The following is a 144,179-nucleotide window of genomic DNA, read 5'->3' as shown; positions in this document are numbered from 1 at the left end:
CCCATGCAGTAAAAAGTTTAATTTTGTTAATCTAAAATTTAGGACAGCAACTGATGATAAAACTGGGTCTGAGTGCTTAGTTGCAGCAATGATGAGCTTTTCAATACAGCTATTACAAGATATTGAGATGAGCGTTACTGTATATGCATTCCTATGATTACTGCCTAGTGATTTAATATCTAACCAAAGATTGATGTGTAGGAGAATTATTTGCACTGTCCAGTTGGTTTTGCAATTGATCGTCCAGTTGGTTTTGAAATTGATCTTTGTGCTTCCCTAAAATAAGAGATTTATCCTGTTTTTGTTTATTCATTTCTGGATATACTATTACGTTTTACTTTTTATTTTCACCTCGGACACCAGTATATGGCTAACGGTTAATTAAAGAGGATTAAAGAATTATTAAAGAAAATGAAAGAGTTATCAACTTTAACAGCATTGTTAATTCAGCTGCCTGTCTTACAGCAATCAATCTTGGTCCAGTAGATTGGCTCAAGACAATCTCCAGGTGACCCCTTATCATTATTATATCTGCATTTGTAAAACACTAGCAATCCTGGCTCAATTAAGCACTATTTTGCAGTTGGTATGAGCAACCAAACTACAGAATGTTTAAAAGAGAAAGCCGTCAAAGCTTTCCTGAGGGGTAGTAGCTGCACTGTATAGCATAGCCATTCAAGTAGCACATTCCGCAGAGCACTGGCCTGAAAAGGAAATGCCTGCCCAGATGCTCTTACACACTATATCTGCGGACAATCATTGAGTATTTATTTGTGAGGTGGACAAGCTGTGCAACTGTTTTCAAGGTTGGGAGTCCCAAATAGTCAAATAACTTCTCACCATCCAGTCAATATTTGCTGAGCTTTCATGATTTAACATGGCTTTTCCCCAGAATCTCTGATCTGGTTGTGGGAGTATGGTTGAGTGTAGAAATTGCCTTGATTCTTGGTGGACTGCATGAACTTTACTTACTGTATATAGTAAACTAAATCCAGTGCTTGTTCAATAATGTGACTTGGAGGTTTTGTTCCTGAGGTAAGGCTTGAGGTTAGGTATGGCATAAGAATTAACTTTCACCATACGTAAGCCACATGCTACAAGCACATTGGCTGTGGTATTTATATATATACCATGGTGGGTTTGCTTGGTAATGAACGGGTCAAAGTTTAAAGGTAACTCATGAAAACGTTTCCCATTTAAGGTCTCAAGTGAAAGTACACGCCAATGAAGTGATGGCAAGGAAGATAGTGTGCCCAGCAGATTACAATGCATATAGTGGATCAGGTGGTCTGGATACACTGTTCAACATACAGAAGGAGATCTTTTGTCACCCTCCGTAAGAAATAGTTCAAGAAGGAAAAGGCATGTAAGTGCCTGAGGTCTACCCAGCTGTGGTAACCATGTGGAGAGGAGCAGCATCAAAACCCATTCTGGGCTAACTCCACGAGGTTAAAATTGCCTAAGATTAAGAATAATGGCAAGTTTTGCCTTGCCAGCCTATTGCAACATCTGTAAACAGAGGGAGAGTTATATGACGTCTTTTATCTAAATAGTCAATAGAGGCATACATAATCCCCCTGGAAAAATAGTTTGAGGCACAGTTGGAGCTCGCCCCCAACAATTGCACGAGCTGCACGATTAAGAGCAGACACTATGATGAAACATGCCACCTTGGATGGGTGAGGGGTCCACGTTTTAAAAACAAAAAGTGTCCCAACCGAGATCGTCCAGGATAGCAGGATGTCCCCTGTTGATAGTTCTAGCACAGTGGTGTTCGCCATCCCTTGATGCTCCGTCTCTTTCCGTTTGAGGAGTGAAGGTCTCTATATAATAGCCTGATAGCCAAATAAATAGTTGTTGTATAGTTAGTGGTCTACGCAAAGAACTTTAATAAGGGACCTGTGCAATGACGAACAATTAGTAGAGACTTTGGTAAGCATTAAGTGGCTAGCCTCCATCTAGGTCTACTCTCTGTGCATCAAGATTAGGCGAAAGTAGTTATGATGTTTGTGGCATAGCATTTAACCAGGTTTTAGGCAAAATGAAACAAAGGACAGGTAAAGAACTCACTAGCAAATCTGTATAGTGTGCAAGAAGACTGTCAAATTGACAATACATACAAAATTACATATCAGTTACCATGAGGTTTAGGCACAATTTGTTGTTTTGTTCGCATCTTTTCTCTAACACGGCTGCCATGTTTTCTTTCATTCCTTTGCACTCCATTAGTTCAACGAGTTTCTGGAAGAGGAGGCATCGATTCCGACATCTGTCAAATCATTAAAGTATATAAGGCCAAACGTTGAGTGCCTTCGCGTGCGTCAAAATGTTTTCCTGGACGCCATAATGTAAGATTTCAATCATAAAATCATATTAGTCAGAAACTTGGAACTGTTATCCTATCAAAAAAAGAAAACACTTCAAGGATTTCCGCCTGCTTTCGATTATTTCCTAGTCTACCATGACTGCTTTTGGTGACATCATACACTGTGATATCGGCAACCTATCGACCAGTCTATTGGTCTAAGTAGTTGAATTTACAGTCAAAAAACAAGCATTGCCCTTCTGTAACTTCTCCTGAAAAGCATCCCTCATATGTCCTGTGTATGTTGCAGCTCACTTCCCCACATGCTTCCCTTTCTTTTATTTACCCCTCCTGCTTTGCTTTGTTCCTCTATATTATTATGGCATCCCCTTGTGTTTAACGCTGCTTTGTTTTGTAGGTAGGTTTGCCTGTGTTAAGTCTGATAAAAACATACACGTGTTCCAGGAGTGGGGCAAATGATCGCATCACTGTGCTAGACGAATCATGCTGCTATGGTATTTGCAAAACATTTAAAAAAAAGTTTGGTGCGATTTTTATATTGAGTTTTGTTCCCAGCAATAAGGGTCTACTGATAACGGATTGGAGTCGCAAAAATAAATATCATTTCTGATAACAATGCTACAACAAGCATTTACAATGCAATAGGTCTCGCATTTACACGAGTTTGAGCTATTGACATTGTAAATGACAATACCTTTTATTTTTGTTTTTGTTTTTAAAACATAAATAAAAGGCATTGTAATTTACAATGCTAATAGTGTAAACTCACGTAAATGCGAGACCTATTGCATTGCAAATGCTTGTTTTCAAAGTTGATGCCGGAGCAATTGCATAATCACAATGAAAACATGAACAATCATCCACCAAAGCACATACTCAAGTCAGCTGTCAGATACTTCAGTCAGAGGGGTACAAAAAAAATGTTGGCAGGGTTTGCTAGTAGCAAGAGAGTAGAAATGATTCGCTCACGTATCACTAAATGGCTCACTCACTAAACATTTCTTGATTTGTGAACAATCTTCTCAGCAGACCTCGTTAAAACCTCAATCAACCAATCAGGGGTGAGTTCCCACACTTATTGTTTTTACCCTCGTGCTTCACACAAAGGTCAGGCGATGCCAGGGCTCTCTATTACAAGTTGGAATCTGGCACAGGGGAGAAACGCACACAGTACTCAGGTGCCTGGCCTGTCGTCGTCTCTACTGAGGGGCAAAACCAGCTTCTAGCTTTCCTTTTCAAAAACAAACATGAACCGAATGAGCAACGGGCCAGTCTTTTATATAGCGCGGACTTTACCTGGGCTCCGACGTGCTGGTATCCGGGACGCTGTCTCCCCACTGCACTTAGCAATGCCTCTGCGGCCGCCGACGCTTGTTTTTTTTTGCGATACATCATAATAGCAACACAGACAAGAAAAGCTCTACTCTAAAGATTAACTGGTGGAAGGGTGTAGAGACAAAGACATAAAAGAAGGACTAGACAAAGGTAAACATGACGCAGTTAAAAATGACAACGGACCAGAGAGGGAGCATGTCTGCAAGGAGTTCTGCCTCCTGATTGGCTGTTTAAATAGAAACCTGTGGTGAGGAGCCGACGCGGGAATCGAAACTAGTGGTGCGCGCGCACACCAGAGGAGCGGGGCAAGGGAGCGCGAAGACGCCGAGACGAGGTAGGGGATGTGTGTGTAAGTGCCGGGGGTTCTCTGCTATGTGTGTGCGTGCGTGTGTGTATGCGGGCGTGTGTGTATGCGGGAGGGGAGGGGGTTCTGTATGTATGTATGTGTGTGTGTATGGGGGGGGCTGTATGTGTGTTGTGAAGAGCCTGCCGGAATCGGAGCGCGTGACCTGATCCTGGCAGGCTGCTGCTGCGTGCTTGCTGCTGCGTGCGCGTGACAGTCTGTTGTCCTCTCCGGCTCCCCTTGAGTCCTTGAAAGCCGGAATGATGACAATAGTCTCGCTCTGCGACTGCAGGCCTTTGGCCTGCAATCGCAGGGCGAGACCTAAAAACGACCCTGGTTGTCCATCAAGGGTTTGCAGGTTAAAGCTTTAGTCTAACAGGTATAAAGCTGTGGCTGTTTCTCTTGTGCCTGGGACTCTTGCAGTTTCAAGATTGGTGATTGCAAGCTGGATTTTCCACCTAGGAATTTCCTTCAATCAAGTAAAGTAACAAGAGCCAGAAACTGTAAAAGTCCTTCACTAGAGTTGTGATGTTCGTAATAAGAGGTCAGAAATTTGGCCTGGACTCTTGTCACCACAGGAGTTTTTCCTTCTGTGTGGTGAAGAAGAAATCTTCCCAGAACAGGGAAATGCCATCTCGAGTGAGGTGGGTCTTCCAATGCTGAGGTAGAGTTTCAGTTTTTTGTATGAGGCTTGATTTGAAAATACATGCACATCACCTGTTATATCTACAGTGGCTGCAGTCGCATCCTGAAACAACTTGAGTGACTTGACCTCGCTGTTATACACATGACCGCTTTGACAATACTTGTCTGAACCTTTTTCAGACAGCAGTGGTGTTTTCATTAGAATTTGTCAGGGAAATTATTTCTAGCTTTTCATTTTAGCAATATACTTTCCTTAGGTTTAAGTAAAACCATCTTGAATGAGGAATAGGCTTAAAGGGCCACAAGGCGATGTCTCAGTAAGTGAAAGCGGTCACATTATTACTGATTATCGACTTAAGGAATATCATTGTGGAAGAGTTAATCATAGACTTGCATTCCATTGGAAATAGTTCTGAAGTTGATATGATGGTCTTGATATATGTGTAGGTCAAAATTATGGGGTTGATAATGTGACACTCTAGATAACTACAATTCTCATAGTACTCATCAAAACACGCCCATAAGTGATCCTTGTGGCTTTTGTCCATTGTCTTTAGGTCTCTTCACCCTCCATCAGGCAATAAGAGGTTTTTGAGATAATCAAACATTCCTCAAAGGTCTTTTGAGGTTCAGTGAAATTTAATGAGGTATTTTTTCATATTTCCTCTGAGGTCTTTGAAAAGGTGCCACAGGGCAGCCCCTTTAGGTACCACAGGCATGCAGCTGTTTGTTGCTCTTATAAGCAACATTTTCATGGGAGTTAGGATGCACAAATCTCACTTCATCTTGACATTAAAATATCCCTGCATTAAATCTGCTTCCTCTCCAGATCCAAATGTGTTTGCTTAGGAATACAAGGTCTAGGAGCTGGAGTAATTTATAAAGAAGACAAAGAAGCCCAACAGACAATCCTCAATTCCCAGTCCTCAGGATACGCACTTAGAACTAATCATGACAAAAATTGACACATTTCCATGGAAACATGAGTTAAGTACAAATACATGTTTTTCTTTAGATAGCGTCAGTATAAAGCACAAAGGCTTAAGCACAATCCTCTTTTAAATGAATGATGCAAATTATTTAAATAAAAATGAAACGATGTTAGCATTGTCATCGAAGTGTAATTTTTCTATTTGTAAAATTATAATTGCTTGATTGAAGCCCTCTTGAAAGATTTGGTAGCACCTCTCCATTGTGCCGCAGCACAGCCACTCCAGTTGACACTGTTGTGGTTCTCGTGCCACTGCCTAAACAAGCTCCCTAAGAGATTAGCAAAACTGTGATTTCTTTTTTGTTTACGTGTACACTGACTTCAATAAAGAATTTTGTTTGCCATTTCAATTGAACCTTGTCATTCATTTGTGAAAGTTGATCATTCGATGCTTTAAGCCATTTCCTTAGGTCTCAAACATGTGTCCAAAATACATACAGTGTGCCAAACCCAAGCGCCAAGAAGACATCTTGCAGGATAAAGTGTCCCAGGTAAATGTTATTAATTGAAAATGTTGTTTTTTAGGTTTAAATTAATGGCTTTCCTGATCTGATGTTGATTTTGGATCTTGGGGAGAGATAGTGAGAGAGTGCTAGAGGGAGGACCCTCAAACTGAGACCTAATGTTCCGGCCTTGAGAAAAGAGAGCAAATGAATGTGCATGCAGAATGTAACAGGATTGAAAGGTATTCTGGCAGAGATCCAGATGATAACATTCATAATTGATAATACAGCAGGACCTTAAACTCAGCCTTTGAAGCAGCCAAATAATGAGTTTAAACAGTGAGATGTTTAACCACATTTTGCCCTGCCTTAAGACATGTAGCTGTATAGTTGAAAGATTCAAATAAATCAGTAGTTCAAATAAAGAGTAGTGTCAGTCTGGACACTAGGAAACTTGATGCACATACTCTCTGAGAAATCCAGGCTGGAAAATGTTTTCATTGTAAAAAATGGTTTTCTAACGACAGATTTGATCCGGGAAGTACTTGAGAGTTCTTGACTCACCATAACAGAACCCCAATGCCATGAACCGAAGGTCCGGCGAAGGTTCCATTACAGAGGACCATAAGGACTATTTCCAAAGGCCAAAGTGATTACTGAAGAGTAATAACTTTGTGGAAGTACAATCTGAGCCATGTCTGTGCCATCAAATTGTCAACAACTTGAAGAGTTAGGTCATGGAGAGAGATTGAAGGTTCTGTTTATTGGCTAACCTCTACATAATCTGTTATAATCTCTATCCATCTAGTAAATGAAACAAGAATATCATGATGTCTGCCAACAGGTGTTAGAACAGGTTGAAGGCAATAGGAGAAAAGGTGGTTGATGTGTGTATGCTTTAACAGGAGACCTGGAAGGCTGAAAGGATCCAGCCTGTGATCAACATCTGGAATTAGACCTCATCGCCAATGGCTGCAAAGAACAACATACGTAAGGCTGAGTCTCCATGGTGAATCTTGATGCTTCACTCATCAACTTGTGAACAGTTCCAATTTCAAGAGCTTTTGTGCTGCCACTAGGCTTCAGTTCTGGTCTCTCATTGTGCACAATATGAAGACTGCTTAACAGTAATTGCCATTGCACTGCAGAGCAAAGGCTCTCTTACCAGTGGGACACTTCAAAACCACTGTCCTGGTTCTGATCCTTTCCAGTCTTGACGGTGCTAACACAACACTCTGCTGGCCTGCATCCCTCAGATCCACGTGACTCCATTGAAGAGTAATCTCTGCGCAAAAGTACATATCCTGACAGGTCTTTGCGGCTAAGATAGAGTTTCATCATTCCTCTGAGAATGCCACTGGCTCCCACTGTCTCTCAATATCAGTTTCAAGATCTACTACACTATACACAAGGAAGTTAAAGTTCGCAAACATGCTCACTCTTTCATATGAAAGAGCTATGCACCAAGGTTTTAAGTGGTTTGTGGAAAAGGTGATGGTGTGACATGGTATTTTAGGGGATAAGTACTCCCTGGCATATATGACAATGATATTGCAAACCACTTTGGAGTTCTATAACCTTTTAAAGGAACTCAGCCTTTGCCCTCATTCCTCTATATGGTTATGGAACTCCTCTGTGACTTGCAATATCCTTATGCTGTATGGCAGGGGGTACTTTAGCCCTTATAAGTTGAGACTTGTGACGCACCCAGTTGCTGATTATAAGGAGGAAATACTCCAGACTCGACTATTGTGAGTTATTAAAGTCGAGTTCTGACATGCCTGCTGCCAGCAGCCGAGGTGAAAGGCAGGTTACGGAGCATAACTGAAGTAGCTGTTTAAAGCAACGAAAACGGAATGTTGCTTTTCTTCTGCTCTAATTTAATAGCTTATAATGACAATCAGAGAGAACATGTTTATCTTTTGCACTTCTTAGATATAGAAAAGCTAGAATCTTTCTGCATGTTTCTACACATTTACTGCAGCTTTTATTTTATTTTTTTAAACTGACTTTTATTGAATTGAACTGTTTCTAATGTCTGATTACATGTGTTTTTTAATATTGCACTAGAGATTCATTTTTATTCTTCATATATTCTAACGTGCTAGCTCCTTGATATGAAAGAACTACTAAGCAAAGTTTTAAGTGGTTTGTGGAAAAGGTGATGGTGTGACCATGTATTATATGAGATAAAGTACTCCCTGCCGTACATGTTAAGGATACTGCAAATCACTTCGGAGTTCCATAACCTTATAAAGGAACTTGGCCTTCAGTTATGGAATGCTTTGGTGACTTGCAATATTCTTATGATGTACGACAAGGGGTACCCCAACTACACTTCAGGCTCTCATAACATCTCTATCGTAACCAGGCAGAGACCACACTGACATATCAGCGTATAGGACGTTTTCTTTTGTTTGATCTTTTTTATTGGTATTTTTACATATGATAGTATCATCTTGTTATTTAAAGCTAGTGCAGTACAGGGGTTTACATTAAGTTGACATTGTATAGACATTTCTTATGGTTAGCATTTTCAAATTAAACTGTCGATCCCTTTGTGTAAATATAATATAGTGCTGACATTGCATCACACTGATAATCAGTTTTTATGGGAAGGCCCGACGTTTGAGGTGAGTCAATATAGTGACTATGAGATCGCCACATATCACTTACTAGCATCTGACAACTTACTTGCAATATATGAAGCCACCTGTGTCCAACAAAACAGTAGGGATTTGCCTTACATTGTAAAATCGTAGATCAATCTCTATAATCGAGGATTAACAACAACGTTAAAACCCAACAACAGGGTGGGGGAAGAGTTCACCATTGCTCAATGCTGTTTCCAGACATTACTTGTTATAAACAATTATTACCTTATTTCCCCAGGATGTTCCACTTCTAGTACCATACTGTATAAGTTCAAAGACTACTAAGCTATGGGAACCCAGGCATGCGCATGTGTGTTATTTTGCTTGTACCATACCGTATACGTTCAAAGACTACTAAGCTATGGGGATCCCAGATATGCGCATATGTGTTATTTTGCTTGTATTTTACACTTCACTTATTTATTTTATTTTATTACTATTATAGCGCTGGCTAAACCCGTAGGTATCAGAGCGCTTTACATTAGATTACACAGAAAAATGATAATAATTACACATAACATCAAGAAGATTCAACAAATTGAGAGAGGAAAGGAAAGTGAGACAAATAGAGCGGAGGGGGGGGGTGTGAAGCGGGAGGATGAGGATGAGGGAAAAGACGGCAGGAGAGACGAAAGGAAGTCTGCCCAATGACCGACTGGGTAGGTGACATCCTAGGAGGGAATCTACAGTCCATCTCCCCTTCAGCTAAACAAGGTAGCTCCATCGGGCATCAGTCAAAAAGTTGGATCTCAACTGACGAGGGAAAGCTCTCAGAAGAAAGTCCAGTTGGTAATCAGGGTGGGAATTATAAGCAAGGATGGGAGAGGGCAAAGGTCAATAGCTTGAAAGAGGAGAAGGGTAGAGTGGAAAGGGGTAGGGGGTAGGGTGAAGGGGGAGGAGGGAGATAAAGACAGGAGAGGCGCAGGAGAGTTTGCCCAAAGACCAGCTGGGTAGGTGATGACCTAGGAGGGAATCCATGGTCCATCTCCCCTTTAGTTCGCGAGGTAGTTCCACCGGGCATCAGTCAAAATGGCTAGGTCTTAGCTGACTAGGGAAAGTTCTTAGAGTAAATGTCCTGGTGGGTGGGCAGGAACAGGGTCAGGTGAGAGCTGATCAAGATGGCAGGTGCTCCAGAACCTTACAGGGAACGATGGGCCAGTCTCCCTTGGCTCTTAAAAGGTGACAAGATCTCCCAAGTGTCAATATGTGATCGGGGGTAATGCAGTCCATTAAAAACCCACCTGGACGCATCTTCCCTCTCGGTGGGACAAGCGTGGTAGGACCCGCCATTTTGCCTCACGTTGGAGGGGTCCGCTCACCTCTGCCTTCAGTGCTCTAATGGTGCAGACAGGCGGGTTGTTCGACGTGGAGTTTCCTCCCCAGGGGAGTCAGCTGGGGGGGCCGCCATCAGATGGTAAAGCGGAGGACGGCAACATCGCTGCTCACTTCTCACTTTCTTCACTGCTATCATCATTGTTCCCTTCAGGACATAATGCCAATTGTAGTGGCAGCAATATTGCATCCCAGTTGGAGGATATCGGATATTTACGCAAGCCTAGAGTGTCTTTTCTACGGAGAGATATTCCCTCTGCCCTAGCCCAATTCATTATAGAGTGGGACCAGGCCTGTAGTGATAGGGGTTCGCTAGATTTCCAGCATCGTGTGATGTGGCGCTTAGCTATCACCAGTCCGAGGTCCAGCACTCAGAAAGTAGCTTTTTGGTTTTCGTCCCTTATGAACATGCCTTGTATGCAGATCTCCTATGTATTTGGAAGTGTTCTTTCAGAAAGTATTGATTAATTCTGAATGGAGGGCTTGCTAAAATCATGTCCCACTCCTTGGACGTACATGGGCGGGCTAAATCAGTTTCCCAGCTAGTGCGAAAGGAAGCCATAACTTTTGCCGTCTGCGTGCGCAGTGCCTCAGAAAACCATTCAGTGAGATGTTTCCTCACTCCCATGTCATCTACATATTGCATTAGGAGATGTTTGTTGTTCCTGTGTGATATCTCGCCAGTGTTGTTGCAAAATGCGTATCCAGGATGTGTGACTTAGAAGCAAGGCCGCTGTATCCCCTCCTCCTCCACTAGTATGTCGTGTTTCAAGAGTATTCCATCACGGTAGAGGACACCCAGATTGTGGAACCCCAACTCATCTCAAGGTGCTAGTTCCGTTGTTGTCATTCTCCTGCTGCCCTCCGGCAATCCCAGTAGTGGCAAAGCAGGTCATATGGTGTGATATGTTTAGTTAAAACCTGACAGCAACGGAAGGAGTTGCTGGCTACTTGAACTAGTAATGGGAGCGTCTTTGGTGGTTTTACACACAGGTGGAAGATATGGAGCACTGTGTCCAGGGTACATGGGGGACCATTCTCGGCCGTATCTGTTAGATGTAGTTCTGCTATCCATTTAGCCACCCACTGTATCTGGGATGCTAAGTAATAGTGCTCTAGGTTGGGTACTGACAGTCCCCCCTTAGCCGAGGGTAAATAGTTTTGTTAGTGCTATTCTGCTCCATATGATGTGATGTGTTCCATATGAAATCGCAAAGTGTCAGAACTCCAGACCATCTGGTCGACACAGTGTGTGCATTAGAGAGCCCAAGACGATACCTGAAGGAAGAAAATCCAATCAGGAACCACACTTGGAGAACGTTGTTGAATAAAAGAAACTCCAAGATGACTGCCGAGTTTCAAACCACTTTGGCGGTCTAGATGTTTTCCTCTCAGCTGTGTGGAATCTTAGGTGAAGCACGCTCTCCCTAATGAATGCGCACTTCACTGAAGAAATTCTAGTGTTCACATCGTGTGAGAATTGCCTCGTTTACGTCAGTTCATTTCTCTCGGCATCTCTCCGTCCAGACTCCCATCATGAGTAGGTTTCCCTCCGCTCTCGTCAGCGAGTTGAGTTTCGGTTTCTGAAGGTTAAAGGGGCTCGTCCGGGCGTTTCTATTTAGTGTCACTCCTTCTTCCTCCTCGGAGTTTCCTGGTCATCATTGATGGAGAAGAGTTTCACGAAGACAACAGCAGTGTTCTGAAAGACAAGAGAGAACAAAGAATTAATAAGCTAAGTGACATTAACTTAAGAATATTTGGCCATTAAAGAAAGCGAACAAAATTAAGACATTAATGCATGTACATAGTTGATAGAAAAAGATAAGGAACTTACCTCTGGATCGTATTTTTCAGTTCCTCTAAATAAAAAGAATTCAGCAATAGAAATTACAACACTGAGAAGTTATAAGGATTAATAAAAGAAATATAAAGTAACTAAGAAAGAAAGACAAACAGAAAATACTGGTAGGTGTAATTAATAAATTAGTCACATAGGGGCCGATTAGGATGGCGGATGGATCGCCACCACCATGCAGGCGGTGGTGATCCGTCCGCCATCTGTGCCCGTCCGCCACCAATTTCCTCCGCCATATTACAATGGCGGAGGTACCGCGGCGGACAGAAACACCGTCCGCCGCTTTTCGGCCCCGGTCGCCTTGCGGCCGGAGCGGAAAAGGGTTCATATGGCTGTCGGTGTCTTCCAGACACCGCCAGCCATATTACGATGGCCGGATGCAGATGCCTTTCCATGGCGGCAATGCCGCCACGGAAAGGCATACGGGCTTTGCTTTGGGGGCCCGTTGCGGGCCCCCAGGGTGAAGGGGGGAGTGGGGGGTGCACATGGGGGGTACCTATGGTACCCCCCTGCGTTTCACAGTACAATATGGCAGGCACCGGGCGGTGCCTGTCATGTTGTGCTGTGAAATGCACAACATGCATTTTTGACATTGCGGCGGACGGTGCTTTCAGCACCCTCGGCCGCAATGTTAAAAATGCGGGATGCTCCCACCACTGTGGCGGGTGCATCCTAATTCGGGGCACGGTACCTCCACCCTTGTGGCGGACGGTCCCTGCCCCAGACAGGGTGGCGGACGGACTGTGTCCGTCCGCTATCCTAATTGACCCCATAGTTTGGAATAGGGATAGGTAGAAACTTGGCATCTAGTTATGTAATTCACAGATTGACATTACTGAATGCAGCACCAGTAAAGAAGAGTTAGATAGAAATAATCACTACAGTCAAAAATCACAAAGAAGAGAGAGTCAGTTCTTAGGACATTGGGGTATGTAGTAACACATAGGGGAAAGTATACAGAAAGAATAGAGTAGAATAGGGTTTACAGTAATTGTGTTATGTTTAGTTTCCTCAGGTCTCCTCAGTACCGCAGTCAGCTGAACGGACAAGCACAAAGGGAGCAGTTGGGAAATCAGAGGTCCAGGACCAGTCTCTTCTGTTGTTTATTATTTTGTCCACTCCCCCTTCCCCCTTTGGGGTCTTTTAGAAACAAGATTTTATATCGGTCTCTGGGAAATCCCTGAGAAGGAGTAGGGAACTAGCTTACTTTGTTCCTGTGCAAGCACTCTGTAAGAATTCTCTGTTATCATCCTTGGCACAGAGTGTATGTTCTAGTGGACGAAAGAAGGACGGGGTAGATAGAGTGGGGGGAGCCCTTGAGCCGGGGACCAATCCCAGCGCGGCCCCACAATGACGCGTTGTGAGTTCTGGCAGGCGGGTGCCAATCACTGCGCGGTAGGCCGATGACGTGGCTGGAATCCCTAAGGCCAGGAGCCAATCCCAGCGCAGTGCACCGATGACGGTGTCGGGACCCTGGCTAGCAGCGGTGAAGTTTTCCCCCCGATTCTTGGTTCCCTTTGCGAACCCGGCCTGCTGCGTTGAACTCAGGCAGAACTTCCTGATGAAAGGGAGACCCGGGCAAATAATTGCAAATAAATAGATTGGCAAAATTTTATAACAATTGAGGGAGTGCCACTCTTCCTGTGACCGAAAGAGCAAGCGTTTTTCAGAATGCTATTTGTGATGTCAGGTCGGTAATCATCCTGATAATATTGCCATCCACCAGGTTTTGGTTGGTGTGAAAAATTTGAATTCCCAAATATATAGTGTCTCCTCATGCATCCTAAGCAGCTGTAGGACCAGAATTTCCACGTATGTTTTGTAGTATTAGAATGGGAAGCCACCAGGCCAGGTACTTTCACCGAAGCTAATGTGCAGATTGCGCCTTACATCTCAATGTGTGTGATGGGGTGTCCAACTCCATGCGTTGGTCCGGTGTCAATGTGGGGAATGTAAGAGTGTCTAGGAAGGAATCCATGTCCGAGTTCAAAGCTTCTGACGTTGGTTGATGTAGATTTTGGAAATGACGGATTATCTCACCATGAATTTCATGCTGCGTATATCACATTAAACCATCTGGTGTGGACAGTGCAATGATAGTGCCAGCTTATCGCTCCTGCCTAATGAGGAGAGTGCCCAGGCGGTCAGCTGATGCACGTATGTTCACTGAATGCGCCGCATGACTCAGGCAACGAAGTCGATCAATTAGTGTTGTATGCTCTTTACGTGCGTCTGCGAGTGTGAGGACACTCGAGGCCTCCGTGGCAGCGTGTATCTCAAGTGCTATTAGGATACGCTCTACTAAGAGGTCAGCTTCCACCTGCTTTCTCATGCCACCTCCCGCTCCCAAGCAGTGTTCCAGCAGCGTGACCTTAGAAGCATCCCATTCTACCAAGGACAACACAGCTGTACCAGTGCTGCATGCGAAATAGTCTGTGATGGCACTGCTAAGGGATTCTTGGAAGGGGGAACCCTCCAGCATGGCCAGTTGTAGTTGCCAGGTGCGGACCGGGGCAATTCCAGTCTCGCAGGCATGTATTACTTAGTGTGGGTTGTGATCGGAGTGAGTTCGCCCTAAGTAATCCGTATTACAATAGAAGGGAGCTACTTGTGCCCAATATTCTATCCAGCCGGACATGCAGCTCATGTGGGGTTGAATCGAAGGAATACACTCCCGTCTCAGGGTTTCGTTGCCTCCATATATCTACTATTTTCTATTTATTTATGTTATTTAAAGAGCGCCTGAATCACCCCGAATGGGGTATCTCCGCGCTAAGGACAACTGATGGTATGGGTCACAAAGTTAGAAAAGAAGCGTTTTGAGCTTCTTTCTGAAGCCTAAGTAGTTAGTGGTGAGACGGATCTCGAGAGGTAATTGATTCCATAGTTTGGGGGACATTCCCTTAGTGCGAGCGCATTAGTGGAAGCTTTTGTGTAGTATGGAGGGGGAAGGAGCGATCGAGGCCCGTGTCCATGACACTGTTAAAGTCCCCACCGATCAGCCACGGTAGGCCACACCACACCGCATAGGCCTTTATCTCTGTTAAATACTGAGTACAAAATACTAAGTAAATTCCTAGCAGGCCACCTTATCCCTTTCCTCGCAAAGCTCATTTACACTGACCAATGCGGGTTCATGCTGGGCCGAAGTACATCCCTAAACATTCGGAGACTATATCAAGTAATGTGGGCCTACCCAAACCACCTCCATAACACAGGATGTCTCACTAGATCTATGGCAAGCGTTCAATACCCTCAGTTAGGAATAAATGCTAGCAGCCGTCCAAAGATTCGGGATCCCAGACAAATGTATTAAATGGGTGAAATTATTATATACCTCCCTTACAGCATGGGCCCCTAAGGGAGTACTTATTTCAAGTCAATATACAATACAAAGAGGGGCACGACAGGGGTGTCCATTGGCCCCCAAATTATTTATACTAGCACTAGAACCCCTAGTACAAACGCTGCGCTATGATGCTATGATGCTCTTCAATGGGTTATCCAATTGACAGTCAACACATGCTCTATCCCTGTATGTGATGATATTGTACTATATGTTAGGGATCTGCAGGGGGCCTCCAGTCAATCGCCCAAATATTTACTCTGTTCTACAGGATTTCCGGTTTAGCCATTAACTCTGATAAATCACTGGCATTCCCCTTTAGGGAGAACTCTGTACCCAGAACAATCAACTTTGGCAGGGAAGAATTAACTGTAGCCCCAGACACCATCAAATATTTAGGAGTTAAAATATACAGAAATCCCACAGGATATGCTGGATTCAAACGTACAGAGGGAAATCACTTCCTTACGATCCCAGACCACATTCTGGATATCACTCCCATTATCAGTAAGGGGTGCCTGGCCATAGCGAAAATGGTCATGCTGCCGCGAGTCCTCTATTGCTTTACCACCCTCTCAATAGTGATCTCCTCAATAAGTTTTAAATTATTGAATAAAATATTAATAGAATTGATATGGGGCATTGGAAGAGGCAGAGTCAGTTTAGTGAAGCTCCAAATGCCACTACACTCTGGAGGTATCGGAGCCCCTTACTTCAGGACCTACAGTATGAGTATGGCGAGCCAACTACAATGCCTCGCTTACTGGCTGGCAGGGCATAATCTACAGGAAATAGCATACACCCCTAACATGATTGCACAAGGCATGTTACATACATTACTGTATTTTGGGAGAACCGACCTACCCACAAATCCATCATTACGGAGAGTGGTCCTCACCTACTGGAAACAGGCACTAAAATATACTGCGTCAACTATACCGTATGCACCTAACATTCCGCTACTGGGGCTCCCTACCCATGCAGGAGTACTAACACGCCACCAGCTCTCTAAATGGGAGCAGAATGGAGTGACTAGTGTCGGAGCGCTATTTGGGGAAAAGCTACCTACTGACTCGCACAGATTTCGCCCATGAACTGGTCTTCACCAACACATTTTTTTGCTTACATGCCAGCATAATATGATACGTCAGATGGCTACAGGCTCCTGAGGGACTAGAAATACCAACACACAAACTGCTACACCTGCTACATTTAATGGGCACTGGCCAACATTTACCAAAATGGCTATACCAGGGCATAAGGGTGTATGTACTCCCATCCTTAGACAGGTTGCAGGATAAATGGAATGCGGACCTTGGTAAAGACCTCACGGACAAAGACTGGACGTCCTTCTCGCATACTCTAAGGCGGTCTCCCGCAACTCCCACTTCAAATTCATACAGAATATGATCAATCAAATAGCTTACCTCACACCACACAGATTGCATGCGATGTTCCCCACGGTGACAGCAAACTGACCAGGCCACGTTACAATGCAGGCGAATACATCGCATGTCATTACAACGCGGTCATTACAACGACCATGTTATTACATCGCATACCATTATAACGCAAGTCGTTACAACGACTTGCTGTAGGGTGCGCGCTGAATTTTGGAATAGTATCATTTACTATTCCAACTCCAGTCTGAACAACAGTAGGAAAGGTGTTGGATTTTAAATCCAACGCCTTCTGCCCCTACAGCTAGCCGTTGTAACGACTTTCGTTGTAATGGTTTGTGATGTAACAACAGGGTCGTGTCAAAACTGCGTTGTAATGGCATGCAATGTATTGCATGCGCTGTAAACGATGTTTCCCCAGGGAACTGCCCGAGATGCATAGAACAAGACGCTGATTTCCTCTACATGCTGTGGACATCCTTGTCTTGTCTGCATACTGCACACAAATAGCTCACTCGCTACGGGAGGTGATAGGCGGACATACATGGTCTACAGCAGACAGCTGTATATTAGGTCTTTACCCACGCCCTAAGGGATATAAGGTGCAAGCAAGGTTTGCAGACCTAGCGCTCATACTAGCGAAACGCCTTATCACAAGATGTTGGAAATCAGCAAGACCAAAAACAGTATCAATCTGGAAAAAAGAGGTTGAACACTGGGGATTGGCAGAAAGCGGGGCAATATGAAGGGAGGAAAGACGGAGGTTACTCAAAAATTTCCATTGCCATGTCCTGGGATATACTATTGGAATCTTTCAAAGCTCTGGACTTGACTGAACCCTAAAGATAGGCAGAGGATGTACAGGTAGCAACACCATAAATTAATTCTGCAATAAATCACACACATATCAGGAAGGAGCAGCTGAGGTAGGGGACGAAACAAGGATGCCAGGGAGCCTCTACCAAATACCCACGCACCTGGCAACATTCCTAACCCACAAATGTAACGCCTTAGCCACGTTATAGCATCAAAAGCAGAAACAAGTAGTCAATGCCCTGTGGTTACCCCCAATAACTGGCTGTTACACGGGTGGTCCCAATAGATAGTTAACGGGTGGAGGGGGGAAGTTTGTTATCAAGAGTATGCTTCAACAGGGTTTTTTAATATCCGTTACAGACTATATCAGAACAGAAGATGATGGTACATAGACTGTCTCAACGATCACGAGCATTCAATTTATTGTTAACTCGGGAATGTACATTGTTTACAACATTGCACGCACCTTGATAATGTATGCTACAATGTGCCCAATGTAATATACTGAAATGTATTACAATTTCTTATATATGGTTGACACTGAATATGTAAATTTGTAGAATAAAAAAAAAATGTACAACAGGGGGTACTTCATCCATTTATAACAAATAAAATGACGACTGATTAGGAAGAGAGGTATTGGGGTTGGAGCAAGTGGAGCCAAGCTTGATAAGATTTCACTTATGTAGTACGACAGGATCTTCAAAACTTCTTTGGTGGTTTTGTCCTTTTAATTAGATTTTTTTTCTAAGAAACAGCATCAGTTTGTTTTTAACACTTCTTACTGCATCACTTTGAAATGAAAGTGTGTTCCCCTGAAAGGAACAAAAGGCCAACTAGCACATGCATCTAGGATGGCTTTTGTGATTCCTTAATTGCGATTATTAAGGAATCGCAATAGCCTATGCATGCAGGAATCCCTAAAAAAATAGCAATTCCTACAAATTCCTTAATTGCGAGTTGCAATTAAGGAATGAATGGGAATTGAAAGAGTGCTTGTTGTGTCAGGTGTGGACAAGATGGCGCAGATTTTATACATCTGGCGTGGAGCTGTCGGAAGGTGAGTGAGCTTTGGAGCGCTGTGGTGGGCAGTATACGGAAGATGGTTGTGGCAGATATGCAGTGCACCCCATTGGTGTATCTACTTTGCTGTGTCCCACATATTCGTGGAGTGACTGGTACCTTTGTGAGATTAGCATTGCTGCTGGCGGCACGAAGGGTGGCTGTTACATGGGGTGGCAGGTGTAAGCCTACACTCAAAGCTTGGTTGTCAGACTTAGTTTACTGCAGAGACAACATTAACACATATGTGGAGGAGTTGCCAGTCAGGTCACGGCCGTGAAACATCTGGGAACCATTGAGGCTATATCTAATTAGTGAGTCAGAGTGATGCGACACATATGTCAAAGGTGGGGGGAGAGGTACACGTACAGCTACAATGCCAGTGGGGTGGGGTGGATTTACGTGTGTCTTGTCGGACTGGAAGGAATACTGATGGCCGAAGCACAGTCGTAGAATTTTTTACTGATTGCTTTTATTCTTTTTGTCTCTTTTCTCTTCTTTTCTCCTTTTTGTTCTTTATGTTGATTACTTGAGTATGTTATTTTTTATATCGTTTGGTATCATGTGATTGCTGCTCCCACTGCCGTTACAAAGTTGTGTAGTGCTATAGGATTTGAATGTTGACTGATGGATATGTCGGGTAGCTGGGAAGGGACGAGACTCTGATTGATTATGGCCACTACTCTTCTTTTACTTTTGCTCTTATTTTTCTATCATATATTTGATTATTGCCCATGATGTGCAGATGGAATGTCATTTATGTTGTTTAGTTAACAAAATTTACACAAAAAAAAGGAATGAATGGGAATTGCATGCGCAATTTGAGAGTACCCATTAGGTACTCGCAAATTGCGCTTGCAATTTCAAGGGTGCAAGGGTGTCAAAAGGACACCCTGTTGCAGCCCTGAAATTGTAATGTGCACCCATGTTGCGCACAAACATGCCCCAAGGGCATGTGTGTGTGTGTGTGATATGTAACTTTAAAAAATGCACATTAGTGCCTTTTTCAACGTTTTTGCAAATTACCGACCTATTTGATTTTTTGGTAATTTGCGACCCCTGATAACGAAATTGCTATTTTAAATTGCTTCTAGCATTGGATTTAAGAAATCACTATTTGCGATTCCATAAATGCAATCACAATTTGCGATTTTTGCATTTGGGATAATTTGGGATAATGCATCTCAAAGGCAAAAATACCAGTCGCAAAGGGGCAGATTCTGAGAATCCCATTTGCGACCGGTTTTTAGTTTCAGGCATGGGGCCCCAGATGTACTAAATTTAGGAGTACTGTTTCCTAATTGCGATTTCCCCTCAATCGCAATTAGGAAATCAGTATGCCTAATGCATGAAACTCTTTAGAGTTTCATTAGTGAATCCTAGTGGGTCACAAGTAGAACTAGCTCATGCATATTAATGAGGTAAGTCGCATTTTGCGACCTATTAAGAATCGCAGCCATCACAGGGATGGTGGCCTGCTGAGGTCACTAGAGCACCATGTCTGTGATTGCTTTTTAATAAACCAATCTTTTTTTTTTTATTAAATGCTGCCCATTTTCCTTCAAGGAAAATGGGATGCGTTTAAAAAGAGAAAATGTAACGTCTCTTTTTTTTTTAAATAGGTCTTTATTCAAATTTTCTTTCGGAAAAATTTTTGCTTCTCAGTTTAATTTTTTAAGAGTAGGCAGTGGTCAGTGGAACCATTTCCTGCTCCTAAGGATATGGTAACCCATTCGCAAATGGGAAGGGGTCCCCATGGGATCCCTTCTACTTTGAGAATGGGTTACCATATCCTTCACGGAGTTGGTAAACTATGAATGTTTTGTGACCGCATTCACATATCCCATTCATACATCCCATTCGGATTCAGGATTTGGAAGGGATGCCTTAAACACAGCAAAATACCACATATCAAACACAAAATGTGATTCAGTATCATGTTACCAAGTCGCAGTTTGCTTTTTGTACATATGTAAAAGCATTTTTGCTGTCGGAAACGGCCAGATCAGCTTTCAAACAACAAAAATGCTTTGTGCATGTGGCCTAAATGCTTCATAACAGTAAAAAGCAAAACTTTGTATTTGCTCTCTCAAACTCTTCCAGGAATCTCCAGCAGGTCTATCGGAAGCTACCAGTAGGTGGCAGGCTGCCACTGAGTAGCTTGCACATTATGGCCTATAGGCAAGCTTGAGATTATACAGCTCCCTGCCTCATAAAACAGCTATTTAAAACACTATGGGGCATATTAGGATGGGGGGGCGGACAAAAATCAGCCCGCCATCCCAACGCAAAAAGAGACCGCCCGCCATAAGGGCGGGGGTCCCGTGGGGGACATTAGGATGCGCCCGCCACACTGGCGGGCGCATCCCGCATTTTTAGTATTGCAGCGGGCGGTCAGGTTTTCTTTGACTGATATTTTTCATCACATGCAGCCAGTCCAATATACGCATGTTTCTCTGTGATAAACATTTACATGGCACAACCATCTTCTTCACTTTCATTAAATATTGAGGCGGAAGAACTGTTTGACGGTGGTTTCGATGATAATTGACTTCGTTCAATGTCGATTTGCCTCAAATGATGTTGCCGCTTGGCCTTATGGGTGTGCTTCGAACGTTGCTTCTGGAATTTTCTGGCAGTCATTTTGTCTTCTTGCCATAACACATCTACTTTTTCCTTTGCTTTACAAACCATCACAAAATAGTCCTCTTTCCCACAGCCTTTACATATCTGTCCAATGGCGGTACATTTACCTTAGCGTAGAAAAGAAAATCCACATCTAAAACATAACTTCTTTTTTCTTGTAGGCATTTATTTGTGTCCTTCAGTCTTTTGCTTTGGCTTACTTGTTATACTCGTGAATGATTCACTCTGGACACCTCCGGCCTCCATGTCACCAGCTTGTCTTTCAGCACATTCCTCTCAGCATTTGTCGCCTGAATGAATCTGACAAACATCCATCTATAACTATAAGTTGCATAGCTTCCTGATCATTAAATTAATTGAACTTACAGTGTTTGATTAGCGTATCGAGTTACTCCTCAAATCATCATTGGTTTCACCAACTTTTTGACATTCTTGACTGTGAATGTATTTTCTGTAAACAACATTTGGTACTGGATTGAATTTGAGATTCAGCGTTTCTTTAATCTGACAATATGTAATTTCTTCTTCAGTTCGCCACATTTTCTTAATGACTTCTTTCACAGCATCACCAGCAAGATGTTTTAGCTACTTGATTGTCTTTTTGTCATCAGTCTCTTGAAGTGCGTCGATAAAATCATCAAATGTCTCTATCCAAGCAGTCCATCTAGCACCAATATTTTCCTTTTTGGAGGTATCGAAAGGTGGTGGTGGTTTTAGGAAGGCAGAAACTAGTTATGGGAGTGGCTGACATTGAGGATGGAGTTCTTTCTGATCCTGTCGGCTGTCCATTTGCACCTGCTTCATTCGCTCTAATTCTGAGGCCTGTCGATGGACCAGAGTCGTCCTGAACAATCAGGAAGTGGGGACCTCCTTGTTGGTCTCCGTAGGAGCCCTTCCCTTGTTGGAGACCTCTGGAGTTGTTCTTAGCCATCACCTCACAGCTTTGGTGGGGGTGTGTTACAAGGAAGGTACGAAGTTCCTCTGTGTTAAATAAAGAGAGAGGAGTAAGGTCACTGGGAGACCTCTGATGTGTGAGTTAAGGAGAGGGAATTCTCCTTGTTGGAACTAGGGCTCTCAGACACCTAGCAAGCTAGGTGTCATGCTTCATCATTTGAGCCTGCCCCTCGTCAGGTCGGCGCTGCAATACCTGACGGGCACCCGAAACCGGGGCTCTTTATCGGGGATCTTTTGTTCCTGCCAGTGGGTGCGGTGGGGGTGAGGGGCCTAGTGTGAGAGGTGGGGGGCCACTTCAGGTATCCGACAGCTCAGTAAGCACAACCCTCATGCTTCTTCTTGGGTCTCCTCGCCATGTGCTGAGGTCGTAAAGCTTCGCTTATCGAGGCTCTTGTAAGTGCAATGATAATACACTTCTCTCTTACTCATTGTGTGAGCCAGCATTTTTTCCTGTATCAAAATGTAACTGCCTTTTGCAGTTTTGCTAAGTATAATGTACAATTTTATCTTGGGTGGCAGCGTGGTATCTTTATGTATGGCCTGACCAGCAGGTTCTTGACCATTGGTGTGTAGATTCTTTGTAGAGCTTCTGTTGTCTTCACCTAATTTACAGCGCCTGAAGTTGCTCTTTGACTCCACATGCACGAAGTGTTGATTCCGTACTTCAGCAGCGACACACGTGGCACGCAGGAGCAGTTTGCTTGGGCCACTGCAAACTCTCTGGGAGAACATGGTTGTTCTTTGGGTTACTTATCCCTTATCTCTTCGCCATTTGTAGTGTCCTTCTCAACCTGGGTACCTGTCAATGACTATGCCAAACACGGAGCTTGGTATTTCACGTCTTTATTCTAGTGCTTGTAACTGCTAACCCAACATTCTAAAATGCGCTTCCAGTGCATTCTGCTCTGACACTTACATCACAGCTCTACGGAGGCCACTAGAAGCCAAAAGGGTTCATCATTAAACTTGCAAGACATTACATGCGCCACAATTACTGTGGGTCTATAAGGGGATAACTTGTGCTCTTGTAATACCGCATGCTGAAATTACACATACCCCTGGTAATCGGTAATACTAAGTGAGGTATTACTGCACAATTACTGTGTGGTTCGCAACAGATGCTAAGAATAATAATCAATCTGCAAACAATTGGCAAACAATTTGCAAATGACACAAAATGCACTATTTAGTGGTAGGTAACCACATTCGAATTACCATGTTCTTGCCCACTCTGCATACACTGCATGTTGTATTTCCACTTTTTCCATACATTTGAAATTAACAAGCACAATTTATGCATGAACAATAATACACACACAATTTGTACTTCTATTTACTTTTTTGAATCATGCATAATGTACACCTCCTTACAGTATAACGATTTTCAGGCATACATTTGTTATCTACTGAAAGAAAAACAACTAATAACTTCTGCTATGTATGATCTCTATTTAAATCTAGTTTATCACTCCAGGATTGAAACTTATGATCATTATTTCCTGAACATCTACCAGGGCACACAATCCACTGGAACGCTAGTATGGAAACTGTATTCAGTGGATGGAGAAATCTAAGTGAGTGTGGAGGTGCATTGATGTTTCCCCACTCAGTGTCCACTTGGTGATGGCTGGGCCAGTGATCGCAAGACAACCTCACTTTGCGTGGGCCAAAGGTATATGATGTCAAGTGCCTCCAGGGGAGTTAGTACTTGGTTTTACCACTGTGGATTCTGGATGCACATGGGAGAGTGAGTCTCACCACAGGTTTTGTGGACAAACATCTGTTCAGGACAACGTAAAGCACTTCCGGTGTACGGAAAATTAACCAGATGGCCTTCAACCAATACTCCAATAATGTATGCTACTGCAGCAAACAGTCCAACACAGAGGAACACTAAAGGAGGCAACATTAGAACAGAGAACACAATGTAAAATATATACCAAAGTCAAGTATTTGTATGCAGCAATGTTAAGTTAACTAACCCTGTGACTACTATTACTGCCGGAGTGGATGGCCATTATTGAATCTGAGCTGTGTAACATACAAAGCTGGTGCATATACACAATGGGGAACAGTCATGGTGGCTGGTGGTCACAGTTAACAGGGTTGGGGTACAGCAATAAGCAGAAACGGTGAACTGAGGCTTCCCACCAGGGTTGCTGAAAGGTGGTCAAACAAAGCATCACAAACACAATGTTACGTAAACTGGTGTCATAGAGTTTTGGCAATGTGGATATCTTTCTAGACAGTAAAAAATGCTAAACGTCTATGATTAATATGCCATTCAAAAACAGAGAAAATGCAATGTCAAGCAAGTGAAAATTATGTAAAATAGGATCTATTTTATTAAAAATTAAAAGGTAAAACACAATTAATTGAACAGTTGATTTTAAACACAAAATGTACAATATAAAAATCACAATATTAAAAATAGAGGCTGTCTTTATCTAATCCAGTAAGTAGTAACGTGGCAAGAATGGAATAGGTTCCGACGCGTGTTTCGACGCTATAACAGCGCCTTCTTCTGGGAATCGAGCCACAGATTCCTAGAGATGATGAAGACATAATCTATATTGAAATATCAATACAAGCTTGAAAAGTGCATCAATATGTGAAACTAAAGCAATATTTATAATGCTAAAAAATGAATGACAATGAAAAACAATATAATTATATGCAGTGCCTTCAAGAGAGATAGTGGTTAAACATGACAATGTTTCGCTTAACAGCTATCACGAGTCTGTAGATTATCCATATATAAATGTGGAACTCCATAAGTCATAATCGATGCTATTGTTAAATGGCATCTAAACATAAAATATATAATAATGAGGAGGACATAATTAGTAAAGCAAATGTGAATAATAAGTTCCTGGCGAAAGTGACAGAAAAGGAAGAGATGTGATATATATGAGATACCAGAGGGTAAAGGTAGCAGACACAGTATAGAATAGATTAGAAGAAAGTATCAGCTGATAGTGCCCAAACACCTTGTGTGTATGAATAATGATTCACACAGTGAGGCTAACCAAAGGGATTTAATTTATAGTACCTGTATATGAAAAGACCGACGATTTACAAAATGCGGGGCTGGTGCTTCTTATCTGTATGAATTTCTTGTTCAATACTAAAGTAATGAAAAGGAATATCATGAGGAGTATTGCTGTCATCCTAGGTATAGGTGACCATTTACGAGGTAAATATGTTGTTGCTAACCTTGTTGTTTTAGCGCATGTTAGACTTTACGTATTGATCAGATTACAGTCTTCTTGATATATAATTCTTTAGGATGAGGGTCTATGATGCTATTATTTAGTAGTGCAGGAACATAGAATTTTGGGCTAAGGATGGGGTAATAGGGAGGCTGATCACTCTAACCGGTTTTCAGGGTAAACCTGGGAGCCAAGGCATAAAGGCTAGAAGTAAAATATTAGTATTTATTGAGCTTGGATGCAGTGTCCATCCAGTTCACAGTTCAAAATCATCAGCTCTGCGAAGTTGCTATTATCTGAGCAGCTAAATGGCGCGTCCTCACTCAATAAGGAGGAGGTTCAGTCCTCACTTTGTGGGACATGTAGTTTCTTCTTGGGACTCCCTATAAAAGAAAGGCAAGAGGAATATTCTTCCAGTTTCATAATAGCCACTGAGATGAGCAGGCTAAAAATGCATTAGAGCAATAGATGCCAGAACAGGCTGCATGTGGAGGCAGAGAGTCTCTGGGCTCTTGGTTAATAGGAGTGCAGGGAGTGTAGTCTTGACAGCAATGCGGTAGGACGTACGTCGGGAGAGCTCCGGCCGACCGCTATTTTCTTAAGCTATTTAATCGGAGCTGGGGGGCCATCATCACCATCCCTGGGGGGACCCGGACAGTTGATAGCAAGGGGGGAGTTCTGCCGGGCTGAATCCTGACTGGAAACGCCTGGAGAACCGGTGCTGTTGGAGGTCGCCTGGCGCGCGGAGTCGCCCGCCATTTTGTGGAGCTGGTGGCGGAGTCCCCACTGTGCCCCGGCGGTGTCCCAGGGCCTGCCGAGACAAAGACTGCTGACATAGAGGCGGGAGCCCAGGGCCACACAAGAGCTTGGCCCCTTGATGCCGGGGGAAGATCGGAAGCAGGCTTGAGGGCGACAGGACACGGACTGCGCCGGGTGCACCCCCCGGAGGTGGACAAGGTGGACGGCACCCATCTGGCCTGGTGGGCCCTGCTTGCAGTGCCCCGCCGGGTGCCTTAGAGACGTAGGCCCTGGTGTGGCTGTACCCCAGACCTCGGCAGCCGCTGGGGATCTCCCCTGGTGAGGTGGAATCTACGCCTGGAGACACCAGTAAGCTGTGTGACCCAGCGTGGGAGGCCGCGCCATCTTGAGTCCTCCGAGCGGGGGAGCCACAGAGGAGCAGCGCGGACTGTCCTTGGACCCGGGGAGCCTGGGGGCTGCAGAAAGTCTACTCCCCTAACTAACGATCCTCCGCTACATATTTAATACATGGTGACTGCCAAATATATCGCTCTTGGCTGGGGAAGGCGAAGGGGACTCTGAAGGAGAGTAGGAGTCCGTGGCCTTGAGAGATCTGAGGTGCTGACGACCGCCACATTACATCGGGTGAGCGCGTGGCCTGCACTGCTTCCTTTGGGCCGTAGAGGGCCCCAGGAGTGGGCACCTCTGTATCCCCGGCTAATGCGGTGGTCTCTTTTGTCCCTACTGACCTGAACCCTGTCCGCCTCCTGGAAAGGCTGTGGCGGGTGGCAAAAATACAGACCCCCTGCTGACCTGGCCACCATTTTGGGAGCGGTATTTGGCAGGGACGGGGTCTTGGAGTGGTGGGGTGGGCCTGAGGTGATAGAACACCCTGGAGTTTTGAACCCCGAGAGGACGATGGGCGGGGCCCCCCCTGCATGCGGGAGTTGACCAGTCGTAGAGGATGCGGAGCGCTCCCTGGGGTAGAAGGTAATGGACGAGACCTCACCGGTGAGTGCGAGGGGTTGGCCCTGGGGAGCTTGAAGAGCTGCAGACTGTCCTACTGCGTCGGGTGGGCGTGCGGCCTGCAAGGGCCTCGCTAGGCCACAGTGGGCCCTTGAACTAGGTGCTCCTCCAAACCCAACTTGCGCTGTGGCCCCCCTGCGGCTGGACATGCAGCCCTGAGTCTCGTCCGCCCCCCGAGGCTGCTGCGGGATGGACGGTGAAACTATAACTCCCCTGGGGGTTTTGACCACCATTTTGGGTACAGGCTCTGGCACACACGTTTCGAAGTGAAGTGGGCATTGAATGATGGTTCCTCCGAGGGAAGTCTTAGCCCCTCAGCGTCGGGAGCGATCATCTTGAAGCTTAACTGCCCCCCTGCAGTTGGAATGGGAGGAGGCCTGCTTTAGCCACCATCTTGGACCACTGAAGGCTGGGTCCGCGCCTTTATTGGGAGTGAGGTAGACCCCAGGAGAGTGCTGCGGGCCTGACAGGAGACACAGGGCGCGGGTGTTGCCACTAGCCTCTAAACAGCCAGCATACCCTGGACCTACTACATTGGACTCTCTCTGGAGCTGAAGGGGACCCCGTGGGTGAGCGAGAGGCCTGCTGCCTGGGGTTGGCACTCTCCGCGGGGTCTCTGATGTGAGGGTGCCCCACCCTACGGGCGGCTGAAGTGCGGTGAGCCTGCTTGACAGTCGGGCGCGCCCACAAGCTATCTCACGGACCCTCGCTGGCCTTTGTGACTGGTGCATCGCACGACGGCCACGGCTCAATAATAACACCTACCAATAGAGGCAAGGATGTTCGAGCGCCAACCTACAAAGACAGCTCTTTGGCAGCGATGTGGGGTAAGGCGGGCCCGTCTGTTCCCGCTGAGGTGGCCCCGCAGGCTGGAGGGGACTTGCCGCCGGTAGCACAAGCATTCTTGTCCTCCTTCATGTCTGAGTTGAAAACTTATATCGGCTCCCTACGCACCGAGGCACACTCCTGTGTCCGGGAACTCAGGAAGGAAGTTACAGACCTAGGCGAATGAGTGGACTGACTGGAGAAGATGGTTGACGCTGGCACGGAGGATCAGGAGCAACTCTGGCAGTGCCTGGCCACCCTGGAAGACCAACACATAGAATTGCAACAGAAGCAGGAGGACCTGGAAAATCGAAGTCGCCGGAACAACCTCCGCGTCCGGGAGGTTCCTCTCTGGGCGGAAGGGAAAGACATTATGACTTATGTGGCACAGCTACTCCACGAGGTCTGGGGAGATGACGACGCTTCCCCGCCGGCTTTGGACTGGGCCCATCGGGTCGCTGGGCCCGCGGGCAGGCCGGGCCTCCTTCCGGACATTTTAACCAGGGTCCACTTCTTCACAGAAAAAGAAGCCATTCTTCGGGCGGCGAGAGCCAAGCAGGACCTCACATATGATAGGAACAGGATTCAGATATTCCAGGACCTAGCACCCAACACCTTGCGACGCCACCGCAACTTTAAACGTGTAACAGACAAACTGTGGAGCCTGGACATCTCCTATCAGTGGGGCCACCCATTCGCCCTTATTTTTCCATGGGAGTCCAAACATAAAGTGATACGGTCCTACCAAGAAGCGGCTCAACTACTCCGACTTCCCACCTCACGGCCTTCTAGCCCCACCTGTCCTCCACCTCCCACGCGGGTGCCTGCCAAGCCATCTTGGTCCACCGTACGTCGGCGCAGACGCTCACCACCCCTTGATGAGCAAACATCTTCGCAGGCTAAAAAGGACATTATCGAACACACCAGGTCCTTGGTGTGGGACAAGTCAGAGACAGGCCTGGATTCTCCAGTCCCTTGCTGAACAGCTCATGTGCCCGTAACATACTCTGAGACGTGTCATGGGGAGCATGACTCTTCCCTGTTTGAATTTAATGTTTGCCGCTGTATTCTAGACACCACCCCAGCTCCCCTCTCGCAGTGTAGCTGGTGCCGGAGCATCCCACCTGGACAAACTCAAGTGCAGCAGACAACCTACCCCCATCTGTTCCTGAGAGAGTGACGTCTCTGGGTCCATCCAAACCTTAGGGTGCAGGCTGGCCCACGACTGTAACAGAACGATGTGGCCCGGTTGGCCAATGTTGGTTATCTACTTTTCTCTCTTACATCCTCCTACTTGCCTGAATCTTTCCTTCTCCTTCTTTCTGTCTACTGGGTATGGCGGGCGGGAAACTACAAGGCTAAGGTGCGCCCCTGTCCATAGGGAGGGTCCGCCCCTGAACCCCCTTCCCTTATCCTGACATGCTTTCTACGGTGGCATTATGGACTAATTTGGGATCCGATATACTTATGGCTCTCCCCGACCCCTTAAAGGTATTATCCCTTAATGTCAAATGGTTTAACTCTCCCAACATGCAACAGCAATTGTGGCGCTACCTACTTTAACACAGTCCAGACATTATCTTTCTTCAAGAAACCCATCTGTCGAAGGTGGATATCCCTCGCATGGCGCACCATAAATATCCCCTCCAATTCTGGGCCACAGCAGATACCAAAACGGCTGGGTTGGCTATTCTATGCAGAAATGGTATCAGGCAGGGGGAACCAAACGTTTTTCGTAGCCCAGATGGGCAATTTGTCAGAGCAGGGGTGGAGATTAGGAAACACCTATTCACACTGTGTAATGTCGACGCGCCGAACCAGATGCAGGACTCCTACCTCCGAATGCTTCTACGGGAACATGTGCCACAGGGCGACCCCTCCTTGATTTTGGGGGGAGATTTTAACCTGGTGTGGGATCCTACGCTGGACTGTAGTGAAGCCTCCTCGAATGGGTCGGGCCATGTCCTTCGCACTCCAGAAACAGATAACAGACTTTGGTTTCATGGTGATACCACTCTCCGGAGGTGCAGGATTACTCGTACTACTCTCACATCCACCGCTCGTACTCGCGTATTGATTATCTTTTTATCTCTCACGCCCTTGTAAGGGACACATTAGCAACATCCATATCCGCCATTTCGGTATCCGACCATGCCCATGTTGAGCTTCTCCTGCAGGATCCGCCCGCTTGCCCCACCTGCCTCCCGCGGTGGCGCTTGCCTCCGCATATCTTGCGGGATCCAGCTAATGTGGGAAGCATACGGACTGCCATTGACTCTTACTTTGCGAGCAATGATCTACCCGAGACCCCGTTCCCTGTGGTGTGGGATGCCTTCAAGAGTACAATCTGCGGCCACATCACATCTATATCGATTGCACGGGCGCGGGAAGCCCATCGCCTGGAAGATAGCCTCTAGAAGGACATTAAGAAACTGGAGAAGCAGGATCTTCACTCGCATGTCGGCAGCGACTCGCAAACCTCCGGGGTCAACTTCGCTCCCTGCGCACCAATAAAGCTGAATGGTCCCTGCTCGCCCTAAAACAACGATACTTTGAAGGGGGGACAAAGTGGGCAGACTGCTGGTGCAGCGCTTGCGAGCGCGCGCAGCGAAAGCCCGCATAGCGAACATTCAATTGCCGGATGGAGAGAGGGTCACCATGGAGAGGGCTAAATGCGAGGCCTTTAGGACCTAATACACTGCCCTTTATGCGGCGGATGCACCCTCCCAAGCTCATATTGATGATGTTTTGAACCAGTGCCCCTGGACCCCAATACACCCACACCACGCCAAACAACTGGACGGCCCTCTCATTGCAAAGGAACTGACGGCAGCGTTGAAAGACATCCCTCTCGGGAAGACGCCAGGCCCAGAAGGCTTACCACTGGCCTTTTACTGTATGTTCATAGCGCAACTTCAGCCATATCTCCTGCGACTATGAAATTCCTTTTCGGACACGGAAGGGCCAACGCCCTCCATGGGTATGGCAAAAATAGCTCTCATCCCCAAACCAGGAATATATCCCATGTTATGTGCATCCTAACGCCCCATAGCTTTGCTGAACACAGACCTCAAAATCTACACAAAAGTACTTGCTAAATGCCTAAATCCCCACATGCCTGGCCTTGTGGAACCAGACCAAGTTGGCTTCATTCGCAGCAGACAAGGGGCGGACAATGTGCGTAGAATTGCACACCTGGTGGGGAAAGCACACCATTGGAACATACCAGCCTGCCTTCTGTCGCTTGATGCGGAGAAGGCGTTTGACCGGGTGTACTGGGGTTTTCGCCGCGCGGTGTTGCACAAGATCGGACTGGGCCGAAACATGATTTCTATTATCATGGCCCCTTATCTCTCTCCACAAGCTAGGGTTCGGGTCAATGGGCAGCTTACAGAACCCTTTTCCATACATAGGGGTACGCGGCAGGGTTGCCCCCTGTCACCTCTGCTATTTGCCCTGATGATAGAGCCTTTAGCAGAGATGATCGGGCAGAATGCGAACATACATGGCCTCACTTTTGGAGGTCGACAGAACAAGGTAGCGCTCTTTGCGGATGACCTTATCCTCACACTATCGCATCCACATATGTCTCTGCCGGCGCTTCAGACCCTGCTACAGTCCTTTGAGCGGGCCTTAAAATTAACCACGACAAATCTTGGGCTTTAAACCTCACGATCCCGGAGGAGGAGATGCCAGTCTTAAAGACGCTCGCCACTTACCAATGGGCCACGGATCATATCTGATACTTAGGGCTTCAACTGACCCCTCTCTAGACACATGGACCTAGGTAAATTGGCGGGAATGCAAGAGATCGGTCTTGGAGGACTTAAGGGGGTGAAAACCCCTAACTATCTCCTGGCTGGGTAGGCTTAACGCCGTCAAAATGTCGGTACTCCCTAAAATCTTGTACCAATTCTAGTGTCTCCCCACCCCTATCCCGCAACACCAGACACAGATCCTCCAGCGAGATATCACTAGCTTCATATGGGGTGGATGTAGACCACGATTCTCCCACAGGATCTTCATGCTGCCGCGAGACAGAGGGGGGCTAGCGTGTCCCAATCTTCTGGAATACTATTGGGCCTCGCACCTCCGCTTTGTCTCGGAATGGACAACCACTGAAAGCGAAAAGGTGTGGTTTCATATGGACAGGATGGTAGCTGGGCGTACCATCTGGGATCTTACGTGGCTCCACCGTATGGCCCCCCCCCCCCCCCCGCAGTACCTATATTGCAGTGCCTACTAAATCGGTCCTAGATATGTGGGACAAGGTAGCCATGCGTAAGGGACTGATGACCTTCCTCTCCCCTCACACTCCCATTGCAAGTAACCCACTGTTCCCTCCGGCCCTCCACTCACAAACATTCGCCAAATGGGTACAGGGGGGTTGCAGAGCGATCGGAGACCTGCACGAAAGGGGAACACTTAAGATGTTTGCCCAGTGCAGGGAAGAATTTTGTCTTCCACTGGGAGCGGGACTACAATATGCACAGTTGCGGCATTGGGTGTATTCACCAGAGATGCCGCTGCTTCACCCCATTTGAGCGGCTGGTCCGTTCTTTCGACGACTCGAAAGGCTTTATCCCTCAAACATACCAGATCCTACAGCACCCTCCGGTACTAACTACACACCCATATCAACGCCAATGGCAGCAGCTGTCAACCACAGAAATCACACCTACACAGTGGAATTGCCTATGGCGGGACATCCCTAGGGTCTACCGTAGCATCTCTTAGAGGGAAAATGCATACAAAATTATGACACAATGTTATTACACACCCGCTCGACTGCACAAAATGTTCCCTGCCACGTCCCCCTTGTGCTGGAGGTGTTCGAATGCATCTGGAGACTTCATTCACATTTGGTGGGATTGTCCGCTCCTGACCCTGCTCTGGAAGGAAGTCCTTAGTCATATTAAGGAAGTATTGGGCTTCCCCCTGCCTCGGTCCGCAGCTACGATCCTTTTATCCTTTTGGGCCTTAAACCTGATAACCTAAAAGCGCTCACCTGCAGCAATTGGATTATAGCACTTCACATGCTTGGGTCGGCTAAACAACTTATAGCACTATAATGGAAAAAAGTGGAGACTCCCCAAATTGCCGCTTGGTCCGTGCGCTTATAGTATGTAATAACCATGGAACTTTTTACAGCGCGACTGCAATCATGTGACACCCGCTTCACCGCCATTTGGCGACCCTTAGTTAAATACCTCTGTAAAATAGAACATGAGCGCTACCTACTCTTCAAGCTTAGAACGCTGCGACTCTTTGAGGATGCTATACTTCCGCCAGACCCCAACAGGCTCCTCATGTAATTAGAATGATCTTGCACACCACCCCCTTCAACAAGCATCAAGGCCTTCACTCTCAACGCCAGATACCGCTACACACCACTTCCCGTCCGTCCATCCAACCACCTACGTTGCTATATACCTCTTCTTTCTACTATTTCCTCTTTTTTCAACCCTTTTCTGTCAGTCTAGCGCTATCCACTTTATATGGGCCTCTTGCCCGTGTTCACAATGTTATTGATTTTTAACAGTTCCCAAGACTTTCCACAACACGCTAATATTGTTATATGTACTATGTCACACGGCCAGCACAACAAGGGTTGTAGGCGACATGCTGTGTTCCAACTAGATTACAAATGCCTTTTTATATTCTGAGAGACACTTGAATGAAACGCGGACGGCCCTAAATGGGTTGTGGGCTTAACGCTGTGTACGTCTGGACCTATGTTCTACTCTTCATCTAGAACATAAAACAGATTTCAAACAAAAGGAGTGCAGTGGCTTACAGACCACCACGGAGCATGGAGGTTGTAGGAGAGTGGGGTCTGCAATCCTATGGTCACCCCAGATTTTTTGCTTTTTGCTTCACTGGTTTACGACTTTCCCTGGCTGTGGGCCTGCTAATCAGACCCACAGCCTAGCTGTCTCTCTCTAAATTGACAACCATGTACTTTAGGTGCATTTACCAATTGGTACTGGGCCACCTTATCAGTCCCTGTACAGTGTACCTTAGGTATCCAGGGCATAAGTGTACCCAGGGCCTACCAGGGGCTGAAGCATGTATTATGCCACCCCTGGCTGGCCATATAAACAGACACAACTGGCTGCACGACAGCTGGGGCAAGGTGGTGTAATCACCCTTCGCTATGGATAGAGTATACCTATATCTAACCCTAAAATGGACACATATATTCCTATCAGTCACTCCTATAGCAGGCCTTATCGACCCTGAAGGCAGAGTGCTTGGAATTATGTGAGATGGTGCTCTGGCATGAGCTGAGCCCGTCTGCAGCTTGCGGAACCAAGTCCTAATAGCTGTTCCATGATAACGCTGTACCATATACTCTTAAGTGCATTATCATCCTCGCGGTGGAATGCTAACTCTGGTATAACATTATCAAAACATGTCGAGTAAGGTGTCATACGAATTGGAATACTACCCCCTCGCCAATTCTGGCGACGGGGGTAGCATTCCACCCTTCTAGAGGGACACGACATGTATGTAACGGTGAACCCCGGTTAAAGTTAACTCGAGCCTTGGCATCACAAAATGGATGCTGCCACCACAGACACAAGTCTGACCTCCTGCTGCTGGGAGTCCTTCCAGCGAGGGAGGCTTGGACAAAGGGTTTCCTGCCTTGGTAGGTGCTAGCACCAACCCAGACAGGATTTTGTGTATTGGGTAGGACAGGCCTGAAAGGAATGAGACATGCCTGGGGCACACAAGGTGCCCTGTGCATACACCGGTTCAAACCAGTTGCTGGGGCATCCCTGCCCCAGCTCTGGCGCGAAACCGGAGAAAGGATAGGGGGTGTAGCCACCCCCGTTCCTGGTCCCACCCAGGGGAGGGACCTAGTCACTAGTGCAGCCCCCTTTAGGAGAATAAAGGTAGGAGCTGGTCCCATTCCAAATTAGATTATCCTGAATAACTTTACAAGAAGAAACTCTGGACTTCGACGTTCTGCTCCACAGAAGACTGAAGAATCTCCCTTGTGGACAAGGAGTGTCCACCCTGCAACTGCAGGCACCATCAAGCGTCCAGCGGCTTCACTTTGTCGTCTTCCCTTGAGGATCCAGACTTCAGAACCCGACGAGACCCGGATTCCCAGACCTCTCCGACCTCAACTCACATCTGCAGCACAGCTGAGATCCGTGGGTGCGACGAGACACGTGGGACCGGCCATCTTGAAAGAAACAGCACTTCCCTTCCAGCACGACTCCCGAGGTAAACTCGACCAAGTGCTTTGGGGATTGAGAAGCCCCAGCCCCGAGCAGCTCCTGCACCGAAGATCAGCCCTCCAGCCTCCACGAGATCTGCGTGGGGCCCTTCGGCTTCTTTGCTGCTCGACGCGTTGTCTGGTCACTTGCCGGCTGGCTAGTGACCTCCTAGACAACGATCTTTGAAAACAACACTGCTGGTCTGGTTGCTCCAGACTGGCCCTTGCTCCCTTCCAAAAGAGGAGCACCCCGGACTCTCCTAGTCCGCACCAGACGCCTTTTCCACTCACCGCGTGGGTTGTCTTTGCAAAGGCCTGTTGATGCCGAATCCGGAACCAACACCGCCGACAGCGAGAGCCTGCGTGGGACAGCTCGTGCCTCCATCCTGGTCGTCGAAGACACCTCCTGGTCCACGTGGCTGCAGAGTCAAGCGTCCACTCTTCACCTGATCGCGACGACGACATCTGGTTCCTTCCTGGTTCTACCATGAATAATCAGATACGCCAGATAATCAATTCTCATTGGCATATTTTAAATAGCAACTTGGAAGAACATGACAGAATCCCAAAACCCATCTACGCACATAGAAGGAATAAAAACATTAAAGATCATGTGACTAGCTCGAGATTTAAGGAAGGGACTTCTTTTGTGCAAAAAACAATTGATGGGGACAGACCCATAACAGGCACATATAAATGCAATACCTGTAAAGCTTGTGATATGGCCATTATAGGTAAAAGTTTTATGTACCAAGGATTCAACATTTGTCCCCGTAAATTCTCAAACTGTAAATCAAGAAATGTAATTTATCTGCTTGTATGTCCCTGCAACCTGGGGTATGTGGGTAAAACTGCAAGAGCATTTTGTACTCAGTTCACCGAACATCGGTCAGCCATACATACGTCTAAAATCAATGCGCCTGTAGTTAGACACTGCATTGATCATAAACACAAACCAAACGATCTGAGATGGTACATCATTGAAAATCTGGAGAGTCATCTACATACTAATACAGTAGGATACAGAAAGAAACGGGAAGTCTTTTAGATTTTTACCTTATCGACTCACATCCAAGGACTTAACAGCGAGATACCGTGGGAAAAGGCGATCAAATATAATTTTAATTAACTTGATTTATATTCCCACCTTATATAGTGCTGATCTCGGTATTCCCAATTTGGAATAATATTAACACTTAATTTCCTATGTATTAATAGTGCATTTTTCCGCCCAGGCATCATTTTCAAAATAGAATGTAGACTATATTATTTTGCTTCATTGCTGTGTATACGAAAGCAAACAATTCTGTCTACATATAGGAAATAGAAAAATAACGAGCTATGGCAAGTTAAAAATTCGGCTATTTATTTATTTATTTAAACTTATAAGGCGCACAGCTACCCGCAATGGGTTTCCCGGCGCCAAGGGAAAGACTGGAGAAGAAGAACTACAAGGCTTAAAAAGAAGGACAGCTGTTCGGAGAATCATTGTTGCTGAGAAAAACTATTGCTGGAAAAGCCAAGTTTTTAATCCCTTGCGGAACCTAACAAGATCAGTTTCCAACTTCAGCCTAACAGCCTAACAGCCTACAGCGCACTAAACCGTTTCACTCAGTATAGTATAATTGTATTCATTTTATTCCCCTAGGAGATAGAAGTCAGACAATCAGGTAAATTTCCGTATTGGACACATTCTCTATAGAGTCAACAGAGTCTCTTTTTTATTTTTATTTTCACGGTCTTTCAACCTCGACTTACGTTCTAGTTACTAGAAAACTCTCCTAGCTTGATCATATGACCTCACCACGTCATCACGGTAAGAGACGCTTCGGGCGGGGCTATTTAAACGCCATGGAAAGGTGTTCCGCGTTTATCACCAAAAGCAAAAATACAACGCGGCACGACAGACCGTTTATCAGTAAGTAGAGAGAATAGACTCTATATGCATTAAATCTGGCGATTAGGGATACATTGATTCAAAGGAGTATAAGGAATGAGTTTTTCACATCTGACAAAATGTTTGTTTGGTTTGCAGCATATCTACACGGGCATGTTCATCTTATTAGACCGCGGCATCTATTCAGTATATACAGAGGTAATATTTGGACGAGTTGCGTGGGAACAGTGTATGGGGCATAAATAGAGTTACATAAAAAATCCGACAACGGTTGTTCCCATTTTTATCTTTATAGATACAAGATACAACTGCTACTGATACGTCGCAAGAAATGTGGATTCATGGTTCATCCACTCTTTAAAACCTGAAAAGGTACTTTTTAAGCAAGCCACGCAGCTTAGGAGCGTTTTATGTGAAATACGTTAAATAATTAGTTACAAATGTACTTTTGGTTTGTTTGATGTTTGTGTTCATCTTCTAGAAAGAAAATTCAACCTACGGTACATTTGACCGCATCACTAAATTAGCAACATTAACATTGCAGGTAACATTTTATCCGTTGTGTCTATTTATAAGAGAGGGACAATGACTGTTTCACACTAAGCCTCTACTATATAAATTAATGATAGCGCCAAAAACTTGATCCTGACAAGTTAGACAATATTGGAAGCCCAAAGAGTAAAATCTATAAAGGCATAAGTTCATAAACTAAAAAGTGTGCTCTATGAAGAAACAGAACATATATAAGTGTACCTTTTCAATTTGAGACATTAACCATCTAATCTGTTAAAACTGAGTTGTAACAACAAACATTTGTTATAGGATCTCATGAGTGCACTGTTGTGCTCTTTGTCCTTTTTTCATCAATTATAGTGATTCCAATTGATGCGGTAGACTACTCTTTTGATTGGAACATTAAAAATAACACCCTGAATAGGTAAGAATGCTCTATATATAAACCTAGTGCAGCCGGACCATGTTCTAAGTAGCATCAGAGGTTGGAACTAGAATCAGACATCAATAAAACTCATAACCTACATCAAGTCAAGGTGATGGTCTTTTATCCTTTCATTGGCTTACTAGATATCTTGACACAATTTCTATTCGACATGGGTTATAAGGAGCACACTCTGGGTGACATCATATGTATTCTATGCCCCCTAAGTTCTTTCTTTCTTTCACATAGAATATGTACCCTTTACCTATATTAATTGAGTAGCTTGGTCATCTTCAACTAAGCTTAGCGTTTTAGTGTACCTTGATATGACCAGCATCAGTTCTAAGAGCCTCAATGTATTACTATGAAATGACATATGCAACATTTGTTGTTCTCTATTTTTTAGACTTGACAAGTGAATCTCCTGAAGAAGGCGGCCCTCCGCCGAAAGGCGCGTAGAGACTGACGACGAAACGCTGTATATAATTATGAATATTTGCATTTTTCTATTGCTATAGTGGCTTATTGGCGAATTCCTTGAAATTGTCATGTTTACAAGATTGATGATGATATCAGATGTATAGTTATGAATATTTGTATGTTATAATTGCTATAGAATTTCTATTTGCAAACACTTTCACATTGTGATGGTTTTTAATTCTGTATTGTATTTATATTGCGTGCATGTTTTCACATGTATTTTAGCACTTTATACCCTTGTTTTTATTCATTGTGAATTATATTGCCTTTTTTATGTGAAACACAAATAAATTTGTGAATAAAAATAACTCTCATCGAAGCTAGATATCTGTCCGTAGTTTATACATTGAGGCTCTTGATTATTCTTCAGCTATATTTCCTACCTAACTCACGTTGGGATTTTGGTTGCCTAGGAAGTTTCAAATATTTGATAATTACCCTGTCCTAGGAACTATATACGGAATCAGGGGGTCCTTGTTTTACTTTAAAAATTTACCCACAACAAGTTGTGCGGGCCAGTTCTTTTTCATATATCCATATACTCTTATTTTGGTCAGGTACACTATTTCTGTTACAGAATTGCCATTTACCGCTTGGAATGATTTATTCATTGTCCTTTCTCTATTTTTGAAAACTTTGTCTTAACTTTCACTATCTCTTTTTTAACCTTCTCTAGATGGAATCCTTGAAAACATTTGGATTTACTGATGAGGTATTTGCAGCATTAGTGGGCACTAGTACTAACCCTAACAACAGTACATCCACCAATTTACGCAGCAATGAAGAGGTAACAGAACTTATCTTCCTAAAAAAGAAATTAGTTCGCATAGAAGCTCATGGAGACTTCATGCTTTCATATTTGAAAGCTGGAGTCATCCCTCAAGGATTAAGAATACGTAATATACCTGGGCTGTTCGTGCATGTTAAAGCATTTTTAGAAAAATGGAGCCTCATAGCGAACAGATGTTCGTGAGACTTCATGATTCTGATAATAGAGACTGCGAAAGAACTCATGCAGTCTCTTGCAAAAGAACTACTAGAACTTGAAGAGAAAATTAATAAGAACAACATTTTAGAGGAAGCAAAAAATAAGTTGGATCAAGCAGAGAAGGAATTCCAATCGTTTAAAGATTATCTACAAAAAAGGAAAAATGATAAACTGCAAAAAGATATACGTTACAGTACTTAAGAAAAAACTTATCCCTACTTAGCCGATGGTTTCTACCAACAGAACCATTATATGAGTGAAGACACAGCTAAACATAATAGAGTGAACACTTTTTCAGAAACCTCAGATTCGGAGGGGGAACAGTCTGCTAACCAATATGAACAACCAGGTCCCCAGAGAATTTTTAACCCCAATAACCAGCAGCCTTTTTTAGGGCAGCGGGGAGCCCGCAGAGGGAGTTAAAGAGTCAGATTCCAACAGCAAGGCAGGGGGAATTATCAAAATACACATTACCAACAGAATGCCAATCATATGTTGGAAACGCGCAACGCGCAATATTGGAGGAGAGACACATAATCCCCATCTTCAATCTCTCCAAAAAAGATCTGGACGAAGCAAGTACTAACCTCCTATCTAAGGGACTTTCTTTTGTTCCTCATACAACGACTAATCTCTTTGAACTGTATCAAGACATTATCACATTTTTCCGCAAAGCGAGATTAAAAAAGTTTTTTTATGAATAAAGATCAATCAGACGACAGAACATCTAACCTGTCAGGCATGTGTAATCCGTCCACTTTTACTCCCAATTTAGATATGTTAGGTCCAGAGGTACAGGTATTTGAACACGCTATATTAAATAGCCTTAAAAGAGCAACAAAATGTGTACCTAAGTCTACATACAATATAACTAAAGATGAATTCTATTGCCTACATAAGCTATCAAAAGATGATACCCTCACAATTAAGGCTTGTGATAAGGGAGGTGGCATCGTTTTGATTGACACAACAGTCTATGAACAGAAAATGAAACTCATGTTAAGTGACAAAGACTTCTATACATTGTTGCAAAAAGATCCCACGGCCAGAGTAAAACAACGGATTCTGGCTTTGACCACAAGAGAATCATGAGATTTGTGAAAAGGAATTTGATTATTTAAATAGATCCTCCTTCACAATGCCCTGTATCTATGGAATCCCAAAGATTCACAAGGACACGTCTGACCCACCATACCGCCCGATTGTTTCGACTATTGGCTCTATCACAGAGCCACTTTCTAAATATTCGGATGCGATATTGAGACCGCATATATCGAAAACACCTTCTCATATCATGGACACTACTTCAATCATCAATAAAGTAGAAGGCATTCCTTTCAACCAGTCCAGCAACATACTAGTGACATTAGATATTGAAGCGCTATACAGTAACATTACGCAAGATAGTGCTCTCACTGCAATTGACTGGTTCATAGACGAATATCAAGTTCCATGCCCTAAGTCCTCTCTGCTCGAGTGTATACATATAGTTTTAACAGAAAACACTTTCCAGTTTGGAAATAGCCTTTACAAACAAATCAAAGGCGTAAGTATGGGGGCGTCGGTGGCCCCATCAGTAGCCAATATATTTATGGCTAAATTTGAATACACAAATATATACAATCAAATGGCTCCATTCTTTGAGTCCATCTATATGTGGTCTAGATACATAGACGATATCTTCTTTATCTGGACAGATACTGAGGAAATGTTGAAAGAATTCATATTATGGCTTAACGCCTGTGATTCCAACTTACGGTTCACATTTAATACTAGCAGGGACCAAGTGGAATTCCTCGATATCTTGATCAGGCATAATATGGGGTTATTGGAAGTGGATCTATTCACTAAACCCACTGCTCGCAATACATTATTGCACTTTGATAGCTATCATCCTAGATCACAGAAAGAAGGGATTCCCTTCAGCCAATTCCTAAGATTGCGCAGAAATTGTTCTAATATTCATGACTTTGACAAGCAGGCGGGTGTCCTCAAAACCAAAATTTTTGGCAAGGGGTTACCCCACAGGTTAGTACACATGTCATTAAAACGGGCTCGTTTCTATGATCGCGATTCCCTGTTACAATCAAAAAGAAAGGAAACCATGGAACGCCTAGTGTGTGTCACTAGACATTCTACCATGAATAATCAGATACGCCAGATAATCAATTCTCATTGGCATATTTTAAATAGCAACTTGGAAGAACATGACAGAATCCCAAAACCCATCTACGCACATAGAAGGAATAAAAACATTAAAGATCATGTGACTAGCTCGAGATTTAAGGAAGGGACTTCTTTTGTGCAAAAAACAATTGATGGGGACAGGCCCATAACAGGCAGATATAAATGCAATACCTGTAAAGCTTGTGATATGGCCATTATAGGTAAAAGTTTTATGTACCAAGGATTCAACATTTGTCCCCGTAAATTCTGAAACTGTAAATCAAAAAATTTAATTTATCTGCTTGTATGTCCCTGCAACCTGGGGTATGTGGGTGAAACTGCAAGAGCATTTTGTACTCGGTTCACCGAACATCGGTCAGCCATACATACGTTTAAAATCAATGCGCCTGTAGTTAGACACTGCATTGATCATAAACACAAACCAAACGATCTGAGATGGTACATCATTGAAAATCTGGAGAGTCATCTACATACTAATACAGAAGAATACAGAAAGAAACGGGAAGTCTTTTGGATTTTTACCTTATCGACTCACATCCAAGGACTTAACAGCGAGATACCGTGGGAAAACGCGATCAAATATAATTTTAAATAACTTGATTTATATTCCCACCTTATATATTGCTGATCTCGGTATTCCCAATTTGGAATAATATTAACACTTAATTTCCTATGTATTAATAGTGCATTTTTCCGCCCAGGCATCATTTTCAAAATAGAATGTAGACTATATTATTTTGCTTCATTGCTGTGTATACGAAAGCAAACAATTCTGTCTACATATAGGAAATAGAAAAATAACGAGCTACGGCAAGTTAAAAATTCGGCTACAGCGCACTAAACCGTTTCACTCAGTATAGTATAATTGTATTCATTTTATTCCCCTAGGAGATAGAAGTCAGACAATCAGGTAAATGTCCGTATTGGACACATTCTCTATAGAGTCAACAGAGTCTCTTTTTTATTTTTATTTTCACGGTCTTTCAACCTTGACTTACGTTCTAGTTACTAGAAAACTCTCCTAGCTTGATCATATGACCTCACCACGTCATCACGGTAAGAGACGCTTCGGGAGGGGCTATTTAAACGCCATGGTAAGGTGTTCCGCGTTTATCACCAAAAGCAAAAATACAACGCGGCACGACAGACCGTTTATCAGTAAGTAGAGAGAATAGACTCTATATGCATTAAATCTGGCGATTAGGGATAAATTGATTCAAAGGAGTATAAGGAATGAGTTTTTCACATCTGACGAAATGTTTGTTTGGTTTGCAGCATATCTACACGGGCATGTTCATCTTATTAGACCGCGGCATCTATTCAGTATATACAGAGGCGACATATATCCTTGTCTCACCTCGCTTTTAAAAGGTAATATTTGGACGAGTTACGTGGGAACAGTGTATGGGGCATAAATAGAGTTACATAAAAAATCCGACACCGGTTGTTCCCATTTTTATCCTTATAGATACAAGATACAACTGCTACTGATACCTCGCAAGAAATGTGGATTCATGGTTCATCCACTCTTTAAAACCTGAAAAGGTACTTTTTAGGCAAGCCACGCAGCTTAGGAGCGTTTTATGTGAAATACGTTAAATAATTAGTTACAAATGTACTTTTGGTTTGTTTGATGTTTGTGTTCATCTTCTAGAAAGAAAATTCAACCTACGGTACATTTGACCGCATCACTAAATTAGCAACATTAACATTGCAGGTAACATTTTATCCGTTGTGTCTATTTATAAGAGAGGGACAATGACTGTTTCACACTAAGCCTCTACTATATAAATTAATGATAGCGCCAAAAACTTGATCCTGACAAGTTAGATAATATTGGAAGCCCAAAGAGTAAAATCTATAAAGGCATAGGTTCATAAACTAAAAAGTGTGCTCTATGAAGAAACAGAACATATATAAGTGTACCTTTTCAATTTGAGACATTAACCATCTAATCTGTTAAAACTGAGTTGTAACAACAAACATTTGTTATAGGATCTCATGAGTGCACTGTTGTGCTCTTTTTCCTTTTTTCATCAATTATAGTGATTCCAATTGATGCTGATGCGGTAGACTACTCTTTTGATTGGAACATTAAAAATAACACCCTGAATAGGTAAGAATGCTCTATATATAAACCTAGTGCAGCCGGACCACGTTCTAAGTAGCATCAGAGGTTGGAACTAGAATCAGACATCAATAAAACTCATAACCTACATCAAGTCAAGGTGATGGTCTTTTATTCTTTCATTGGCTTACTAGATATCTTGACACCATTTCTATTCGACATGGGTTATAAGGAGCACACTCTGGGTGACATCATATGTATTCTATGCCCCCTAAGTTCTTTCTTTCACATAGAATACGTACCCTTTACCTATATTAATTGAGTAGCTTGGTCATCTTCAACTAAGCTTAGCGTTTTAGTGTACCTTGATATGACCAGCATCAGTTCTAAGAGCCTCAATGTATTACTATGAAATGACATATGCAACATTTGTTGTTCTCTATTTTTTAGACTTGACAAGTGAATCTCCTGAAGAAGGCGGCCCTCCGCTGAAACGCGCGTAGAGACTGACGACGAAACGCTGTATATAATTATGAATATTTGCATTTTTCTATTGCTATAGTGGCTTATTGGCGAATTCCTTGAAATTGTCATGTTTACAAGATTGATGATGATATCAGATGTATAGTTATGAATATTTGTATGTTATAATTGCTATAGAAGTTTTATTTGCAAACACTTTCACATTGTCATGGTTTTTAATTCTGTATTGTATTTATATTGCGTGCATGTTTTCACATGTATTTTAGCACTTTATACCCTTGTTTTTATTCATTGTGAATTATATTGCCTTTTTTATGTGAAATAAAAATAACTCTCATCGAAGCTCGATATCTGTCCGTAGTTTATACATTGAGGCTCTTGATTATTCTTCAGCTATATTTCCTACCTAACTCACGTTGGGATTTTGGTTGCCTAGGTAGTTTCAAATATTTGATAATTACCCTGTCCTAGGAACTATATACGGAATCAGGGGGTCCTTGTTTTACAAAAAAAAAATCCTTCCTTGTTCCTCTCCAGTCACTGGCTAGTGACTTTGAACATTGTCCCCTCTGCTTTCAGGTCTTCAGCATCTCTGATCCACCCTTGGATCACACCGGACATCTTCCTCCTGGTCGCTTGCAGCATCTTTTCTTTCAGGCTCCATAGACTTCAACGCAGAAACCCGACACGACTTCGCACCTATGCACCCGCAGCCCGTGGGTGAGGTAACAAGAGCATTTCGGTGCTCAAGGGTAGCTTGACTCTCCTAGTGTCCAGATTCACAGTCGTTTTAGTCCTAACCAGTCAGGATTGTCCGTACTCCCCTTTTTCTTCAACTGTACTGTCCATAGACGTTGTTACGCATCCCGTGTGTGAGTTCACACTCTGCACCCGTGGACCTCCTATTACTTACCTAAAGTTAGGATAGCGTAGTCCCAGCGATCCTACAGCCTCTGGACAGCTCCATTCCTTCTATCGATTTCCTTATACCATGTACTTAGTATATGGTTTGCTGTGCCCCTAGGGCACCATTGTAACTTTGTGCAACTTATCGTATTTTTCCTAAGAGATTGTCATGTGCTTAGCCCTCTGATCTCATAAAGAGTTCAGAGGTGTTTGTTATTAATAAATATACTGTTTATTTTCATAACAACCTGTGTGGTGTCCTTTCATCTGGTATTCAAGGGGTTATATTGTGGTAAAACAGCTGGCTTCACATGCCAAAAGAGTTTAGCCTAAGACTGCTTGGTCCATGCTACCATTAGGATAGCTGGTCTATAAGGTTGACTTACAACCAATCACCATAAGGGTTGTTTGGACTGATACAAGGTGATCACTAGAACTAGTGAGCATCATATATCAGGCCAACTTCTCACAGAGGTTGTATACCCCTTCAGGCCTGTGACATCAGGCTGAGTGTAGTGCACAAGTGAACAGGAAGAGAGATCCTACTGGAAATCCCAAGTAATCACAAGCTCCTTAGACAGGATGACAGTCAGGATATGAAGCCAGTTACTCAGGAAGGGCAGCTCTAAGCTATGGGTACCAAACTCACCCTAGGGATTCCTCTCCACTGTGGGATTATCAGCATGAAGTCGGAATGCTACCTGTTATTGGTAGAGAATCATGACCCTACACAAGTGGAGTTAGCAGCGGCATGCCCCAACGCCCTGGTAAAACATAAGAACCCTCCTTTGGAATAGGAAGATTCGTTCTGACAGAAAACCTCTCCCACCCTTGCCACCTCAACCTAAAAGCCAGAGATGTTTTAAGGCATGGGCTTAATGGGCTCTGGCCAAGGGCCCCACCTTTCAAAGGGGCCTGTTGTTATTTGGTAAGGAGAGAGCCCCTCATTAATGTATCCGAATAGTCAAGCTGTAAAAACTACCTATACCTCCTTTGGTCATACAATGTTTGCAAGTATGCCACAGCCTCACACAGGGCTGCTCCTTGGTCCACGTACATGCCAATCTGTGTGCTGTATGTGAATCAAGGCAATCCTAGGCAATGTTCCCTCACATTTTTTTTCCTCTGGGTGTAGCACTGTAATGTCTCTGTGCGCTACAGGCAAGACTATGTGCACCAAGAATTTGACCATGATGCGAGCGTAGCTACAAATATCAGTGGCAAATACCACTCCAGACGTGTTTACAAAAAGGTGAAGCAGGTGCATTTCCACACATACAGATCCATCTAATAGTATCTTGAGACAGGTTTGCATCGTAGATACACATGCCACGACATGAATTCGTTACACAGGCATGTATGCTACGGTTTAGAAAAGCACAGGACTCCAAAGGGTGCACATATATATTATTTGAAGGGAAACTCTCAATTGGAGCACTGTTCAAAAGATAGGGAAATGTTGGGAGTCCAAAAAAGATCACACAAAAGCAGTAAATTGTACAATTACATAACACTTTTTACTGTTGATGCACAATCTATGCACAGATGAGCTCTCTGCTGAGATCGTTTGTGAAACGTGTTACATCCAGACAAACATGAACTGTGGGAGATGAGGAAATTAGATAGGTCAAGTGCCATGACTAGATATGTGACATATTTGCTTCTCTTGTCAGTGCTTCCCCTTTTTCCAGGGATGATAAATTTGATCAACGTCAACTTGCCCATTCAGGAGGAAGGCATCAGCATATACAAATGCTTCTGCTCTAGTCTATTTCTGAATTTACTCTTCTTAGTGTTCACGAGGCTGAATCCTTGTTCACAAACTGGACTCAATGCTAAAATGCTGCACAGACATCGACAAGCTGAGACCACACTATACAGAGCGGCACTGCCTATAGTGAAATTTGCCATGTCTTGAAAGGTGGTAAACAACTCACCTTTTACATGTTCTGCCACTACATACATATATTCTCTCGACTGGCGAACAACATCTTCCGGTGATTAACAATCGGCCAGGAACAAGACCTTCTTATACTTTTAACCAAGTTTTCAAATGCAAAACTACCAGGACCCTTCTTTTTGTAAAACTGTCTCTTACACATGCTGGAGAATCCAAAACATTTATGTGGACTAGAGTTCAATTATTACAGGAGCTGCGTTTTTTAACATTGTTAATGTAAGTGTGTATTTTGTATTGGCAAAATACATGAAGTTATAACCGTGTTCTGGACTGTGATTTCCAATCATACACACTAAAATCTATTACTGCTCCATTTATAAAGCAAACTCCATATGTAATAAAACAAATGATAGCTTTCTTGATTTAGGTAGGAGGGAAACCAAGAAGAAGTAGGCAAAGGGTTCACCCCCTGCTCAGAGAGCGGTGCTGCAGTGACTCATAACAACAGTCAAATCCACTTTCCTTCCCAAAAATATAGTCATCCATCAGTATTAATTAATATTGACACTTTGGTAGGGCTCATGCGACTTTTTGGGAAGGACAGGATGCAGACTAGTAATGAATGCATAGTATTAGTGAATGCATAATAAAGGTAATTCAGGTCTGTGTGGACAGGAATTTGCTCTTCCTAAATGAGGAAAGACATGAGTTTCTTATGCTTGCTTCAGAAACATAAAAAAGGTTAAAGACATTTATGCAATGCTCACAATAGCACTTTCAATAATCTTGCTAAAATAAAAAGGGAAAGCAACTGGGGTGTGTTTTGATGCCAGAGTTAGAGGAGGGCGAACCAACACATTAACAGGGAGAGCAGAGCCAGAGCTGAGCCAAGGGTCTGGCTCATCTCTTAAAGCCCGTGCACATCCTGAGCCCTGAAAATGTTTACAGTGTAAATCAAACAACAATCATCCTGTAAAATATGATAACACTGCTTCAAGTGGAAGGTTTGTCATTAATATGGCACAATATAGGATTACACTGATTTTTATACATAAACCATTAGTGAACTAAGCGTCATGACAGTTGTCATGTAAGCCCTGTCCATGACCTAAACTATTATAGAGCAAAATTATTGTTTATTAAATCAAACACAATAGGTTTTTGTACAACTGGCATTTTGAACTCACATAATTAAAAAATAACATAAAAAAGTTTGGAAAAGAGACATGAGGAAACTCAATCCAAACTCTCTACCCCCCAACAGCTGCAATCTCCTACTCCCCCCTACCGACGCTACTGACGTTCAGGACCTAACTGACCACTATCTCAACTCCATGGCCTCAATAATCAATGAGGCCGCTCCAATGCAACTGAAAAGAGTATCCACTAAGATATCCAACCCCTGGTACAACGGGAGTCTCAATGAAGAGAGACGGGCTATGCGAACGGCAGAGCGCACCTGGAGAGCAGTTCCCTCGACATTGCATCTCAAAACTCTGAGGAAAAAGAGAAATGCATACTTCAGGAAAATAAAACGCTCAAAGTCAGAGTTCTTCAGAATGCAGCTAGACCAAGCAAAAAACCGTCCAAGTAAATTGTTCGAGCTAATTCGATCTCAATCTAAGGAACAACCCCCAGCTGTCGACATCATGAGCACTACTCCTTCCTGTGAAGATTTCTCAGCTTTCTTTAACTAAAAAACTGACAATATAAGGAGCGACCTCCTCATTGACGCAAGCCTTTACTCAATACCCAACTGCATAACACCAAATAAACTAAAAAACAATGCGACATGGTCATCCTTTGACACCTACTCTGAAGAAGAAATTGACAGAATACTCAGCACCCTAAAACCATCCAATCACCTCACTGACCCTCTTCCTGCTAACGCCGTAAAAGACTTCATCCCTTTGCTACTCCCACTCTGGACTAAAATTATCAATAGCTCACTACAACAAGGAACCATCCCGGACTCCCTCAAAGTTGGACAAGTTACACCTTTATTGAAGAAACCAACAGCCGACCCCACGGATCTAAACAACTATTATTTTATTTTATTTAATTTATTTAAAACATTTATATAGCGCATCTGTCACCTGGCAGGTATCCTGACGCTGAGAGATTACTCCTGAGATGAAAGTAAACGGGGGGGCTAGGAACGAGTAACGTTGAGGGGTTTAGGGGAAGAGCCAGGTTTTAATCCGCTTTCTAAAAGGAAGGAGTTGTGGGATTTGGCGGATGTCGACCGGCAAACTGTTCCAGAGCTTAGCGGCAGCCACTCTGAAGGATCTTCCCCCCGTCCTTACCTTATTGAATCTGGGTACCACAACAAGGCAGGCTGAGGCGGATCGGAGAGTTCTGGTGGGGGTGTACCAGGAAAACATTTTTTGTAGGGATCTGGGGCCAGTTCCGTGTAGCGCTTTAAAAACAAGACAAAGTGCTTTAAAAGCTATTCGCTGCTTCAGTGGGAGCCAGTGTAGCTCGGCTAAGGCTGCTGTAGCCGAGGATCTTCTGGTCCATCCGAGAGCAAGTTTGGCTGCGGCCGACTGGACTCTTTGGAGTCTGTCCAGTAGAACAGCTGGGGACTCTAGCAGAAGTGCATTACAATAGTCAAGGCGACTAAGAATAGTACACCTGACTATTAGTGCTCGTGCCTGTGAGGGAAGTAGTGGCATAATTTTGCGTAGAGAACGCAGTAGGGCCGAGCAGGTGGAAACTGTTTTGATTACCTGCGTTTCCATGCTGAGTTTGTCGTTTAACATGACGCCCAAATTACGGACACTATTCACCGGCTGTGGTTTTTCTGGGGTTTCCGGGGGCCAGAATTCCGTGGGAAATAGACGAGGAATCCGGCTCCCGACACAGAACAATACCTCGGTCTTTGATGAATTGAATTGCAAAGAATTTTTGTGCAGCCAGCTGGCTGTGTCTCTCAGGCAGTCGTGGAACGATTCCATGGGAATTGAGTCTTCCCCCTCCCAGGAAAGGATAAGCTGGGTATCGTCCGCGTAATTTATAGTTCTTAGACTGTGGGATTTAATCAAAATAACTAATGGTTTCAAATAAACATTAAAAAGGATCGGGCTGATGGACGAGCCCTGGGGCACCCCGTGAGGTACTGGGGAAAAGGCGGATTGAAAAGGGGGGTGGGACACAGCCTGTTTCCTATCTCGCAGGTATGAGTGGAACCAGAGCAACGCGGTGCCGTCAACCCCCGTCCGATTACCAACATTCCCACTCTCGCCAAACTTTTAGAAAAATGCGTCCAACTACAAATGACAAAGCACAAAGAACAGTTTGATCTCCTCAACCCACACCAATCAGGCTTCCGAGCAGGGCACAGTACTGAAACCGCGATGACTCACATAATTGACGACGCCATCCAAATCTTAGATCAAAATAATACCTGCCTCCTCATCCTTCTTGATCTCTCTTCAGCATTCGACACAGTGAAACATGAGAACTTACTCGAACTCCTTAAGACAAGAATGGGCTTCTCTGGGACTGTGCTTCGTTGGTTCACTTCCTTTCTACACAACAGGTCTCAAAAATTCAAGAGCAAAAACCTGATGTCTTCCCCAGTACCGGTATCGTTAGGTGTCCCTCAAGGTTCCTGCCTATCCCCTACTTTGTTTAACCTTGTTATGGAACCTCTCACCACCCTGTTACAAGCATCCAATGTACACTTTCACATGTACGCTGATGACACTCAAATATATCTCAAGTTACAATCCCCCAAAGACATCCTGAGTCTGAATTCAACGATCAGAAGCACCCAATCTTGGCTGGCCGACAACCACCTCAAACTCAATGCTATGAAGACTGAGTTCCTCCTAATCTCACCTCCCACGAAAATATCTTCCGCACAAACATGGCTTAAGCACCTAACAGCACTCAATGTCCAACCGACCATCGTGGACTCAGCAAAATCCCTAGGCATAACACTCGACACCAACCTCAACATGCAGCAGCATATCAGCAAGGCTACTAAGGGGGCGAACTTCCAAATAAATACCTTGAGGAAACTGAAACCCTTCCTCCCAGCAAAAGACTTCCAAACAGCAGTACAAGCTCTAGTCATCCCTCGCATAGACTACGGCAGCGTGGCCTTCTGCGGCCTCCCCCTAACGACAACTGCACCCCTCAGAGCGTCACTAAATGCGGCTGCAAGACTCATCACTGGATCAAAAAAGCATTCGCATATCTCCCCTGACTTCAAATCCTTGAACTGGCTGCCTCTTGAAGCCAGAATACAGCTGAAAATTGCCTGCATGACGCACAAGGCTATACACCTGAAATCACCCAGCTACCTCACTCATAAGTTGACAATTTCCGGTGGGTCCAGAACTACCAGGAGCACAAACAATCTTCTGCTGAAACCGCGAAGATTCCGGAAGGAAAAAACTTACAAACGCTCCTTCTCTGGAATGGCGCCCAGGATCTGGAACGCACTTCCTCCTGAAACGAGGCTCATCTCTTCCTCCCTTCTTTTTAAGAAAGAAGTCAAAAGTATCCTTATGGCTAAATACACTTGAACAATTCGTTTGATTTACATTGCGAACAGTATTATCAGTATTTTGTTATGATATAGCCTATATATTCCTATGCACGTGTGTCTTGACTTATATTAGTCTAAAGTGCTTAGATCCTTGCTCCCTCATATCAGTTTTTTCTCGATTTCTGTATTATTCACAGCGTTTTGATGGCCTACGCTCCAACTATGCCTTGCTACCTCATACCTGTACTATACGTAATATTTTTTATAATAATAATATTCTGTATTATTTACAGCGTTTTAATGGCCTACGCTCCAACTATGCCTTGCTACCTCATACCTGTACTATACGTAATATTTTGCTATGTACATGAACTTGATGATCTACCTCCCTACTATGCCCCCTTGTTCCCCTACCCTTCCACCTGCCTTTGTAAAGCGCTCTGTTATCTGCAAAGATCTTGTTCGCACTATATAAAACTCTCAAAATAAAAAATAAATAAAATAATTGAAAGTGCTTTCTTAGCAATAATAAAGAACCAGGAGGAGTTTTGGTAAAAAATAAAATATTTGGCTAAGATCACACAATTCAAGAAGGAATGCAGCGATTTATCCGAGTATTTGGTTTCACTTTGTACGAATCAACTGGTAAATGGGTACATATTTGTCATTCATTATGTTGGTGCTTGGTTTTGACCTCTTTGTGCGTTTTTCTATAGTTTTTCTATAGCGCTATCTTGACCTCAAGGTATTGAAAGTTTTGTGATTTCAGCTTGGCTCGTTATGAACTTGAAGTTTCCAATAGGACCTTGAGCTAAGCCAGACTTCAGACTCCAGCTTTCAGTTGCTCACCCACCTCTAGACAGACTGTTGATGAATAACTAGGTTTTCAGAAAATGATCACCTGACGCTACATCGAAGAGAACACCTACTATTAAAGAGCAGAGACACCATGAAATTACCCGTGTGAGATTGACCATCACTAGGCCAAGGTAACACTCTACTGCTTTGGACAAGTACAGACATTAGGAGGCATTCTGTTGTTTCCAAGGACAGCTATACTTTTATCTTTATCGTCTTTATTTCTACCAACGGCTTGCAGATGCCACTTGCTGAATATACTTCAGCAGCAAAATAAGTACAAGTAAGACAAGTAAAAAAACATTTTACAAATGAACACAGATTACTTAATTTCTAGTTCTGTTGAATTATCACGACTGGGCTTTTGCAGTGTATTAAACATGAATAAGTATACAGCATTTAACTCACAAAGATGACAACCGTAATGTTGTTTACATAAATTGCAGACAGCCACAAAGAGTAGGCCCTGCGCACTCCGATCATCACTGTAGTGTTGGGCCTTAGGCCCACATGGTGTAGGAACTGAGACACACGGACACCAGTTAGGGATAGCAGATCTGGCCTCGAGCACGTGCGCTCAGGCTCTTTTATTAACAGCGTCACCTGACCCAGTGACGTCTGTGGTGGGTGGGTGTTTAGTGTATAGTTACACTGCAACAACTAGACTGTGTCCTGGCAGGACACTACATTCCTCCCCAACTTTAATGAAAGGAAAAGCGAATGTCCAACCTGTAAGAAAACAGAACAATAACAGTTGATAGCCCCAACAGATCTTCTTCAGGCGATCAGCTGGGAGAATGTTGAAAGTTCCAGGACTACAAAGTCAGTCAGATGAGCTTCACCTCGGCGGTGTACTTCAGATCATCCTTGTCTTGCTGTGTTGACGCTTATGTACAGTGTTCTCACTTTGGGAGCGGAAAGGATGTGACCCTTGAGGGGTCTCGCAGGTGTTCCTAGTCCAGTGGATGACAACGCTTGTTGGTTGTAGGAGACGACTATGTCACGAGTGGTCTTTCTTTGGATTTGCTGATCTTGATGCCTTCACCTCTCCGTCCGGCCAAGTAAACTTCCGACTTGCCTTCCTTGCCAGACTCCTCTCTCACGGGAGCCTTGAAGACTGGCCTCTCCTGCTTGGACTCTTCTCTCACTAGAGACGCTGGGAGGACCCTCTTGCCGGACACAACGGGACCGGGTGGGCCGTGCGGGCTTCGCATGAGCCGCGCAAAGGCGTCGCTGCCGAACTGCCAACGGACTCACCGCCAAGTCTCTCATGATGTCCTCGGGGGTGTTGATGTCGTCCGCCAGGATGGTCTTGCCGTTAGGACATGGGTTCAGTGTCTTCAACAGACCGTTTCTCAGTGCCAGGTGATTACCTGGGGCCTTCATGCTTCCTGTTGCCTGTCGTGGAGCTGCCGCTGCTGCACCTCTCCCATCCGGATTCCTCTCTCACAGGATATGCGGCCGAGGCCCTTGTCCCCTGGACCGCCACTTGATCGCGTGGGCTGTACGGGTCGCTGCCGAACTTCGGACATGGCCACAGTCGAGTATTGTGTAGTCCACAAGGGTGGATTGTCTAGTGCTCGGGTATGCTCTGCTTCGGTAAGCTTCAGGTTCACGGGGCACCCATGCAGTTCTTCAGTGGTTGGTCTCCTCGAATGCAAGTTGTAGGGATTACTGGGATCCACGCGGATGTTGCGATGTTCCTTGGACAGCACCGATGTTCCTGTGTGCTGTAGTTCTCTCTCCTCCTCTGTGGAGTGATGTGATTCTCCATTCTTCCTCTTCGTTCACTTCCTCGACGCGGTCCGGTCTTCTTTCTTGCTTTCTCACGCTAACCAGGATTCTCCATGTAGCGGGCCCTCTACATGTCGTCCCCGTGGTCTTGTCCATGTGGTAGGACACTGTCTTCACTTGGCTTGGTGACTAGACCTGTCGTCGTATCTTTTATGGCGTCGCGCCCTTGCTTTCCATGTTCCTTCTTGCAACGTTATTTGGTCTTCTTGCTGTCGTTGGCTTTCCCGACCAGTCTTCCCCAGGAGGCGTGCACTCCGCCTGTTTCTTTCTGGTCTGGGCATAGCTCTCCGGCATGGTGTTCCGTTGTTGCTTTTCTTTCCATGGTGACCAGACTGGGTGGTCGGTTCTCATCTTGGGCATGAGTTGTCATGCTGTGCTGTTTTCTTTGGGGTCGCTATTCACCGTCACGGTGTGTTGGCGTTGGCGCGCCTTGTCTGCGCGGAGGAGGGTTGCGTCACCGCTCCTGGTGCAACTCTGGCGCATGCTGCCATGCGTGCTGACGGTGGCGCTCCGGTTGCTGCGAGACATTGCTGTCCCTGTTGGGGACCTTTGTGTGCTGTCCCGTGGCGTTGGCGTGTCGCTGTGTAGCGGCATTTCGGCGCTCATGATTCCTGGCACGTTCCGGCGCAGTGCTGCGCAGTCTTGTCGTGCGGGTGTGGAATTCTTGGGCGCTTGTTGTGAGTCGTTGGGTACTTGCTGCTTTGGCTGTTGTCAGAGACTTGCTGCTTTGGACCGTTGGCGGGAGTGATTGATGCTGCGGTGAACACCTGTGGCCACAAGGCGTCGCTGCTCTCTCCGTCGTTTGCTCTCGGCAGTCGTTTTCCCTGGACGTTCTTCCAGTGCTTGGCAGGCGTTTCCCTCCAGACGTTCTGTCAGTGCTTGGATGCTTGGTGAGGCGTTTGTGCCTCTTTCCCCCGTCGGGCTGGAAGTGGCATCTGCAGACCCTTTGCTGGTGTGTGTGGGTGTCTTCTGCGTGGTTGCGCACTTACTTGCTGCGTGGTAGTAGATTCTCTTTGGGGGCGCTATTCAGTCCGTTGCCCCTTGCTACTGTTGACCCATCGTGGGTTTGTGCAATTTTCTTTCTCCTTCGAAAGTTTACGCCGTCCTTTGTGGCATGTAGTGCATTTGTCAACTGACTTGGCTGTGTCAGTTATCCTACTACCAGTGTCGCAGCAGTGTTGGGTCCCCAGTGGTGCTCCTGTCGCGGTACGTGTCGCCGTGGGGTTCAGGCGGTAGTTGGCGTCCTGGGGAGTCTTGGACTTCTGAATGTCTTGGTGCATGCTTGGGAGCATGCACTCTGTTGCTGGCCACTCCTCCTGTGTCGCTGTGGCTCTTTTGGTTGTGCAGGGCCTTCGCTGACTCTTGGTGGGAGTCCTTGCTGCCTTCGCTTGCTGGGTACAAAGGGCTACTCTCTGAGCACTCCTCCCTGAGGGCACGTCCTGTGGTGCCTGGGGCAGCCTTTGTCGGTGACCGTGGCCTGAGCAGGCAGTCTCTCTCCTACTGGTGGTGCGTTCTCCCTGATCTGGTGCTATGTGTTTGGGCAGGGAGGCATTTACCGTGAGAGCACCTCTGCCGCTGGTGCACAACGCCCGTCACCAGGTATTGCCGCAGCTGTTGATTCGCGCAGGCTGATGCATCAGTATTGGATGTATAGGTGTATTGTGTTTGGTTCGGTCTCTGCGCTGAAGTGGAAGACTGAGTTGGGGCAGGTGGGGCTGCTCAGTCAGTGGTGGGGAACGCGGCTGCCACTCCTGTTCCTCTGTGCTGGAGACAGTACAGGCATCGGTCCTTATGTGCTGCCTTTGCATGGGCGCAGTACCATTCGTGGCCACTAGATGGCGGGCAGCGTTTTCCATTAGCCGGCTCCGGCAAACTTTCTGAGAGCTGTGGGCCTCAGTTGATAGAGGCGCCGGTGTGGGGCTGTGTGCTGCTGTGGTGCGGTGTCCCCGAGTCAGTAGGTGGGTGGCGCTGCAGCTACAATGGCTTTGCTGATGCCCCCAGGAGTTCAGGCAGGCACGGTGCAGGAGGGTGCTAAGGACGCAGAAAGAGGGACACACAGTGCCATTGAGGTAAGACGGCTCCTGTTATGTGATTGTCTGTGCCTGGGCTGTGTTGTGCTTCGAGTCTGTTCTTTAAATCTGTGTGACCCCCTCGCGGTTGCTCCGTGCAGGCTATTCAGAGTGCGGTGAAACTCACTGACCGCATGGTGGCAGAGTTCACGGTGCCGGTATGGGCTTCATTGCTGCATCTTGTCTCTTACCTCCCCCTCAGTGCGGCAGCTTTCCTGATTCACACGCTGCGCGGGGGGTGAGGAGTGCCGGTGCTGTTCTCCGGTCACTCTGCCTTGCCGCCTCTGTTCCTCTCAGTGGTGATGCAGGCAGTCACCCCGGGAGGGCTTCCCTTAACTCCGGTGAGTGCTGCTTTTACCGGGCGTTGGGTTTACACTTTGTTTTTCCTCCCCCACCGCGGCGGCCACACGCTTCACGGGGGTGGGGTGTTGGCGCTGTGTTTGTGGGCACAGTCCGCCCTCCAGCAGTGTGGTGTACGCAGCGCTGGGGTCAGTACACTCGCGGGCGGGCTCCGCTTTCATTAAACGGCGCCCCGCAGCTTCCCTCACGCTGCGGGCGCTCCTCTCGTAGTTTGTCCACCCCGCCGCCGCACTTCCCACACGCGGCGGGGGAGGGGCGCTGCAGGCAGGCCGCGGGTGGGCTCCGCGAGTCTTGCCTCAAGTGTTCATTCACCCTCGCCGTAGGCTCTTCACACACACGGCGGGGGACACGGCAGGCAGGCCGCGGGTGGGCTCCGCGAGCCTTGCATTATCACGGGGCAGTTTGCGGCCAACACAGCGTCGCTGTAGGCGGGCCGCGGGTGGGCTCCGCGAGTCTCGCTTTGATGCAGGGACAATGGCGGGCACCCCTCGCAGTTTGGGGCACAGTTTGTGTTTATAGCGGGTGGGCTCCGCTTCGGTGCACAGTCTTCCGGGGGGAGTCACCTCCCGCTCCCGGCTCACCTTCGGCCGACCGGCCAGATCCTGGGCTGCGGTCGCGGCGGGTGGGCTCCGTCCGGCCGGTGCACCTCTCCGGTGGGGGTCTCTGCCCCGCGGCCGTCTCAGGTGGGCTCTGGGCGGTTCGCTGTTTCCTGGTGGCGCTGGATGGTGGCGGCCGACGCGGGTGGGCTCCGGTCGGCTCGTCCTTGAAGGCAGGTGCGGTGGGCCTCACGGTCGCTGCAGGCTGCGGGGCTCCGACGTGCCCACCGGCTTCTCGGCGCTGCTGCGCCCTGCTACGGGGGGTGCCTTGCAGGCGGGCAGCTCTCTCCCCCTTTTCTCAGGACGTTGTGGCAGTGGCACGCGTGGCTTCACTACCGGCCTCGTCGCCAATGTAGTGTTGGGCCTTAGGCCCACATGGTGTAGGAACTGAGACACACGGACACCAGTTAGGGATAGCAGATCTGGCCTCGAGCACGTGCGCTCAGGCTCTTTTATTAACAGCGTCACCTGACCCAGTGACGTCTGTGGTGGGTGGGTGTTTAGTGTATAGTTACACTGCAACAACTAGACTGTGTCCTGGCAGGACACTACAATCACCAGGATGATTAACAACAGAAGCCCTTGCATCTGCTGTCCCCTCCTAAATCACAAGAAATGCCCAACGTACTGAGATTAAAAAGCATGTTATTTGCAATTAAGGGCGTGTCCTTGGAAGCCGAACAATGCCGATTCCAGAAATCCATGTTTCCTGTACAACATTCTTTCCCAGAATTACTGCACAGAATGTCCAAACATTTATCAGCAAAGCAAGCATCATGCAGCGAGACGCCGCTGCTGCTTGTGAAGCTCTGAAGCCACCGCCCCATCTCTAAACCTAAAGCAGCAAGTGTGGCATGTGCAGAAGCCACTTGCTGTGCAACTTGTGAACCTCTGCACCCTTCACAGGCTATCCTTGTCCTTCTTCTTGTGACCTCCTCTTCCACTGTGGTCTGCTCCTGAGCCTGAAATCTCCGTCACTGCTCCCCATGCGCCATAAATAAGAAAGTGAATTTGTTCCCACACAGCTCAAGTTTTAAAGCAGAGGGCGGGACGAAATGAAATCTCGCGTGATGAGGACGTGTGCGCGCACTTCGCAACTGACACGGTGCGCTCAGGGTAGGTACAGTGCGCACCTTACAAACAATGGTTCTAGGGCAACTTGAGAAAACAAGCATTTACAATGCAATAGGTCTCGCAGTTGTTAGAGTTTGAGCTATTGGCATTGTAAATGGCAATGTCTTTTATTTATGTGTTGGTTTTTAAAACATAAATAAAAGGCAGAGTCATTTACAATGCCAATAGGTTAAACTCTCGCAAATGCGAGACCTATTGCATTGCAAATGCTTTTTTTTAATGTAGTTGTCTGTGAAGTTCCACTTGCAAGTCATGGAGCACGCCCAGGTCAAGCAGAATCTGTGGTGTTTCTAGACAACTGAAACAGCCAATTGTTTTATGGCCATTTCTTGCAGGGGCTTCACAAAAAACAACCACGAGGACTGACAGGGGAGACCCCTCAGCAATCCTGCATATTAATGTTTTAGGAGAAAAGATAGTTGCAAAAAAATACTAGGCGTGACCGTCTGGACAAGATTGGACAAAACCAAAGGAAAACCAGCAGTCTTTTCCACATTTGGGGTGTCTTTAAATCCCTAGCCTAGCAACATTTTAACTGCACTCTGCATCTGCACTCTAAATCTGCACTCTGCACTCTGAATCTTGAATCTGCACGCTGCACTCACACTCTGCACTCTGAATCTGCACGCTGCACTCACACTCTGCACTCTGAATCTGCACGCTGCACTCACACTCTGCATTCTGAATCTGCACTCTGAATCTGAATCTGCACTCTGAATCTGAATCTGCACTCTGAATCTGCACTCTGAATCTGCACTCTGCACTCACAATCTGCACTCTGAATCTGCACTCTGAATCTACACTCACAATCTACACTCACAATCTGCACTCACAATCTGCACTCACAATCTGCACTCACAATCTGCACTCTCAATCTGCACTCTCAATCTGCACTCTCAATCTGCACTCTCAATCTGCACTCACAATCTGCACTCACAATCTGCACTCTGAATCTGCACTCTGAATCTGCACTCTGCACTCACAATCTGCACTCACAATCTGCACTCTGAATCTGCACTCACAATCTGCACTCACAATCTGCACTCACAATCTGCACTCACAATCTGCACTCTGAATCTGCACTCTGAATCTGCACTCTGAATCTGCACTCTGAATCTGCACTCACAATCTGCACTCACAATCTGCACTCACAATCTGTACTCTGAATCTGCACTCTGAATCTGCACTCTGAATCTGCACTCTGCACTCTCAATATGCACTCTCAATTTGCACTCTCCATCTGCACTCTCAATCTGCACTCTCAATCTGCACTCTGAAACTGCACTCTGAAACTGCACTCTGAAACTGCACTCTGTAAGTGTGCTTACCCCTCTTCTAGTGCACTTCCTCAGAGGTAAGAAGCACTATATACATTCAGCTACAATACAATACACGCCTTTCGCGAAATTATTTTCTTCCTTTGGTTGTCTGCCCTGGACTATATATATATAGATCCAAAGCCTTACCTGCCTGAATATTAGGATCGAGGCACAAGAGGAGTTGACAGCCTTAAGACCTACACCACGCCAAACGACTACAGCGACCGCTGACACCAGGCACGCCGCCGCCCCGGGACTTCAAATCCCGGCAGTCTTTGCGGCGGCGCGTTCCCTGACGCGCTAGACGCGCCAGGAGGGGCTACAAATCCAGCAAGCCCTCGGTGGAGCGGGGGGGATCCAAAGCCTTACCTGCCTGAATATTAGGATCGAGGCACAAGAGGAGTTGACAGCCTTAAGACCTACACCATGCCAAACGACTACAGCGACCGCTGACACCAGGCACGCCGCCGCCCCGGGACTTCAAATCCCGGCAGTCTTTGCGGCGGCGCGTTCCCTGACGCGCTAGACGCGCCAGGAGGGGCTACAAATCCAGCAAGCCCTCGGTGGAGCGGGGGGGATCCAAAGCCTTACCTGCCTGAATATTAGGATCGAGGCACAAGAGGAGTTGGCAGCCTTAAGACCTACACCACGCCAAACGACTACAGCAACCGCTGACACCAGGCACGCCGCCGCCCCGGGACTTCAAATCCCGGCAGTCTTTGCGGCGGCGCGTTCCCTGGCGCGCTAGACGCGCCAGGAGGGGCTACAAATCCAGCAAGCCCTCGGTGGAGCGGGGGGGATCCAAAGCCTTACCTGCCTGAATATTAGGATCGAGGCACAAGAGGAGTTGACAGCCTTAAGACCTACACCACGCCAAACGACTACAGCGACCGCTGACACCAGGCACGCCGCCGCCCCGGGACTTCAAATCCCGGCAGTCTTTGCGGCGGCGCGTTCCCTGACGCGCTAGACGCGCCAGGAGGGGCTACAAATCCAGCAAGCCCTCGGTGGAGCGGGGGGGATCCAAAGCCTTACCTGCCTGAATATTAGGATCGAGGCACAAGAGGAGTTGACAGCCTTAAGACCTACACCACGCCAAACGACTACAGCGACCGCTGACACCAGGCACGCTGCCGCCCCGGGACTTCAAATCCCGGCAGTCTTTGCGGCGGCGCGTTCCCTGACGCGCTAGACGCGCCAGGAGGGGCTACAAATCCAGCAAGCCCTCGGTGGAGCGGGGGGGATCCAAAGCCTTACCTGCCTGAATATTAGGATCGAGGCACAAGAGGAGTTGACAGCCTTAAGACCTACACCACGCCAAACGACTACAGCGACCGCTGACACCAGGCACGCCGCCGCCCCGGGACTTCAAATCCCGGCAGTCTTTGCGGCGGCGCATTCCCTGACGCGCTAGACGCGCCAGGAGGGGCTACAAATCCAGCAAGCCCCCAGCGTCGCGGGACGCGAGCAGGACGCCCGGAGCGAAGCCCGGGCAAAGGGCGGGCCCTCTACGGCCCTCATCGGCAGGAAGTGACAGGGACAGGGCTCTGACCTCTGCCCAAATTTCCCAAGTAAGTCATAGTCTCCCAAAAATAACTGTAAGAGTCTGCGATATCATCTTTGTCTAACACCTCATGATTCTGCATAGACGATATTTGGAAAAAGTTCCTATTCAAAATGTCTAAATCAAAATCGGTAGCCCTACTAAATACCATAGACAATTATATGGTTCAGAAAGTTTCCAAAATTAATAACGACAGGAGATCATCTTTGGGATTAAGCTATTCACCAGAACTGCTTATTGATAGTACACCTTTACCTACTTCGACTCTCGATATTAGCAATGAGGTATTTCAGACCTCGGAGAACAATTCATTGACCCAGCTCCTGGTAGCCATTGACGAACCAGCTCCTGAGAGCACACAGGACAAAGAAATAATTCTTCTAGAAGAGGAGGCCCCTGCACCGGTCCCAACACCGAGAGTAACGAAGGGGGGGGAGAAGAATATACCCAAACGGGATGGCCTCCGTTCAAGTAAAAAGCGTCCCGAAGCATCCCCACAGGAAAATAGTGGTGATGATACTAGGGGTACTATAGGAGGGAAGGTACACCTGGATGAAGATCAATTCAAGAAGTTGCTAAATGCTATAGATAACAAAATTAAAACCATAACCAAACCGCTCCTAAGTAAAATAGATCAGCTTACAGAAGAGGTGAATAGGCTGGGGGGTCTTCTGCAAAAATCATTAGAAGAAAAAGCTAAAACCCCATTCCCAAAAACACTTATAGTCGAATCAAAATTTACCCAAACTGCCCCCCGGACAGATCCATTTGCAAATACTCCTTTGACCACCATGGAGAGAGTAGATCCAGAGAGGGGGGGCCTGAGAGACTCAGATCCAGATGTTAATAAAGGGGACTTTGCAGGGTCGAGCCTTAGAGGCAGAAAAGAAGATGCTAATCTAGAGAAGGGGCCCGTAGAACTAATTGTAGCGGCTTCTCCATTAATATTGGTCCTAGCAAACGTCCCCCAGTTGGATTCAGGGCAAGTAGAGAACATTCCTTCCCTGGTAAATAAATCACTCCATTGGTTATCAAGAAACATGGCTTTTAATCCGGGGGGCAGGGCTCAGTTGGCACATGAAGTAGTTAAAGCTAGAAGAGTTGGATGGATAGGGGGTAGTACCAAAAAATTTGAGGGGGATTGTGTGGTGCTACATCTTTCTGACCCAGAAGTTCTACCAAACATTCTAGCTAACATATATCCCCCCCAGCGTAGATCAACTGAAATAGTGCCACTAACGATGGATTTCTTCTATTCAAAAAAAGGCAATACTGAGGGGAGGAGCCAAGCTCGCGTCCGAGATGGCCGCGTTTTAGCTCGGCTCCGATCACTCTCCTGTCTGCAACAAATATCCTGTACTTTATCCTGCCCCGGGAAGTATTCCACGATGTGCAGTGGAACGACGATAACTCACAGGCACTTACCGTTTGCTCCGGTGATTCCTGGGTGTCACGGATCCTGAGTTACGCCCCTGTCTGCTTCGGGGCCTCCGGAGCGGCCGGGCCTGGCACTCCTTGGCGGCGCCCGGGCTGGACGGGGCGCGGTGGCCGGCCCTTGGTGGTGGTGTGGAGTCGGTCGGAGGGGCCGATGTGTTAATAGACCGATTGCGGCCTCCCGGGCCTGGTCCGGCGGTCCTGCGGCCTGCTGTTGGGGAGCTAACTTCCATGGACGGGGTTGACCGTACATCTGGCTCGTCTCCCCTTTGTTCTCCGGCCCGGCCATTTTGAGTTCCTCCGCCCGGACTCGGAGAACGGTGCCGGCGGCGTGTGGAGTGCCGGCGCATCGCCTTCTTCTGGTGGCTCCCCTTCCTGCCCTGGTGGCACCTCCGCTGGTGGTTGCCGATATCCTGTTTTGCCCCGCTGATATCCGGGCGGGGTTCGGTGTTCGCAGCGGCCCTGCTGGGCTTCTAAGATGGCGGCCGGCCCCATGATTCTCGGCCTTGCGGGGACCGGCGATGCGAGTCCGCCGCGCGGCACGTTTGCTGAATACTGTAAAGGTGAGCCTACGCTCCGCGACATCCTCGCCGCCCTGCGCTCCTGGGGGGCACCCATGACCGCACCGACCGCTATCCTGGAGGGGGGTCCCTTTGTTGGGCCTGCCGGACCCCCCTCGGTTTGTGCGGCTTCATCTCTGTTGTGTGCTGCTGGAACTTTCCTTGGGGTCGTGGACCTGGAGGCTGCTGATGGTGTGGATGTGCAGGGGTCCGCTGCCCTTCTTCGTCCTGTGCCTCCTTCTGCTCCGGAGGTTCCCCGGCTGGATCCCGTTTGGACCGACCTCGATGGGTCTCCTTTTCCTCTTTTGCCTCACATGGCCGTACGAAGATCCTGTGACGGTGCCGCTGGACCGGCTTTCTCCGTATTCTCATCGGAACTTTGCCTGCTTTGCATGAAGTGGTTACTGTACTTTCTGGATCATCCGGGTCACGATCGCTACAACTTGAGTGTATTTTTGATTCGACTCCCTGTTCTTCACCTCCTGTTTTATGTGATCTGGTTCCTGGTGCGCTGGACGATTACAGTTTGCGAAAAACGAGGGCAGGGTTGAGCTGATCTTGCCTCTGTGGACTGTTATTTTGTGGTATGGTTGGGTGATCCGTTCATAATTGTATGATTATGTTTGATACGTCTTTACGTTCCTGGAGCTTATCCGTGTGTTTATTATCTTCCCGTGGGCTCTGAGTATTTTCGGGCGGGGGGGTGGGAGCTGAAGGGGTTTTGATTATGTGGCTCCTCTCCCGCTGTTTTTTCCCTGTTTACCCTTCCCCCCCTTTTTTAATCTAAGTGATTCTTTCTTTCTTATATTTCTCTATATTTCGGGTTCTAATTAGGGCGACAGGCACGCTGCTGGGGGGTAGGCCATAGCCTTCTGCAGGGGTGCAGGGTGGGCTGTGCGGGGTGGTGGGGGGGTCTGTTTATTGTATCTTTCCCTGTTCCTCTTTTTGGTTCTATGGCTCTTATGTATCCCCTAATTTCGTGGCGCGGTGTCGGCACGTAGCCCCCCGGGGTGTTTGTGCTGGCATGGCCCTTTTTGGTATGTCTGCTGTCACGGTTTACTACGCATTCATTTCTCCTGTTGCCACTAGTTCCATGTGCCGAATTAGTATTGGGTGCTTTGTTAGCCGTGGAAGGCGTGCACTGACGCTGCGCCCTCACTTTCCCCCTCCCCTTTTTTGATGTCCTCTTCCTCCCCTTTTTTCCTTTTCCCCACCCCATTTTTTTTCCTCCCTTGGGTTGTTGTAACGGAGGGCTTTTAGTTTTGTGAACGTATTTTTCGCTGTTTTATTATTATGTGCTCTGATAGTGGCGGGTGGGTGCTGAGCAGCGATTGTGATTGTTCTTGATGTGGGACTTACGTTCTGCCTTTGCCAAAATGTATTGTTCTGTTGGTCTTTTCCTGTATTTGATACTTCGGCTTCCTCACGGCCCACCACGGCCCTCTGGACTTTACAGATTGACATTATCCTGTGACACCCTTTATTCTATTATAAAATTAACCTACTTTTATCCTGTCCGTGATGGCGGCTCGAAGACTTGTTGCCTTTGCCTTTCATATGAGCTATTTAGAAATCCTGTTGTCTCTCCTGTATTGCCTCGTATGTTTCTTTATTGTGGTGGCCGGCCCGGTGGGTTGTAGGCCCGTATCTGTGCGCGCCTTCTGTACAATAAAGGTTTTAAAAAATAAAAAAAATAAAAAGGCAATACTGTAAATCCAACAATGTTGAAAACTAAATGGAACCCCGTACAAAAAAAAGCCAAAACTCTTGATAATAGAAATAACTGGGAAATCCCGATGGAAAATAGGTTTTCGGCCCTTTCTGGATTAAGTGAATGCGACTGACTGAAAGAATGGATGAGCTTAGGAAAGGCTAAAACTATAGAGCTCCATGATAGCAGAAAAGATGGCATTACAAAGCATCTAGAAACAAACTGTAGTAAGGGTAAGATATCTAACCCTGGGGAATACACTCCCAGCCTAGCAGAACACACCCAAATAAACACCCACACCACTGTAAGCAACGTGGAAAGTAGTCCCTCATTCCCCATGACCCTCCTTAATCAGGGTCTTTCACCACAAGAGCGGTTTATTCAGTTGAAAGGTAGCATTAAATTTATTTCTTGGAATGTAGCGGGAATCCACCACAAAATAGAAACCCCTGAATGGGATGAGTTTATTGACCGTCACGATGTTATTATGCTACAGGAAACCTGGGCAGTGGCACCAGTTTTTCGACAGGGCTTTTTAAATTTCTATGTACCTGCGAAAAAGAATACCAAAGGGCGGCCCTCAGGGGGTCTAATTACTTGGATACGACAATCTTTACAATGCTCCATCAAGCGGAGACCCACCAGCAATTGTGACCTACTTCCATTAGTGCTCACCGGGGCTGATGGCCATAACTTGGCCATATATAATATTTACGCCAGGGGAACTCAAGGGGGCATAGCCTCTGATGTGATTGGTGCACTAGATAATGATCTAGAGACTCTACCCTCACAGTACACTATCCTAGTAGGGGGAGACCTGAACATAACATTTGAACCACTAGGAATTGAGGATAATGAACTGGCACAAGAGGAAGATACCAAATGGGGAATTCCCCAATTGGATCTGCCACTGGTAAAAAAGTGGACAGAAGTGGCAATACAGGTTAAGAGCCTATGCTTGTCCAGGGGATTGAGGGCATTAAATGGTCGTACCGTTTCTGACCCACAGGGAAAGCATACCTTTGATAACTTGAGGTCAAGTAGCAGGATAGATTATATTCTAATAGACGTTAGAGACTGGCATAAAGTGGTAGATATGCAAGTGACACCGAGATTGGAGAGTGATCACAACCCGTTGTGCCTACTCTTTAATCTGGAACAAGGTGAAAATTCAACCGACCAGAATAGGGGTGTTATGACACTAGATGTTGTTTCAACCAATAATCTTCGCCACATTAAATGGGCAACCCTGGTAGATAAACCCGGAGATATGCAGGCCTTAGGGGCGATAGTTACCGAAGAGGTAACCAGACTACAGCTTCATACTAATGAATTAAATTTTAATCAATTGATTGAAGAGTCACAGCCAACGTTTTTTTTTTCTAACTTACAAAAGTTTTTTCTTAAAAAAACCCAGCAGAGAAAGGGTCCTAGACCGCCGATAAAAAGTGGGTGGTATGACCACACCTGCAGAAAGGCTCGACAGAATCTCATGATAGCTCTGAGGACAAAAGTAGGAGTATTAAAAGCCAGGGATGATTACAGGAAAGTACAAATAAGGGCAAAAAAACTGTGGGATGAGAATTTATGGTCAGATCTGAAGAAAGCATGTGCAGCCAGACAACAGAAAGAGTTTTGGGCCATTTTGAAGTGGGGCAGTAGGGGTATAGCAGATTGCCCGAAAAATCACGTAGCAAAGGAGGCATGGGTGGACTTTTTTAAACCACAATACGCAGACAATGTACCTCCTTTAATTGAAACCCCTCCAGTAAGGGTATTTTATACCCATGGAATATTCTCATTAAAAGACGTAAATGAGGCAATGGATGGAGTAACCAGAGGAAGGGCGCCAGGAATTGATGGAATACCGGCGGATGTGTTTCTATCTGACAGGGCTAACTGGTGTAAATATTTTGTATGGCTTGGTAATGCCATCGCACAAGGAGCAATGATCCCAGTTACATGGAAGGGTGCAGAGATAATACCAGTCTTTAAAAAAGGGGATAAGGCTTTACCAAGTAACTATAGGCCCACCAGCCTTATCGACTGTGCACAAAAACTGATGGGCAGGATGATACAAAACAAAATACAAGCCTGGATAGACGATAAGGATATCCTCTCCCCGTACCAAGCAGGTTTCCGCCCCTTAACTGGCTCTGTTGACCAGGTATTCCACTTCTTAACTATGTTTTGGAAAAATGTAACTCTGTCAAATGGCCCCTTATATGCTGTTTTCGTCGACCTGAAGTCGGCGTTTGACTTGGTTCCCCGACAAAAACTTTGGATTGTTTTGCGAGATCTCGGAATAAGCCCCGAACTGCTGACTTTGCTTGTGAGGATGCATGAAAACAACTATGCCCGAATTAGGTGGGGTGCCCAGGGAGATGTCACCGAATCCTTCCCTGTGGAGCGAGGGGTAAGGCAGGGCTGTGTCCTGGCCCCCACTCTATTCTCCCTCTATATCAATGGCATAGTTGATTTTTTGAAGCAATTCCCGACAGATGCTCCGATACTAGATGGGGAGCGGGTTCCGGTATTAATGTTTGCTGATGACACTTTGCTGGTCTCGCGGACCCCTGGTGGCCTACAAAAGACGATTAATGCTTTTGGTGACTTCTGTCGGATTCGGGGCTTGGAACTGAATACAACAAAGACTAAGTTTATGAACCTGAATCCCGCAAAAAAATTCAAGGGGAAAATGCATTTTAATGGATCCACACTGGAGGAAGTGAATGCCTTCACCTATTTAGGTATCTCTTTACAGGCCAACATGAACTGGAAATCCCATATGGACACTGTGGTGTTAAAGTTCAACCAAATAGCAGGGGCAATAGCACAAAAACATAAATCTTCATTTACAAAACCTATTCAGCCAATAATGGAGATTTACAGTATGAAAGTGTTGGGCGCTTGCCTCTACGGATCAGAGCTATGGGGCTTCAGCAATTTGAGTACACTAGCTGTAGCAGAAAATAAATTTCTTCGTCGAATGATAGGTGTTCCCCAGAGCACCCCTTCGATCCCGCTCCACTATGATCTTGGGAGGAAAAAGATCGAGGATATGGCTAGATTGCGTCCCCTCCTATATTGGAGGCGTATAAAAACTACTCCTGAACTGGGACATTATGCAGCTGCCCTCATGGATGTTGTTAGCTCTGACCGGTTTCATAAAATATCATGGCTTAAAGAACTTAGGAACCTGCTACAAAAATTGCACCTAGATCATTTGTGGACTGCAGTAGACCCGCATGTCTTTCCATCTAGGGGATTATTGAAAAAAATTTATTGGGACATGATACAAAATACTGTTTTGATTTCCAACCAACCATCTATCTTGACATCCCAGTTCTTGGATTTTAAAATTACCCCTAAATGTGAACAGTACTGGGACTTGATTTCTAAACCCCTAGACAGGAAGCTGTATTTCCAGTTTAGAATTGGCTCCCTACCCCTCAATGCCCATACCGCTAATTGGTCCTCTGGTAATGTAAATACTTGCCCTTACTGTAAAGCACATGCAGAGGACATCCCACATTTTCTGTTTGTCTGCCCATTATATGCTGCCCCAAGAAGTAGATGGCTAATTCCGGTTTGCAGGAACTTGGGGACAAGGAAATATCTAGAGGCACTAAGGATACTAAGAACAAACTGTGCCCCCAATCTTGCAATCGCTGTAGCCAAATACATGGGGTGGGCCTGGATAATACGCATGCGCGCCTTAAAACTGTAATTAATCATGAGGAATGTAATTTTAAAATTTAATCGGCCTAGGCTTTGTGCTGTGACTTGGATTTTACAAGATATGAATTTTATAAAATGAAATATTCGCCAGCACTCTATAAATTGATGGAATTTAATATGTATTTTAATTTGTTCTTAAAAACCTAGCGTAGTATTTATTCTGTTTAGTTTAGGGAAATATGCTTTTATGACAATGCTGTTGAATAAAGTATTTAAACTTGAGATATATATATATACTACGTGTAGAAAAAAAAAAAAAGCTTAACACAAAAAAGAGACAGGACGCTTTATTACAGTTTTATAAACATCAACTTTATCGACTGTTAACACCTCTCTTGGATCCGAAAAACCCAAACAGGAAATCACGATGATCATCACAAAATATGTAATTGCGCAGACAAAGCTTGAGAATACTTTCATCGTTAATAGCCCATAGCCAACAGCAAGATCTCAAATACTCTGTACCCAACAATACCTAGGGTACACTGCTAGATTGATTTAATATGGCACTGGAAGAGGAGATGTGTGTATGAGGCCTATCATACTGTCTTCATAAATGTAAAAAGCCTACCTGTTGTGCTGTTCGGTAACTTTGCCCTACGGCTCCGAGAATATTTGCTGAAAGAACAAGCGGGAGGCGGCTCGGGCGCAGCACGTCTTCCGGAGACGTGCGCGTTCACAGAGCTGAATCGGCTCATGCACAGGCCAGTAGCGGCTCGTGCACAGCTCTAGACTCCCTTGCCAGTGAACACGGCGACTATAGAACTCGCTGGCGGGAGCGCTTCGCGCTCCAACGCCAGCTCGCCCTAAAAAAGGGATTTTAAAGGGGACTGCTGCTGATTTTAAATAAGCAATTGCCTATCATGTGTCTGTTTTCTTATAAGATCGCTTAACTATTAAGGTGTGATCAATGAACGTGTATCAGCTGAAAATGGATCATTAATCCAAAGTTGTTGAGAAAAAGGGCCCCAAAATAGGTTTAACCGAGGGCCTCCAAAATTCTTATGGATTCACTGCGAAAACGATAGTCTAAATCAACAGTATGAGCCTCGTAGAGCGGCATCCAGACTGTTCAAGAAAAGATTGTACTACTGAATATCATCAGCAACCATTTTTGGCCTAAAATAATACTGCAGTCAAAATATAGACAACCTTAATATTGACAATCCTACGCTTACAATTAAAAGAACAAAAATATTCCATTTACAATATTACCATACAAAAACATCTCAATTTAAAACAATACCTAAAGCAAAAATATTAATTACAATAATACTGACGTTTAAAATTAACATAAAAAATAACAAAATATCAGAAACTAAAATATAGTGCAAAATATTTAAAGTATTTAATTAGGATTGATTGCAAATTTTATAAACATTGCAATACGTTTACAAATATATTTTATATGTTAAATACTTTCATCTTGTAGTAAAATATGTACTTTAAATTCAAAACAATTTAACTTCTACATTAAAAATAATAAAAATGACAAAACAAAAATCTATTAATAAAATTAAACTAATTGTTATAAACATCAATTTATTCAAATATGAGATACAAATTAAACAGATTTTAATGTAAAATAACTACATATAAATCTACCAGCACATAAAACAATGGTAAATAAATTCAAATCTTTAAAACTTAAAATGCATTTGTGGGGTGGACAAATATATTTTCCCCACATCTAACTAAGCAACACTGAGTAAAGCATTGGATGTTGGGGGCAGGGGGAATCAAGATTCACTGTTCTCACTCCAAACAAACAAAATCGTGGAAAGCATTGAACCCTGGAGGAGTCAGACATACTATTCCCACTCCAAACTAAGCAACACTGGAGGAAATCCTTGGGCTCTGAGATTTACTATTACCACTCCAAACAAAGCAACACTGGTGACACTGTGAGGGGTTTCGATTTTCCTATTCCCAATCAAACTAATCAATGTTAAGAAAAAAAGGGAAATCTATATATATAAAAATAAAATAAGAAAATTTGATATTTATTGTTGTGTTGTAATTCATTTTTGCTTTCCCCCTAAAATTGTCCCCCCCCCACCCCACCAGGTCTCCGTTCCCCATTCTAGAATGCCAGCTGATTCCAATGACAGTTATTGCCAGCTGCGTGTGCCCTGTACCGCTCCTGAGTTTTTGGTGTGTTGTCTTTATTTGCCTTCAACTTAATAAAGATCTTCAATCTACGCTGTTCCAGAAGATTCTTAACATTTATTACCTATTAAAGTTACAAAATAACAAAATATTATAAAAAACAATAGATCCTACAAAAATTATAGAAATAAATATACATTATTAATGTAATATCTTGCATATAAATGAACATGAACATAATAAATTAATTCACAAAGTGCCATTTTTACTTTGACACAATTAATTCAAATATGTCTTACAATCAGAATCAAGTTTCTTAAGCAAAACATTTGTGTTGCTAAATTAATAACAAATTTAAAAACATTAATCAGCCACTAAATTTATACAAATATTTAAAATTTAAAAAATCTCATTTTTTTATTTTAAAACACTACCCACCCATATGAAAACTAACATCCTAACAAATAAATAACATTAAAATGATAAAATAAATATCTTTACAAATGTAATTACAAATATAAACAAACTAGCCAAGACACCGGACGCGACCCAGTATCTCTCCGCTAGCCAGCCTGACAATCCGCATCCATCTGTGCCATAATACAGCAGTTTATGATGGTGCCGTGACACCAGTGGTCCCTTCAGGGCCCGCAGTCAGCCCACCGCACGGAGAATGGCCTTGAACAACGCAGCGGCCCGACACATGCAGAGAGTGACAACTGTGCTCAACATAGCGGTGGCATAGGAGGCCGGGGCATGGTGTGGGTCTCTAGGGAACCAGGGGGACATTTCTGGAGATAGGCCTCCCTATATCGAACCGCCTCTGTGGAGCATTCAACCAGCAGTGGACCCCATAGCTTGCACCCGGCCACGAGAAGCTTAATGGCGACCCCATCCCTCAGGCTGTGACAACAGGATGAGGTGGAGTGACTCTGAGGGGCGGTGCGGCCTGTCAGAGTCGGGCCGTAAATGAAGATCCCGTGAGGAAGAAGAGGCCTCCCACAGGGGCGTAACAAACACCCCCGCAGCCTTCAGTAGGTGAAGGGGCCCCTCTCAGCTCATCTGTAGAGAGCTGTGAGAGAGAGGTTTGCTCTAAAACAGCTGCAGTATGAAGAGAAACAAAGTAACAACTTACATTGTTTCTCTTCAGTCTGAGACACAAGATACGCCGGGAAAAAGGATGAGGGTGGGGGCCCCAGAGAGAGCATTCACAACAGGGCACAGCCTCTGAGAAGGGATGAGGCAGCACAGAGTTGACAGGGGCAGGAGAAGGTTTGCAGCACCAGGAATCGGATCAGCTGGTACGCATTGGAAGGTAAACAAGCATTTGCAGTATATGGTTTTCAATGTATAGTTTTGCAATATATGCATTTACATATATGCAAGTCTTATATGGTTTGGATTGGAATTGTTAAATGTGGAATTGTGTTGTGTGGATTGGATCTGTGTAGTGAAATAATGTGGCATGGTATGAAGTGTAATTATGTGGATAGTAATTGTGTGGTATTGAGTCTACTGGAATTATGTGGAGTGGGATTGTGTGTCATGGAGTGGGATTGTGTGTCATGGAGTGGGATTGTGTGTCTTGGAGTGAGATTATCTGGAACGGTATTTTGTGTTGTGGAGTGGTATGTAGTGGAGTTTACTTATGTGGTGGGCTGTTAAATATTATAGCATGATGTGGAATTTTGTGGTGTAGATTGGATGTATGTGGTGTAATTGTGTTGTTGGTTTGAATTATGTAGTTTGTTGTTGAATTATGTGGTGTGGGATGGAAATGTGTAGAGTTGAATTTGTGTGACGTGGAAGTATGCCGTGTTGAGCGAAAATTGAGTTGAGTGGTAATATGAGGCATGGTGTGAAGTGTAGTTATGTGGAATGTTGCTATGTGGCATAGACTGGATTTATGTGAAATGTATTTATGCAATATGGACTAGAGCATAATTATGTGGAGGTAAATTATGTGGTGCTGAGTGGTATTATGTGGAGTGTAATTATGTTGTGTGATGAATTGTGTGGGGATGAATTGTGGAATTGTGTGACGTGTGGAATTATGTGGCCTGGTATGGTGTATAATTGTGCAGAGTGGAATTATGCAGCATGTTGTAGAGTTTTATTTTGTGGAGTGTACATATGTGTTTTGGAGTTGAGTGTAAATATGTTGTGTGAAGTATAATATATAGGTTGAAGTGGAATTATGTGTAGTTGAATTGTGTTGTGTTGAGTGTTATTATGTGGTTTGGAGTGGTATTAAGTTGTGTGGAATGTTATTATGTGATATGGAATTATGTGGTATGTAGTGAAGTGGAAATATGTGTTTTTTAATTTTTCGAATTGTAATTATGTTGTATGGAATGTTGTAGGGTTAAATTATTTATAGTTGAATTGTGTGGCATGGAGTTATGAGATGTTCAAATGTGCCGTGTGGTAGAATTAGCATAGCTGCCAATGTTTCAGATTGCTAGGTGTGACATTTTCATAATTTCAGTGTAATTATGAGTGACATTTCAACGACTATGAGTGACACTTTCTCGTGAGCAAAATCAAGCAATGAAGAGGAGGGAAATATATAAATATCAGAAATTACACCCATTTGAGCAACTAGAAACTCTAAGAAAGTCACTGAACTAAAGTGCGCTAACAGCAAGCTACTGAAAACGGAGCAGAGTCAGACTTCGTGAATGTCACCCATTATTACAGTTAAATTATGAAAACGTCACACTTACCAATCTGAAACCTTGGCATGTATGAGTGAATCAGTGTGAAAATGTGCTCTAATTGAGTTGTATTCCTCTGCACCTTCATGGTGACCAGCCTGCCAGGTGTCTTTGCAAATTTGCAAGCACCAAGCTGTTTTCCATCAGCTACATGTTAATGTAACTCTACAAAATAAATACATAGGATGTTTTCTGCAGAAATCAGAGTTTTGCCTGCGCCAGGTTACACTTACTCCAGCACTTTAAAAGTGGCAGTTCATTCAAGGTCCAATCAGTCCTCCCATAATGTCTGGTTACTCTGCGTAGAAATGCTGCAAAGTGTTTTTTGAATGCTAATCTGTGGTCAGATTAAACCTTCCAAAAAGAGCTGCTTTCATCTATGAGTAATCAGTCCATTTCTGGGATGCTAAAATCACAGTAAGACCCAGTGACCCACCCTCTAGTGCCTCTTCAGTGATCTTCTGTCTGAGGTGGGGGGGGACTGGGATCTAATATGTTTACGACTATGTGGTCTAGACTGCCCTGGGCCGAAGTGTTTCATCCATTTAGCCAGGAGTGTGAGAGGAGGGGCCTGAAGCAGTGTGTGCAGTGGTGCCTCTGATGCTTCCAGACTAGTGTTAGGCCACAGCTCCCTGCGCCACGGTAGGCACCTAGACCCTAAGCGCAATCAGCTCGTCTGCGGAGCAAGGTCTGTAGGTGCATTATTACAACACCTGCTGGACGGAGGGGGACCTGAGGCCTCTTCTGTGTGTGTGTGTGTGTGTGTGTAACATGGGCCTCACGGGCCTGCGACCAGCAGGCAGAGGCCCAAACTTGAGAGGCTGGGTGAGGCCATATAGTAAACTGTTAGAGCATGCCTCTTGGTGGACTCTACTCAAAAAAGGAGCATTGAAGACTGCAGGCGTTGGATGACTGCGAGGTGACTGACCACAGTAACAGGTGGAACTACGAGAGATCACTGGGGGAGCTAACCGTCCGAGGAGCAATAATTCATGCACTGGCGTAACGAAAACGGAGGGAGCCTCCCTGCACGGTACGTTGAGGGGCCCTCTTCCAGGCTCAATCAGGAGCTCTCCGGCCAAAGTGCAGTGCCAAGGGGGCTCCCTGGACCTTGGGGCCCCCGCACTGCAGGGGCTTTGGGGGCCTGTGTTATGCCCCTGAATTGATGGCAGTAAGGGAAGGGGAGGTTATGTCTATGCACTCAGAGAGTGTATTGTGCGGTATCAATACAATGTCACCTGGGATAGTAACGCTTTCGGAAACTATTGTCACGCATTTAGCAATTACTCAATGTGACACCCCTAATCAGTGCAGCTATATATCTACCTTGCATCTGAAGAAATGAATGCTCTGACACAGGTAAGAGTTACCTATACACCTATGTCACAGGGGTTATGGGACCATCACAATTAATGTTTTTGTTTTTTATTCCAGTATGTCTGCTGCTTAAAGTAGCTTTTACCGCCATGTCAAAGTTTCGAAGAAAACAAATAGGAATTAGCCTGGAAACAGACTCCCGCATGTTATTCCTTTAATACTTACTCAACGTTATTTCCATTCCCCCAACATCAAAACAGCAATGAAATTGGGCACTTTAGTGCTGTGGTGTCATCGTGTTGGAATTTTAGATCCCGGATCCTCCATGCAGAGTGGCCGTTGTTGCATATCGCTCCCTGCAGGGAGGCGAAGCTTATCCCAAATCACAACATCACCCACTCCAGAGCTCCGGTGCCCTTCTCAAGCCCCTAGATCCAGTCAGGAACCAGTCCTTGCAGATGTCGCACTCAAAGAGGCTGACATCGTAGGGCTGCTGGTGCAAGGCGCGTAAGAGCCTGCAACAAATCCTCGCAAGACCTAACTTTATGGACACACTACGGAAATACGCAAAAATGTTGTGGGCATAGAAAAGGGACATTCAATACAGGAGCACCTTACCTCTGGCCCCCGTAAGTAGGCTAGCCCTTGTGAAAATGGTGGCATTACCACACCTCCTCTATCATTTCGCAAACCTCCTTGTGGTCCCCCGCTTCTTTTTTAAGGAGACGGACTCCCTCCTCAGCACCCTCTTTTGGTGGTCTGGACACCGTTGAATGGCTCTATCCAAATTAGGTAGCTTTCCTGCATAATGAAATTTACTGCATTGCGTTTAGGAGACAGGGGAAGCAGCAGAAAACAGACGGTGGCCAAATAATACTACACCAGCATTGATTAGCAGCACTGGTACCCGAGGAGGCTGTTATGCGTGATTTTGCATTTCAGTGCGGTGATGCGGATCACCACACTGAAATGTGTTAGTCTAACACCAGATACGTGGTACTTAGCAGGTCTGAATTCTGTGGCATGGATTTGGACAAGCTGTGTACGCTAAGGCTTTTATGCCATGGGGTATAAAGTGGATGTTTGTCTATTTCTTCTTTGTAAAAATAATATGGGCTGTTTCTTTACCTTCCGGCTCTGTCTTTACTTGTAGGCAGTGGTTAGATGGGGACCAGTCATCAATCTTTCTGTCGGTGGTTGACAGGGGATCAGTGGGCGGCAGTCATGGGTTCACAGTGACATCCAAGTGGTGGTTTTAAAGGTGGGCGGAAAAGCATAACTGCGGGTTTAGTAGGGGTGAGAGTTAATGGATGTGTTAGTAGCAGGCACGAAGGCAGTGGTCTGTGTTTGGAGGTGGTCAATTAAGCGGGCTTCGCTTAAAAGTGGGTGATCCAGTAGGAGGATGTGTTTGGTGGGCCAGCTGAAGGCAGTGTTATGCAACTTTGCTTGAGGGCGCAGCAGCAGTATTTACTGATGTATGTAAATCGCCCAATGAAAGGGTGAATTACCAATGGAGGAGCCACAATCCTTCTTTTATGGCTGTGGTAATCCCCTGCAGTATGGTGGGTCGCTGGCCTGAGAGCTATTGACTGATGCGGCTAATGAGGGGACCCCTCCATGTACTTTGCAGGGGACCCCCTCAAGTTTCGTTACGCCACTGGCCTCCACGCACCCCCATCTCTGAAGACTCGAGCAGCGTTGATGGTGCCAGCTTGATGTCCAGCTGATTGGAAGCTCCTGCTGCGACCTACCGTGTGATTGCCACATGCCTCCCCTGAGTGGTGCACTGGCGCTAAAATCGAGGCGCGTGCCCTCCTCTCCCGAGACAGCACTGCAGGGCGAATCCAACACTGTTGTGAGACCCTGGCTGAGGGCATGCCAGTAATGGGCGCCAGATCGCCCCTTACTGCACCATTGGGCCGTCAGATGAGGGCGTACCTTAAGGCCCATTGGAACAGCCACAACGTTGCACAGTCCCAGGGTGGCACCTCTGGGCCCCTTGCCCAGTCTTCATAGGGACACCATGGACAGCTCCCCTCTCCCCATGGGAGAACTGCCCTGGATTAATTCTTCCTGCCTGGGGAGGCTGTAGGGAGTGTCTGCTGACTCTTTTACTCGCCCACCACCCCTACTCCCGGTGGAACCTATTGCATAGACCTGGCCAGCCCCGGCGTGATGAGGAGGCTGCGGTCAGCATCCGGGGCCTGGCCTCCAGCCCAGATGGGCCTGCACCTTGACACAACTGGCCCCCTGCCGCAGGAGAGCAGACCGACCCCTCGCCACATCAGAGAAACTGGATAGTGTCCTGGTGGCCATTGAGCACTCCTGCATCAGGATGGAGGTCTGCTTCTGGTCCCTTTCAACTGACTTCACGCTCCTCCAGGATGACCATCTCAAGCTGGCTGACAGAGTCATGGATGAGGAGAAGACCCTTACAGTCCTGCAACCACTCGCTAAGGAAAACCGCTCCGGCATTAATGACCTAAACGTCCATAGTGCGCATTTGGAGAACAAGGCGAAGGATATGGAAGGCCGTTCCATGGGAGAAGCAATGTTCGCCTTTTGGATCTACCGCTTTCGCTCGTTCACCCCAGCTTCTGAGCTCACTGCTTCTACTCCTTGGAACGAGCCCAAGGGGCTCCGCTTTGTGCCCGATGTTGGTAAAACTGCTCTGGGACAGGGACAGAGATGCAATACTCTGAGTGGCCAGATCAGCGAGGCCTCTTGAGAGAAGGACAAGGTGTTATGTTGTTTCCAGATTACACCAGTGGTGTCCAACTCGAGCGCTCCTCCTTCCTGGAGGTCAAGCACCATCTTCGACAACAAGGAGTGCACAACTCATTGCTATGTCCTGCCCGTCTCAAGATACTTTCTGACAGGGCCACAGTGTTTTTCACTGATCCTAAGGAAGTCTGAGATTGGGTGGAGCAGCATGGGGTGGACCGGTGACAGGTTTTGCTGAGTGCTTGTAGGGCCCACGAGTCCAGCGGAGCGGAAGTCGGAGGAAGAGAAAAAGAAAGGTCGGACCGCGACGCAGCCCTCCTCCTGGATCTCGCCCACCAGCTCTCCCAAGCTGGAACAGATAACAGCGGATCATCGGAAGACCATCCAGGCAGCAGCAAATTAAACCCACCACCCAGTGAACACGGACGATGACAGGGGGCCACACCTGTTCTCCTCTGAGGATGAAATGAACCCTCCACTCTGACGATCCCCCACCTCTGCTGACTGCAACTCCCCAGTAAGCATGGGCGTAAAATCCGCTCCGCTCGCGGATTTTTCGGATTTTCGGCAAATTCGCAATCCGCGAACGCTCGCGAATTTGTCGAAAATCCGTGAATCCGCTCGCGGCGGATTTTTTGCTTGGTTGCGGCGCGCGGCGTGGTGCACGGCGTTCACTTTCCGTCATTTTAGCGTTTGCCGAGTTGTTTTTCTTTGCGAGTGACGCGCCATTTTAGATCTTGCTGCGTGTTCCCGCGGGAGTTTGTCGCCCGCGAATACGTACTCGCGGCTTGCCACCTTGCACAGCACACCTCGCGAGAGTTCGCAATTGCGAACACGTAGTTGCGGCGGAAAGGAACAATCTCGCACTTGCGAAATAGAGATTTTGCAATTTCGCACAAGAAAATCACCAGCAAACAGGATAAACCTTCAGAAAATTATGATTTTTATCAGAATCACTCCTCAGGTTGACATTTGCATGGCCTTTTTTTTTGCAAGGAGTCCATTTTGGGGGGGGGGAGGAAGGAAGTGCCCCACAGTCTCCAACTTCCTGTTCCTGTCCAGCAGGCTCCTCCCAGTGCTTTGTCCATCTCCTGGTCACTTTCATTTGGATCTGGAGCTGGAAGGATTACTTTTTGTGGGTGCTGCTGGATATTTGGATTTGAGGCCTTTTTGACTGTCTTTGGATCACTTTTGGATTAGAAATCAACTTTCACAAGTAAGTTTGTTTGGGGCATTACAGTTGCTGCAAGTACAATTTTTGAACTTTTTCAGAAAATTAAATAAATTATATTGTGGGTAGCCACAGTATCCAGTAGGACCAGGGTTGGTTATGGGTGCATGATACAACTGTTTTGTTGAATTTAAACACCATTGAGGCCATGGATGGGCTGGGATTGTGCAGATTTTATTGTTTTTTGGCGTTTTTTTGGGCCTGCTGGTGTGGCCCTTTGCCCAGGGGTGGTGAGTGTTGCATGGGCCTAGTCTTTCTGTGGGGTGTCTTCTTGAATTTAAACATAATTGAGGCCATGGATGGGCTGGGATTGTGCTTATTTTATTGTTTTTTGTCGTTTTTGGGGGGCTGCTGGTGTGGCCTTTTGCTTGCCCAGGGGTGGTGGTGGTGCATGGACTGAGTGTGCCTGTGGTGTGGTCTCACTCTCTTTAATGTAAACATCATGGATGGCATTGGATTGTGGTGATTTCTGGCTGTTTTTCTGTTTTTTGGGGGTGTACTTTTGATGTGGACTGGCCATGTGGGTGGTGGTGGTGGCCATCTTGAGTGCTGGCTGGAACAGGCAACATGTGCTTGGAGTGTAAGGGGCCATTTTGAGGAGAGGCAGTGTCTGAGGCCTGCACTTATTTTGCCTACTTTTCATCCATTATGCCCAGGGGTAGTGAGTGTTGCATACTTGCATGTCCCTAGTCTTTCTGTGGGGTGTCTTCAATGTAAACATCATGGATGGCATGGGATTGTGCTCATTTTTCTGTGTTTTGTCGATTTTTTGGGGTGTATAACTGAACTGATGTTCCTCTGTCTTCCATTGCTTTTAGGTGCACAAGAAGACTCAAGAGAACCACCAGTGCCAGGAAGAAGTCCTGCAGCGGTGTGTGCAGCATAACGTCACGCGACGTCACGTCTGAACCCTCTGCAACTCGTGCAACTGCTGCCTGCTGACCTGCTCTGAAGAAGATGGCCCCAAAAAAAGTAACCCGTAGCTCCTCTAGCAAGAAAGGTGCCAGTAAGGAGCAGAAGAAGCAAGTTACCAAGGACACTGGTGTGCCGCCCGCCCCTTTTTTTGGGAGTAAAAAAAAAAGTATGCCTGCAGCAGCAGCAGCGGGATCTGCTGGGGACCAAGCTGGCAGCAGCACCCCCGCTCCATTGGGCTCAGTGCCACCACCACCACCACGCCAACTTAAGTCCAAGCCCTTGAGTGCTGCAGAGGCAGCCAGTATAGTTCTTCAATCACCATCGACCAGTGATGTTGGCTCATCGCAAGAAAGCAGCAGCAATGTCCCTCAATCAACACAGGTTGTTGTAGCTCATCTGACGAGTGTTGAACAACCACAGCCGCAACAACAATCACATGTGCAAGTACAAGCCCAAGTACATGTGGAAGGAGAGGCAGCGCAAGGAGATGCGCAAGCAGAGGTGCATGGAGGGTCACAAGTGCCCACAATAGTTGTTCCTCCCGAAGTAGGGGCACATCAGGAAATCGACAATCAAGGCGAGGTATCATTTGAGGAAGCCACTCCTCCTGATGATCCTTCATTGTCTTCCGCACCCCTAGCAAGGAAGAGATCAAGGGTGGTGTCTACATCCTCTTCAAGCACACCTCCTTCTGATGATACGGATCAAACTTGGGAACCAGCACCACAGCCGTCTGAGAGTGAGGCACACCATGATCCAACAAAGGTAGTTAAGCGTAAAAGGAAGCTCGTCCAAAGTCTCAGAGTTATGGAGTATGATGAGGCTCAACAAGAAGTGGCGGATACTGCTGCTGATGAAGACTCTGCCAACGACGACCCAGTCATCATAAAGGTCACTGCAGCCCCAGCGGGCATGCAGCAAACAGACATTTTGACCCTAGCCCGAAGAGCTGCTCAGCGTGATGATGATGATGATGTTGTCGATGAGGAGGCAGTGGAAACACCACAATCATTGGAGTTAAGTAGTACACCAACTCGTCCCGCTTCCATATTTCTTACTGGCAAGAAGAGACCTCCGTCAACCTCGACCTTAATTAGTGGCGGTGAAAGTGCAAAACGTACAAAAGTTGGGCAATCCAGATCCTCCACTTCATCTGGCATTAGCTTCATGACCACCACCACCAGTATCGCCGCCTCCTCCAGGTCCCACAGACACTTCAAGTCCCCAGTTTGGGACTTCTTTACTGTTTGTCCAAAAAATCCAAAGTTTGCCATTTGTACCCTTTGTAAGCTTGCAGTTAGTCGTGGTAAGTCAGGTACCAACTATGGTACCGGCGGCCAGAGAGGTCATCTTGAGAGAAAGCACACTGTCAGATGGTTTGCGCACCTAGATGCGATCAAGAAAGGGCAAATTCAAGGAAACGTTGATGTTTCATCTGATGATGACGAGGAGGAAGAAGACGTGTCAAAGACTTCCCTTACACCCAGTACCCCTGTCAGCAGCACACCCAATGTGAGGCACACTAAGAGTGTTGGAGCGAGTGAGACACCAACGCACAAAAGTTCACCAGCGAGCAAAATTGGGTCAATGAAGTCATTATCAGCCCGTAAATGCTTGGTCCAGGGCAACATTAGAACAATGCTTACTTCAGACGTGCCATATGAACGCAACCACCCACTGACGCGTCTGTATAACACTAAGCTGGCTAAAATGCTAGCTGTGGACCTTCTACCTTTTTCTTTTGTAGAAGCGGTAGGTTTTCTTGAATTAGTGGCAACGCTCTGCCCTAAATGGAAGGTTCCGAGCCGGTTCTATTTTGCCAGAGTTGCGGTTCCAGCACTACATGAAGATGTGCTGCAGGCGATTGGGGCAGCTTTGCAGAAGAGTGCTGTTCACACAATACATCTGACAACAGACATGTGGACCAGTGGCCCAGGCGATGATTACATGTGCATCACTGCACACTGGGTCTCTTTTTCAGGTGTTAAAGCAAAGCTAAACGCAGGTGTTGACCCGGACCAAGTTTTCAAAGCTGCTCGGAAACATGCAACACTAGCCATGTTTGGCTTGGAGAAAAGTCACACAGCAGAAAACCTTTTGGAAGAGTTTAACAAAAAGGTCTTGACAATGCTATCCCCCCTAAAACGCAAGATTGGTTATGTTTCCACGGATAATGGCGCCAATGTAGTTAAGGCCATGTTCATGGGTGACCATGTCAGAGTGCCGTGTTTGGCGCACTGTATCAACCTGGTAGTTCAAAAATTCTTGAGTGATAAACAGAGTCCAGCGTTCGAGGTAATGGCCACCTGCCGCAAAATGTGCAACCATTTCAGCCATTCTTTTAAGGCCCGGAAGCATCTGCGGAGACTGCTACTTCAACGTAGAATGCCAGTGAAAGCACTCATCCAGGATGTGGCAACACGTTGGAACTCAACCTTCTACATGCTTGAGCGTCTGTATGAGCAGTATACGGTACTCGATCACTATTTCTTCACAGAGGCTACATCTCAGAAGGAGGACCTGCGGATGAGTGCGGCGCAATGGGACATAGTTAAAAGCCTGACAGACATGCTTCATCCTTTTGAGTTCTTCACGCGTGCAGTCAGACAGGAGGACTGTAATTTGGGAAAAGCTATCCCATTGTTGTGCATGCTGGAGCACCAACTGATGGCGGTGTCTTCTGAGTTTGAAAAAGATGAAAAAAAAAAAAAACATTTCATTTTGTCTGAGAACTTATTAGATCGCCTACGTGGTGATGAACGTCTTCAAAACATCAAGTCAGATCAGCATTACATTTGTGCTACTATTCTGGATCCACGCTACAAAAAGGCGCTGGCAGGCGAAGCATTCTTTCCTTTTGCTGATGCAGATGTTCAAAAGTACAAACATTGGTTAGCCTGGTCAGCCAAGAGGTTTGAAAAAGAACGGCAGGTTATTGAAGGAGAAGCCAGTACATCAGCATCAGCATCAGCAGGCCATCCGCAGTCACAAGAATCCACTTCTGCACCTGTGGCTGGGGCACAAGTGACCTCTCAGCCGTTAAAGACACCGGCAACTGGATCATCTGCACCACACACAATGACAACACTAACAGTGGCTGCGGAGGAGGATTGGCTAAGTTTGATGGGGTATGGTTCTCGAAAAAATGTCACAGGCACAGCAAAAAGTAAGCAAAGTGGAGGAACAGTTGATGACCTTGAGTCGATGGTGCAGGACTATCTGAATGACTCAACAGAGGTCTTCCTTAATGATGAGCCATTGCAGTATTGGCATGGCAAAAAACAATTGTGGCCACAGCTCTTCAACCTGGCTATAAACTATTTGTCTTGCCCACTCGCAAGTGTGTCTTCTGAACGTGTTTTCAGTGCTGCTGGTGGCATTGTAACTCCCAAACGGAGCCGCCTCTCGCCCAAAAATGTGGAGCGGCTGACAATGATCAAGATGAATCAGCACCTCATACCACCAGATTACAAAGTACGAGAAAGCACGCCGCATGAAGACGAGGAGGACAGCAACGTAGATGAGGGGATTTTTTCTCTGTTCGGTGGCACTGACCTCATCCAGCCTGAATTCGCAGAGTATGATGACGAAATCTTGTTCTTATTCCCTGACACCGAGCCCTGAAAATGAGACAATCAATCAAGAACTTTCTTTTTCGTCCTTATTCACTTTTATTCCTGTGTGCTTTGTGTCTCTCTTTCTTTGTTTTGCACAGTTAATTAAATTCAAACTTTAATCACCTAATCCCAAAAACAAGACCATCATCAGAACTGTCTTCACTTGTTTGCTTATTGCTTTGAAGGTGCCGCAGTCTACATTCCTCAGGTTCACAAGTTCCGAAGAACATGCTCCTCTATCCTCCTCCTCCAGACTGCGATTTCCCTCCAAGCAGAGTGCTGGATTACGCCCAATGAAGAAAGACTCAGCACTTGTGGGGGTGTTGTACTTCTTTGCGGGTGAGTTGACGGATTTGGGCCCATTGCTGTGAAGCTCTAATAATGGACAAAAGTGTTTTGGACCAAATATGAGGTGGAAATTTCTTGCCGTTTTTGCTGACTTGCTTGCCTTTGAGGTGCTCTTTGGCGGGGTTCCGGGGGTTTGTGGGTAATTTTTGGTGTCTGTCGAAGCACTGCTGCGACAGTCTAATCTTGATTGCATTTGCTTTTCAGGAAATCCGTGGTGGAAAACAGGAGTTATGATGATTGATGATGATGACCTAGCTGAACAGCGCCGCATTTGGACCGAAGGCCGAGAGATATTGTAAGTATGAGATTTAGCTTTTTCGCTGTTTGGGGGTGTTGTCGGGTGGTTTTTTGCGGGTGGGTTGGCGCCGGCGGGTCTTGCCTGGGGCATTCCTGGGAAGGTCTAATACCGGATAGAAGTGTTTTGGACAAAATCCATAAGGAACAGCCTTTTTTTTGCTATTTCTTCTGACATCTTGCTCAATGTAGCGTTTTGGGGGGCTTCCTGCTGTTCGTGGGTGGGTTGCGGCCGGGGTCTCTGTCGAAGCACTGCTGCGACAGTCTAATCTTGATTGCATTTGCTTTTCAGGAAATCCGTGGTGGAAAACAGGAGTTATGATGATTGATGATGATGACCTAGCTGAACAGCGCCGCATTTGGACCGAAGGCCGAGAGATATTGTAAGTATGAGATTTAGCTTTTTCGCTGTTTGGGGGTGTTGTCGGGTGGTTTTTTGCGGGTGGGTTGGCGCCGGCGGGTCTTGCCTGGGGCATTCCTGGGAAGGTCTAATACCGGATAGAAGTGTTTTGGACAAAATCCATAAGGAACAGCCTTTTTTTTGCTATTTCTTCTGACATCTTGCTCAATGTAGCGTTTTGGGGGGCTTCCTGCTGTTCGTGGGTGGGTTGCGGCCGGGGTCTCTGTCGAAGCACTGCTGCGACAGTCTAATCTTGATTGCATTTGCTTTTCAGGAAATCCGTGGTGGAAAACAGGAGTTATGATGATTGATGATGATGACCTAGCTGAACAGCGCCGCATTTGGACCTAAGGCCGAGAGATATTGTAAGTATGAGATTTAGCTTTTTCGCTGTTTGGGGGTGTTGTCGGGTGGTTTTTTGCGGGTGGGTTGGCGCCGGCGGGTCTTGCCTGGGGCATTCCTGGGAAGGTCTAATACCGGATAGAAGTGTTTTGGACAAAATCCATAAGGAACAGCCTTTTTTTTGCTATTTCTTCTGACATCTTGCTCAATGTAGCGTTTTGGGGGGCTTCCTGCTGTTCGTGGGTGGGTTGCGGCCGGGGTCTCTGTCGAAGCACTGCTGCGACAGTCTAATCTTGATTGCATTTGCTTTTCAGGAAATCCGTGGTGGAAAACAGGAGTTATGATGATTGATGATGATGACCTAGCTGAACAGCGCCGCATTTGGACCGAAGGCCGAGAGATATTGTAAGTATAAGATTTAGCTTTTTCGCTGTTTGGGGGTGTTGTCGGGTGGTTTTTTGCGGGTGGGTTGGCGCCGGCGGGTCTTGCCTGGGGCATTCCTGGGAAGGTCTAATACCGGATAGAAGTGTTTTGGACAAAATCCATAAGGAACAGCCTTTTTTTTGCTATTTCTTCTGACATCTTGCTCAATGTAGCGTTTTGGGGGGCTTCCTGCTGTTCGTGGGTGGGTTGCGGCCGGGGTCTCTGTCGAAGCACTGCTGCGACAGTCTAATCTTGATTGCATTTGCTTTTCAGGAAATCCGTGGTGGAAAACAGGAGTTATGATGATTGATGATGATGACCTAGCTGAACAGCACCGCATTTGGACCGAAGGCCGAGAGATATTGTAAGTATGAGATTTAGCTTTTTCGCTGTTTGGGGGTGTTGTCGGGTGGTTTTTTGTGGGTGGGTTGGCGGGTCTTGCCTGGGGCATTCCTGGGAAGGTCTAATACCGGATAGAAGTGTTTTGGACAAAATCCATAAGGAACAGCCTTTTTTTCAAGGTCAAATTTTGTTCTAAAACACAGTAGTACACCTACCTTGAGGGGAAAGATCCGCTATAATATTTTGGCTATACTTATTGATCCTTAAAAAGGTGACTCAGACAGAGCACGCAATTTCAAAAATATTGTACTGTCTATTAGGGAAATCAAAGTCTGACTTTTTGCACCACACAGCGTACATACCTTTTATTTATTTATCAGTGGTATTGTAATAGCACTTCCTGTTTTCCGTTCAATAATTACAGGCCGGGTTTCAGTCAACATCCGCCAGGCAGGCAGTGGACAGGGTGTCTTCTGTCAGTGGTCACCACATTGATGGACGAAGCGTCAGCTGGAATGGAGGAGTGCCGCCAATAAGAGGAATTGTTTGCTGCATGCTTATTACTTACCAAATTCAACAGGACAACTCCAACAACCTACGCAATACAGATACAGTATCCATTGTTGTCTTTTATTCTATGAGTGTGACTGCATGTGCTTACCTTTAGTTTGTAACCAAAGATTGTCTGTATTTTCAATTATTGTTTGTCCATGCTCTGCTTTTTTTTTCTTCTCTCAACAAAACCTACCCAAAAAGAAACCCCATTCCCATCCATTTTACAAACCCTAACCCTCTTCCCCCGGGCTGTGTTGTTTTGCTTGATGTCTGACTAAAATGACATCAATAATTCCACACACTTGCTGGGGAGGATAAGGTCATAGCAGCAACAGGCTGGTGAAGGAATACGAGGATATCTTCTAGACTTACTCAGCTTCAGTACTATATCTTCTAGTAGTAGTAGCCAATGTCAAATAAATTCAACGCAAGTACTAGTTATACTTGCAAGCAAATACTTTACCATTTGTTAGGCTACATTATGGCACTGTTCTAGTGTACTGTCACCTGCTATTTTCTCGATCGTACCGTAACCGTTGTAATGCTACAGTAAGGAGGACAAACAAGGTTTCGTTTTCTTTTTTTCCATAGGCATGCAACTGCCACTGTGTCACACCACTAGTACCACCGCAATGAGGAAATGTCACCCGCCCAGGATTGACAACGTTAATCCCCATTTCACCTGGAGCCAGCCCTGGGCCTAGCCCTAATTTCTAACACAAATTACAGGTAAGATAAGCGTTTGGTGGGAGGTAGTATAATGGAGTATTATTTCGGAGTAGACAAGAGATTGACGGTTGTACTACTAAAGTCCTACGACTGTTCAGGAAAACAAAGTTACTGTTACACCCCCGCCCCCCACCCACCAGACTGAAAAGCAGTAAAAAACAGGTATGGTCAGATAAAGTTGAAAAATATATTTATTTAGCCCTAACAAAATAATCTCCCTCACCCACCCTAACCCCAACGATTGTCTCTGAAACGTCCCAAAACGATCCCAACTCCCAAATCCCACCCCCCAAAAGTCTATAAAAAAGGGCAAGGGACACTCCACTACTGGAGGGTGCTGGTGCTGGTGCATGATGCGGCATGGGCATCATACTCCTTGCGGAGGGTGGCAAGCTCGGAGCGGAGGCCCTTAACCAAGTTCTTATACCTCAGGACCTCCTGCTCCAGGTTGGACATGCGGACTCGTAGGCGGCGTTGGCGGTCCTTGCAGCTCCTGTGGGGGGCAGCTGGTATTTAGGTTGCTTGGCGGTGGCGGTCGTCTTTCTTAGCCCGGCTCGGTCCCGCTGGCTTAGTCACGGAGGAGGATGCAGTGGTCACAGTCGAGGATGTCGTTGTTGCCCCGCTCGACTGCGTTTCCTCCTCCTCCTCCAGGGCCACCAGCCGCCGATATTCGGCGACTGTGGCCTCCAGCCTCCGTTGCCGGGCCAATCTAGCCTGCTCCCTCCTTGTTGTTGATTTGGAAGGAGCAACTATATGAAGAAAGAAAGACATAGTCTGTAACCAATGCTCCTTATTAATAACACAAAGTGATTGAGCCGAAAGTTGGGTCACAGAGTACAAGTAGCAAATTGAAAGCACAGTACATAACTATTGAGGACAGTATCTATGTAACCTCCCACTTCTGCATCCTTGCTCTAACAGTAGTGGTAGTTTAATGAACTAATTCTACGACCACTATGGACTTCCATTACAGTCGACTATGACAGTACACCAGTCTTATTCTTCTTCTTCTCTCTTGTTTAGGGAAATGGGTACGTTATCTTATGCAAGCCGGCAGAATGACATGGACAGCACAGTGAACTTGCACCCGAGAAAAAAAGTTGCACACCATGATGAGTGAGACAGACTTGCGTTACTGTACCGGTCCAGTACATGCAGGTGGTGAAGCTATTACTTTTCTATTACGGGTGGCACTGAGAATACTCTGTTACAAGGGCTACTGCTTAATTAATTTACCTTTCACCCTACAGTGCAAATGAGTACTAGAAAAGGAAAATGAAGAAGCTAACTAATTTGATTATCTATCACTTCACATGGGACGTATTTAATGACAGATGAGATGACTTTAGGTGCTTTGCTTAATATTGAGTGAACAGTGATACACCCACACATGAATGACGTACTACAAGTAAACTAAAGTTATTAAGAGAGGTACGGAGTGTCCACCGTAATAACCAGATATATGCTGTGAATGCAAACGCAATACAAAGTACTGCTACTATTCATGGTAGTATTGGACACATTTACAATTTCTTTTCCTTGCCTTCCCTGCACTGGAACGGACGTGCGGGTGCGGTGGTACATGCTCTTCAAGGTAACACTTACTTCACCTGGCGACCATCTACTCTCTCTAGATACACATGTGCTATCTAAGAGTCAGAGAATACCATGCTCCAGGCATCCATTCAGTCAAAGTATACGCACACATACAGTTTCTGTTTCACCCACCCAGGCTGCTGTCCTTCCACCCATCCTTGCTTCATCATTGACCCAGCCATGCACCATACCATATTCTTTCCTTCCCCGCCACCTCGGGGGCCAAGCAAACACATATCGTTCTTCTTTGCCAGCCATCATACAAGTTCGCGTCCCACTTACTTACACCCTTCTTTCGCTTTTCGTTCATCCCATCCATCACGTTCGTCTAAGAACTTATTGGGATTCTTCTCACCAAAAACTTCACAGCTAAGTCGAAGTACATTTCGAGGAGGCTACTACCTGGTTGATTTGTAATTGTAATACACCCGTGCAGAAAGCACACTATGCAGTCTTCAATCTCAATAAGTAAGGAATATATAGCTTACCTGTTTCCGCCACCACCGTTTGATCCCCCACAGGAACGTCCGCCGGCTCTTGTACCGCCTCCTCCCCAGAGGCCTCCGAGTCCTGGTCCAACACAGCCACCTCCGCGCTGGCCCCGTCACCAGATGTTACACCTACAAAGTACATTTAAGAATGTTAGAATACACCACTCACTACTATATAATATTTGGTCTAGGAGAAATGTTAAAAAAACAGAATACAATGTAATAATTTGTGACTGTCTACTCCATAGTAAAAATGTCCCATTTTCCAGGGAAGGCTGTTGTCTTGCTGCACTTTTATGCACAACTGATGAATGCTTGCTTTTGATTTTTAACACGCACCACTTTTTCTCCTAACAGACAGAAGCTTGACTCCTGAGTCCTAAGAACACGACCAGGATCAAGTTCAAACCAGGTGAGAGCTCGGCTCGACCACAAGAAATGTGTCCAATTAATCGTCAGCACTAACCACTTTTCCGTTTTCAGTTAAATAGTTTTATGACAAAGTAGATTTTAATAAATGTGTTTACTTTTAATAAAGCTTTTAAACTTAAATAGACTCTGTGGTTTTTGTTCCTCTAGACTAGAGTGGATGAGCTAAAGGTTTTGGAATTTTTGCAAGCATGAGTGCCTCTGACACTTCTTGACTGTGCTGTGACTCCGTACTACTCTCTTGTCCTGCGTACGATAATCTAGAGATCATTGGGGATCTATAATCGGTGACTTCGGGAGCTGAATGACTCTGCCACACTATCTAGTCAGTAAGGAGACAGTGCATAGAGGTATTGCTGAATATAATGGGAGTCCAATGGAATTGCCAAATGTCCAATCTTAGTTAGCTACACAGACAGACTAATAAGAATAGTCTAGTAATACCACAGGGAGTCATATTCGAGGCAGGATAAGAATTTATATCCAGTCTACAAGAAGATCAAAGACGATTTAGAAAAAATCGAATGAGGAACGCTAGGAAAAAATAGGTACTGTTTATTAAAATGTAAACTTACTGGGGCCAGCAAAGGAGCCCTCGCCTGCCCGATCCTGGCCTGCATCCTCAGCACCCTCCTCCTGTGTCCTCTTGCCCTTGGGGGGAGCTGATGTACAACATGAAAGAAAGAAAAACCAGAAAACATGGAGGAGATTTTTCAACCAAATCAAACATTTCAAAAGAACAATAACAACATATTTTGGACAAATAGCAAATAGATAGACAACTATTCCACGGGATCTATCTCATGTGGTATACTACGTTATTCGTATTGCCTGATTTGCGGAACGTTGACTTAGAAAGTTCCTATGTAACTCAATAAACAGACTACTAAAGAGGTTTGCCTAGGCCTGGCACTGCAGGCAGCAGTGCGCAACACGTGACAGACAAAGTCCATCCTGCTTGCAGATCAGTGAATACTCAAACTATCAATCCACCCGCCACCACCGCCACTATTTCTTCTTATAGCCATGTGTCTAAAGGAAGGACTGGACTTCAGTCTGTTGGGGCTGATAGAAGTCCCTTGCGGAAGTTGCGGCTCATTTTCCTCCATTGTTGCGTGCCTTTTCTGACGCAGCGGCAGAACAAAAGACTCGCCATGGTGTTGGTGCGGCGTATATATTAAAAAAAAACACATATGGGCATATGGGCGATGCATCACGTTGTAAAGCCCTGCGCCATCAGGGGGCGTTCCGGCGCAAGGGAGGGCGTACCTGCGCAGGAACGAATCCTAAAAGTGGCTGAGGGAAATCTACAAGATGTCAATCAGTCACTTTTAGGACAATGATGCATGACTCAAACCCTGCGCGCTTGAAGCCGACGTACGGCTTGATGCAGCATTGGGGAGATAGGGTACCCCAGAGCATTGCTGGAGCTGCGCCATCGTTGGCACGCAACTCCAGCAATGCGCTGCCTTTACGGCACAGATGCGTAAGGCTTCTGTGACGTTTTGGGCCAATGGGTGGTGGTGGCATGGCACACAATTACTGCCGCATCCCTGCTACTTTGCAGGGATGCGCCGGTAATTGAAAATATGACCCTTACTGTCTAGCATTACGCAGTTCTTTTCTTTACACTACACTCATACATAATTTCTCAGGCCAATGAAATGCTTCTGAACACAACATACAAAACAAAGAAGCATAGTAGCAAGCAAGGCTACTGAGAAGGAGAGCAGTGCACCTGAAATGCATAGAAGATTTTGAAATATAATTTACCTCAATGTAATCGGCAGCATTATTGCTCTTGGTAAAGAACAAAGATTTGCAAATAACAGAGCAGGATAAAACAGAGTAGTAAATGTACTACTACTACTACTCACCAAGCCCGGGGACCTCTACGCCGAGCGCGTCCAGCAAGTCCCGCTCCCGGTCCATGACATCGGTCCAGCGGTGGGTGGCCTGGTTATATGTGCGCCGGACCCCAGAGATCTTGTACATGGCCCGGCACACCTTCTCCCACCGCTTGCGACGCTCCCGGATGCCATAGCCGGTCGCGATCTTGCCGCCTCCCAGGATCGTCTTGGGGAGGCGGCGCTGGACATGGAAGATCAGTGCCGCCACTTCCTCCGCGCTGAAGATCTCCCTCGGGACCACTTGCTCCCCCCTTAAACGCCCGCACGGGAGCCGGGCACGGGGTGCGGGACCCTTCCCCTTCTCAGGGTGCTTCCCGGCTCCCTTTACCATGGTCTGGGCAGAAATAGAGTTAAATGATAAACAAGAAATAGAATAGTGAAGAAGAAAAGAAAAGAGTTTAAAAAAGTAGTTTAAAAGTAACTAAAAGCTGCAGAAAACACAAAAATATAAAGCTAGAAAAATAGAGGGATAGATAATAAGTAAAATTAGATCAAAAAAACTTCAAACAAGCAAAGGATGGCAGAGATTGAGAGAGGATAGAGAAAGCATGCCCAGAACCATAGCAATGAATGAGAAACAAGATGGCCGCGCCCGTTCACGACCGCGTGGGTAAGTTCGCGCGAGATTTTCCTTGCGAGTACGCGCGAAATTGTACTAGCGAGCAGCACACTTTGCGAGATTACACATAGCGGGCGGAAACGGAATTACGTCACGCCAACAAGATGGCCGCGCCCGTGTACGACCGATAGGGTAACTTGGCAAACGTATAGCTAGAAGCGCCTCGCGAACACGCGCAAGATCACGCGAACATACACGTCGCAAAAAAAACAATTTTGTATTCGCACGTATTCGCGGCTTCCGAAATCGATCTCGCACGGATTCGCGCCCCAAAAAACGCGCGAAATAGCAGAAAAAAACGATTTTAGCTAAACTGAAAGCAATGAGCAGGTGCAAAAGTTCAAACTTAACATTAGTAACATTCAAGGTAGGGCTTCCTGATGGGCCCCTCCAAAGTTTGCAACTATTCTATGACCCTGCTATGACCCAAACAGCAGGCTCATAGAATAGCTACAAGTAGACCATAAAGGTCCTGTGAAAAACAAATTTCACTGCAACAAAAAGCAAATTACAGATAAGGAAGGAAGCAGGTGCTAGCCAGACTGGAACTTACAAAATTACTGACACATTAATGAAACACAAATTAATTGATGGCAGTTGAAGAAGGGCAGGTGTGCTTGCTTTTTTCAACCACCATAATCTACAGTGATAAATAAACCTAATGGGTGGCAGTGAGGATGTACCAGAGGGTGGCATGGGTGTCCCAGAGGGTGGCAGGGGTGAAACAGAGGGTGCTGTGAACCTGTGATGATAAACCAGACGTTGAAACAACATAGTCGCGGCCGTTGCGAGCCGAAAAGTAAGTTCGCAATTGCGAACTTGTCCCAAAATCGGCGCGAACGCGCGCCAACACAAAAAACGGGAAAATCCGCAAATCCGCTAGAGTTCGCGGATCTTCGCGGATTGCGAATCCGTAAATCCGCAAGTTCGCGTACGCGAGATCCGCTAGATCCGCCCATGCTTACTCCCCAGACAGCGGACACCCTCACTTGGTTTCTTCTACAGAGTTCAACACCTGGAGCTACTGCCGGCTGCCACACTGCCGTGTGAAGTCCATCTCTATGGTGATAACTGTATATTGAACTTTGATGGGCTCTTGGTTACTCTACAAGCCCACCTGGGGATAGGGCCTGGCCTACACTAAAAAGTTATTCAAGTCCGATTCAGTCTCCCACATGCGCTTGGGCCGCCCTATTTCAGCCCCATTCTCGGTGCACCGGGGGACTGGTCAGGGATGCCCGCTATCCCCATTACTGTTTGTGTACACTATGGAGGCGCTCACCGTGCACTGCACAGAGAAGGCCTGGACTGGGGTATCCCACTGGCAGACAGGACTCACACAATATCTCTGTACTCCTCTATGTGCGATATATAGCGACATATCTAACTCCAATTTGGGACACATTCGTGGAGTATGCCTCTGTGGCAGGGCTTCTAGTCAGTGGGAAAAATCAGTCATATACCTGCTCCATTCTGAGCAGATCTCGTGAGACGTGACTTTTGGCACACCGTTATTTGGGCATACACCTTTTCCACGCTGCTCGCGATCTCTACTAGGGGAATCTCCACAGGGCACTGGTGAGTATCTGAGCCCAGATACATTTTGGAGCGCCTTACCTCTGGCCCCTGTAGGTAGTCTAGCCCTTGTGAAAATGGTGGCATTACCACACCTCCTCTATCATTTCGCAAACCTCCTTGTGGTCCCCCGCTCCTTTTTTAAGGAGCCAGACTCCCTCCTCTGCACCCGCCCGCATCCACCTGGTACTAGCAGGTGGCGGTGGCACAGACGTGCATTTCCAGGAACAACAACCTCTCTCAGGGGGTCCCACTACACACTCCCGACCTGCCCTTCCTCGGCCTGCCCCATACGCGAAACTATTACACCATGAAGAACCTACAGGTCTGGACTGAGCATTCTCTCCTTGAGGTGGGGGACCTCTTTGCAGAAAATGACCATCTCCCTTTTGCCCAACTGGCTGAGGAGTGGGGACTACCGCCGGGACAGTTACTTCTTCACCGGCAGATACTTCACATGTATGGGGCCTCTCTGGAGGGGAACTTCTATGTTATATTATGTTAAAATGTTTCTAAAGTGTTTGAATACCCATGGGTGTCTTGGCGCTGGTTGTGAATAGTTGTATAGGTGAGAGCAGAGGGAGACTAGAGGTTAAAAAGCCAGGTTTTTGTTCGTTTCCTAAAACTCAGTAATGTGGGAGCTGTTTTAATATTTACAGTCAGACTATTTTGAGGAGCCGGAGCGTCGGAGGAAAAGCACCTGCCTCCCCATTTGAGTCTATTAAAACTGGGACGGGAGACCGTCAGGGAGTTTTTAGATCGTAGGTCTCTGTTGGGTATGTACCAGGAAAGGGACTGCTTGAAGTAACTAGGACCTAGATCATGCAAGGCTTTAAAGGTAAGGCATAATGCCTTGAATTTAATACAGTTACGCACTGAAAACCAGTGAAGTCCCTTAATGGAGGCTACATACCATTATGACAATGGGGCCAGGTCGCCACCTCCTCACTTGACTGTATAAGGGCAATCGGGGCCTTATGGCTACCTGGTTCTTCCCCCTTCACCAAAAATGGGAAGAGGAATTTGGATGGGCCCTCTATAAGAAGGAGTGGGAACGCGCTCTTGAATGCCAGAAGAAAGTTTCTCGCAATGCACAATTTAAAAACATACAGTTCTTTATACTAAACAGGGCATACCTCACCCCCAGACAATTGCACCAATACTTCCTAGACACGCAGTTCAAATGCCCCTGCTGCCGCACCGTGGGCACCATGCTCATGCATATGCTATGATCGTGTCCGGCCCTCCAGGATTACTGGTACTCCATACATGACATGTTCCGGGAGGTCACCAGGCTCCTGGGAGGCATGCTCCCTCTGCATTTTTAAGAGAAGGAAGAAACAGACATGGTTTACCCTCCTTGCATTACTGTTGGCAAAGCGCACCATTACCGTACACTAGCGCTCACCAGTAGACCCACTGATAGAAGCCTGGAAGGGCGCCCTGCATTAATGGGGCATGGTAAAAGAGGATGTTTCATAATGAGGAGCTCCGGCAGATTCACCGTAGTCCTATCTCCCTGCAATGGGTTGGTCTTCATATACTCTTCCGACAACTGGGCGAAGAGGTTGATACAGCCCCAGTGACCCCTGGATCCTCACAGAGGGCCTCATTGGTACCCCTTTTGCCACCCAAACAAGTCCCCGTCCACTACGACAAAACCAATGAAAAACACCCTCTTACCCCGCCCACTAGTGAACTTCCCCTCATCTGCACCACCCATAGCTAGAGCGATGTCTCTTCCTCCAACTCAAGACACCAGCATAATTGCTCAATACCATGTCCCCCTCTCCCTCCCACCACCTCCCCTCTTTACCGCTGTTTGCAACCTCTGTTACTACGCGGTCACATCCGAGACAAGAGTCACACACCTTATCCCTGCTCACTCCTTCAAGTGTCGTCCCATAGCAAGCTGAAGCCCACATGCGTTGAGACTCCTGCAGGAAGTGGTCAGCCAAACAACCTCTATCCTGCATGTTTTTGTTATACTACATTGTGGAACTCGTACTGGCTGATGTGGGTGAAATATTTGTTTTAAAAGAAAATAAAACAATTTCTATAAAAAAAGAAAATGTCAGATACTACCCAAACGCGTATAACGTACAAATATCCATTAAACATTATAATTAAAAAACATAATTACAATAAGTTATGTTAAATAAACAACATTAAAATATACCCCAACAAAACACCAAATTCACAAAATTAAACACTGTTTAATGAATAATAAAAATAAATCACATTATTAACAAAAATAGAAAATCAATATTAAAAACAATATGAAATAAATATATATTTAATACTTCAATATAATTGTTAAAAAAAGAAAAAATGTATACTAACTATCAATATTCAAAACTTCAATCTTAAGGCAGCCACAATATTATGGTTTCGATATTAAGTACCATCAATATTCTGCCATCGATATTAAGAATTAAAACTCGAGACTGTGGTTCAGCTATTACTATTCCTCATCCAATGTGACTTAGGGCCTGATTATGAGGTTGGCAGTCTGTGGAATGCCAAACCCAGGGTGGCAGGGTGTGGCGGTGCGGCGGCAGTTCGACCGCCGTGTTACGAGTCTGGTGGTCGGACTGCCATGGGACCGCCGCAACCGCCAGGGAACCGTGATCCCTGGAGGTGGAGCGGCAGTCTGAGGGCGCAACATGCTTGGCAGTGCCGCTGTAGTACTGTCAAGCATATTATGTGTTTTCTCAACACCAGTGCTCTCATGGCGGTGCTCATGACATGAAAATCCTGGCGTTGGGGAAACTAAGGGGGCCCCCGTTTGCCTCTGGGCTTTGGGCTGCATGCAGGGGGGGCATGGCGTGCTCCCCTGTGCATGCACCCTCTTTCCATGTCGTGCAAGAACGGGTTTTGGGGCTCCTATTGTGCTGCCTTTCTAATAAGCACTGCCATAGGACCACCAAAGGACTGCCTGCCAGACCACGAGTAAACTCGTAATCTTGCTGGCGGTCAGGGCGTGGCAGACCGCTCCCACACCCCCTAATTCGTAATCAGTAGCTAATACATTCCTGCCAACCACTAGCTATGGTTCAACCAAAGAGCTGGCAGGTAGATCATGTGAGAGCTCAAAGCAAAAAGGTGAGCATATACTTTTTGGGCTCCAGTGATCATTTAAGAAGCACCTTTGTTGCTAGTAGAGTTCAGATAATGTTAAGTAGCTTCCTTTTTAGCTTCTTCCTTTAAATAATCTCAAGAAGTCCTTCTGGAAGTTAAGGGCCGCCAAGTGACAAGATAAAAGACACCACATTAAATTTAAGAGTGGCTAACTTTTCTTCAGTGCCACTGCACTATCATGTGGTTCTACAGTTCTACAGTTTTTTTCTAAGCCTAAGGTTTGTTCACTTCCCCCATACAGGGAATTTGATTGTGCTATGCCAATCGAACCTGGAGCTGTTGTTCCTTTTAGTCATGTTTATGTTTTAACTGGGAAAGAGAATGAGATCTTAAAATCATGTTTAAAGGAGAAATTGCAGAATAGTTTAATTATGCCATCCTCATCATCATCTGTTGTGAAACGTTTGTTCCTTGCACCCAAGAAATTTGACTTTGTAATTTACTGATCACAATCAATTATATCTATCCTTTGCTTCTTATAAAAGGCACCTTGGAGTCAGTCCATGAAGCATGAGTCTTAACTGAACGTGATTTACAGGATGCTTATCATCTGTTGTGTATAAAGAAGGATGATGAGTGGAAATGGCTTTCTGCATCATATTTGGGCATTTTGACTATCTTGTAATGCCATTTGAGCTGTGCAGTGCTTGCACTTCTTTCAGCACTTTATGAATTTGGTATTCTCTCATGTCTTTGAAACAGTTTGTATTGTTCAATTTAGATGATATTGTAATTTGTTTAAGACTCTTGCAGAACATCAAGAACATGTGAGTTGTGTGTTATGAAGACAAGAACAATGTCATTGTCTTGCAAATCTGAGAAGTGTGAGTTGGAGAAGGAAGAGGTTCAGTATCTTGGCCTTTCTTTGGCTTGTAGAAGGTTTCAGCAATTGTTCTTTAAATTGCTAATGTTATAGAGACTCTTCAAAGATGCCTTTGATTTACAAACTTTTATCAGCAACTCAATAAGAAATCTGCAGAGATAACTAAGAACATTCATTTGAAAAGGAACTCTAAAGAGATGTTTTTGCTGAGACAATCAAGCTGAAAGAGCTTCGGAGATGCCCCTGGGTGATTCATGCGCTTTAGAAAACATCATTAACATAACATAACATAACTCAAGTACCAATTTCACGTCTTCCTGATACTTCAAAGAAGTTTATTATAGAAGCAGAAACCACTGAATGAGTAGTCAGGAAAGATCAGTTACAAGAGCAAGAAGATGATGGAAAATAACAACAAAAAGTCAGTTGGCTAATATGTGGCCCAAACTGTTAATGTCACCTAAAATGTTTGGTAAAACTACCAGGTGTCTCAGCCAATTTGCTTTTGGGGCTGAACATTTCACTTCCTCTTCCGTGCAGGCCCCAGTATAAACTGTTAGGGCTTGGAACCAGATTGAGGACTATGCAACTAGTTGTGTACGATACTTCGTTCTTCTGCACCCTTCATGCACCACCCAACATTTTATACCTACACCATTGGTGTACATGGTGGGCAATTAATTTGGGACCTAAGTCCTGTCATGATTTGCAGCATGTGCTCACCTGTTCATTCCCGGCAGGCATGAAGACACATTTCTTCAAACTTCTTGGGTTCTCAAGTCTTCTGTAACAGAGGAGGTCACTGGTGCAAGCAGAGTGTGAGTGCCGCTTAGTGTGACGCATCGCAGCAACCACTTATACACTATGTGAAATGTACACGTGGAAAGAAGACCAACTAACAGGACTCTCGGGAGGCTTGAAATGGTGGCATCATCATGGATTCTTAGAGTATAAGTTCCTTGTGCTTCCAAATGTTCCTTGCTAGCCAATATAGATACTTAATTGCTGCGGCTGGATACTTGTTCCCAGGATGCCAGGAAATTACAATTAATTGCGCTATCATCTAGAATTATCAAAGACTTACCGGATCAAGAAAAGCGTTCTGGGATAACAGAAGGGATGAAGGAGCTAGTCTTTTATTTGTACGTCAGGTAGGAGCTACTGAGCCCCATCCAAAGTGTTTGAGATTATTTGCCACTGGAGCCTTGGGGTCCATTCTAATCTAGCTCTACAATCTGGTCCAAATACAACCCTTTCCACACTTGGCTCACAGGATAGCAAGTTGGAGCAAGCTCAGAATGGATGTCACGTGAGAACCAGTCACGGCCTACAAAGCATCTCTGACAGAAGAGAATACAGAGGTGAGTGAAAGTGGAAAAGCCTTTAGCCAGGTATTTTAGCCTAGCAAGAGAAAGACACATGCTCTTAAAACCTGCTGTCCAGTGAGAGAAAATGGCTTCCCTGAATGAGACTGCTTAATAACTGATAGTCATACTTGGGCAGAAGACAAAGCAGTATTTCAAATGGCAATTATCCTTTTCCCTGTTCCACTGACGGAAGTCAACAAAAGTATTCTGAAAACAGTGGCCTAGTGCCTTTTCATATCCCACTTACCCTGTACAATTTGCACTGCATCTCAATAATGCTGTTGTACCATAACGTGTATGTCTGTGTACTATTGCTCTGCCAGATGTGAGGGTGTTAAACTCCAGCTTTTGATGAGACATCTGTCCCTTATATTTATTTGGTAATTGTGGGGCGTGACAGGCATGACAAATGCATGTCTGTCACTTGGTTATTACGTTGAGTTAGCCCATGAACTCGGGTAACTTTTATTTATATTTTCTCAAAACGGCTGTTGTTAGGGTCATGCATCAGGTGTGTAAATTTCATATAGGTACCAGATGGCATATTAAAGTCCTCCTGACTCAGATCTAGGAACATGATAAACGTGGCCAATGTCCCACCCTCAGTTCCGGTCATCATGCATAATCCTACAGTCTTTGTGATGGTTTGCTCCAGAGATGTATCCCCCATTACGTCTTCCAGTGAGAGTGGTGAGTTTTGGCACAGGTGCCATCAACTCTTGATGAGGGAATCTTGCTTTGGGTGTGTTGGTGGGGCCCAGCAAATGATGCTCCAGTGGTTGGGCAGCCCACTCCACCCATTCAGCTGTATCAGGGGCATGGATAGTTTCTCATTCTAGTATGCCATCCTTGGTGGTTCCTCTCCACTTTTTAAAGAAGGATATGTGCCACGTTACTCTTTTACTCCTTCGCTTGACAGTAACCATGGTGCCTTTCCTTCAACTAGGTGTTGCTGAGGGGACTTTGGGACTTCCATTCAATTGCCTCTGAGTATAATGTCACTCTCAGTGGAGCTCAGTTCACTGGGAACCCTATAGAGTGTGCGCAGGTACAATTATTCAGCTTTCTCATGTGAATTCGCTAGAAACATTTCCCAAGAGTTCGTCACGGCAGCTTCTTTAGTTTACTGCACGCATTCTGTCTGTGGGTATCTTGTACACTGTTTTCCAGTGACAGAACCTATAAACATGCCACTTGGGCAATGGGCTTATGTGATCATCAGCTTCTGATTTTTATCCACACGTATGGGGAATTTGCCCGGGAGTGTTTCAACAAATAACAGAACACAAAGGAACCAAAGTGTTGATCCCGTACAAGCAGCCCAGCCTTCTGTTTCTGCTTTAGGAGGTGCGTGCAGAGGCATTGTATGAAGCACGAGCATGATGAGATGAAGCTTCCATGCGAGTTTTTAAAAATAACAGGGGTGGCACCAAATGAGATGGCATCACAAACTGATGTAATATCAGCGCATGTCACGATGCCCCTGACGAAGGGAGCAATTCCGAAATGCATTGGGCTTTTCAATAAAGGAAACGTGACATTTGCCAACCACCTCTCCTGTTTCTATTGAGAACATCTTGGCATATCAGATGAATGAATAAAATGGATTGAAGCAAGTATTGGATTCATTCAGAAAAAAGAAGCCTGTGCTGCTTGTACAGGATCAACACTTTGGTCCCTTTGTGTTCTGTTATACTGCTAAGGGCAATTGGACGGAGCGCTTACCAGGCATGCACGCCTAATATTGAACGAGGTTAAACTTTGGTGAAACTTTTGTTGACATAATGAGTACGTTGAAGTGCATCTCACAACCTTTATTATGTTCTTCACAAGGTGTTTCAACAAATAGCCAATCAGGATGCTTCTGTGAGGCTTGTACAATAACATGAATCGATTCTGAAGTTTTAGTACACGATTCTCAATGGAAGGGGCATATGTTGAGCTGTGCCAGTAAACAAAGGCAGGAGAGCGTTGTGGTGTGACTATGAACACCCTGACATGACACCCATAGTTGTATATCTGAAAGTGTGTAATGCCTCCTTTTCAATTTGGGAGTATCTCTGTTCTTGCTCTGTGAGGGCCCAACTTGCAAAAGAGATGGGTTTCCACTCTCCCTTCCTTTATCCTGCATCAGGACAGCTTCTAATCGTACTGGGCTGACACATACAAATAGCTCAATGCTGCTTGTGTGGGAAGAACTATTCCATGGTTGCGTCGGGCAGGAGATATTCTTTAAATAATTAGAAAACCTACTGCTGCGTTTCTCCCCATCTCCACTTGATGTTCCATTTCGTCAGTTCTCTCAAGGATGCAGAGAGTCTTGCCAAGTTGGAGATGAAACTCCCACAATATTTTGCCATCCCCTTTTTGCTCCGTACGTCCACTGCAGAGCTTGGCTTCAGCATCCGCTATGTCGGACACTTTCTGGGATGCCATCACCTGAAAATAAGTATGAATAGAAACTGCACCTCTGCTTTCGAAAAGTCTCATTTACACCGGTGTAGAGTCAGATCAAAATCCTTCAGGCTCTGCAGAGTTTACGCTAACATTAAGGATGCCCTCAAGTCTGGATAGGGTTAGCCTGTACCTCATTCTGAAAAACTTCCAAGATGATGATACAGCAAAATTTGGTTGCTTGTATCATCTCAGACCCTTATGTCTACGTCATGAGAACGTCACGATGTACTGACAACTTTTGCACAGTTCCAGCTAACAATAGTCAGCAATTAAGTCAAGTTTGGAGAACCATCTATGTCAACCATATAATATATGGCTGACACATCGCTTCATCTCTGCACAGTAAATCTGATTAATTGGATCCTTAATAACTTTGGCTCCCTTTGATGAATATCCACCACAGTCTGGTAAAACATTCCAGCTGGTACCTTTCAAGAGTGTGCCAAATTTGATGCAGATCAGTTAAACTGTTCAAAGGTCATGAGAGGACCCAAATTAGTGTTTTAAGCACCAATAAAATTATATTTACTATTGAAAAAAAATCTTTACAAATATGTGAAATTGCTGAATGGATGGATAACAAATATTTATGGCACACAGGTCTTTCAGCCATATGGTGCCTTTTCTTTGTTTGGTGGAAATTCACTCAGCAGTTTTAGTGGTATAATGCAAAGTATCTAGCACTCATGTCTGCTAACAGATATATTTATAGAAGTTTGCGAACATCTTTTTTTAAAGTTCCTAATGTTTATGAAGTTTGTGCAAAGTCTACTAACTGTAGTGAAACGTGAACACTTGAGAACATTGAGAACATAGACCAAATTGGCAAACACAACCTCAGTGCATAGGAAATGCGTTTTTGTGTAGCTAATAACTTTGGTACCGTTTTACAAATCTCCACAAAACTTTCTAAAAAAGAGCTCTTTTTTGCCTAATTTGTGCATGGAAAGTTTAGGGCTGATGTGTCAAACGGGGGCCAAGAAAAAAAGATCCCTATGCATATTCCATAAACTTCTTTAGGTAGGGCTACAGCAAAAACTGCTGATCAGAAGTACATCAAATATGGCAGGAAGCTACATCGTGGTCCTCAGATTCCGCTTTGTGCGGTTTGGTTCAAATCCGTTCAGTAGTTTTTGAGAAATTAAGGATCAAAAACATTTATATAGATGGATGGTTACGTTTGAGGGACCTCCGCAAGAGTCACTTGGACACAGCTTTAAGAAATGGAGGGTTCTGATTGGCCCAGGGAGCTTTTTTACCTTGGGCAACCCCACTCCTGTTGAAGTCAACGAATCTATGACATAATATCGACAGACAGAATATAGACATACAAAAATATCGACACAAAAATATCGAAATCAAAAATATCGGAGTTCTATCTACATAAAGGTAAGTACAAAAATATCGAAAAAAATATATAGTAGTACAAAAATATCGAAGTTAAAAATATCGTTTTTTAAATGTATTAATAATAATGTAAAAATAATTTTAAAATACATATAACTTAGCACAATAAAAATATAAACATTAAAACATATTAAAAATTAATAACTAATACATACACATGTAAAATAAATTTAAAAACTGCATATAAATTAATATATATACTTACTCTACATATTGCAACAGTAGAAAAAGCGTTGGATAGCGTAGGGGTAAAAATTACTATTCCCACTCCAGAGAGTGCAACAGTAGGGAAAGCGTTGGATAGCGTAGGGGTAAAAATTAATATTCCCACTCCAGAGACTGCAACAGTAGGGAAAGCGTTGGATAGCATAGGGGTAAAAATTACTATTCCCACTCCTGAGAGTACAACAGTAGGGAAAGCGTTGGATAGCGTAGGGGTAAAAATTACTATTCCCACTCCAAAGGGTGCAACAGTAGGGAAAGCGTTGGATAGCGTAGGGGTAAAAATTACTATTCCCACTCCAAAGGGTGCAACAGTAGGGAAAGCGTTGGATAGCGTAGGGGTAAAAATTACTATTCCCACTCCAGAGGGTGCAACAGTAGAGAAAGCGTTGGATAGCGTAGGGGTAAAAATTACTATTCCCACTCCAGAGAGTGCAACAGTAGGGAAAGCGTTGGATAGCGTAGGGGTAAAAATTACTATGCCCACTCCAGAGAGTGCAACAGTAGGGAAAGCGTTGGATAGCGTAGGGGTTTAAATTACTATTCCCACTCCAGAGGGTGCAACAGTAGGGAAAGCGCTGGATAGCGTAGGGGTTTAAATTACTATTCCCACTCCAGAGAGTGCAACAGTAGGGAAAGCGTTGGATATCGTAGGGGTTTAAATTACTATTCCCAATCCAGAGGGTGCAACAGTAGGGAAAGCGTTGGATAGCGTAGGGGTTTAAATTACTATTCCCACTCCAGAGGGTGCAACAGTAGGGAAAGCCTTGGATAGCGTAGGGGTTTAAATTACTATTCCCACTCCACAGGGTGCAACAGTAGGGAAAGCGTTTGATAGCATGGGGGTAAAAATTACTTCCCACACTACTCCCCCTTTAACACACAACACACTACACACACAAAAAAAACAATTAATATAAATTTCAATTAATCAATTAATAACAATTAATATTACTAAATTGATGTAATTATAAATGAACTAATTAACACATATTAATTACTAATTAATTAACAATAAATACCAATAGATAAATACAATCTCTTTAATTAATTTCATTTAATTATATCACACCCTATCCCCCTATAAACACACAACCCACTACACACAAATAAATCACATCATTTAATCACTTAATAATTATTAATTACCAATTAATTATTAACAATAACAAAAAATTAAATATATTAGCACATTAACTCTAATTAATTTAATTAAATAATTAATATTATTTAATTACCAATTAATTATTACTTAACAATAACAAAAAAGTAAATTTAGTAGCACATTAACTCTAATTAATTTATTTTACTAATTAATATTATTTAATTACCAATTAATTAATTAACAATAACAAAAAATTATGTATATTAAAACATTAACTCTAATTAATGTAATTAACTAATTAATATCAATTAATTACCAATTAATTATTAATTAAAATTATTTACAAAAATATATTAATTAATTAACTAATTAATATCAATTAATTACCAATTAATAATTAAACATATTTACAAAAATATATAAATTAATTAATTATTATTAAATTACTTCCCACCCTATTCCTCTATAAACCCACAACCCGCTCTGATACTAAAACACAAAATGTAAACAAAATTACTAATTTTCAAACATACATTACAAAACATATTTAACAAACATATAAACAACAATAAAATACATAACACTTAACAAAATTTCGATATTAGTAAATTTCGATATTATTAACATATATACCTTAAAAAAACGATATTCTGTCTGTCGATATTTTGGACATCGATATTCTATACCATCGAAATTAAAACATCGATATTATTGTATATCGATATTTTAATTTCGATATTTTGTCTCACTACCGAAGTCAACACCTGAGGGAACGAGTATTCTGATTGCCTGTCAGAAAATAAGATAAATGTTACTACCAGCCATTACAGGACTCGGGATTTAGTCCCATGTCCTAAACTTTAAAGAAGAAAAAAAAATTAAAGGGTCAAGGTAGGGTTACCCTGCCCCTCTAGGCCTTATAGGGAGGACCCAGAATTGAAAACACAAAAAGGCCATTTTTGCCACTGCCTGGGGGGTTTCATTGTTTAATTAAGGGGAAGGGGTGCGCTCCCCCTCCCCGAGGCATAGTTGGACTATGGCCCAATTTATTAACATAGGAAGGGTGCACACGGCCCCCTCCCTGTGCTGTATTTGGCCTTTGGGATCTCATCCCCCGGGCCTACAGTATTTTTTAAGGGGAAGGGGGGGCTCACAGACCTCCTCCATGAGCCTTTAAAAGGCGCTAAGGACCACATCCCCAGGGCCATGTCTTTGAAAAAAGAGGAGGGAACCATGTGGCCCTCCTTCTGAGACATTCATGACCCCTCTGTCTCGGGCAGCCCACCCCTGGGACACTGCAGTTTTTTACAACTACACTGCCGTGGGCCGGGAAACTTGCTCTCCGCCTGGTGGTGTCATTTTTTAAACTCCTGCCAAATGGGAGCTAACACAGAGGCTGCTCCCAGCGGGTGGGAGCTTTAAAAATGTTCATGCCAGCTGGGAGTAGACTTGTGATCTGTTTCCCTGCCCTCATTGATGCGGACATGTTAACAAATCAACAGATTGCTGCCGCCAGTAGGCAGTAGCATAAATAGCCCCCGCAGCACAGGTCCCACTGGGGCCGTAGGGACCCTGAGGTTCCCCCCCCCCCGAAACCCTTCAACGTGTGTATGGTGGCTGCCCTGGATGGACATAGGGTCACCCACCTTTAAATATTATGGGCCCGGGGGAGGAGCTTCGCGCGCACCCAAGATGGTCGCGTGAGCACAGGGCTCCCGGACCCTCGCCACCTCCATCGACTATCCTGTAATTTATCCTGATTCGGACGACGGGTGTTTATTGGCACAGTTCTACTGCTCATTTATTTGTTTCAGCGAACTTTTTTAAACTTCGGGGTCCAGAGCTACAGCCTGTCGCAGTTCTTTGGCCTGCTCCAGGGTGACGCCCCGCGCTATCTTGTCTCGCTTGCCGTCCAGTAAGTGAACAACAACGGACTGCCAGACTTGCGTGGGCAGGCGATAGCTTTCGGTTTCGATTCCTGTCCGGAGCTCAACCTGACTTTGTTGGCTCCGTGGACGGCCGGACGCTCCTACACCCTTGGTCTCTCCGCTCCTACTACCGATCTGTAGCGGCTTCCAGATCTGAGACTGGCACCACCTTCGCCCTTTTGGTCCTACATTTGCCTCCGCAGTCACCATTTTTACCCGTCAACAGGCGACCCGTACGGGTCCAGGATCCAAGATGGCCACCAAGCCTGAGAGTGGGAAGCGTGGGCCTAAACCGGGCGTTCGAGGGAGTGCTCTGCAAACAAATATTATGGACCGGTACACTCTAGCTAAGGGATCGCCGGGAGCGGTCGCTAAACCCTCGGCGACAATGCCGGAGGACTCGTCGATCGAAGACGAGCCCTCGCTGCGAGATCTCATGGGTGCCATCACTGGTATGAAGGCCTCATTGGGGCAACAATATGAGGCCTTGACTCTCAAACTGGATACGGTGGCGATTGATGTCAATCTGATCAGGGCGGACTTGGCGAAGACAAACGAAAAGGTCAAATCCCTGGATCTTACAACCTCTAGCCTGGTCACCGATGTCTCTGACTTACAGGCTGAAGTCGGGAATTTGAGGAAAGCCAATGATTACTACTCTGGGCGCCTAGAGGACTATGAAAGCCGTGCCAGGCGCAATAACATCCGCCTGATTGGGGTCCCGGAATCATCGACCGCTGCCTTGACGGACCTATTGGTGGAAGACCTGGTGCTGAATCACTTGGCGCCCAAGGGTCTCAGCAAGTTCTTCGCTGTAGAACGTGCACATAGGATCCCCGGCGGCACACCTAAATCGGGTGCGAACCCTCGACCCATCATTGCGAGGATCTTTCATTTCCGAGACAGAGACGCTATCCTGCAGGCTTCGCGGCAGTCTGGTCCCATTGCCTTTGAGAACTCTACTGTCAGCTTCTATCCGGACTTTACACAACAGGTCCAGAAACAGAGGCTGGGGTTCCAAGGGGTCAAGAAGAGGCTCCGGGAAAGGTCTATGAAGTATGCCATGCTCTTTCCGGCCCGTTTGCGGGTGGTACATAGGGATCGTACTTTTTTCTTCGACCATCCTGGGGTCGTGAGTGACTGGCTTGACACGCTGCCTACGGATCCTGAACCTTTTGAGGACTCTGGCAAGTCGGATCGGGCGGAAGGTGGCCCGACAGAGCAGGAGTAGCTGTTGACTTTGACCCCGTACCCTTCCTGATGGCTTTGAACTGTGCTATGTTTTGTTCTTAATGTTTGGAAGTAATAGTCTCTTTGGGGGTGGGTGGGGGGTGAACGGGTCCTTTCTCCTCCTGGGTTTTCTTTTCGTAGACTAGTTGGGTGGTTGGGCGACAGGCACACTGCAAGTTTATGGGGCTTTTTGGTCTTCAGCAGGGGCGCGGGGTGGGGGGTATAGTTGTTTTGACATTGTTGGGGGAACTGGGTTGTTTGTTTGAATTTTCTTGTTACTTGCAAGGCGAAGGAAGGGCGCACTCCTGTTTTTTGCGGTCGCTTTGGGTGTGGGGCGGGGGAGGGGCTGAACACGGGGATGGGGGGTAGGGGACTTCGGTTATTGTGTTGGAACGTGAACGGGTTGGGGGATGGCATTAAGAGGAGGGTGGTGTTGCAATTGCTGAAACGTTTGACTCCAGATGTCGTTTTACTGCAGGAGACTCATTTGCTCGGCAACAAGTGCTACGCTTTGAATAGGCGTGGTTATCGCCTTGTGGCGCACTCGGGTTTCACTTCGGGCTCTAGGGGGGCGGGCATTCTGGTTCGGACCTCCCTCCCCTTGGCCATAGATGATGTCATTCTGGATGATAAGGGACGATACGCCGCAATTGTGGGGCGCTGGGAGGGGAAGGTTCTTATTTTGATTTCTGTGTACGTGCCCCCGGGCCTCCAGGCCACCACATTTGCTGATCTCAGTGGACTTATCCTGGGTCTCCCCGAGGGTCTGCTTTTGGTTGGGGGTGACTTTAATGCAGTGGTCTCGGGGATGCGTGATCGTCACCCTCCCAGGGAACTGCCGAAGGCCCAGACTTGGTTGAGTGACTTCCTGGAGACGCTGGGGCTCACTGATTGCTGGCGGTTGCTTCACCCAGGACAGTTGCAATATACCTATCATTCTGGTGCTCATGGTAGTCTCTCGAGGTTGGACCACGTATTACTGCCCTCCCCCATGCATCCCTCATACGGGAAGTTAAACATCTGGCACGGGGCATCTCGGACCATTCTCCTCTTTGGCTGGTGGTTGATGCACGGCAGGGTTCGGCGGGCCGAGTGGCTCCGATCAACCCCTGGTATTTGAAGGACCCCAGGGTCAGGGGTGAGCTGGTTAAAGCACACGATTGTTATTTTGAGGAAAATGTGGGCTCTGTTTCCTCCCCTAGTTTACTTTGGGAAGCTTACAAGACGGTCATTCGTGGCCAGGCCCTCTCACTGATTGGTAGCGTGAAGTTGGCCAACCGTGCTGAGATGGTTCGACTTGAGGGGGAGGTCACGGCCCTGGAGGAGCGCTTGGAATCTGGGGTTACCGCTGAGGGGTTGCATCTACTGGAGTTGAAGCAACATGAATACAGAGCTCTGGTCACTGAGGCTGCTAAGGAAATGGGGAGGGAACAGCAGGGACGCTTGTATGATGTGGGTGATAAGGCTGGGAAACTGCTTGCTTGGTTGGATAAGAGGGAGAATGCAAGTCGTGTCGTCCCTATGATTGTTGCGGAGAATGGAGAGTGTTGTACAGATCCTGTTGATATTGTTGCATGTTTTGCCGATCATTTCCGCGAGGTGTACTCCCAGGTGTCTGATCGGTCAGAGCAGGACTCCTGCTTGCTATTGCGTGATATTGCACTTCCCCGATTGTCTGACATTGATAGAGATGCTCTGGAAGCCCCGCCTACTGTGGACGAGATTGCCGCTGCTGTCCGTTCGGTCCGATCCGGCAAGGCCTCGGGCCCTAATGGGCTCCCCATTGAGCTATATAAACTGCGCCCGGATTCGCTAGCTCCTCATCTGCGCTCTATGTTTCTTGAGTCTTTGGAGGTGGGTTTTCTCCCGCCAGACCAGAGACTGGCCACTATTGTTGTCATCCACAAGGATGGTAAACCTCGGGATCGCTGTGCCTCTTTTCGGCCCATCTCGTTGATTAACGCGGAACCTAAAATCTTGGCCAAGTTGCTGGCGACACGTTTGGCGACCGTTATTGGGGAACTGGTTCACCCTGATCAATCCGGCTTTATACCGCATCGTAACACGGCGCTTAACCTCCGAAGGTTGCATGGCGTCCTGGCACGGGCCGAGACGCTGCGTGAGCCCGCCATCTTGGCGTCCTTAGACGCTACGATGGCGTTTGACACAATAGAATGGCCGTATTTGTGGGCGGTTCTTGCTAAGTTTGGTTTCGGTTCGGAGTTCGTTCGGTGGGTCAAATTGCTTTACGCCGGTCCCATGGCTCAGGTAGTGGTCAATGGTCGGGTCTCTGCGCCCTTTGCTCTGAGCAGAGGGACGCGACAGGGCTGTCCCTTGTCCCCCTTGTTGTTTGCTCTCGCCTTGGAACCGCTGGCGGCCTGGTTGAGGTGGGAACCGTCCCTGAAGGGCATTAGGTGGAACTCGGGGTTTGAAGACCGTGTATCCCTCTACGCTGATGATATTCTGCTCTATCTTACATCACCCCGTAAATCCCTCATTGTACTGTTTGATGTCTTAACGTCCTTCCGCAAAAACTCGGGTCTTGTCATCAACTGGTCGAAGTCCTGTGTATACGTCCTGTCGGGTGCCGCCCCCCTCCTGCCAAGTGGTTGTCCTATCGCGATTGTGAAAGATGGCTTTAAATACCTGGGCATTTTTATCACGCTGAGCCCTGCACTGCGGTTTGACCGTAACTTACTGCCCCCTCTTCAGCGCCTTCGGGCGGATGTGGTCGCTTGGGGGAAACTTCCTCTCTCTCCCCTGGGTAGAGCGGCATTGTTTAAGATGATGTCACTGCCCCGCTTCCTCTACGCTTTGCAAAACACACTTGACGTCGTCCCGGCTACATACTTCCGTGAGGTTGAAAGTTTACAGAGGCAACTGGTGTGGGGGGGTAGGCCCCGGATCGCCATTGCTAAATTGTCGCTCCCGTGGTACGACGGTGGAATTGCTTTACCTGATATCCGTCGCTATTATTGGGCGTCTCAACTGGGGGCGATAAATCATTGCATGTATGGCCCTTTGCCGAATCCGGCCTTCGAGATGGACAAATGGTTGTTACCGGGGGGCGACTTCAATAGAGCCCTCTACTCGAAAATCACCCCTCGCAACGTGACGGGCCCCACCAGGACTGCCGTCCAGGTGTGGCGACATGCTTCCATGGCGCTTGGGTGGACTGGTAAATTGACTCGTGCCACCCCCCTGTACGCGTCTGATAGACTTGGCTCACTTTGGCAGTTCCGGGGGTTTGATAGGTGGGACTTGATTGGTATCAGCAGGATTGATGATGTCTGGACTAAGGGGAGAATGAAGACGTTCGAGGAATTGAAAACCGAGTACGCTTTGAGCGATCGTGAATTTTTTCGCTATGCGCAGGTTCGCCACGCGGTGCTCTCGGTCTTCCCTTCGGGTGTGGAGATACCGGAGTCGTCCCCGCTTGAAGACAGGGTACTGGACGGACATGTTCCTGATAGTACGATTTCGCTTATTTATAAAAAAATAATCAACTCCAGGTCTGATCTCCTGGTTCGCCTTAGAGAGGTCTGGACTGGTGATGGGCTGGAGCTGGACGATGAGGACTGGCAGGCGGCGATTTCCTCCCCTAAGGAGGTGGCCATCCAGGCACGCCTTCGATTTGTGCAACTTAAAATCCTGCATAGAGTGTATGTCACTGGTCCCCGTTTGGTACACATGGGCTTCTCTGTGGATGGTTTGTGTCGGCGTGGATGCGGTCTCCTGGGCACCTTCTTACATATCATTTGGGAGTGCCCTGAGATAGTGCGATTCTGGTCCCGTGTGCACGAGGTGATGAGTGAGGTTACGGGGGTGCGATCGATGCCGGAAGCTAGGAGATGCCTGCTGAATGTATGGGAACCGAATGATTACTCCGTGTCGCAGCTTCGGTGGGTGACCTTGGGCAATATGATTGCCAAACGGGACATTGCGCAACTATGGGGCGCTCAGGGCCCGCCCGGGATTCGGAAATGGAAACAAAACATGGACTGGTGCATGTTCAGAGAAAAAACGGTATATATTTCTCGAGGTACCCCCCGAAAATGGGGGAAGATATGGACTCAGTGGAACACTTACCGTGGTGATATATGTGCCCCTCCTCTTCCTGACCCAGATGTAGCACCCACGTCCCCGTAACCCGAGGGTTCCTTCACATGCTATTGTATACTGGTTGCAATTTGTCTCTTCTGCCCCCCCCTTGTGAGATTCTTTCTCGATGGAACAAATGCTTATGGTATTGCCCTTCCCGCTCCGCCACCATGTACTGCAATGTTGTATATACTGATGTCTCTTTTTCTTCTCTCCTTGCAAGTTGTTTGTGTTTGTGTTATAAAATCAATAAAAAGTTTCAAAAAAAAAATAAAAATATTATGGGCCCTAGGGCAATAGGGTCCCTCGTACCATGATGGTCTATGGGAGAGGAGGCTGCACGGTCCCCCTACCCTTTAAACAAAATCTTGTTGTCTCCTGGTCTGAGAGCAGAATCCACAGTTATCCCTTTTAATTGTTGCTGAGTAAGCAAAGGTACCAAATCACCTACAAGCTCTAAACAAGCAATTGACCAGAGGGCAGAGGCTAGTAGAATCCGCACCCACAAATGACTAGTGTTGTGGTTCTGAAATTCTGGACCCTACTGTCATCCCAGTATCGAGATCCAATGCCCGTGCCACAAAATATCAACATCCCATGACGAATTTGGTGTCAACGGACCGGTAATGATTATGACATCATCCCTGTATATTTGCGTCATGATCGAGGAATGCCAACACCCCTAAATCGTAGTTTCCGTTCCAACCCCTCAGACTCCATTTTGTAAACGGCATCCATCTTGTGTCTTGCCCTCATGATAAGTCAATTGAGTAAGGTCGAGCTTGATCTAAAAGGACACGTCCACCTCTCCCTGACTCCCCCCTGACCTGTCCCAACTGACTCCCTTGCCTCCAGCCAAACCTGTTTGGGCAGCTCCTCGCCCAGTGGCCGAATACGATAGCATCAATGCATAACATACCACAAACCATTCACCGCGTACAGATCATGTTTTCTACACACACACACACCTGTCCGCGTTCCTTGTTTATGGCCAGTTTTATGACTAGGAGGTGCCTTTCTTTATTGGGGTTTCGTCGATATCTGATGGGAGTTCCGGGCCTGGCCGGGTAATCTATCACGAATTGGACGTCTAAAATATGGGCTTGCCTACATGACTTCGCTCTTTGTATTATTGTAGAAATATGTGTACAGCCATATCATAAACTCAAGAATTCTTGCTTGCAGCTATTATTTCTGTATATAAGGAGAAGGCTTGTTCTGTAAAAACGAACAGTCTCCTGAGAACACACGATCCGCGTTGTCGTGCTTCTAGGACACATGTTACTTGGTAGCTACCAATAAAACTTGATCTCTGACTGTGACTAGAAGACTCCGTGTTTCTGTGGTCCGGAACAAGGGAGAACTCAGAGGTCTTCGGGTGTTATCCCCTGGCACCACCGGGTTCTTAAAAACCCGGCACCTCAGTTGGCGCCCAACATGGGGCGGTATCAAGCGGCAACTGTCCAAGCCAGATGTTCGTGAGGAGCTTCGTGTGAAAATTCCAGAGGACGGCCAGCCACTTCAGCGACCCCTGTATGTCGACGTGGTTCCGAAGGTCTTTGCTGTGAGGTTTCCCGCGTCCCGACGGCTACGAAGGACTGCTGCCCTGACTATCGCCTTGTTTTGGACCCAGTGATCCTTGGTAGAGTGAAACGATAGACGAGTCTTCTAGCGACGTCACCGATCTTCAAATACTTCAGTTAAGTATAAGTGGAGCGTCTCCCAGTCCTTAGTTTGATCCTTAGTTTTTGGTATCCTTGAGATACGCTTTGATTTGGTACTTGCAAGCCCCAAAGCCGAAGGACTCGTGTTTTCACGAGAAATATCGTAATCGATAATCCTTTGAAGTTTGAAGCTAAACGAGTGAGCGAAGATGCCTTGTTTTAGCAGACTTGGAAACTTGTTTTGTCTTGGTTGTAGTAAGGACTCCCGATTAGAGGATTCTTGTCCGGTTCCTCCGATTGGAACTCCAACGTATGAGCTCTATGTGAAGCATGGCGTAGGTCCCATCACATATAATCAAGTGTGGATAAAATACACCCGCAAGGATGGTGTTTTAAAATGGCCCCAATATGGTAGTTTTGACTCAGAAATATTAGATAACCTAGAGGTCAAATTGTTCAAGAAAAAAGCCCGGCCGGCGATGTTTGACTCTTTTCGCTTATGGCGCAAAGAGGCCAAACAGAAAGAAATAAAATTAGCAAAAAGGAATAAAAGAGGTATGTCAATGGTGCAAGCTGCCATTGCATACAGGGATAACGAGGAAGAGCAAGAAAGCGAACAAATACTTAGGAGCAAGAAACTAGCAGTAGATAAATGCTACCCAATTTTACCAAATAAGGGACGAGGTCAAGAGGAAAGATCCGAGAAAGATCCGTTAATGTCCCAATTATTGAGCTCACCTCCACCGTATGCGTTAGACGCTACCGCACCACCAAAGCATTTTACTATACCGCGCCCCGGCGCACGTAACCCAGCTCTTGCACGAACGCCAGCTCCTCTTCAGCTGGTTTCTACTTCTCCGGCGCAGCCTTCTCAAGGGCCGCCATCTTTGCTACATACTCCATCTACTTCTACCACTTTGCCTACAGCTCCAACTGTTCCCTATGATACTACGTCTGCCACTGTTTCAACTTCCTCTGCTATGGCCTCGATTTCTTCTTTGCCTCAGCCTGTCTTTTCCGATGCACTTGCCCCTCCGCAAGGTTCTCCTTCTACTAGACAAAGAGTGACAGGTACCGTCACTAGTCTGTTTTCACCTTTCTTTGGGTCGCCTAAAACGACCCCTAAAACAGAACATAGACAGTTACGTAGTCAACTGCCTGATTACGAGGAAAGAAAAGTGCTGAATGAACTAGCACGCCAATGGATTGCGGATACTGTTAGATATGATGTTCAGTCTGTTATGGACGTTTTTCGTCAATGGAATGCACCCACTCAGAGATACGTATTCGAAGAAATGTGTGTATATCTGTACGAAGATTTGGAGACGAATGATCCCAAATGCACAATGGACGAACTATGGCGTACACGCTTTAAGTTCCATGAAGGTATGATTGTAGGTGCAGATGTTGAGAAAGCGATAGAGTTATTGCTCTCTTATAGGAGTAAGGGAAACGTCTCTAGATCATTGCACGAAGACGACGTATCAGGTGGGAAAAGAGCGAGACAGTACCCCATGAGAGAGGTTCCTCCGGTTTGGAGGGAAGGTGATGCGAATGCAAATCCACCAATTCTGCCACATTTCCAGCGTGTATGGGTACCTGTCCCCTGGAAAAGATCCGAAGTTTTAGCGCTCAAGCAGACACTACCTGATCCCCGTAAAAACCCGACTGGGTATTATAAGGAGTTATCGCAAACTGCAAGCTCATGTATAATGAATTTAGCGGATGTAGACATGTTGTTTGGGAACGTTGTTCCACATCCTTTATGGAGTAAAATTCGTCATACGGACCATGACCAAGAACTAGGTGACTCATGGGCTAATATTACCGCTATAGATGCTAGACAAATTGGTGGTTCTAAACCTGAGCCGTTAATAGCCGAACTTCCCGGTAGAATTATCACGTACATGAAAACATTAATGCCTGAGTTACGGGTAAACTGGGACAAGCTATCTGCGTGCAAGCAGAAGAAGGATGAGAATGTGTCTGACTTTTTCACGAGATTTGAGGAGACTTTCACCGATCATAGTGGTCAAGATATGGCTACCGAGGGTGGTCAAAGATTGTTTGTAGACAAATTCGTACATAATTTGCTTCCTGAACTGTGTACTAAACTAAAAGATTCAGAGAGTGCTTGGGCTGTCTCTACGTCAGCGCAGATTTTAGCTACAGCCCAGTACTATGAAAATAGGCGCAAAGACGAGCTAGATAAGGCAGACAAAAAGACGAAAGATTTAAAAACTAAGGTTCTTCTCCAGCAGGCCTATCCGCCTCGTATGGCTAGTCAGCCCAATTATCAACCACAACAGCAGTATTCGAGAAACGCGCAAGGAAACGAGTTTTCCCATCAGCGTCTTCCGTATGGCCCGAATCAATGTGCGTATTGCAAGGAAGAGGGTCACTTTAAAGGTAATTGTCCGGCTCTTGCGCGACGTTTAAACGGCGCTTCAGGTGTAAGGGGAAGAGGTGTTCAACATGCCCCTAGAGGTAGGAGCCGTGGAAATTTCACCCAGAATACAACTTCTTTTCCGCCTCAGAATTCCATGAACAGCTTTGACCAACAGAATAATGCATCGTCTAGGTCAGCTCAGTACTATGCTGACGACTATTACACCGAACACGAAAATGAGGGTAATGATTGCTAGGACAGCCATGGACAAAGAGAGGGAGTCGTTTCAGTTCCAGTAGATCAGAATGGACCTATGTCGAGGTGATTGCCTCAGGAGTGTCAGAGCCATTTCTGCTGGATACTGGTGCTACTAAAAGTTCTATTATGCACTCAAAACTTCCTGGCGCACCTTTGTCTGGCGAAATGAATGTCTCAGTAGGTTTCTCTGGCGCCCCTGTTAGAAACCCGATCTCTAGTCCTATATCCCTTTCTGTTGGCCCATGCGAATTAGAAGCACCCCTCATTCTTACAACAGGTTGCGGTGAAAATTTGTTAGGTTTGGATTTGCTAAAAAGGTTATATGCGACTTTGTACTGTTCTCCCTTGGGAGTACAACTTACTTTAGGTAAGAAAGTCATTTCTCCAATGTATGTGTCAAAAGAAAATATTGCGACTGAATTGTCGTGTCTTCCTGATGTACTTTGGGCTAATGGTTCTAATGATGTAGGTCGTTTGGAGATAGCACCGTATGTCATAACTTTGAAAGCCAACGTTAGGTTGCCACGTATTCCCCAATACAAAATATCTAGCGAATGCGAAAAGGCGTTGTTGACGATCGTTTATGATCTGATCGATAAAAATGTCATCGAAGAAACAACAGGTAATGTTTGTAACAGTCCAGTTTTACCAGTCTTAAAGCGTACCGATCCTTCACAGCCCCCTGTTTACAGGTTCGTGATCGACCTCAGAGAAGTGAACAAGGTAGTTATCCCACAGTTTCCAGTTGTCCCCGACATTACTGCTTTATTGACAATGGTTCCAGCTTCAGCAGCTTGGTTCTCGGTGATTGACCTGAAGAACGCTTTCTTCAGCATCCCGATTGCTGAGGAGAGTAGAGACATTTTTGGCTTCAATTTAGGAGGACGAAGCTTCCGCTTCAAGTGCGCTCCTCAAGGCTACTGCGAAAGCCCATCCATATTCAGTCAGGCCTTGAAAACACAACTGGACACGATTGTTCTACCAGATGGTTCAACGCTGATTCAGTATGTAGACGATCTGCTGATCGCTGCAGACACTGAAGAGATTTGCAAGAAAGCTACGTTATTATTATTGCGTCACTTATGTGACATGAAGCACAAAGTCTCTCTTTCCAAACTACAATTTTGCCGACAAGAAGTAACCTACCTAGGTCACATCTTATCGAAGGAGGGAAGGAGACTGACACCAGAAAGAATACAGGCAATTGCAGAACTGAGTGCCCCAAGGACACAGAGAGAGGTTCGAGCCTTCTTGGGCATTACATCGTACTGTAGACAATGGATACCGAATTTCTCACTACTAGCCAAACCCTTGCTGGCACTACTCTGTAAAGACACGCCCAATCCTATGCCCTGGTCTGAAGATTGTCAGACGAGTTTCCACGAGTTGCGTGATGCATTGTGTTCGGCTCCTGTGTTGGGAAACCCCAACTACAGTAAGCCTTTTACATTATACGTCCATGAGAAGGAAGGTTGTGCATTATCAGTCTTAACACAACACTTTGGGGACAGACAGCGCCCATGCGCGTATTTTTCGGCAACTCTAGATCCTGTGGCTAAGGCACTACCAAGTTGTCTGAGGGCCACCGCCGCAGCAGCTGTCTGCATTCGACAGTCCGCTGGATTAGTCATGAATAATACTCTGATCGTTATGGTCCCGCATGCAGTAGACATTTTGCTAAACAGGACGAAGACACAACATCTCACTAGCGCTCGACTATCCAGTTACGAACTTACACTGTTAGCAAGTCACATCCACATAAAGAAGTGTGATACACTCAACCCCGCTACGCTACTACCCATCCCGACAGAAACAGACGAGATTGATAAACATGACTGCTGCTTTAGGACAGAAGAAGAGACAAAAGGGAGAGTAGACTTACAGGACACTCCCCTTCCTGAATGCAATGATACTTTATGGGTTGATGGTTCATGTTTCAAGTTGCCAAATGGTGATACGACTGCAGCCTATGCCGTAACAACATTACACACCATTATGGAGACCGCGCGCATTTCCCACAATTCTGCACAAGCTGCAGAGCTAATTGCACTTACAAGAGCATGTGTGTTGGCGAAAGGAAAGCGAGCGAATGTGTACACTGACAGCCAATACGCCTTTGGTGTGGCTCACAGTTTTGGGAGATTGTGGCGTGAACGTGGATTCCTGACGTCACATGGTGCAAAGATACAGCATGGTCAGCTGGTTAATGAGCTCCTCGAGTCACTGACCTTGCCACTACAAGTTGCCATTGTGAAATGCAGTGCACACAAAAAGATTCAAGACGATGTTGGCCGCCGGAATGCATTTGCAGACGAGGTTGCGAAAGAGACTGCAAGGAACACAATGAGTCGGATGTATGTTGTAGGTCCCGCTAGATGGATTACTGATGTGGGAATGTGTGAGGACACCATCGAAAGCGTGAAATCTATACAAGCCTAGGCAACTGAGAAAGAGGTGAATGAATGGAGAGAAAGTAAGGGTAGGTTAGATGCGAATGGTTGTTGGGTCGAATTGTCGGAACACCAGCGATGGCTATTACCTAACGCCTATGTACTTGCAGTAGTAACAATAGCTCATGGATTTGCGCACATCAGTTCGAAAGGAATATGTAAGCTATTGGCCCCAGTATGGCAGAATAGTAATATCCCAAAATATGCAGAGAATGTGGTCAGAAACTGTATGGTATGTTTAAAACATAATCCCGGTAAGGGAACACCAACTCCAGCTGGTCATTTTGCGCCTCCAACGTATCCGTTCGAGGTTTTGCAGCTCGATTTCATCCACATGGAGAGGTGCAACAATCTGAAGTATGTGCTCGTTGTTGTTTGCGCTTTTTCAAGGTGGGTGGAAGCATACCCCCTTAAGGACAATACCGCCTTGTCAACTGCCAAAACCCTTGTCAAAGAATTCTTCCCTAGATTCGGCATGCCTAGAATGATCTGGAGTGATAATGGAAGTGAATTCGTAGGACGTGTGATGAGGAGAGTGTGTGAGTGTCTAGGCATACGCCAAAAGTTCCACGCTGCGAACCACCCCCAATCGGCTGGATTAGTAGAGTGCTACAATGGCACGTTAAAGCTCAAATTAGCCAAGATCCAAGCCAGTACAGGTCTTAAATGGCCTGACGCCTTGCCTCTAGCACTCCTGTCGACCAGAATGACCGTCCATTCCAGATTAGGACTTAGCCCCCATGAAATAGTGTTTGGCCGCCCAGCCAACGTCTGGGGCGTGCCAAGGCCAAAGAAATTCAGCGAAATAGAACACCCCGTACTGCTTGACTATTTGTGCGAATTAACAACTAAATTGCGTGTTTTACACCAACAGGTTCACAGTTCCTCTCCGCCAGCCTCTGACGATCCAGGTCACTCCATCGAACCCGGCACGTGGGTCTTGGTGCGGAATTTCCAGCGCACAAACAACGGACAGCCGAGGTGGACCGGACCGTACCTGGTACTTCTTTCCACGAGATCAGCCGTTCGGGTGGAAGGCAAAAAGAACTGGGTGCACGGGACCCATTGTAAACGGGTCCCTCTACCCCTCCCATACGACCGGTGGGTCAATGAAGGACTTGCCGACTCTGAGACAGAATCCATACCTCGCTTCATCCCTTTCAGCGATGCACGTTTAAAAGAAACTGGTACCGAAAAGGAGAGTGATCATATTTTACAAGGACTTGTGCCACCGTCAATGCAGTTGGACACTACCGAACCTGAGACATTGTTTGAAGACCACACCGTACCTGGGAAACGACGATACAATCTAAGGTCTAGACAAAGAGACTAATAAAAAGCAAATTAATGTGATTTCCCTTCCCCCAAGAACTATTTTTGATTTTTCAGCTCTCTCACTCTCAGGGAACTTGCTCATTTTTGATTTTCGAACCGCCATCCGGTTCTGCTGCTAGGGTCGCGGTTGAAGTCTGGGGAGTGCAGCTGGGGACGTTTAGGTCAACGGTTCTGGTTGGTCCAAGGGAGTTACCCCGGACTAAACAGAGCGCACTCCCTGGCAGAATCAATCTACCACCGCGGGCAGCAACTAGAGGATGGAGTTTCCTAGGGTAAAGAGACCTATCAGATTCAAGAACTTTGAAAGACAATTATGCACAATACTGTCCAAAAGAAGGTTCCTGATAATATGTGTTTTAATGCTATGTAGCATAGCGATGTTCTTGACTGGTTATGCTCTATTCGTATTTCAAGTTTCCTTGTTTTCAAATGACACTCGGCCAACGCCTCTTCCCACTCTCTCTCCGCACTCCTTTCACCCTCTACCTGAACACGAGTCTGCCAGAAGACTCGAATTTGTAAATAACTCATTCATTCAACTTCTACACCAACACCAGTCCATAATGAACACATCGAACTGTTGGATATGCGGACTCATGCCACACACAACTGATAAGGGTATCCCATACTTTATCCTGCCATTCAGTTATTATGGTTCTCTGTGGGCTTTCCAGACCATGTTCCTATTCGCCCTAGAACCATACCCGACCCGTTCCACTGAGAGCGATTCCAGTAACAAGGCACTAGTAGCAGGGATAAGAAATATGAGTAGGGAGTTCGACACATATCTAGCGATCCCCAAAGATGAACTCACTCCATACAGTCGTTGGAACATAACTAAGAATGGGGTTTACCTGAGTAAGAGCCAGGCAGCAAAGAAATCCCGCCCAGTTTGGATAGTACCCCACCGAGGTCACTTATGTTTACAAGGTATCGGTAGGGATCCCAAAGCACAATTAGGAAAGAGCATATGCACGGAAACATATGTGTTCGCTTCCCGAACCTCCCCTATACTCTTAGCAGCCAAAGGCACGTATTTCGTCTGCCACGACCAAGCCTACACATGGTTGCCCCCTGACTTCTCAGGTACATGCTTCATCTCATTTCTGCTGCCTCCCACCTACACGGCCAGAGCAGATTACCATCGGACAAGGACAGCTAGAGGTGTCCTGAGTAAAGACGACACCGCGGGTCAGGAATTTGCAGACTTCGCAAAGGGTTTTCTGCCATTTTGGGGGCCTATGGTGAACAGCAGGAATATTCGCCAGTTATCGAGGATAGTTGAATCCGCCGTGATTACAACGGCCGGAGCCCTTGACAACTTGACAACCGAGCTTCAGTCGGATCGACTTATGACCCTTCAGAACCGAGTTGCCCTAGATATCATACTCGCCGATCGTGGTGGTGTATGCAGAGTGATCCAATCTAGTTGCTGTATTTTCATCCCTGATAATGCACCGACAGTGTACCAGGCCATCTCCAAACTACACGAAATATCTGGTTCCCTTCACGTGGAAAAAGGAGATTGGTCCCTTCTAGGGTGGTTCTGGGGCCTGATCACTGCCTGGGGATGGAAAACACTGATCTTCGTTGGGATGATCTTAGCGCTTCTGTTTATGTTCTGCCTGTGTGTACAGTGCGCTCCTGCACTATATGGCCTCTGTGCTACCCCATGTGTAAGGAAGCCTGTGTCAAGGGACGAACTGAGCAACAGAATGATGCTACAGCAACATCTCCACGAATTCATTAATACAGATTTGGACTCAGATTAACATGAGTTATTGCCTTATATGAGGACAAAAGGAGGGTCTGTGGTTCTGAAATTCTGGACCCTACTGTCATCCCAGTATCGAGATCCAATGCCCGTGCCACAAAATATCAACATCCCATGACGAATTTGGTGTCAACGGACCGGTAATGATTATGACATCATCCCTGTATATTTGCGTCATGATCGAGGAATGCCAACACCCCTAAATCGTAGTTTCCGTTCCGACCCCTCAGACTCCATTTTGTAAACGGCATCCATCTTGTGTCTTGCCCTCATGATAAGTCAATTGAGTAAGGTCGAGCTTGATCTAAAAGGACACGTCCACCTCTCCCTGACTCCCCCCTGACCTGTCCCAACTGACCCCCTTGCCTCCAGCCAAACCTGTTTGGGCAGCTCCTCGCCCAGTGGCCGAATACGATAGCATCAATGCATAACATATCACAAACCATTCACCGCGTACAGATCATGTTTTCTACACACACACACACACCTGTCCGCGTTCCTTGTTTATGGCCAGTTTTATGACTAGGAGGTGCCTTTCTTTATTGGGGTTTCGTCGATATCTGATGGGAGTTCCGGGCCTGGCCGGGTAATCTATCACGAATTGGACGTCTAAAATATGGGCTTGCCTACATGACTTCGCTCTTTGTATTATTGTAGAAATATGTGTACAGCCTTATCATAAACTCAAGAATTCTTGCTTGCAGCTATTATTTCTGTATATAGGGAGAAGGCTTGTTCTGTAAAAACGAACAGTCTCCTGAGAACACACGATCCGCGTTGTCGTGCTTCTAGGACACATGTTACTTGGTAGCTACCAATAAAACTTGATCTCTGACTGTGACTAGAAGACTCCATGTTTCTGTGGTCCGGAACAAGGGAGAACTCAGAGGTCTTCGGGTGTTATCCCCTGGCACCACCGGGTTCTTAAAAACCCGGCACCTCAGTGTCTCCTAATTTATTTGATGGTGCACGAAACCAAGGAGTACTCCCCCCTATACTCCCCTTAATGTAGGAATCAATCCGACAAATTCAATATAACAGCAATGAAGGTTTCAGCACTCTGTAGGCAAGTTAGTAATACTCTTTATCACAATCAAATTCAAGCTGATATTTCATGAAAACAGTTGCACATAGGGAAAAGAAGTGTCAAATTCGGTAGGCGTATTTCTTGATCCAAAATTCACTTTATTATTCACAGAACAGAAACTTCTTCCATAAACGATTTCATCATAGCCAATGCGTTTCGTCTCATTAAGAGACTTCTTCAGGGCTTTAAATGTATGGTATATGTTATGTTCCTCGGGCAACACGTAATATTTCATAAAAGTAAGGCACTCGATACAGTTTTCAAAAAAGTCTCACAGCGGCATAATAAGCGCACGCGATCCTGTCAGTGTGTAGGTTTTCAACCTACAAGCCCTGCCTGTTTGGCCCTGCCCCTTCCATGTGTGTAGTATACAACGGTGTTCTGGCCATTTTTCATGCTGATGGACAATGTGTTTTCTTTACAATTGCATGTTGAAAAACGATCTGAAATCCTTGATGAAGGTGAATGCATCACTGATTTATTGGACAGCAATCTTTTCTCCGTATTTGTAAAGCGCAAACTACTCATCCTTACGGGTCTGAAGGCGCTGGGGGCTGTCGTGGAAATTAAGTGAGCTACTGCCCATAGTCACAAGGTGCTGGGCTTAGCTGCCGACGGGGATCAAACCATGATCCCTGTGCTCTGAAGTAAGCTGCCCTGGCCGCTGCACCACACCTCTTCTGTAGTGACTGTCCAAGACAAGTCATCTCCTGGTCTGAGAGCAGAGTCCACAGTTCTCTCTCTTAATTGCTGCTGAGTATGCAAAGTTGCCAAATCTCCTACAAGCTCCACACGTTTTGCCCAGTCACTTCCACCTTAGTTGTATGCATCAGTATTCCCGTAATTTCCTGGCTGATGGACAGTGTGTTTTCTTTACAATTGAACATTGAAAAGCTATCTGAAGTCCTTGATGGAGGTGAATACATCATTGAATTATTGAAGCGAGGATTCTTCTGTAGTGACATCCAAGACTAGCTGATTCTATCTTGTCTTCTCCTGGTCTGAGAGCAGAGTCCTTGATTCTCTCTGTTAATTGCTGCTGAGTATGAAACAGCCCCCAAATCAAGCGCCGCCTGTTTGCCCCTGCCCCTTCTACATTAGTAGTATGCAACAGCATTCGCGCCATTTTCCAGGCAGATGGATAGATCAACTTACCAAAGTGACCCGAGTGCATTTCCCATTGATGTTGGTTTCTTGATGCAACGGAATAAAAGGATATCTCCACCAAACAAAGAAGCACTTACTTCATATAATTAACAGGAAGTACCGTTGTATGTTGCAGATTCAACTCTTTGTAATCTCGTCATCTTCTCTATATGTGGATTCATTTTATCTCTGATTTATTTATAAAGACGCTTGAGGAACAATAATATTGCCAAAATTACACATGTACACAAGGTTACTGGAGACATTATCTAGTGGTCCTCTATGCAGCTGTAGTGTAGAGTATGCACTAGACAACAAAAAAAGGTTAAAGTAATGTTATAGTTAGGTCATGGTGTAATACAAAGATCTTTTTTTAAACCCTTAGAAATTCACTGGAAAAACAAAAGGTTAAAGTGACGTTATAGTTAGATGAATATGTCAGTGACAACATTAACTTTTTGAACAAAAAAACTGAAATTCACCAGTTCTAGTTAGCAGAGCTAACTATAACTTTCACCCCCGCCATGCACTGCTTATAACTCACGTTTAAAATCACTCATGACTTGTTCTTTGACATAATTGATGAAATCACTGATGGCATCTCAAATGACACCATTAATGGCATCACTGATGAAATCATCCACGCTTCTTTTACAGATTACTCTATAAAATAGTAGGGCATTGGAGTCCTGAAAGTAAATAGCTCCGCATAATATGACGCATCATTAATGCTATCACAGACACAGCAAGCATGTGCAACATTAACCCTATGCCATACACTTCACAGGTAGCCTCGTTCACATTAATAATCAACCAAGATATATGGGAAATACTCATTGCACATGGTGTTCAATATGTATTCAACTGTTCAGAGAAAGCCAAGCTCTGCAAGATACTCAGCATCTGCTCCAAAATGGATGCCCTACTATGGACAGCTTTCATCTGTATCAAAACCCTCACAGTCATCGAACCTGCATTGAGAAATGAAGTTGATATGAGCAGAAAAGTGGGTACTGTAAATAGTGTTTACTTTATGGAGAGAGTTTACTCTATGAAAAAGAACTATTGATGGACAGATTGCATACCAATGTAATACATTCACCCCAGCACAGAGATCAGGGCCTAAATCCCTTGTTTCCTTGCTCACCATGCCATTCCAGTTTGGACCCAGCCATATGCAAATCAGTCTTGACCCTGCACCCAATGGGAACAGTCCAGCCTGAACTTCCAGGCCAGGTCCTCCCTGGATTGGAAACAAGCATCCTAGGACCGGTTTCGGGCTTTCAACCCTCATCAGCCAGGATAGCTTGACTCCAGTGGCATGGAGAGCCCGGGGCCAACGTCTGGGCATACCCGTCCCACTCAGGGTGACAAATGCAAAAAGAACAATTGATGGACAGAATGCAGAACAATGTCATACATTCACCCCAGTACAGAGATATGGGCCTAAATCCATCGTTTTGTTTGCTACCCATGCCTTTCCAGTTTGGACCAAGCCATATGCAAATCAGTCTTGACCCTGCGCCCAATGGAAAAAGTCCAGCCCGAACTCCTAGGACAGGTACTCCCTGGACTGGAAACAAGCATCCCAGGACCGGTTTCAGGCTTTCAGCCCTCATCAGCCAGGATAGCTTGATTCTAGTGGCATGGAGAACACTGGACCCACGTCTGGGCATACCAGTCCCACTCAGGGTGACAAATGCAAAACAGAACAATTGATGGACAGAGTGCAGAACAATGTCATACATTCACCCCAGTACAGAGATCTGGGCCTAAGTACATCGATTTTTGTGCCCACCATGCCATTCCAGTTTGGACCCAGCCATATGCAAATCAGTCTTGACCCTCTGCCCAATGGGAACAGTCCAGCCCGACCTGCCAGGCCAGGTCCTCCCTGGACTGGAAACAAGCAACCTAGGACCGGTTTCGGGCTTTCAGCCCTCATCAGCCAGGAGAGTTTACTTTATACCACACTTGTTGTAGATTGTGAAAATCTCGTGAGAAATACATCATACAGTAGTAAAAAGTACCTACTAAGAACAGTGTATAGTCTATGCAACAGTTGTAAAAAATGACAATATTTGCTTCAAATATCCAAGGTCTGAAAGTGCTAAAGGAAATTGTCATGCTGAGACGATTCTGTCCAAACACTCAAGGCTGCTTACAATACTTAGGGGCCCATTAGGATCTAAGGGCGGATCAACACCGCCCACATGGCGGTGGCGATCCACCCGAGATCCGTCCCCGCCTGCCACCCATTTACCCCTGCCATATTACTATGGAGGGGGGGACCATGGCGGACGGAAAGACCTTCTGCCGCTTTTCCGCCCGGTCAACAACTTGACCTGGCGGCAACGATATTATCCTGGGAGCGTAAACATGCTTTTGAAAAGGCATGAGGTAATTGCTTGTGGGAGCCCGTTGCGGGCCCCCAGGGACTCTGGGGGGTGAGGGGTGCACTTGGGGGGTACCTATGTTACCCCCCTGCACAACATGGCAGGCACCGCGCAGTGCTTGCCATGTTGTGCAGGGAAGTGCACAACATGCCTTCCTGGCAATGTGGCGGGCGGTGCTGAGTGCACCGCCCGCAACAATGGCAGGAATGCAGGATGTGCCCGCTACTGTGCCGGGCTAATCCTAATGACCCCCACGGGACCCCCGCCCTTATGGTGGGTGGTCCCATTTCCCGATAGGATGGCGGGCGGACAAAGTCCACCCGCCATCCTAATGACCCCCTTAGTACATGTCATAACTGATGTAATATGTTAGGTCATAAGCAGTGCATGGCGGGGCGCAAGTTAGCTAACTATAACTGGTAAATGTGTTGTTGTTTTTAGTTCAAATCGTTAATGTTGTGACTGACATATTCAACTAACTATAATGCCACTTTATCCTTTCCTTTTTTCAGTGAATATATATATATATATATATATATATATATATATTACCTACTGGCGATAGCCAATAGGTATATATAGTTAGGATTGTTTTCCATAGGGAAATCGCAACATTCTATTGGGAATAACTTTGGCGCCGGTTGAGGAATCTTCCTGAATTTTTCCTTAACTTTGCCACGCGGCGCTCCGGTCCTTCCCTGAAAGTTTGGGGGGGGATTCGTCAAGCGGGGGCCGAGATAAAAGGGGGTCCCAAAACGTGTTTTCCCCAAGTTAATTTCCATAGGGCGGTCAAACTCACTTTTAGCCCGAACGGCTGAATGGTTTTCCACCAAACTTGGCAAAATTGTAGGGACTGGTAGCCCGATGTGCCTTTGCTATGTCTCAAGATATGCGCTCCTGTGGATTTTGAGTAATTTAGGTTAAAAAAAATATATATATCTATAGAAGCTTACCCGTGAGCTTACCCGTACGCTTACGGTACGCGCACGTACGCGTACCGTACGCGTACCTCTAGTGCGCGAGCTGCATTCTGATTGGCTGCCAATGTCTGTCAACACTCCGAAACAGAAACTGTTGGCAGCCATCTTGTGCCTCGGTAGACTGAGGCACAGGAAAGCAGAAAAACAAATGTGTAGAACTCAAAAAGGGGGCAGGGTAGAAGCACCCTGACCCCCTAGACCTGCTCAGGGGGTCCCACAAGGACCCCCAAGGCAAAAAAAAAAAAAAAAAATGTTTTAAAGTCGCGGGGTTGATGTCATCAGTGATGTCATCAGTGATGTCATTTGAGATGTCATCAGTGATGTCACTGACCATGTCATGAATGATCTAATATGTGACTTCATCAGCAGTGGATTGCGGGTGCGCGAAATATAGTTAGTACAACTAACTATATAGGAGCAATTTCATTGGTTTTGTATGAGTAAAATGTCCAACTAACTATAACACCACTAAAACTTATAGCTTTTTGAGTGAATTTCAAAGGTTTTTTAAAAACGAATTCCTAACTATATAACTCCTGAAACCTATGGTTTTTTCAGTGAATATAGATATAGATGTATATATATATATATATATAGATATATAGATATAGATATATAGATATATGTATATATACATACATATTATATGGTAGTCCTGTTTCTGAAGTGATAAATTACCACAATTAGCTCCTAAAAATTGTCCATTTTATTAACCTAAGAATGAAGATAGCCTAAGAAAATCTGTGTAAGATTCAAACTTGTAATCTACAGGTTATACACTGAGGACATTAATCCACTGAGCTACATAGCCAATGTACAGTGACAGCCAGAAATGGTGAGTAAAGTTGCTCAATTGCATACCACATACTGCAGGGCCATTGTGGTGTTGAATGATGCAATATATTTAACATCAATAGAGTGATACCTATTTTGTTGAACTCTGGAGGAGGAAAGATGGGGCAAGCCTGACCACGCTTCCGCCCACAGTTTTTTGTGGGTGAACCGGGCCTGGTTGATGGCTACATAGTAGCTAATATGGTTAAGAGACAAATCCATACAACTGAAAGTTTGAAGTATAGAGATATCCATATTGTTACTTGGTAAGAGTTAATATAAAACAGCAAAGTACTTCAGTCAACCATGGCGGAGATATTTTGGGTATTCTTAAATCAGTATTTAATGATGCAGGATTTTGTTGCTATTAGACTTCCTGATATGAGCACTTTTTTACATGTTTGCACTTTATTAGCACATAGCACTTTATTATGGTTACAGTAGAAGACTATTGCAACCGGAAAAATCTTGTTTATAGTAAAATATTTATGTGGAATATTTTGCAATTGAACATTATACATTTATACATTTGGTAAGCAGCAAACGTTTTGGTTATTAGTTCAGTATATTTGAATGCATTTCCATCAAGTGATTGTTTCCAAATGTATGTATACATCCGTAGGTGATGAATGTTTTAATCGTTTAGAAGACTTTGTGGTTGGATACTGGTAAAAATATCAACTATATACAAGAAAGAAAATGTTGACAGAAGGGTATATAATGAACATCATAGTTTGTTGCCGATGTCTATTAAGAAGCCATTCACGTGGTGCAGAAGGGTAAAAGCACGTCAAAATTCTCAGCGTGAACATGTGATCAAGGCCATGTGGTTGTGGTTGAAACGCGTCATGGACAATGCATTTGCACGTTATAATATAATGGATTAAGACAATAAATATTCTTAAAGCACCTTGAAGGAGTCTGTGCCTACTTCAGTTGAGAAGTGTGTTCATTGGGATTGGGATTTGGAATTTTATATCATCGGCACAGGATACGGCTGTTCCTGATCCAAGGACCCCCTCCCTGAAAACATGCCATGCGGCATTCAGCCGACAGCGTGTCTAATTTTAAGCATTTCAGAAAGGAGATTAGCCATGGTAGCCCCCTGTCAGAAAGTGAAGCACCCCAGGGCACTGGGATTGACAGCGTTTTGCAAGTCAGAGGACCCACGGGACACTGCGATATACCAACGGTAAAACGGGGCTGTCAATTTGACAAATTGACAGGTGGGGAAGTGTGCGGAAAAACTAGCGCAGGGCGAAAGACTACAGTACCAGAGCTTTAAGACTATTTTGTATAAGTCCAATTATGTCCGAGGAAGACACGCTGCAGGAAAGGGAAGCTGCGGCGGAAGCACTGGTTTTGGATTTACCAGAAATTAATATCAATACAAGGAATGGAGCACCAGCGAACACCACAGGAACAAATGATGCCAAGTCATTATTAAAGGCACTAGAGAAAACATTAAAATGGAGTTCACTAAATGATGGGAGAAATACTCACTAGAAAAGTATCAAGATGCAGGTAGAGCTCTGCGCGGATTGCGCATTATGCTGGCACCCAGTCTCGAGAACCCAAACTCGCTAATGCTCAATGAATGGGCAGAGAGTAACCTGGAGGCCTCCATGAGATTCATAATACTTCTGATCAAATATGCTGAAATTGACCGTGTTACATTATTAAAGGAAATTGAACACATTAATGGTATAGTGGATGGATTGGATCAACTAGATTTTATAGCGAAAGTTGCAAAGAGATATCAAAGCCAGGAAATCGTTTAAATTTGCAAGGGACAAAAAGGATTACAAAATAGGGTAAATCTTTACTTTTTCTAGAAAATTTGACACTTCTAAAAGGCAACACCTGACGAGCTCCAACACAGTGAGTTACAATGCTGCCAGTAAAGTGAACACAATAGAAGGTGCGTCAGCCTCCGAAATAAGTTCGTTTCAGAGTGAAACGCTGCGGAGGATGGAAGGGAGCTAGCAAGTGGAACTCGAGGAACAGAAGCAGTGAATGTTACGCTGGCGAAAGAGCTTGATTTTTTAAGGCAAGATCGCAGACAAACCTTACACCCCCGGAGTCCACAACACAAACAGAATGGATGAGAAATCAAAGAAGACAGTGGAGGAGAAAACTCAAGAACCTATGCAAACAAGAAAACACGAGTCAAAAAGTGGATGAAAAAGTAAAAGCCACAGACAACACAGTCCCTAATTTAACTGATGTAGAACTAACTAAAGCAGAGAGACAACTGTTGTCATTAGGCCTCACGTTCTGCCCCGAAAGTAATTTCAACTACAACCAAACTAGAATTGACTTTTTAGGTTGCGCCTGTCGAAAGCTGCGCAGCAGCCTTTCGCGCAGGCGAAATCTTATGTCTTACACTGTGTGGCTTTGTTCCGCCTCTCTGTTCCATTGGCTAGCTCCATAAAGGGAGGCTAGCCATTGGAAGAGAGAACTGTCCGTCATTTCCCGAGGCGATTGGTGGGCGTTCCGCCGATTTTTTTCCTTTCCGCCCCCTTGAAAACGTCATGCGGCGGTGGGCGGTTGGTAATTTTGTTTTTTTTCTCGGCAATGCAGCCGCCATTTTTCGTGGATCTGGGGCGGGCGGGTCGATCTCCATGGAAGTGGTCATTTTGTGTAAGTGAAAAGTCACATTTATTTGTCGTTATTAGTATTAGTTCAACATTGCTGGCCCCGATCTGTGCGCACTGCGGGCATGAGTAGCATGGGACGCTGGAGCCCATCCTCGTAGCATCCTCTAACCACATCCCTTGCTTTCCCGACAGTCCTCCTGGTCCAGCTCCGCCAGCCGGACGACGTCACGAAAACCACGCCGGTGGTGGCTGCTGCGGGTAATTCCTCTTGGAGCCTCTCCCTGGGAGGCCGGCTCGCTGTGCGATGTTTAGATTTTTTTAAAGGAAGCCGGCTCAAATTTTTGTTTTCCTATTCGGGGGTTGGCGTGCGACTCGAGTGGCATGATCGCGGGCGCAGGCAGTGCTGCGGCTGTGCCCTGGGGAATAGAGTGTCTATCAGTCTGGCCTGGGTCCGAGACAGACTGCATGCAGTATTTTTCTGTTTTTGATTCCTCACCATCTCGTTTTTACAACTCTACTTCCTTTCCATGTACACTCCCCATACATTTATCACCAGTGCTCATTTCACAAAAATGTGCTGTCTCTGGGCTTGGCTTTGTTGTTAATCCCTTATTATTGCCTTCGCCTCTTTCAATTGCTGTGTGCTCTTCTCCCATTTTGAGCCCTGGAGCGGAGGGCGATCGACCCTGATGAGCCAGTAAACTAAATTGAAGCCGGAGGCGTATTGCGACGGCAAGATGGCGGCTGCCGTACTTGTGCTGTGTGGCCGGAGCTGCTAGGAACCAGTGTTGCAAGTGCGGGCTGCGAAATCCCCCCCCCCATCCTGTGCCGGGTGTGATTAATGCTGAAATGGCAGGGGTGCCTGGCGAGAACATTGTAGTGGCAGCAAGTACGAGTGAAGATTGCGGGAGTACAGTATGCGCTCTGGACCTGTTAGCTGAAGGCAAGAGGGAGCTGCGGTCGCGCTGCCAGGCCTGGATCGGGGTACGAGATTGCGTGAAGATACAAGCTTAGGTGAGCAGTAACCTCCTCTGGCTCTGTGTGTGTGTCTGGCTCTGTGTGTGTGTCTGGCTCTGTGTGTGTGTCTGGCTCTGTGTGTGTGTGTATTTGTGTGTGGGGCTCTGTGTGTGTGGCTGTGTGTGTGTGTGTCTGTGTATGTGGCTCTGTGTGTGTGTGTGTGCAAATGCAATAGGTCTCGCAATTGTGAGAGATTAAGCTATTGGCATTGTAAATGACAATGCCATTTATTTATCTATTTTCAAAACCAACATATAAATAAAAATGTTGTAATTTACAATGCCAATATCTCTAACTTTTGCAAAGGCGAAACCGTTGCATTGTAAATGCTTGTTTAGATTTACAAGGGAACTTAAACTAACAAAATTGTTCAAACTCAAGAAAGCGATGAACCAGCCACTCAAAGAAAGTACAAAGTTAGATTTCCAACAAGATGTGTAACAGGCCTCTGATGTTGAAGCACTGAAGGTATTGCAAGCGCTTGGCGATGAGGAAGAATTTCATAATGCAACCATATTTACACAACAAGCAATGAGCAAAGCAGGCATAGACATTTCAGGCACGATCAGTTCAGATCTATCTCGACATCTACGCCAGTAATGCATAGGAATACAGTCACAATCTTCAATGATCGTGTTATCGATGAACTGAAAAGGCTCAACTTTAAAATCAAAACAAATAATAGGAAATTCAACCATCAAGAAATGCAATATCACAACCGAATGAAGAAACTAGGCAACAACAATGAGATCATTATAAATAAAGCGGAAAAAGATGGCAATGTGGTGCTTTGGTCTAAAGCAGAATATCTTAAATAGGCCACTTGGCTCCTGGATGACTTCAGATGTTACAAGAGATCAACAATCCAACAAGTTAGGGCTGTTAAATCAGCAGTCAAAGAGGATTTGGCTCAGTGGAAGCATGATGGATTGATCACAAAGGACGAATTCACATTTCTTTATAATGAATTTCCGATGTTACCAGTTATATACTTCATCCCCAAGGTACACAAAGGGATCACACCGATACAAGGATGGCCAATCATTTCGGCAAGGAAAGGTCTTTTTGAGAAAATCTCCCAATATAAGGACTTCTTTTTGCAGGAATTTGTGATCAGGCTTCCGTCTTACCTAAAGGATACGGGAGATTTTCTCAAGAAAATATATGAAATGACCTGCCAAGTGGACATTATCTGGATATTACTTCTTTGTATACAAGTATAGCATGCAGTGAGGTTTGCAGAGATCATGTGGTGAATTGGTGGTGTTTTATAGATGATATTTTTATAGTCCGGAGGGGGTCAGAGGAAAGTGCTATTTTGTTTGTAAATGCTACTAATAACACACTGAATTTGGAATTCATGGCTCAGATCAATAGACAAATTATAGATTGCTTGGATGTCCAATTATATTTAAAAGAAGGGAAATTGGAAACCAAAATACACAGAAAGGAAACAGCGGGAAATTCAATCCTACATGCGTCTAGTTTTCACCCCAGGCATTTAATTAGGAGTTTACCATTTGGGGAATTCCTTAGGGAGCGAAGAATATGTAGTTCAGAAGAAGATCTGATTGCATGTCAGGAAGAAATGACCGACAAAATCTTAGAGCGAGGGTATGATTTGGATTGTATTAATCAAACAAAAACAAAAGCTAATTCCAAATCTAGGGATTCCATTTTATTTAAGGTCCCAAGCAGTGTCAATCAAGATAATATGAGCGACCCCATGGCCCCAGAAGAAATTAAGAACATAAGACTCATCGCCACATATAGTAAACAGGAGAAACAAATAAGATTAATAGTCAATAAACAGTGGGCCGTTGTACTTACGGACATTACATTGGGCCATGGTCTCCTTAAGAAACCTATTTTTACCTTTAGACAAGCCCCTACTATGAGAGACTCTTTGGTTAGTAGTAGCCCTGAATTGGGATAAAGCTCTAATTGGTTGCCCCCAAAAATTGATTTTTTTAAATGCAGGTCATGTATAGCATGCACATTTGGAGTCAACAGAACCAACTACAAGCCATCCTTCAGTGAAAAACAAATTGACATCAGGGGTCATTATATGTGTAGAATGGAGTTGACGGTTTATGTTCTAGAATGCACATGTGGTTTAAAATATGTTGGCAGCACTAAACTACAGGTTCACAGCAGAATACTGCAGCTCCTCAGGGCGATTGTAAACTCTGACCCATCTTACCCTATTGCACGGCACTTCAATCTGGTACATGATAATAATTGAAAGGATCTCAATTATTATGTGATAGGAGCAGTTTCAGTTTTAAAAGAGGTGGCAACAGGGAAAAACTGCTAAGGCAGCTTGAATCTAAATTTATTTTAGAGTTGGACTGCAAGATACATACATATAAATCCTCGCTCACTATGAGTGAGGATTTACATAACTTTTAATAATTGCAACATTTTAACAATACATTTGATTGAGGTTTTAGATACATCAATGGTTAGCTTTTTACATCAGACAGGAAGTAAGAGGGGTTTAATGTGAGTTCGCTATAATGATGTTGAATTTTTAATATGTTTTTCTTTGTAAATTTCTTCAATGCACGAGTCACTTTAAAATTACAGCAGTATTTATAGAACAAGTTAAAGTCAATCAGAATGATGAAGAAGTGAAGCCCAGTTTAAAAGCATTAATACAATTATTATAATTGAAGTACAAACTTACGGGTCTGTGATGCTGGAGTTTAACATTTTGCTAGTTATGAACCTTGCATATGCCACTTTACAAATAGCATTAGAACTTTATTTAACCAAGGCAAATTTAATGAGGGGTACACCATCATAAACATGCATCAATGCAATAATGTGGGGGAACCAGGCCTGGGTGATGGCTACGTAGTAACTAATATAGTTAAGATACAAATCCATTCTTCTGAAAGTTTGAAATATAAAGATCGCCATATTATTAATTGGTAAGGGGTTATTATAAAACAGCAAAGTACTTCAACAGCCATGGTCGAGATATGTTGGGTATTCTTATATCAGTACTTAATGATGCAGGATTTTGTTGGTATTAAATTTCCTGATATGAGGACATTTTTTACATTTTTGCACTTTACTAGCACTAAGGGCCCGATGTAGGTAAATCTAATTTACCACTTCTAAAATACCGAATCGGTATTTTAGAAGTGGTAAATTAGAGGGGGGAGATGTAGGTATTTCAGAATCTGTAAATACCGAATCTGTAAGATTCGGTATTTACCGATTCTGTAAATACCGAATCGGTATCCCCCATTGATTCCTATGGGCCTTGAAGCCCATAGGAATCAATGGGGAATACCGAATCGGTATTTACCGATTTGGTAATTACCGATTCCTGCAAGGGTGCAGGGGGTGTCACTTTGACACCCTCTAGCACCCCAAATACAGGCATGTGTGCCATGTGGCACACATACATGCCCTAAGGGCATGTCTGTGTGTCACATGACACAGGTGTGCATGCACACATGTGCATGCACACCTGGATTCGGTATTTTACCACCCAATTGGATTGGGTGGTAAAATACCGACTCCTAAAGGCCTGTGGGACTCAGAAGAGTCCCACCTACATCTGGAAGGTACCGAATCGGTAAAAATACCGATTCGGTATTTTACAGATTCTGTAAATTTACCGATTCGGTAAATTTACAGAATCTGTAAAATCTGGCCCCCTACATCTGAAGATGCCAAATACCGGTCGGAAACGGGCCCATAGCACTTTATTTATGGTTACAGTAGAAGACAGTTGCAACACAAAAAAATCCTGTTTGTAGTAAAATATTTATATGGATTGATGGTGGTTGTTTTTAAAAGAGCAATTGAACATAATACATTTATGCATTTGGCAATCAACAAACTTTTTGATTATGAGTTCTGTATATTTGAATGCATTTCCATCGAGTGATTATTTCCAAATTTATGTATAAATCGATAGGTGATGAATGTTTTTATAACTTAACCCCTTCGGTGCGTCGGACGGCATCCTACGCTTCAGTGCTCCTGTGCGTCGGAGGGCCCGCGGATGTCCGATCACATGGTACAGGGAATCCCTCTGGCGCAGGCAGCAGAGGGATTCCCTTTCACCCCCAACAGCCTAGGGAGCCAGCTCCCGAGGCTGTTCCCCTGGTTTCTGTGCAATGACGATCAGCGTGCACTTCGCGTTGACGTCATTGCACAGAAACTGAAATAAGCCGGTAGGCTAATTTCAGTTTCATTACCGACATGCTCAGGGGATTATCACAGCCTCCCAAGCACATAGAATGTAAGGAGAGGTATAATTGGAAAGGGGAGAATCTCCCCTTTCCAATGGTGCCCCTACCTAGTGGATCCCTGCAGGGTATTCTCGGTAGGAAAACGTTGGGAGATCCATGCAATCCATACCAGCCTGGACTCCCCCGGGTGTCTAGTTTTCAGAAATGTGTGGGTTTCATAGGTTTCCCTAGATGGCAGTTGAGCCCGGGCCCAGGTGACACCCCTAGCAAAACCAAGTTGTTTTGTGATAGGTAATTTTGATGTCTCCTCAATACGTTTTGGGCCCTTGCCTGTCGCAGGTACTTGGGCCACCCACACAAGTGGGGTATCATTTTTATCGGGAGACCTGAGGGAAAGCTGGGTGATAGGAAATTTGCATCAGCCCGGTGATCCCAAAACTTTCCCACACAGAAATTTGAGAAAAAAGTGATTTTTTTCAGCTAAATTTGAGGTTTGCAGGGGATTCTGGGTAGGAAAATGTTGGGGGATCCATGCAAGACATACATCCCTGGACTCCCCTGGGTGCCTAGTTTTCAGAAATATATGGGTTTGGTAGGTTTGCCTAGATGGCTGCCAAGCCCGGGGCCAAAATCCCAGGTGACCCGCCGTGCAAAACCAGGTCGTTTTGTGATAGTTAGTATTTATGTCTCCTCAATGCGTTTCGGGCCCTTGCTTTTCGTGGAAACTTGGGCCACCCACAAGAGTGAGGTACCATTTTTATTGGGAGAACCAGGGGAACACTGGGTGGTAGGAAATTTGTGTTAGCACGGGGATCCCACAACTTTCCCACACAGAAATTTGAGAAAAAGTGTTTTGTTCTGTTAAATTCGAAGTTTGCAGGGATTCTGGGTAGGAAAACGTTGGGGGGTCAACGCAAGCCTTACCTCACTGGACTCCCCTAGGTGTCTAGATTTTAGAAATGTATGGATTTAGTCAGTTTCCCTAGATGGCCACCGAGCCCAGGGACCAAAACCCAGGTGACTCCCATTGCAAAACCAGGTGATTTTGTGATAGGTAATTTTGATGTTTCCTCAAAACTTTTTGGGCTTTGCCTGTCACGGGTACTTGGGCCACCCACACGAGTGAGGTACCATTTTTATTGGGAGACCTGGGGGAATGCTGGGTGGTAGGAAATTTGTGTCAGCCCGGTGATCACACAACTTTCCCACACAGAAATTGGAGAAAAAAGTTATTTTTTCAGCTACATTTGAGGTTTGCAGGGGATTCTGGGTAGGAAAACGTTAGGGTTCCACGTATGGCATACCTAACTGGACTCCCCCGGGTGTCTAGTTAGCAGAAATATGTGGGTTTATTAGATTTCTCTAGATGGCCCCCGGGCCCAGGGCCTAATATCCATGTGACCCCCTTACAAAATCAGGTTGTTTTGTGATAGGTAATTTTGATGTCTCCTCAATACATTTTGGGCCTTTGCCTGTCGCAGGTACTTGGGCCGCCCACACGAGTGAAGTACCATTTTTTTCGGGAGACCTGGGGAAATACTGGGTGGTAGGAAATTTGTGTCAGCCCAGTTTTCCCACAACTTACCCACACAGAAATGTGAGAAAAAAAGTGCTTTTTTTCTGCTAGATTTGAGGTTTGCAGAGAATTCTGGGTAGGGAAATGTTTGGGGGATCCACGCACGCCTTACCTTGCTGGACTCGCCCCGGTGTCTAGTTTGCAGAAATATGTGGGTTTGGTATGTTTCTCTAGATGGCCGCCGAGCCCAGGGCCAAAAACCCGGGTGACCCCCCTAGCAAAACCAGGTTGTTTTGTGATAGGTAATTGTGATGTCTCCTCAATACGTTTTGGGCCCTTGCCTGTCGCAGGTACTTGGGCCACCCACACAAGTGTGGTATCATTTTTATCCGGAGACCTGGAGGAACGCTGGGTAGTAGGAAATTTGCATCAGCCAGGTAATCCCAAAACTTACCCACACAGAAATTTGAGAAAGAAAGTGATTTTTTCGGCTACATTTGAGGATTGCAGGGGATTCTGGGTAGGAAAATGTTGGGGGGTCCATGCGAGCCATACATCCCTGGACTCCCCAGGGTTCCTAGTTTTCAGAAATATATGGGTTTGGTAGGTTTCCCTAGATCGACACCGCGCCCGGGGCCCAAAACCCAGGTGACCCCATTGCAAAACCAGGTCATTTTGTGATAGGTAATTTTGATGTTTCCTCAATACTTTTTGGGCTTTGCCTGTCGCAGGCACTTGGGCCACCCACATTAGTGAGGTACCATTTGTATTGGGAGACCTGGGGGAACGCTGGGTGGTTGGAATTTTGTGTCAGCCCGGTGATCCCACAACTTTTCCACACCGAAATTGGAGAAAAAAGTTATTTTTTGAGCAAAGTTTGAGGTTTGCAGGGGATTCTGGGTAGAAAAATGTTGGGCGATCCACATATGGCATACCTCACTGGACTCCCCTGGGTGTCTAGTTTGCAGTAATATGTGGGTTTGGTAGGTTTCTCTAGATGGCCACCGAGCCCACGGTCAAAAACCCAGGTGACCCCACCTTACAAAATCAGGTTGTTTTGTGATAGGTAATTTTGATGTCTCCTCAATTCTTTTGGGGCCTTTGCCTGTCGCAGGTACGTGGGCCGCTCACACGAGTGAGGTACCATTTTTATCGGGAGACCTGGGGGAATGCTGTGTGGTAGGAAATTTGTGTCAGCACAGTTTTCCCACAAGTTACCCACACAGAAATGTGGACTGTTCCCATGAAGCACAGGGTCAGACTGATTTGCATATGGCCATGTCTGAACTGGGGTGGCAGAGTGGGCTAAAGAACGGTGATGGAATAAACCCAGATCAGTTGACTCGGGGGGGGAGTGCTTATATTGTCAACGCTCCGTCCATCATTTCCTTTGGTTTTTCTTTGTTTGCCATAAGTTGGCAGGGTATGCTCAGACGTGAGTCCCTTGCTCACTTTGCCACTGGATTCAAGCAAGCCGGGCTGAAGACGGCTGAAATGCCAGAAACCGGTCCTCTGTAGCTTGTTTCCGGTCCGGGGAAAGCATGGCTTGGCAGTTCGGGCTGGACTGTTCCCATGAGGCACAGGGTCAGAGTGATTTGCATATGGCCATGTCTGAACTGGGGTGGCAGAGTGGGCTAAAGAACGGTGATGGATTAAACCCAGATCAGTTGACTGGGGGTGAGTGCTTGTATTGTCAACGCTCCGTCCATCATTTCCTTTGGTTTTTCTTTGTTCGCCATAAGTTGGCAGGGTATGCTCAGACGTGAGTCCCTTGCTCACTTTGCCCCTGGATTCAAGCAAGCCGGGATGAAGAAGGCTGAAATGCCAGAAACCGGTGCTCGGTAGCTTGTTTCCGGTCCAGGGAAAGCATGGCTTGGCAGTTCGGGCTGGACTGTTCCCATGAGGCACAGGGTCAGACTGATTTGCATATGGCCATGTCTGAACTGGGGTGGCAGAGTGGGCTAAAGAACGGTGATGGATTAAACCCAGATCAGTTGACTGGGGGTGAGTGCTTGTATTGTCAATGCTCCGTCCATCATTTCCTTTGGTTTTTCTTTGTTCGCCATAAGTTGGCAGGGTATGCTCCGACGTGAGTCCCTTGCTCACTTTGCCACTGGATTCAAGCAAGCCGGGATGAAGAAGGCTGAAATGCCAGAAACCGGTGCTCGGTAGCTTGTTTCCGGTCCAGGGAAAGCATGGCTTGGCAGTTCGGGCTGGACTGTTCCCATGAGGCACAGGGTCAGACTGATTTGCATATGGCCATGTCTGAACTGGGAAGGGCAGAGTGGGCTAAAGAACGGTGATGGATTAAACCCAGATCAGTTGACTGGGGGTGAGTGCTTGTATTGTCAACGCTCCGTCCATCATTTCCTTTGGTTTTTCCTCGATCCTAAAACTTTCCCACACAGAAATTTGAGAAAAAAGTGATTTTTCTCGGCTAAATTTGAGGATTGCAGGGGATTCTGGGTAAGAAAATGTTGGGGGTCCATGCGAGCCAGACATCCCTGGACTCCCCCAGGTGCCTAGTTTTCAGAAATATATGGGTTTGGTAGGTTTCCCTAGATGGCCGCTGAGCTCGAGGCCAAAATCCCAGGTGACCCGCCTTGCAAAACCAGATTGTTTTGTGATAGGTAATATTGAGGTCTCCTCAATGCGTTTTGGGTCCTTGCCTGTCGTGGAAACTTGGGCCACCCACATGAGTGAGGTACTATTGGTATTGGGAGACCTGGGGGAACGCTAAGTGGGAGGAAATTTGTGTTAGCCCGGTGATACACAACTTTCCCACAGAAATTTGAGAAAAAGTGATTTTTTCAGCAAAAATTGAGGTTTGCAGGGATTCTCGGTAGGAAAACATTGGGAGGTCCATGCAAGCCTTACCTCCCTGAACTCCCCAGGTGTCTAGTTTTTAGAAATGTATGGGTTTAGTCAGTTTCCCTAGATGGCCACCGAGCTCGGGGCCCAAAACTCAGGTGACACCCATTGCAAAACCAGGTCATTTTGTGATAGGTAATTTTGATGTTTCCTCAATACATTTTGGGCCTTTGCCTGTCGCAGGTACTTGGGCCACCCACACGGGTGAGGTACCATTTTATCTGGAGACCTGGGGGAACGCTGGGTGGTAGGATATTTGTGTCAGCCCAGTTTTCCCACAACTTTCCCACACAGAAATGTGAGAAAAAAAGAGATTTTTTTGGGCTAAATTTGAGGTTTGCAGGGGATTCTGGGTAGGAAAATGTGGGGGGATCCATGCAAGCCTTACCTTGCTGGACTCCCCCAAGTGTCTAGTCTCCAGAAATGTGTGGGTTTGGTAGGTTTCCCTAGATGTCCGAAGAGCCCTGGGCCAAAAACCCTGGTCACCCCCCTTGTAAAACCAGGTTGTTTTGTGATAGGTAATTGTGATGTCTCCACAATATGTTTTGGGCCATTCCCTGCTGCGGTCACTTGGCCACCCAAACAAGTGAGGTACCATTTTTTATCAGGAGACTTTGGAGAAGCTGGGGGGCTGCAGTTCTGTGGATCCACACAGATTCCAGAACTTTCCGTCACAGAAATTTGAGGAAAATGTGTTTTTTTACAAAGTTTGAGGTTTGCAATAAATTCTGGGTAACAGACCCTGGTGAGAGCCAGACAAGTCCCCCCGTCCTTAATTCCCCTGGGTGTCTAGTTTTAAAAATATATAGGTTTACTAGGTATCCCTAGGTGCCGGCAGAGCTAGTATTCAAAATCTACAGCTAGGCAAAAAAGGGTCAGTTTTCACTGTAAAAATGTGGTGTGTCCACGTTGCCTTTGGGCCGTTTCCTGTCGCGGGCCCTAGGCCTACCCACACAAGTGAGGTACCATTTGAATCGGAAGACTTTGGGCCATTCGGTGTAGTTGGAATTGTATCCACGCAGACATCATGACACCGCCTCTTGCAACCCTGTTTGTCCTGATCACTCGTGCAAAACCAGGGCAAAGTATATATCCACGCTAATTTCTGAGCGTATTTCCCAGATTGAAACCCACCCCTGTCCCATGCAACCAGCATGCCACAGAAATCGTGTATTTAATGTTTGTTAAGTAAAAAGGGTCCTCAGGGAAATCATGTCCTCATGTATAAGCACTATAGTACTGTATGACTAGAAGACTTTCAATTTGTGTTTACTTTGTGTTTGCTTGTTGCAACAAAATGCTGCATGAACTTACGTTTGTGTAGAGATGCGCAGCATGGAACTCGGCAGCAGTTAGCACGGAGCACAAACTGGAACCAAGTGACGAGTACAAGTGAAGCGCACATTACGTTGCGTGCAACGTGCGGCGGCCATCTTCGGTGTGGCAAAACTGTATATTGCCAAACCCACATTCTGGAAGGTGCTCAGCCTACCACCGGTTGTCAAGGCGACAACACGCTTACCTGGTCTCTGTCGCGGCATCCTTCTGGCTTCCTGCTGACTCCGGTTCTTCAGACAAACATCGCGTTGGGATTTCAGATGTTGCAGGACCCTGGTAGAGAAATAACAAAAAGCTAAGTGAATTCTTTCCTTTAACCTAAGGTGCCCATCGCAAGAAAGCAGGAACTAAGTTCTACCCGGCATGTAGGTACTTTAGGACAATTTTTGGAGCGTCTTTTCCTTTTGGGAACATTGAACATTGAACTTAAAAGACTTTTTTTTAACATTTTTAATTCACAGAACATTGGAACATCAATTTTTGAATACTATGATGTAAAAACATTAGAGTTGGGATTCTATCACTGAGTAGAAGACTTTATTAGTGTTGTAGGTTTGTTGTGCATTATTCTTTTTTTACCACAGGTCGTGATGGAACATAATTTCGGGGAAACTTGCAAGTGAGTGTCATATTAGTAAGTGTAGTAGTTTTACTGTATTAGGTATTTGCGAATGGTTATTGGAACATAAGTAACTTATTCTGTTTATCCTTAATTACAGAAAGGAGTTTTACACATACACTTCCCAGCAACCGCGTCTAGTGACAACTACGCCAAATCCCCCTCTCTGAACAAGACCATCACGAGACTACAAGGACGCTCCGCCTCACATTCCTAGATCGCAGGTAGGAGACTTCTCAGATTGGAAGGGCACATCGTTTAAACCCTTGCATTCACGACGCTATAGTTACAATTGCCTTGTTGCCTTGCAGGTAGACAACAGGAACCCGTCAGCGTCCAGAATACGGCCCTCCTACCCGAAACCCTGCCACGCAGCCTTAGTGAGCATATCAATACTGGTTATAGGTTAGGGTGCTGGGAAGTCGACCCATAGCGTCTCTGCAAAACTACTAAACAAGCATCCAACAGGTAAGAGTGCTTGTTGATCTGACAGCAGATTCCAGAACTTTCCATCACAGAAATTTGAGGAAAATGTGTTTTTTGTTACAAAGTTTGTAGTTTGTAGGGATTATGGGTAACCTGGAGACAGACAGACAAGTCCACTGGGTGTCTAGTTTTCAAAAGTGAATAGGTTTCCCTAGGTGCCAGCAGAGCTAGGGTTCAAAATCTACAGCTAGGCACTTTGCAAAAAAAGGGTCAGTTTCCACTGCAAAAATGTGGTGTGTCCACGTTGCGTTTTGGGACGTTTCCTGTTGCGGGCACTAGGCCTACACACACAAGTGAGGTACCATTTTTATCGGAAGACTTTGTGAAATGCGGAATGGGTAGAATTCTGTGGATCCACGCAGGTTTCAGAACTTTCCACCACAGGAATGTGAGGAAAATTTTTTTTTTTACAAAGTTTGAGGTTTGCAAGGGATTCTGGGTAACAGAACCTGGTGAGAGCCAGACAAGTCACCCTAACCTGGAATCCTCTAGGTGTTTAGTTTTAAAAAATGTATAGGTCTGCTAGGTTTCCCTAGGTGCCAGCAGAGCTAGGGTTAAAAATCTACAGCTAGGCACTTTGCAAAAAAAGGGGCAGTTTTCACTGTAAAAATGTGGTGTGTCCATGTTGCGTTTTGGGTTTTTCCTGTCGCGGCTTAGCAGAGGAGGGTGAAAGGCCTGGCAGCAAAAGGGTTAAAAGAATTTACGGTTGGAGACTGGTGAAAATATCAACTATATATAAGAAAGAAAATTTTGATAGAAGGTATATAATAAACATCATAGTCTGTTGCATGTCTATTAAGAAGCAATTCACGTGGTGCAGGGGTTAAGAGCACGTCAACATGTGATCAAGGCTGTGTGGTTGCCATCGAAACTCTTCATGGACAATGCAATTGTACGTAATAATATAATGGATTAAGACAATAAATATTCTTAACGCACCTTGAAGGAGTCTGTGCCTACTTCAGTTGAGAAGTGTGTTTATTGGGAATGGAATGTTATATATATCGTGAACAAGGCAGCGTGAGACTGCTGAAACGCATTGATGTGATTTAGTCTAAAACAATAAAATTGACCGAGTGACCAAAATTTCTCTCGGAGTGCCGGATGATTATTTTTCAGAACTGGAGTATATTGAATATATATATCGCCAGTAGGTATATATAGTTAGGACCTAATTACCATAGGCAATCCGCAACTTTCTATTGGGAATAACTTTGGCGTCAATTGAGGAAATTGCGTGCAATTTTCCAAAATTTTGGCCAGCTCAGTTTTGCTCCTTCCCTGAAAGTTTTGGGGGGATTCGTCAAGCGGGGGCCGTCAAAAAAGGGGGGTCTCAAAACGTGTTTTCCCCATGTTAATTTCCATAGGACGATTAGACATGGCTACAGCCCGAACGGCTGAACGGAATTACACCAAACTTTGCAAAATTGTAGGGACTGGTATGCAGAAGTGGCTTTTCTATATTTGGTGAAAATCCCTCCAGTAGTTCCTGAGAAAATCAAAAGAGAAAAAATATATATCTATAGCAACTTACGTGTAAGCTTACTGTAAGCTTACCTTCCCAGCACGAGCTGAATGCTAATTGGCTGTCAACTGTCTGTCAACACTCCAAACCAGAAAGTGTTGGCAGCGATCTTGTGCCTCGGTAGACTGAGGCACAGGAAAGCAGAAAAACAAACGTGTAGAACTAAAAAAGGGGGCAGGGTAGAAGCACCCTGACCCCCTAGGCATGCTCAGGGGGTCACACAAGGACCCCCAAGGCAAAAAAAAAAAAATGTTTTCAAAATTCAAATTCTTCATCCAAGAAGTGTTGGCAGCCATCTTGGGACCAATATACATGATAGCACCTCATTAAAAAGCATTGCAGTTCATGTCAAGTCAAATGATCTTTATTCGGAATAAAAACATCCATAAAAGTACATACAAAATACAATAAAAACAATTAGATACAATAATGACATCTGGAAAACAAGTCTAAGAACGGTCAAGCATGATCAAATTTCAATTTCATATCTACACGCAAATTTTGTCCCTTCATATTATAATAAAAACAGCGTTATACACAAGTTAAAAATATGCA

The 144,179-nt window shown here is 45.6% G+C and overlaps 1 protein-coding gene across 2 annotated transcripts in view; it reads left to right on the top strand.

Moving 5' to 3' along the window:
* The window catches only part of KCNH6 (potassium voltage-gated channel subfamily H member 6), a 1,032,645-nt gene extending 1,029,698 nt beyond the window's left edge, over positions 1–2,947 (top strand). For both annotated transcript variants that reach the window (XM_078645074.1, XM_078645073.1), the window contains one exon: positions 1–2,947. This exon is cut by the window's left edge and continues 10,187 nt beyond it. The gene's annotated coding sequence lies outside the window, so the exon portion shown is untranslated.
* The last annotated feature ends 141,232 nt before the right edge of the window (positions 2,948–144,179 follow it).

The sequence above is a fragment of the Lissotriton helveticus genome, chromosome 5_1, assembly GCF_964261635.1.
Source record: "Lissotriton helveticus chromosome 5_1, aLisHel1.1, whole genome shotgun sequence".
NCBI lineage: Eukaryota > Metazoa > Chordata > Amphibia > Caudata > Salamandridae > Lissotriton > Lissotriton helveticus.
Note: the sequence above shows the minus strand (reverse complement) of the source record. Positions and strands in the feature narration are given on the sequence as shown.